This window comes from Amblyraja radiata, chromosome 3 (genome assembly GCF_010909765.2).
Source record: "Amblyraja radiata isolate CabotCenter1 chromosome 3, sAmbRad1.1.pri, whole genome shotgun sequence".
Classification (NCBI taxonomy): Eukaryota; Metazoa; Chordata; class Chondrichthyes; order Rajiformes; family Rajidae; genus Amblyraja; species Amblyraja radiata.
Genome location: NC_045958.1, coordinates 117352074 through 117496252, shown reverse-complemented (window position 1 = coordinate 117496252; position 144179 = coordinate 117352074). Strand labels below are relative to the sequence as shown.

The following is a 144179-nucleotide window of genomic DNA, read 5'->3' as shown; positions in this document are numbered from 1 at the left end:
GCCCTGTGAAGGTCCTGCTCTGGTTTAACTTCCTGAAATGCTTTGAACTCCATTAGTCATTGTTCAGCCCACTTGCACAGCTGATTAAGACACTGATGTAATTGTTGATAATCATCTTCACTCTCTGTGATACCACCTACTTTAGTGTCATCAGCAAACTTATTAATCAAGCATTGCACATTCTCACCTAAATTGTTGATATTAACCACGTGGCAGTGGGCCCAGAACCAATTCCCGAGGCATACCAAAGGCACAGGCACCCAGTCCAAAAAACAACCTCCCACCATCATGCTCTGCTTCCATCCATGAAGCTAATTCTGTATCCAAACAGCTAACTCTCCTGAATGCCATGTGATCTAACCTTCCAGTGCAGCCTACCATGCGGAACCTTGTCGAAGGCCTTGCTGAAGACCATGGAAACAATGTCTACCACTTTGCTTTCATCCACCTTCTTGGTTACTTCTTCGAAAAAATTCTAATAATAATTTGTGACACACAAATTCCAGGGATGTTGACTGTCCCTAATCAGCCTCTGTTTATCCAAATGTATATATTATAGAAACATAGACATAGAAACATAGAAATTAGGTGCAGGAGTAGGCCATTCGGCCCTTCGAGCCTGCACCGCCATTCAATATGATCATGGCTGATCATCCAACTCAGTATCCTGTACCTGCCTTCTCTCCATACCCTCTGATCCCCTTAGCCACAAGGGCCACATCTAACTCCCTCTTAAATATAGCCAATGAACTGGCCTCGACTACCCTCTGTGGCAGGGAGTTCCAGAGATTCACCACTCTCTGTGTGAAAAAAGTTCTTCTCATCTCGGTTTTAAAGGATTTCCCCCTTATCCTTAAGCTGTGACCCCTTGTCCTGGACTTCCCCAACATCGGGAGCAATCTTCCTGCATCTAGCCTGTCCAACCCCTTAAGAATTTTGTAAGTTTCTATAAGATCCCCTCTCAATCTCCTAAATTCTAGAGAGTATAAACCAAGTCTATCCAGTCTTTCTTCATAAGACAGTCCTGACATCCCAGGAATCAGTCTGGTGAACCTTCTCTGCACTCCCTCTATGGCAATAATGTCCTTCCTCAGATTTGGAGACCAAAACTGTACACAATACTCCAGGTGTGGTCTCACCAAGACCCTGTACAACTGCAGTAGAACCTCCCTGCTCCTATACTCAAATCCTTTTGCTATGAAAGCTAACATACCATTCGCTTTCTTCACTGCCTGCTGCACCTGCATGCCCACTTTCAATGACTGGTGTACCATGACAACCAGGTCTCGCTGCATCTCCCCTTTTCCTAGTCGGCCACCATTTAGATAATAGTCTGCTTTCCTGTTTTTGCCACCAAAATGGATAACCTCACATTTATCCACATTATACTGCATCTGCCAAACATTTGCCCACTCACCCAGCCTATCCAAGTCACCTTGCAGTCTCCTAGCATCCTCCTCACAGCTAACACTGCCCCCCAGCTTAGTGTCATCCGCAAACTTGGAGATATTGCCTTCAATTCCCTCATCCAGATCATTAATATATATTGTAAATAGCTGGGGTCCCAGCACTGAGCCTTGCGGTACCCCACTAGTCACTGCCTGCCATTGTGAAAAGGACCCGTTTACTCCTACTCTTTGCTTCCTGTTTGCCAGCCAGTTCTCTATCCACATCAATACTGAACCCCCAATGCCGTGTGCTTTAAGTTTGTAAACTAATCTCTTATGTGGGACCTTGTCGAAAGCCTTCTGGATGTCCAGATACACCACATCCACTGGTTCTCCCCTATCCACGCTACTAGTTACATCCTCGAAAAATTCTATAAGATTCGTCAGACATGATTTACCTTTTGTAAATCCATGCTGACTTTGTCCAATGATTTCACCACTTTCCAAATGTGCTGCTATCCCATCTTTAATAACTGACTCTAGCAGTTTCCCCACTACCGATGTTAGACTAACTGGTCTGTAATTCCCCGTTTTCTCTCTCCCTCCCTTCTTAAAAATTGGGGTTACGTTTGCTACCCGCCAATCCTCAGGAACTACTCCAGAATCTAAAGAGTTTTGAAAGATTATTACTAATGCATCCACTATTTCTGGAGCTACTTCCTTAAGTACTCTGGGATGCAGCCTATCTGGCCCTGGGGATTTATCGCCCTTTAATCCATTTAATTTACCCAACACCACTTCCCGGCTAACCTGGATTTCACTCAATTCCTCCAACTCCTTTGACCCGCGGTCCCCTGCTATTTCCGGCAGATTATTTATGTCTTCCTTAGTGAAGACGGAACCAAAGTAGTTATTCAATTGGTCCGCCATATCCTTGTTCCCCATGATCAACTCACCCGTTTCTGACTGCAAGGGACCTACATTTGTTTTAACTAATCTCTTTCTTTTCACATATCTATAAAAACTTTTGCAGTCAGTTTTTATGTTCCCTGCCAGTTTTCTTTCATAATCTATTTTTCCTTTCCTAATTAAGCCCTTTGTCCTCCTCTGCTGGTCTCTGAATTTCTCCCAGTCCTCCGGTATGCTGCTTTTTCTGGCTAATTTGTACGCATCATCCTTCGCTTTGATACTATCCCTGATTTCCCTTGTTATCCACGGATGCACTACCTTCCCTGATTTATTCTTTTGCCAAACTGGGATGAACAATTTTTGTAGTTCATCCATGCAGTCTTTAAATGTCTTCCATTGCATATCCACCGTCAACCCTTTTAGAATTAATTGCCAGTCAATCTTGGCCAATTCACGTCTCATACCCTCAAAGTTACCTTTCTTTAAGTTCAGAACCATTGTTTCTGAATTAACAATGTCACTCTCCATCCTAATGAAGAACTCAACCATATTATGGTCACTCTTGCCCAAGGGGGCACGTACAACAAGACTGCTAACTAACCCTTCCTCATTACTCAATACCCAGTCTAAAATAGCCTGCTCTCTCGTTGGTTCCTCTACATGTTGATTTAGATAACTATCCCGCATACATTCCAAAAAATCCTCTTCCTCAGCACCCCTGCCAATTTGATTCACCCAATCTATATGTAGATTGAAGTCACCCATTATAACGGTTTTGCCTTTGTCGCACGCATTTCTAATTTCCTGTTTGATACCATCTCCAACTTCACTACTACTGTTAGGTGGCCTGTACACAACACCCACCAGCGTTTTCTGCCCCTTAGTGTTTCGCAGCTCTACCCATACCGATTCCACATCCTGCAAACTAATGTCCTTCCTTTCCATTGCGTTAATCTCCTCTCTAATCAGCAACGCTACCCCACCTCCTTTTCCTTTCTCTCTATCCCTCCTGAATATTGAATATCCCTGGATGTTCAGCTCCCAGCCTTGGTCACCCTGGAGCCATGTCTCCGTGATCCCAACTATATCATAGTCATTAATAGCTATCTGCACATTCAACTCATCCACCTTATTACGAATGCTCCTTGCATTGAGACACAAAGCCTTCAGGCTTGTTTTTACAACACTCTTACCCCTTATACAATTTTGTTGAAAAGTGGCCCTTTTTGATTTTTGCCCTGGATTTTCCGGCCTGCCACTTTTACTTTTCACCTTGCTACGTATTGCTTCTACCCTCATTTTACACCCCTCTGTCTCTACGCTCACACATTTAAGAAACCCTTTCCCTTTAACTCCATCCTCCACTAGCCCATTCGACACCCCACCCCCCTTATTCAGTTTAAAACCACCCGTGTAGCAGTGGCAAACCTGCCTGCCAGAATGCTGGTCCCACACCTGTTAAGATGCAATCCGTCCCTTTTGTACAGTTCCCCCTTCCCCAAAACAGATCCCAGTGATCTAAGAATCTAAATCCCTGCCCCGTGCACCAGTTCCTCAGCCACACGTTCAGGTCCCGTATCTCCCTGTTCCTGCTCTCGCCAGCACGAGGAACTGGAAGCAAACCGGAGATAACAACCCTGGAGGTCCTGCTTTTCAGCATTTTTCCGAGCTCTCTAAAGTCACGCTGCAGAATATTCATCCCCTTCTTTCCGACATCGTTTGTGCCGACATGCACTACCACTTCCGGATGTTCACCTTCGCCCTTGAGGATTTTCTGCACTCTGTCCGTGACATCCTGGATCCTAGCACCAGGAAGACAGCACACCATCCTCGCATCCCGTCTGTTGCCACAGAAACCCCTGTCCGTACCTCTCACAATGGAGTCTCCTACTACAATGGCGTTGCCTGCCTTAGGCCTTTTTGGTTTTGGCTCAACAGCCCTATTCGCATCACAAGCCAGTCCGCCGCTCAGTGTAAACACGTCTTCTGTCCCGACAGCTTCTAAGTGGGTGAACCTGTTCACAAGAGGTACAACCCCCGGGGACGTTGGCATTCCATGCTTCCCTCCCGTTCTCACTGTCTCCCACCTTCTCTCTTCCAGTACCTTAGGTGTAACAATCGTACTGTAGGACTTGTCGAGGAACAACTCCGTTTCTCGGACGAACCGGAGGTCATCCACTTGCTTCTCCAGTTCCCCAACACTGCCCTTCAGGAGCTCTACCTGGATGCACTTTTCGCATTTGTAGCAGCCAGAGGCACCAGCAGTGTCCTTGACCTCCCACATACTGCAAGCATCACACTGAATCAGCTTGCCTGACATCTCCTTCTTTCGTCTCTCCCTCTGCAGTGTATTGCGTAGTCTCCTCTCCTCAGCCTCCTCTCCGAAGACTCGCGAGCCAAATACTCGCACTTTTCTCACAGGGCACTTCACTCACAAGGCCGCTCACTCACTGCCGCTCCCTAAGAGCAGTCTTACTTAAATTGACTGATAAATTGCCTGATTTACCAATTTACAAACCAAATTCCTCAGTTTTCAACTGTTTTCCCAGCACTGACTCACTTCTCTCCTCCCACTTGGGCTAGAGCCAATCAGTCGTATCTCTTGCTAATCTCCCCTTGCTGCTGCTGTTGTTGCTCCCAAAGCTACAGCAGTTCTGAGTCAAGTCTGCCTGTCCTTGACCTGTACTTAAACTGTTTTCACTTCTCTCCTCCCACTTGGGCTAGAGCCAATCAGTCGTATCTCTTGCTAATCTCCTACTGCTGCTGCTGCTGTTGTTGCTCCCAAAGCTACAGCAGTTCTGAGTTTCCTCAGAATTTTCTCCAGTTACTGATCTCACTGGTTTATAATTCCATGACTTTTCCTTGTAGCCCTTCTTAAATAAAGGCGCAGCATTATTTGCCACCCTCCAGTCATTGGCACCTCACCTGTGTCTAAAGATGATTTATATATCTCAGTTATGGCTCCTGCAATTTCTTCTTCCAGGAGAGTTATTTACTTTCATATACCTTCGGGCATTCACCACCCCCTCGACCATTGTAGAGGCTGTCCTCAACACATTTCCATTATTTTGGTCACCTAATCTGAGGAAAGACATTCTTGCCATAGAGGGAGTACAGAGAAGGTTCACCAGACTGATTCCTGGGATGGCAGGACTTTCATATGAAGAAAGACTGGATAGACTCGGCTTGTACTCGCTTGAATTTAGAAGATTGAGGGGGGATCTTATAGAAACTTACAAAATTCTTAAGGGGTTGGACAGGCTAGATGTAGGAAGATTATTCCCGATGTTGGGGAAGTCCAGAACTAGGGGTCACAGTTTAAGGATAAGAGGGAAGTCTTTTAGGACCGAGATGAGAACAACATTTTTTACACAGAGAGTGGTGAATCTGTGGAATTCTCTGCCACAGAAGGTAGTTGAGGCCAGTTCATTGGCTATATTTAAGGGAGTTAGATGTGGCCCTTGTGGCTAAAGGGATCAGGGGGTATGGAGAGAAGGCAGGTACAGGATACTGAGTTGGATGATCAGCCATGATCATATTGAATGGCGGTGCAGGCTCGAAGGGCCGAATGGCCTACTCCTGCACCTATTTTCTATGTTTCTATGCTTCTATTATCTGTCATAAGTTCCCTAGTCTTTATGTCTTTCCCCACCGTAAAAAAACAGAAGAGAAGGACTCATTGAAGACGTTGGTCATCTCCAGCAGCTCACATAGATGACCGCTTTAGTTTCTGAGGGGCCCTATTCTCTCTCTGGTTACCCTCTTTCTCTTAACATACTTATAAAATATCTTTGGATTCTCCTTAATCTTCTCTGCCAGGGCTACCTCTCTTCCCACCTTTTAGCCCTCCTGATTTCCTTTTTAAATATGCTCTTCAGTTTCCTAAAATCCTCTAGGGATGCACATGATCCCAACTGCCTATACCTGGCCCATGACTTCTTCATTTTCCTGACTAGACCCTCAATTCCTCTTCACTTTCACAGGAACGTGCATGCATGATTTAATGAACATGAATAGCAAAAATAATAATGGTTTGTCAGATATTTGGATATTTATATTTGGAAAGTATGAAAGATCTGGCCTACTGTCAAAACTGACTTGACGGCCAATTAACCAATGTTTCTCGGTTTACCAGCTGTCAAATCTGCCAAAAAAATAGATTTTTTGTGGGCATCTCTGACATTCAAAATATTTAAGTACCCCAAAATAACCAATCTGCAACAAAATTATGTAAAACATTATGTTAAAACTCAGGAAAACATTACTTACATGTTTTACATGGACAAGAAGGCTCTGCAGAGAGTAGTGCGTTCGGCCGAACGCACTATGGGAACTTCACTCGCCCCTCTGCAGGAACTATACATCAGGAGGTGCAACTCCAGAGCCAATAAGATCATGGGAGACCCCTTCCACCCCTGCAATGGACTGTTCCAGCTGCTACGTTCAGGCAAACGCCTCCGTTGCCATGCTGTGAGAACGGAGACGTTGAGAAGGAGTTTCTTCCCAGAGACTATTAGGACTCCTATCTCACCAGGGACTAACTTTACTGAACCACTCTACTGCTTTTTTTTATAATTGCTGTTTTTTTCCCTTTTTCCTTCTGCCCACAATATTTAATATGTAAAAGAATATGTGATTCTGTTCCATTCTGTTTGTGGTTTGTTTGGTTGTTTGTTTGTTTGTCTTTTTGCACAAAGTCCGCGAGCATTGGCACTTTTCATTTCACTGCACATTTCGTATGTGTATGTGATGAATAAACTTGACTTGACTTGACTTGAAATATATTTAAATTAACAATTAACTAATTTAAATTAATTTTATGAATTTTTAAAAAATCATAACTTAAAAGTTTGCCCATTTTCCTTTGGAACTATTCCTGTCCATCTTCTAATGGATGCCAGGTCTAACCTGAAATAGGTCCAGTCGTCATACGTCCTACCATATCTCTTGGGAAACCAACTTGCTGGACTTCACAAGAAGTCCAATTTGGAGTGTAGTAGAAATTATAGCAATGAGTACATTTTGGAAAGTTCAAGACTTCTACGTTTGCTGTCAAAAGTATTTTGATTTGTCAATCAAATAAACAGAAAATTCTGGAGTTACTCAGTGGATCATGCAACATCTGCAAGGGGAGAAACAGAGGTGATGCTTAAGATCGGTAACTTTTCATTAAAACTTAAAATAGATCATAAAGATTTTTTATACACACTGACACCCCACTGCAGTATTTTAGTTTTGTGTTTTCAATTTATCTCTCCACACAAAAACATTGTATCACAGATTTATATGAATATTCTCATCGGTATTCAGCTGCATTTATGACAAGCTAAACAAGGTTTGAAAGATCTATGATATTGTTTATCTTGATACTTATGAACATGAGATGTCAGTCTTATAGCAGGCAAAGAGCCAGTCAGAATTTAATTTTCAGCATTACATCTGTTTTTGTATTCCAATTTACATTTTTAACCAAAACCTGTTACCTACAAACCTGTACGTCTTTTGAGTGTGGGAAGAATCCAGAGCACCTGTGGAAAACCAAGATGGTCACAGGGAGAAAGTACAAACTTCCTGCAGAAAGCACCTCGGCAGAATTGAACCTGGCTCTCTGGCGCTGTAAGGCAACAACTCTACCGCTGCACCACCTTGCCGCACTCGGTATAATTCACAATATTATCTACAACCACATTAAATACTTCCTACGATTTATCGTCCACAACCCTCAAGGGTAGTGAAAGGCCTGAATAGAGTTAATGGGGAGAGTGTCGCGGCACCTAGTGGTGGGGTTGGGAAGTCAGAACCCTCGTCATTGGTTGGCACGGTCACGTGACCGCGGGGGTTCGTTCGCAGGCTTTTAGCCAGTTATTCAGCGCTCCTCCCAGCGACAGGAGCTGTGTTTGTTAGCTAAGTCAGGCACGCAGTTTTCATAAGTTTTAGTTCCATTTTTTCTGTGAATAAAAATTGCTTTACTCAACCTGCCTGATCTCACTTCAGTGGTGACCCCGACGATCCAAGCGTCTTTCGGATCTCTGCATGAACGCCGCCGAAAACCTCGACGACAACCCCGCCCACCAGTTTGTGGTTTTCCTCAAACTGCCCGTTTTCTGGGCGGTTCAGCCTCAGGTGTGGTTCGTGCACGTCGAGGTCCAGTTCGGGCTCCGCCAGATTGTCGCGGATGCTACCCGCTATTTCTACGCACGGCACGGGTCTTGCACATGAACGGCCTCAGCAATCGTAATCCGTCGGTATTGATGAGCGAGATGCTGGCGCTCATGGATGGCCACCAGCCTTGTCTCTTGTTCGAGCAGGCTTTCCTGGAACAGATGCCCGGCGACATCCGCCTGCTCCTTTCCGGGTCATACTTCGCGGATCTCCTGCAGCTCACTGAACGGGCGGACGAGCTGTGGCTCGCCAAGCAGCAGGACAGTGGTTCAGTCAACCGGGTGTCTGCGCCTCCGCAGCAGCCTTCACTGTCCATTCCGCCCTCTGCCGACTATGACGCGCCGCAGCCAACCGTCGTGGATCGCAGTAACTGCCAGTGGTGTTATTACCACCAATGCTGGGGTGCGGCGGCCTGCCGATGCCGCGCCCCCTGCTCATTTCGGGGAAATGCCTCGGCCGATTGCCCATAGAGGCTATCGCGGTCGGCCAGAAACATCGCCTCCACATCCGGGACCGCCATTCCGGGCTCCGATTTCTCATGGACACTGGGGCTGAGCTCAGCATTTTACCTCTGACCGGGGTCGATACTCGTGTTGGTAAGTGAGGCCCCACCCTGACCGCCATCAATGGCAGCCCCATTCGCACGTACAGTACTCGCACCATTTCCCTCGTCTTGGACTCTCAACGTTACTCGTGGACGTTCAGGATAGTGGATGTTTCCCAGCCGCTGCTGGGCACCAATTTGTTACGGGTCTTTTCCCTCCTGGTTGACGTCCGGGACCAGCGCGTCATTCCTCCGGAGTCCCCCCAGCCTGCGCCCGCGGTTTCCTCCGGCCCGCATCTCGGATCGGTGTCGGATGCGGGTGGAGCATACACCCCGTTCCTGGCCGTGTTTCTGGAGATCCTGACCCCTCAGTTTCACTCAGCCGCCCCAAAGCATGGGATTGTCCATCACATCCTTACCACCGGCCCTACACTTCACGCACGGGCGCGCCGGCTCCCGCCCGACAAGCTGCGTTTGGCTGAGGAGGAGTTTCAGAGGATGGAGGACATGGGGATTGTGTGGCGCTCCGACAGCCCATGGGCTTCCCCACTCCATATGGTTCCCAAGTCGTCCGGCGGGTGGAGGCCTTGTGGGGATTACCGCCGCCTTAACACCATCACGACCGCTGACCGCTGACCGCTACCCGCACCTCCAGGACTTCACGACCCATTTAGCTGGGGCTACCATTTTCTCCAAGGTGGATCTGGTGCGCGGATTATGCCGGATTCCCATCCACCCAGATGATGTGCGCAAGACCGCCATTATCACCCCGTTCGGCCTGTTTGTGTGGCTGCGGATGCCGTTCGGCCTTTTCAGCGGCTTATGGACATGGTTGACCGGGGGTTGGACTTTGTCTTCGTTTATCTGGACGACATTCTGGTTGCCAGCCGCTCCCGCCAGGAACACTGTGCGTACCTCTGGGTGCTGTTCCAGTGGCTCTGGGACAATGGGCTTGTTATTAACCCCGCAAGTGTCAGTTTGGTCTCAGCTACATTTCTTTCCTTGGACACCACATTACCCCGCAGGGCACTACACTTCACCCCGGCAAGGTGGAGGCGATTCGGCAGCTTCCTCGGCCGCTCACCATTAAAGGGCTCCAGCAGTTCGTGGGGATGATAAACTTTTACCATCGTTTTGTGCCAGTGACAGCCCGGGTCATGCGCCCATTGTTCTAGTGCCTGGCTGGCACGCTGCAAGACCTAGTGTCGGACGCTTTCGACGGTGTCAAGGAGGCGCTGGCCAATGCCACCATGTTCGTACACCCGCGGGCTGCTGCCCCTACCGCCCTCACTGTCGACGCTTCGGATACTGCCGTTGGGGGGGTCCACGAGCAGTTTATTGACGGTCGCTGGCAGCCGCTTGCATTTTTCAGCCGGCACCTGCCCCCTCCTGTGCGTTCGACCATGAGCTCCTGGCTCTGTATTTGGCAGTCCGGCATTTCTGGTATTTCCTGGAGGGCCGGCCCTTCGTGGCGTTTACCGATCACAAGCCCCAAACTTTTGTGGACCGTTTTTGCTCCGGTTGTGGACCATTTCACGAGGTGGCCCGAGGCCATTCCGCTGCCTGACATCTCTGCGGCGACTTGTGCTTGGGCTCTCGCGGCCCACTGGATAGCAGGTTTTGGTGTTCCTGCTTACATCTCTACAGACCGTGGTGCTCAATTCACCTGTGGTCGGCCATGGCTCAGCTGTATGGCGCTCAGCTGCATCACACGACTGTGTACCATCCTCAGGCCAACGGTTTGGTTGAGCGGTTTCACCGGCATCTGAAATCTGCGTTGAAGGCGCGGCTCACGGGTGTTGCTGGGGATCCACATGGCCCCTAAGGCGGATTTGGACACATCTTCTGCGGAACTGGTGTACGGCTCCCCGCTGAGGGTGCCTGGTGATTTCCTTGCTGCTGCTAGGGGGCGCAGGAACCCACTTCATCTGTGCTGGCGCGCTTTCGAGAGAAAGTGGGTGGACTCGCTCCAGTACCGACCTCTCGCCACGGTTTTGAACCTTCTTACGTTCCGCCTGCGCTCAAGGACTGCCTTTTTGTTTTCATCCGCAGGGACTCGCACCGGACTCCACTGCAGCGGCCATATGTGCGTCCTTTCTGGGTGTTGCAGCCCAGCATCGCGACTTTTGTTTTGGATGTCGGGGGTCGTGAGGAGATCGTTTTGGTGGCCTGCCACAAACCCACACATCTGGATGTCGACAGCTCGGTGGCTGTGGCCAACCCCGGCGTCGAGTTTATTCACTGGCTGGCCGCTTTCACCGGTTGCACCTGTTGTGCCTGTTTCGCCTGTTGTGACTGTTCCGCCTGTTGTATTTATTCCGCTCATTGTGCCTGTTGCGCCTGCTATGCCAGTGCCCACTGTCTCCACTCGGTCTGGCCGCCTGTTTCGGACTCCCGCTCGTTTCCTTTCCTCTGGTTCTGGGGGGGGGGGGGGGTCCTGTAGCGGCACCTAATGGTGGGGTGGGGAAGTCAGATACCTCGTCATTGGTCGGCATGGTCACTTGACCGCAGGGATTCGTTCGCGGGCTTTTAGCCAGTTATCCAGCGACAGGAGCTGTGTTTAGTTAGCTAAGTTAGGCACGTGGTTTTCACAAGTTTTAGTTCGTTCTTTTCTGTAAATAAAAATTACTTTACTCAACCTGCCAGGTCTCGGTTCAAGAGGATGATTCCACTGGAGGGAGAGTCTAGGACCATAGCCTGAGAATAAACGGACATACCTTTAGAATGGAGACGGAGGAATTTCTTTAGTTAGAGGGTGGTGAATCTGTGGAATTCATTACCACAGACAGCTGTGGAGGCCGTCAGTGCATATCTTTAAGGTGGAGATTAACAGTTTGTTGATAGTAACGGTGTCAGGGATTGTGGGGAGAAGGCAGGAGAATGGGGTTGAGAGGGAAAGATAGATCAGCTTTGATTAAATGACAGAGTAGACTTGATGTAGATATCTTACTATATCTGTACATGGTAATAAGTTACAGCCCAGGGTTGCTCTGCCAATGGCTGACATGGTTATGCTGACTTTGAAACCTGTGTTTAAAATATCGGCATACCTGCTGTTATATATATGTGTGTGTGTGTGTGGTTGTGTGGTTGTGTGTGTGTGTGTGTGTGCGTGGGCATGCTGCGTGCGCATGCTGCCCGCCAATAAGAAAGTTACATGGTGAGACCCTGGAAAACTTGGAACATTTCCAGTATCTTGGGATCCATTTCCTAGTGAACGATTTAGATTGTCTTCAATGCATTTAGATTGTCCTCAATGCACCAGCATCTGAGGTCTGCATTGCTTACGGAAACAATTTTAGGGATATCTTAAGAATATGTTCTCTCTGCAGAATCCTCCAAATTCACTACTGAAATTTAAGCAAACAATATTATTGTCCTCTCCAAGACCAACATCCCCATCAATTAGTCCATAGTTACAGTCATTTGGTTACTTTGGGCAGAAAATGTCATTAACATGTTCAACGCCAAAAGTCCTGGAAGAATATATTCCAATCTCTACTGTGGCAAGGAAATACTTCATGTCCAATTACAGCATCCAGGATCCTGACTGACAGGGAATTGGACCATCCTACCCTGCTGCCTATCATTGTGCAGATTTATGGTAGAAGGAAAAGAATGCTGTAACGGGTTTTATTTCCAACTTAATTTTCTCGTTTCAACAAGAAGGCTATCACAATTTAAAGACTTTAAAACCACAATTGAGACCTCAGTCCTCCCAGAGCAATGCCTGAGCTAATAAAACATAGTGGCTTGTAAAATCTTTCTTGTAAATTCTTTTAAACCAAGTTTTTGGTGAGAAAAAAAAAAGGGATTTTGTCAGAAAAAGGGACATTAGATTACAAAGAGACGTCTTTGAAGTAAATATAGTATGAACTGCTTTTGTAAATGGCTTTTGTACATTCTTTTGTGTATGTGTATGGGTTCCTTTAAGAGACTGAAATGCATGGGGTCCCTTGGTATAAATAGGTTTTTTAATTCTTGTTACTACAATAAAAACAAATCAGGTTTGGTCTTTGATACCTGTGTTACGTTGAAGTTATGTGGAATGTGTGTTTTTGGATCATTAAGAGAAAAATGTGCAAATGTGTTATTTGTTATAAATGTTTAAAGAGCTGTGTGTTTGAAACAATAGTTGTGTATGTTCCTTTAAAAAATGGGAATGACTGGGGGCTTTAACATCGATCACCTCGAAGCAGCATTTGTTTCTCCACTGATAAGGATTCCACTGAGAATTCCGATGCGGTTCAGTGCTCTCAAGAAGGGGCACACTCAGATTCTTCAGATTTGGAGTATTTTTTTTAATTTTTTTAAATTTTTTATTAGAAGTACAATAAGTTACAGTAATACACACCACATATATCTCATTACATTTGTTGTACCCCTTCATTTTTTGAGCTTTAAAAAAGATAGAAATAAAAGAAGTAAGGAAAGTGAGAAAGAGTCGTGAAGGTGCAGGAATGTGTTGGGAAAAGAAAGCCCATTAGAAAAGGAGTAAGAGAAGAAAGTTAAGAAATAGACCCTAGAAAGGAAAAAAAGAAAGAGTAACAATCGCTCTATTATAAAAAAAAAATTAAAACTCCGCAAAAAGGGATATACCAACCGTATTTTTCACCCCCCGTTACCAGATCCTGGCACCATTTATTTTTTTAATTACTATTGCACCTTATGCTTGTAATAAGTCCATAAATGCAGACCACGTCTTTTGGAAGTGGTCTGCTTTGCCTGCTAGGAGGAGTCTCATCTCTTCCAGATGTAATGTTTCGAACATGTTTGAAATCCACATTTTTATTGTTGGTATAGGAGCATTTTTCCAGAATTTGAGTATAAGCTTTTTTCCCATTATTAGCCCGTAATTAAGTAAATTCTTTTGAAACACGTTTAGTTCTGGGCTACCTTCCGTTATTCCAAAAATAATCCATTCTGCTTTTGGTATGGGTTTTATTTTAAATAGTTTTGTGAAGATTTCTAATATTTCGTTCCAGAATTTTTGGATTTTTATACAAAAAAACAAAAGAGTGCGCTATGGTAGCTTCATGAGACTTACATTTATCACAAATGGGTGAGACGTTAGGGAAAAGTTTATTTATTTTTGTTTTTGAATAGTATAGTCTATGTAATGTTTTGAATTGAATTAGAGTATGTCGTACGTTGATCGAGCATTTATGCACATATAGTAAGTGTTTATCCCAGCTCTCTTGTGAAATTTTTATAGCTAGTTCTTGTTCCCAGTCTCTTCTAATACCATCAGTTGTAGGTATTTCTATATTTAAAATAGTGTTGTATAAGTGTCAAGTCAAACTAAAATGCAAGAAACTTGCGAGCAGAGAAATGCTACAATTGAAATCACGAGACAGATTAAAGTGGGCGGAACCCCAGCCTGCCGAGTTCTGCCTGTGGGTCAAAAGGGCACAGAGCACCAGAAGCCAGTGAAGGAGAGACAACAAACTTGCGAGCAGTGAATCCAGCAGTAAATCAAAAAGACTGTCCGAAAAGACTGCCGCGATAGCCAGAAAAGGCAAGCAGGACTGATTTTTCTACAGACCCGATTGGCAGCCGGTTTTTCACCTGTTAAAGACCAAAACTGTTAAAGACCAAAACTGATAAAGACCTAAACTGATAAAAACTAATCTGCCAAAATAAAAGAAGGAGAAAATAAAAGGTGGAAAAGAAGTGTTTGGTCTGAGTGAATCCAGTTCATCATTTCGGGGTAGATAAATCAAATCCCTTTCAAGCGGGGAAACTGCAAAAATATTAGAAGACTTGACAGTGAAAAACCGCTGTGACCAGGAGATCTGGAAATAGTAGAAGACTTAACAGTGAAAAACCGGGCGGGGCCAGGATATCTGGAAACCTGGAAAAAGGACAGTTAAGTCAAGATAAATCATGGCTGATGCAATTGCTGGAAAGTCAGCTGAGCAGCTCAAGCTGAAGAGGACAACAGCAAAACGGGCATTCTCTCGCCTTGTTAACAGCATCATTAGGAACCATGAAGAAATGTCTGAAGAGGAGCTCAGGAACAATTTCAACAAACTCATGCAGGAGGCCGAAAAAGTAATGGAAGCCAATGACGATGTGGAGGCTGGACTCATTGCAGAGCTGGAGGCGGAGCTGGACGCAGATGAAGAAACTGTGTTAACTGAACAGCAAAATGCCGACCTGGCAAAGACTGCAAAGGAGTGCGAGTCAAAACTAAAAGAGGTCAAAGGGCTCATCCAGGACACTCTATGGGCAAACTTTGGAAATGTTGAGTTATCCACCTCACTACAGACAGCAGATGGTGCATGTGAACTTGCTGCTGCCACCGCACCATCAAATAGCAACCAAGAAGCATATGAATTCATGCTTAACCACCTGCAGAAACTGGTACAGACTGCAAAGGAGACGTACAGTCGGTGGAAACGTTGGGTCCCTCTGGATGAGCAAGAGAGCTTCCAGAAACACCTAAGAACACTCGAGCTTCTCGTCCCCAAGCTGGTTTCCAGGAAGGCTGACTTCATACAGGCAAGAATAAAGAAGGACGCTGAAGGATTAGCACAAGCGGTGAAAGCTTTCAATTATCCTTCACCAGCCATCAGACTGAGGCCCACGGCCCTTCCTAAGTTTACTGGAAACAAGCGTGACTTTTATAGATGGAGGAAGGATTGGGCAAAAGCAAGGTGAACCCACTGGATCAAATGAGGTGAAGAAGGTTCAATTGCTGGACAGTCTGGAGGACAAAATTACAAGAGACCTCCGCCTCACAAGTTATAACACTGCAGACGATATCTTTCGTGTCCTAGAGAACCGGTTTGGAAATCAAACAGCTATTGCTATTGAGATAGTGGAGGAGCTTCAGGGAATCCCACCTGTCAGAGGACATCAGCCACGTAAAATAGTGGAATTAATTCAAGCTGTGGAAAAGGCGCTTAATGACTTGAGCGATCTCGGAGACACAGGCGCTATTAAAAATCCACTGATGACAAAATCAATTGAAACCAAGCTTCCAGAAACCCTTAAGAAGGAATGGCTGGTTTATGTAGCTGACAAGAGGAATGCTGTGGCACCAGAGAAACGGTTTGACAGTCTCTTGTCATTTCTCAAAGAGCAGGAGAGCATATACGAACAGCTCGAGCAACTGAGGGACGAGGAGCCGAGTAGAAAGGAAACTCGGACTGAACCAAGACATGCCAGAACCAAGTCTACCAAGTCAGAAAATGACCACACAAGTTGTGTAGTCTGTGGTGACATAAAGCATAAAAGGAAGCTGTACTTCTGCAAGCAGTTTCGAGGGCTAAAGCTGACAGAGAAAAGAGCTGCAGTAAAGAAGTTGGGAGCATGCAAAAAGTGTCTTGAAGTTCATGATGATGGTTCATACTGCAAACCTGCATATCTGTGTAAAAATCAAATCTGCAAGGATGAACAGATTCCTGAGCATCATTTTTATCTGTGCCCCAATTATGAGATGAGGAAAAGCAGTGTGGATCAGAGAAGGAGTAAATTTGGTCCAGAGGAAGATAAAGGCAAGAAGAAATATACAGTGGACCAAGAGGAGTTTTTCAGCAAACTTCCACCAGAGTTGGCAAAACAATGCCGAGATGTGTTCTCCAACACTGCATCAAGAGCCTTCAACACTGCAAAGCATCAGCCAAGCCTCCTAAAGGAAGGTGGACTGCAAGAGCATCCAGTGATTATGATGCTTCTGGAGGTCGTAGCAAATGCTGGACAAAAGGTTGGGACATTAATTGACTTGGCTTCAGATACCAACTACATAACTCACAAGGCTGCGAGTAGACTGAACCTTAGGAGTGAAGACATCACGCTTATCGTCCATGGAGTTGGGGGGATGAAGGTCCACGTAGAGACAATGCGCTACCTTCTAAAGATCCGAGTGAAGACTCCCAAGGGCACACTCAAGTCGCACCAGTTAGTTTGTTATGGGTTGGACAGCATCGCAGATGTTCACAAACATGTGACACCACAGCAGCTGCAAAAGTTCTTTCCAGACGTCCCACTTGAGGAACTTGTGAGACCAAAAGAGATACATTTGCTCATAAGCCATAGAGAAGGTCAGCTAGCGCCTCAGAGGATTAGAACTGTTGGAGATCTCATTCTGTGGGATGGACCACTGGGAAAGACTGTTGGAGGTTGTCATCCTGAGCTGTTTGAGAAGCTTACCATGTCAGCCCACATGTCCAAAACACACTTCGCAAGATCAATGAGAGCAGCTGCTTTAAAGTATGAGGAGCTCACTGCCCCAGTCCCTGAGGAACTTTCACCAAACGGACAGATCGCCGTCAAAGTTCAGAAGTCACGCACATCAACCGCCAATCGGGACTTCTTGGATTGGTGGAAGTGGGATAGCATTGGAGCAGCATGCGAGCCAAAGTGCGGGGGTTGCCGCTGTGGAAACTGCCAGCCAGGCGGAAAAGAAATGACTCTTGCTGAAGAGAGAGAGCTCGAAGTGGTAAGGGAAGGCCTCACCTACGTAACAGGAGACCGTCACAGTAAAGACCCACATTGGCATGCTAGCTATCCTTGGTTGGAAGACCCAGCTTCTCTACCAAATAATAAAAGGACAGTGGAAGCCACATTTCTCAGGACGGAGAGGCAGCTATCCAGAGAACCTGAATGGAAAAGTGCCTACACAGCTCAGGTGCACGACATGGTGGACCGAAAGGCTGCAATCAAATTGTCCGAAGACATGATTGCAAACTGGAAGGGACCAGTGTGGTATGTGAGTCACCTTATTGCTCCAAACCCCCACTCTGTCACAACCCCAGTGAGACTAGTGTGGAACAGCAGCCAAAAGTGCAATGGTGTCAGTTTAAATGATTTGCTGATGAAAGGTCCAGACGTCCTCAACCAAATTCGCGCCGTCCTCCTCAGATTCAGAGGCGGAATCTATGCTGCTCTGGGAGACATAAAGAAGATGTATAACTCAGTCTGGTTGGAGGACCGTGAAGTACACTTGCACAGATTCCTCTGGCGAGATTCCGAGGACGAGGAGCTGGGAGAGTATGCTATCACAAGAGTGAACATCGGAGACAAACCTGCGGGGTGCATTGCACAGTTGGCAATGCGTGAGACTGCTAATCTTCCTTCTTTTACCCACCTCAAGGATGAGCAGCAAGTACTCCAGAAAGACAGCTATGTTGACGACATCCTCACATCTCACAACAGCCTCGACCAGTTGAGAATCATCACAGCAAATGTGGAACGAATCCTAAAAGCTGGTGGGTTTGAGCTCAAGCCTTGGGTTCTGTCTGGCCAAAGTGGGAGGAAGGAGGACAATGATGCTTTAAAGAAAAGCAAAACAAAAAGCATGATCCTACCAAACCAAATGCATGGTGATGATAACAAGGCACTTGGTCTGGGCTACATTGTTGAAGAGGACATGCTCCACGTTATGGTGGGAATCAATTTCTCCAAGAGAAAGAAAAAGATGCGGCTTGGTCAAAGCCTTCTACAAGAGCAAATCAAAACTCAGACGCCAAATCCCCTAACAAGAAGAGAGCTTCTCAGCCAGGTAGCAGGGCTATATGACCCCATCGGCATAGTGGCTCCTGTTAAGCAAAAGGGAGCGATTCTAGTACGCAGAGCTTTCCAAGAAGCAAAAGAGGGAAGCTGTTCGGTCAGAGACACATGGGACATGGCACTCTCAGATGGACTCAGGGAGGATGCAATTAAGCTCTTTGAAGAGTACGAACAACTTGGAAAAGTCAAGTTCGTCAGGGCACTGACTCCCTCTTGCTCCGCAACTGAACCCTTGGGAATCACCTTTTCTGACGGAAGTGAGCACACCTACGGGGCAGTGATGTACCTGAGATGGGATTCAGACCATGGCCCAATTGTCAGACTTGTGGAATCCAAGGCCAAGTTAACTCCCTTGGACCACAGAGGAGACGCTGTTAAAGCAGAGATGTGCGGAGCAGTGTTCGCCTCACGCTTAAAGAAGTATTTTGAGCTACACAGTCAAATTCAAGTGGCGAAGTGGTATCATCTTGTGGATAGCCAAACAATCCTTGGTGCAATACAGCGAGAAAGCTACGGATTTCAGACATTCTTCGCCAATCGGATTGGAGAGATTCAAACAAGCACCAACATTCAGGACTGGCGGTGGATTCCTGGCCCACAAAACATCGCTGATGTAATCACCAGAGGTGCCAGCCCTCAAGACCTTGATCAGTATTCGGAGTGGCAAAATGGACCGAAGTTCCTGGTCTTGCCTGTGAGTGAGTGGCCAATAAAATCAGCTAAAGAACTGGCTGCCACTGCCAGAGAGAACATCAACAAGTTACAGAAGAAAGCTTTTGTTGCAGCACTATCAAGGGCCAAAGTAGAGAACCAAGAACCGGAACCAACAAGCCCAAAGAGACCACCTGCAGGGTCAGCTATTCAGAACCTTGTTGATGTCAAGCGGTTCAGCATTCTAACTCGACTGATCAAGACAGTTGCATGGATTTGGAGAGCAGCGAAGAGGTTTCTTGGCAAGAACAAAGCTCTAAACAATCCAAAGTGGGAGGCCATCTCTTTGACAGGAGTCATTACAGTAAGAGAACGAGAAAATGCTCTAAAAGACATTTTTTGTGCTGCGCAATTGGGCACAACTTTCCCAAGCACCACAACAGATCGACTGGTAGCCTATAAAGACCAAGATTCTGGGCTGATGGTTTGTGGTGGCAGAGTGCAGAGCTTTGAAAAGGATAAAATTGCTGTTCCCATCCTACCCGTTGATGCCTGGGTGTCCATGCTGCTAGCTCGGGAGGCTCACAGGGAGAGTCATGACGGAGTGGCTGGGACCTTGCTTAAAATGAGAAGAAAGGCTTGGGTCATAAAAGGAAGGAGAATTGCTCAAAAAGTCGTTGATCACTGCATAATCTGCAAGAAAGCAAAAGCAAAGAAATGTCAACAAGTAATGAGTGATCTGCCGCCTGAAAGAACTGAACCTGCTGCTCCTTTTGAGTTTACAACAGTAGACCTCTTTGGACCCTACCACGTACACGATGACGTCAAGAAGAGGGTAAAACTCAAAGTCTGGGGAGTTGTCTTCTGCTGTATGGCCAGCAGAGCCATCCACACAGAGTTAGTCAACACCTTATCAAGTGAAGGGTTTCTGATGGCTTATCAAAGATTCACAGCAATCCGTGGGCACCCCAAGAAGATCTGGTCAGATCCAGGCACTAATTTTATTGGCGCAAAACCAGTCTTAGAGGAACTATATAGGTTTTTGGACAACCTGGACAGAGCAGCTTTGGAGGAGAACGCAGCTAAAAATGGAACAGAGTGGATGTGGAAAATCCATCCTGCTGATTCTCCACACAGAAATGGCGCTGCGGAAGCTGCTGTGCGTGTTGTGAAGAGAGCGCTCCAAAATTTTGGAAAAGAATCGTCACTCAGTTATAGTGAGTTTCAGACAGCTCTTTACATAGCAGCCAACCTGTCAAATGAACGTCCAATCGACGCCAGGATACAAAGCCGGGAAGACTGCGTTCAGTACATCACACCAAATACTCTTCTGCTTGGCCGAGCATCTCAGTGCGGAGACATCAAGACTTTTGACTTTTCCAGCTACCCCTACAAAAGACTTAGAGCAATGCAGTCGGAGGTGAACAAGTTTTGGAAGAGCTGGAGCCAACTCGCTGGTCCTAACTTGTTTATAAGGAGCAAGTGGCACACCACTCAGAGAAATGTCACTGCCGGAGACATTGTCTGGTTAAGTGACCAAAATGCACTGAGGGGGCAATTCAAGCTGGGCAGAGTCGTCAGCTCCAATCCAGACCGCAAAGGCATCGTGAGAGACGTTAATGTACGGATCTTTCCAAGCTACTCCATTCCTCTGACAAAAGCTTTGAAAGGAAGGGCAAGGCATTCCACTCAGGGGAAGGAGAGGATCCAAGCCACGATAGTTCACAGGGATGTTAGGCGGCTGGTTGTCTTACTTCCAGTAGAAGAACAAGACAAAGATGCATCAGGTGACTAAGTTCAAAACCCCATTAAAAGTTTGACTTTAAAGCGTCGATCTCCCAAGTGGTTCCATTGGAAGATCGAGTGGGAGGTGTCAAGTCAAACTAAAATGCAAGAAACTTGCGAGCAGAGAAATGCTACAATTGAAATCACGAGACAGATTAAAGTGGGCGGAACCCCAGCCTGCCGAGTTCTGCCTGTGGGTCAAAAGGGCACAGAGCACCAGAAGCCAGTGAAGGAGAGACAACAAACTTGCGAGCAGTGAATCCAGCAGTAAATCAAAAAGACTGTCCGAAAAGACTGCCGCGATAGCCAGAAAAGGCAAGCAGGACTGATTTTTCTACAGACCCGATTGGCAGCCGGTTTTTCACCTGTTAAAGACCAAAACTGTTAAAGACCAAAACTGATAAAGACCTAAACTGATAAAAACTAATCTGCCAAAATAAAAGAAGGAGAAAATAAAAGGTGGAAAAGAAGTGTTTGGTCTGAGTGAATCCAGTTCATCATTTCGGGGTAGATAAATCAAATCCCTTTCAAGCGGGGAAACTGCAAAAATATTAGAAGACTTGACAATAAGTATGATATTAAGTTTGCTGATTCGGCCTTTGTCTTCATTGCTTCGTCCAGTAAGTCTAGAGGCATGATATTATAGTCTTTTGTGTATTTTTTCAGATAGTCACACAATTGAAGATATTTAAAATATTGATTATTTCTCAAATTATATTTCAGTTGTAATTGTTGAAATGATAATAATTTTCCGAATTCATACAAGTCTCCGAGCGTTTTGATTCCTATTCTTTCCCATTGTATAAATGATTAATCTATAGTAGAAGGTTTAAACGACGGATTATTGACTATTGGCATTAAAAGAGATAGATTTCTTAATTTTAGATTCTGTTTTATTTGTTTACAAGTTCTAATTGTGCTATGTATAATTGGATTTCTAATGTAATTTTTGTTATTCATATTCATTGGTGAGAGGAGCGTCGCTCCTATATTACACGGAGAGCAGTCCTCTCTCTCCATTACAATCCAGTCCACCTGCTGGGCAGAATTGTCCAGCAGGTGAATCATATTTTTAATATTTACTGCCCAATTATAGTACATAAAGTTAGGGAGCGCTAGACCACCCAGCTCTTTGGGTTTACTAAGGTGTGTTCTTTGTATTCTGTGGGATTTATAGTCCCATATAAAGTTTGTAATGTCTGAGTCCAGTTTTTTGAAAAACTTTTTTTGGAAGATATATAGGTATTGATTGAAATAGATATAGGATTTGTGGTAGAAAGATCATTTTAATTGCATTTATTCGACTTATTAAAGACATCGGGAGCATTTTCCAGAATTTGATTAGACTATTTAGTTTCTTAAGTAAGGGACTATAATTGGCATTAAACATAGCATGATAGTTTCCAGTAATTTCAATTCCCAAATATTTAAATTTTTCTGTGGCTATTTTAAAGGGGAATTTTAAAAGATGTGTTGAGTCTTTCGGTTTTATCGACATAATTTCACTTTTGTTCCAGTTTATTCTGTATCCTGAGAAAGATCCAAAGTCCTCAATTAGATTTAGTATGTTTAGTATACTAATTTGGGGTTTTGTGATGTACAGTAGTACATCGTCTGCATATAAAGATATTATGTTATTTGAATATTTTGTATTATAACCGTAAATATCCGGGTGTATTCGGATTCTTTCAGCTAAAGGTTCAATTACCAGAGCAAATAACAGCGGTGATAATGAACATCCTTGTCTATTGCCCCTTGATAATTGGAATTTCGTAGATAGTATATTATTAGTTAATATTCTAGCGGTAGGTTTGTTATATAATAATTTTATCCATGCGATAAAGTTCTCTCCCATTTGAAATTTTTGCAATACTTTAATCATATAATCCCATTCTACTTGATCAAATGCTTTTTCTGCATCCAATGAAATGATTGATAACTCTTGTTCTTGAGGTTTGTGTGAATGCATTATGTTAAGCAGACGTCTCAGGTTATTAAATGAGTGTCTCTTGGGTATAAATCCCGTTTGATCCTCGTTAATTAATTTACTAACATATTTACTTAGTCTTCTAGCTAGTGTTTTCGCTAATATTTTTTGATCCGTATTTAACAATGCAATAGCTCTATATGAGCCTGGTTCTTCTATGTCTTTATCTTTTTAAAGTATTAATGTAATCGTTGATTCTGCTAGTGTTTCAGGTAGGATTTGTTCTTTAAAAGCATATGTATACATTTTCTGTAAACGTGGTGTAACTATGTCGTAAAAACATTTATAAAATTCGTTACTGAATCCGTCTGGTCCTGGTGTTTTTCCATTCTTTAGTGTGTTTATTGTGTCTTCTATCTCCTTAGATGTAATTTGTGCTCCCAGTTCCTCTTGTTCCTTCAATTCTAGTTTTGGAAGATTACAATTGTCCAGGAACTTTGAAACTTTATTATTGTCTGTTAGCGTTTTGGATGTGTATAAATTCTGGTAAAATTGAGCGAATCTTTTATTGATATCATTGGGTAGTGTTAATAATTCCCCTCTATCTGATTTAACCTTTAAAATTGCGTGGTCTTTTTCCCGATTTTTCAGTTGACGTGCCAGAGGTTTGTGGTGTTTATCCCCAAATTCAAAGTGTTCTTGTTTTGTAATTTGGAATAGTCTTATAACTATAGTCTCTGATAATAACTTATTTAGTTTAAATTTCAATATTAATACTTTATTATGTTCATCCATAGTTAGATCTTTAGCATTATCTATATCTAGTTGTCTGATTTGTTCTTCTAATTGTCTTTGTTCGTTCTTATTCTTTTTGTTTTGAAAAGCTTGGTATGAGATAATGATTCCTCTAATAAATGCTTTGAAGGATTCCCATAGTAAAGTGGGCGGTATGTCTGGTGTATCGTTTGTCTCAAAAAATAAGTCCATCTGTTTTTTTAGATATATACTCCCTTGTGGGTCTTTTAAAATTTGCGAGTTAAACCTCCAGAACGATTTATTCGTAGACATTCCTTCCAGTTTTAAAAAGAAAGTTAGCGGGGAGTGATCTGAAATCGTATTGATGTGATATTTATGGTTCATAGTGTAAGGGATTAGTTTTGTATCCACTAGGAAATAATCTATACGTGAGTATGTTTTGTGTACCGTTGAATAAAACGAGTATTCCCTTCCAGTCGGATTCGCGATCCTCCAAACGTCTGTTATGTTTGTGTTTTTTGTGTTTGTATTTAAGAGTTCACTAGTTTTAGATTTCATAATACCTCTTTGTTTTTGCATCGATTTATCTAAGTACGGATCTAAAACACAGTTGAAGTCTCCTCCAATTATAACATTTTGGTAGTTGAACTCTGCGATTGTATTCAAGATTTTATTGAAAAATTGAGGATTATCAAAATTGGGCGCATATATATTTACCAAGGTGATTGGCGTAGCATGGATTTCTCCTGTAACTATAAGATATCTCCCTTCCTTATCTGATATAATGTTCTTTGATTTAAATGGTATTCCTTTGCGAGTAATAATTGCGGTACCTCTGGATTTCGAGGTGTGTGAAGAGTGATATGTTTGGCCTATCCAATTCGCCCTCAATCTCATCTGATCTTGGTGTTTAAGATGTGTTTCTTGTAAAAAAAAGTAATGTCCGTGTTGTATGATTTCAACTGAGTAAGTATCTTGCCCCTTTTGATTGGTTCATTAATACCCCTTACGTTTCAGCTACAGAATGTGATTCCTCCCATTTTCTTTTGTTTATCGTCTTGCATTTTCGCTGATTTTAATACCCTTAATTATTATGGTGCATCCATACCTCAGGACTCTGGATATTTGGGGAACGTTTATGTTACTGACTTCCTTTGATAGATCCCTTTTGCGATTGTCCTTAAAAAAACCCCACATAGTTGTGACATATTGTGATTAAAAAAAAATTGAACAAGTGAAATTACAGTGTCTAGAGTAGTTGACACTGTAATGAGTGTCCCACACGTCTGTGGGGTTTGACATCAATTCGATTTCCGATGTTGATGTTATGCAATTAGCTCCGCTCCCTTTATTACTCTTAGACTAGGAGGGAGGGACCTTTTCAAAATCAGTTGTATTTCACCCAATTACAGAATATATATATTTCATTAAGACTTATCAAATCGTATGTTCAGCTACTGTGAAACATATATCTAACACTTTTATCTACTAACTATTTATAGTTATAGTTGTACCTTTGATAATAGTCAGCTGTCGGCTGAGAGGTTAACCAGAATCAGGCTCCTGGAACTATGCCAGGTGTCTGAGTCTCCTCCCTTCCCCACACGAAGTACATAGCACTAAAACTTGTGATATTATCTACGTTAGTTCTAAAATTTGTTATTTGTTATTTCTTTATCCCTGCTTAACTGTCTCGCTCTATATACGGGATAGTCTGTCTTTTTAAAACATTATTACATTTTGCCCATTATATAGTTCTGGTTAGTTTCCATTTCTATTTCTATATTAGTGTTGTTAATTATTGTTAATTCTCTATGTTTTGTGAAACTATTTTAAGATCTTAAACCGCCATTTGTCCTTGTGATGTTTTCCATGTTCGGCTCTCCTGTTCGTCTCTCCGTTGTTAATCAGTCTTTCCTTCATTTTGAACAAAGAGTGTCCTTGACATAAATTCCAAAGCGTCTGAGGAAGATAAGGTGTCTAGACCAGCGCACGTGGAGATACTCCTCCATTTTAGACTTTTAGAAAATGGTGTTTCTTCCCTTATCTTCGGACATTCTCTGTGAACTAATAAAGAGAAAGAATTTGTCCATACCGTCCCGCTGCATTCATTAATCCTCTGTTTCTGCCACAATCTCTTGGGCATATTTGTACGCTGAGTCCGGATTAGTGAATGATTTCTCCTTTCCCTTGAAAGAAATTCGCATCCTGGCTGGATAAAAAATGCCACATCTGACATCTTGAACTCCTTGGAGAATCTGTCTTGTCTGTGAGAACTGTTTTCTCTTTTGCACGATCTCATAGGGATAATCCCGGAAAAGTTTGATAGAGTCGTTTCCAAGTGTCATCTTCACTCCGTGTTTGATTTTTTTCATCAGCTCTTCCAGTGCTGAAATGTCCCGAAGTTTGACTATGATCTGTCGTGGGTGGGCTGGATCTACTTGTGATCTTGGCTTAAATCTGGGTACTCGATGTGCCACTTCAATTTTCGGTTCCACGGGTAAATTGAGTACATGTTTGATTAAGTTGGCAGTAAACTCACGGGGGTTGTTTCCCTCTGCTCCCTCTGTTACTCCCAGTATTCTTAAATTTTGGCGTCTTGAGCGAGCTTCGAGATCGAGGCATTTATCCGAGACTTTCGCCATATGACTCTTGAGGCTGTCTAGTTCAGCTTAATTCCCTGCATATCTTCAGACATTTGTGCAACAGCTGTTTCCATGTCTTTCATTGCAGTTACATCTGAAGAAACAGTTTCATGCGCAGCCTCAAACTTCTTCGTGGAATCTTCTTCCACTTTATCAATTCTCCCCGTTAGCTCTTCTTGCACATCATCAATTCGTTTTTTTTAAATGCCAATGCAATCAATAACTTTTTGATTGCCAGCATTGATGTTCGACATTTTCCATCATTTTTGCATTCATATTTTCCATAATTTTTGAATTTCCAGCCTCAATATCCTTTCTCAGTTCTCTTACCGAATTCTTTATCTCCTCGAGTTCATTTTTCTCCTTAGTAGCCATCTCAGCCTTGGATCTTGTTGCCATTCCAGAAACCACTTCAGAGGTCAGTTCTTCAGGTTTCTGGCTTTTCAGCAGCTGTTTTGAGACTGTTCTCTGAGGGCTGTGAGCTGGAGACGTTTTTTTCATTTAAAAGTCTTTATCCTCCGTTTAATTCACAGCGCTTACTGATGACATCATCAGCCCGACGTCCAGGGGCTCCGGTAAGTTTTTGAATCGGTCCCGACCTCCAGACCCGATTTTAATGCAAAAAATCGCGAATTTTCAGCAGCGGAGCTAAATGATGCGGCTGCTAGTCCAGCATGGCGCCACCGGAAGTCAGATTTGGAGTATTTGAAGCAAATACTTTTTTGCATTGTTAACTTCTGTGGTTCTAAATACTGAGTTTTGTGTAGGTCTATTGCGAACTATATTTTGATGTGCAAATTTTGTGTTGTGAGAATTTAATTGTTTTGTGTGGAATTTTTGGCCAAAATTAATCACAAGGCATGAAAGAGCTAATTGCTATTACATTGCTTGCTGAGATACTTCACAAGATCATGTGGCTTTTATTTCTCTTGGGACAGGCTTTCTCCAGTGGAACAGATAAGAAGGGAGAGAGAGAGATAGGACTTTTGCCTTCCATCACAGTAAGGAGGTGTTTGGAGATTCACTGTGCTGGATGTTGTGTGGAACTGTGTGTTTTGTTTTTGCTGTTATGACTGCAGGGAACAAAATAATTGTTCAAACTTTTGTTTGTTTGAATTGTTTGAATGACAATAAAAGGAATTCAGCAGAGATTCTATATGACCATCCACTGGGGGCAACATGGAACCAGAATACACAGAAAGCTGTTCACTTTCATCACATGACAATGGAAATGACTAATTATATTTTATCGTTAACCTGGGCATTGAAGGATGTACAATAGAACCACTATTTCTAAAATTGAACCTGGTACTTGTGTAACAATCAGGAATTGGATGAGGAAGAGACTGGACATTCAGTGGGAAGTCATTACCAGGTCCTTCTAACAACCCCTACCGCAGAAAAGGTGGAAGGGAGACATGCGTGGGTTCATTTTCACCACTGTAAGATTGTCAGTATGGTGCCTAAAGGATAAAACATTAACTTCTTTCTTTTAAGAAATCCCTTTCTAGGATAGATTGCGATGGACATGTCGCTATTGTTCGCCTATCTTGGGACATTGATAGCCATCAGATCTGCGAGAAACAGAGTATGGCGATGTAATGCAATGTGATGGCGATGGTGGCATTAGCAGATTTGCAGGTGATGCAGGGCTGGGTGACTGCGAGCTGTGGGAAGGATGCTATGAACTGAGGGTGACCACAGGCTACATACCCACTGGTGGTGCGACTCAAGTGTGGAAGTTTCACCTACAGGCCCTCAGTAATTAACTAATTATGTATACACAGCAATTAACCCATGCCTTGCCAGGTCTGCATTCTAGGGTACAAGAAGCGCAGAGACCACTACCAGTTGAACACAAGGACAAGTTCATACTGTCAGACTATATACCGATAAGGCATTGGCACGGAAAGAATTAAAACTGTGTTGAACATAACTGTACCAAGTGGTATCAACAACATCAACCGCCAAGAAGATTGAAGATCACCGTGTTGGATTCATCTGATTGACTTTAAACAGTTCGGAGAACCAAGAAAGGACAGTGGGGCTATTGACCCTCTTTTATATTTTGGGATTGGCCCATATGGATTGGACTTGGGGAAATAATCTGTTTTGTTTATGAGTTTTGAATTTGCCCTTCGTAATAATAAATGTATGCTGGTTGTGTACGCACATCCCATATAATGGTGGGGAAGGAATACCTCTCATAACAATACTCCTTAACCTTACTGAGATTCTGGCCTTGCACTGATTTCGCAATAAAACAGCAACTAATGGGTGCCTTCAGAATGGCAAAGTCAAGGACCCATATTTAAAGATTGGTATGTGGCCTCTTTTAAGACAGGATGGGAGGTAAATGAGACCAGGGTTTGGGATATACCATGGCTTAAATTAGTGAATTGCCCCAGAGCCCAGTTAATACTACCTGTTATTGTGACAGAAGAAGCAACGGGGTATACTTGAGGAACAGCACCTGCACCAAGGTTAGTGCTAATGGCCGCTGAGTCCAATAAATGGGACGTATTTTGTATGTGGATTCTGGGCATACCCATAGTTACCTGGTATATACCTGGGGATGAGAAGAACTGGGAAAGGTTGATTAGGTCAACCTATAACTGAAGGGGATGTTGTTATTTGTTGTCCCTCACGTGAGAACTGTGTAACATCTAACTGAATTGTATATTCCTGCTGAGGACTAAGTGAAGTATATCAGAGTCAGAGCAATTCTGGATGATTGTTTTCCCACTGTATGGGACAGCCTGTCTATCACGGGAATTGATTAATATGTCCCCTGGATTGGAGAAATTGTTTAATTAAATGGTGGACATCTTTACCTACAAGTAAAAGGCCCTTTCATCCATTATGGCTGAAATGGATGCACTTTGTCGTATATCCCTATAGGATAATAGGAAGGACTTGTGCTATTATAGGGTGTGAACGCTTCACTTACATCCCTGATGAATCTTCTAACATTATAGATTTAACAGCACATATTACTGCAGAAATAAAGAAGATTACAGAGGTACGGGAGGAAATGCATAACTTTAATAAAGGTGGCCATTTAGCATGTTTGGAGGAATATGGGGAATGGTAATACATTATGGATCTATTGTACTGCTGATCATTATATTAATCTATGTACTGAAATGTCTGAAGCCTTTACTATGTACTAACCAAGGACTGTAGTGTTATCATTTATATGATAAAATGGAGGAATGAAGGAGTTAGTTATTAATTGATTGTTGTCATATTTAAGCTTTCCTGTTGTAAAAGGCCAATTGTAATGCATGATGGGATTTGGACAACTTCCATTGTGACAAGGGTTTTTTTAATTTAAGGTGAAAAGTTTGCAGCTCTCTTGCAAAATTTTGTATGTAAGTTGAAGAGGTTAATCAGATAAGAAGGGCCCCAGAGGATTCCATTGGGGTGACTGGCTTTTGGCAAAGAGTGAAAAACAACTCCATATTTGGAGGTGGATGATGTTTTTTGTACATTACATCATGCATTTGATTTTATTTCTGCACGTATATAAACTCGCGTTTTCTGGTATGTCTTTGTGTGTGCTGCTGGAGATTCAGACGTGAGAAACTGTTGCCTCTGAGTCTCTCTGTTCACACCTGTCAGACGTTAAATTAAAGCTTTGTATGGTCTTAAGAATTTGTACTTTGTCTATCTTTTAAGTGAACTTTTTCAGCACCATATGACTCAAAGGTATTAAAATAATTTAAAATGCAAGACGATAAACAAAAGAAACTTGGAGGAATCACATTTTGCAGTTGGAACATAAGGGGTGCTAACGAACCTATTAAAAGGGGTAAGATCTTGAAGTCGCTCAATTCAGACATAATTTTCTTACAAGAAACACATCTGAAATTGCAAGCTCAGACAAGACTGGCAAATTGGATAGGCCAAACATATCAATCGTCATATATCTCAATCCAGAGTTACGACAATTATTATTCGTAAAGGTGTACCATTTAAATCAAAGAATATCATAATAGATAAGGAAGGGAGATATCTCATAGTTACCGGAGAGATTCATGCTACTCCAATCACCATGGTAAATATTTATGCGCATAATTTTGATAATCCCCAATTTTTTAATAAAATCCTGAATATAATCTCAGTTTAATTATCAAAACGTGATAATTGGGGGAGATTTTAATTCCGTTTTAGATCCGTGCCTGGATAAATCTACACAACAAAAGATAACACAAAATCTAAAACTAATGAACTCCTAAATACATACATAAAAAATACAAATACAACAGATGTTTGGAGGATCGCTAACCCAGCTGGAAGGAAATACTCGTTTTATTCAACGGTACACAAAACATATTCACGTATTGACTATTTTTTAGTGGACACAAAATTAATTCCCTATACAATGAACCCAAAATATCACAATAGCATTATTTCTGACCACTCCCAGTTAACTTTTTTTTAAAAACTTGAATGAATGCCTAACAAAAACTCATTTTGGAGGTTTAACCCTCAAATTTTAAATGATCCACAAGGTGGTATATATTTAAAACAACAGATGGAACTTTTTTTCGAGACCAATGACACCCCAGATATTTCATCCTATGGGAATCTTTCAAAGCATTTATCAGAGGATCTATAATTTCATATCAAGCTTTTCAAAATAAAAATAATAAGAATGAACAAAGGCAGTTAGAAGAACGAATTAGACAATTGGATCTAGATAACGCTAAAGAGCCAACTATAGATAAACATAATAAAATAACAATATTGAAATTTAAATTAAAATAAAATATTATCAGCAAAAGTTATAAGATTATTTCAAATCACAAAACAGGAAAATTTTGAATTTGGTGATAAACCGCATAAACTTTTGGCACGTCAATTGAAAAAACGGGAAAAAGAACATACGATTTTAAAGATTAAATCAGATAAAGGTGAATTGTTAACACTACCTAATGATATTAATAAAAGATTTGCTCAATTTTATCAAAATGTATATACATCTAAAACGTCAGCAGTTTGTACTAAAGTTATAGAGTTCTTGGATAAATGTAATCTCCCGAAACTTAACCTGCTTGAACAAGCGGAATTAGGAGCACAAATCTCAATTATGGAAATAGAAGAAACAATAAACTCATTAAAGAATGGAAAAACACCAGGACCAGATGGATTTAGTAATGAATTTTATAAAAGTTTTAATGAGATAATTACACCACATTTACATAAAATGTACACATATGCTTTTAAATAACAAACATTACCAGAAACATTAGCGGAATCAACGATTACACTTATACAGTTATCTAAAAAAGATAAAGATATAGAAGAACCTGGTTCATACAGAGCCATTGCGCTGTTATACACAGATCAAAAAATACTAGCGAAAACATTAGCTAGAAGACTAAGTAAATATGTTAGTAAATTAATAAATGCGGATCAAACGGGGTTTATACCCAAGAGATATTCATGCAATAATCTGAGACGTCTGTTTAATATAATGCATTCCTATAAAACTGAAGAACAAGACTTATCAATTATTTCATTGGATGCAGAAAAAGCATTCGATCAAGTGAAATGGGACTACCTTGTTAAAGTACTGCAAAAAATGTCAAATGGGAGAGAATTTTATCTCATGGATAAAACTATTATATGGCAGGCCCACTGCTAGAATATTAACTAACAACATACTGTCCCCGAAATTTCAATTATCAAGGAGCAATAGACAGGGATGTTCACTATCATCGCTGCTATTTGCTCTTGTAATAGAACCTCTAGCTGAAAACATTAGAAAACATCCGAATATCCATGGTTATAATACAAAATACTCAAATAATAACATATCATTATACGCAGATGATGTACTACTATACATCACAAAATCACAAATCAGTATATATATATTATACACAATATATTAAACCTATAGAGGAATTTGGATCCTTATCAGGATATAGAATAAATAGGAATAAAAGTGAAATTATGACGATAAAACCCCAAGACTCAACACACCTGTTAAAATTCCCTTTTAAAATTGCTACAGAAAAATTTAAATATTTGGGAATTGAAATTACTAGAAAATATAAATCTTTATTTAATGCAAACTATATGCCCCTACTTAATAAATTAAACGCCCTGATTAAAATTTGGAAAACTCTTCCGATGTCTTTAATAGGCCGAATAAATGCTATAAAAATGATCTTTCTACCACAAATTTTGTATCTATTCCAATCAATACCAATATACTTACCAAAAAAGTTTTTTAAAAAACTGGATTCCGATATCACAAACTTTATATGGGACTATAAATCCAATATAATTCAAAGAAGACATCTGTGCAAACCTAAAGAATTCGGTGGACTAACTAACACTCCCTAATTTTTTGTATTATTATTGGGCAGCCAATGTCAAAAATGTGATTCACCTGTTGGACAACTCTGCCCAGCAGGTGGATTGGATAGTAATGGAGAGAGAGGATTGCTCCCCATTTAATATAGGAGCGATCCTTCTCTCACTAATAAAATTGAATAATACAAAATACAATAAAAATCCAATTATTCATAGTACAGAATTTGGAAACATGTAAAATTAACCTTAAAATTAAGAAACCTATCGCTTCTTTCTCCAATAGTTAATAATCCGTCGTTTAAACCATCTATTATAGATAAATCATTTACATACTGGGAAAGAATAGGAATTAAAACGTTTGGAGACATGTACGAAAATGGAAATTTTTTATCATTCCAACAACTACAACTTAAGTACAATCTTAGAAATAATCAATATTTTAAATATTTTCATATCCGTGACTATTTGAAAAAATATACACAAGAATATCAAAATTTGTCCACAGACCTATTAGACGAAGCAATGAATATAAAGGCGGAATCAACTAATTTAATATCATACTTGTATAATATCATCCTAAATATAGAAATACCATCATCTGATAGAATTAGAAGAGTTTGGGAACAAGAACTAGCTATAAAAATTTCGAAAGAGAGGTGGGATAAACACTTGCTATATGTGCACAAATGCTCGATCAATGTAAGACATATTCTAATCCAATTTAAAACTTTACATAGACTATATTATTTAAAAACTAAAATAAGTAAACTTTTTCCAAATGTCTCCCCCATCTGTGATAAATGTCTATCCCAAGAAGCAACTATAGCACATTCCTTTGTTTTTTGTATAAAAATCCAAAAATTTTGGAATGAAATCATTGACATTTTTACAAAATTATTTAAAATAAAACTGAAACCGAACGCAGAATTAATTATTTTTGGAACAATGGAAGCCAGCTTGGAGCTGACTTTGTTCCAAAAGAGCTTCCTTAATTACGGCTTAATAATGGCAAAAAAAACTTATATTTAAATTCTGGAAAAACGCTCCCACACCAACGATAAAAATGTGGATTTCAAATATGTCCGAAATGTTACACCTGGAAGACATGAGATTACTCCTAGCAGGCAAAGCAGACCATTTCCAAAAGATTTGGTCTCCATTTATCGACTTATTACAAGTATAGGGTGCAACATAACTTTGAAAATAAATGGTTTCAGGACCTGGTGAGGGGTGTGTAAAGATACGAAGTAGGTATATCCCTTTTATCTTATTTTACTTTCTTATATTTTCTATTTTTCTCTTTTTTTTTCTTTGATCTCTATCTTCTTCATGTTTTACGTTTCTATGGGTCTCTCTTGATCACTCTTTCACGCACTTACTATCCTATCTAACTCTCTCTACTTTCCTTCTTTTAAATGTTTAAAACAAGAAGTGGTACAGGAAATGTATTATGTTATTTTTGGCTTATATCACTGTAATGTACATTACTTCAAATAAATAAAATATTTTAAAAAAATAAAAAATTGCAAGGGTTCTAGATTGTCTGGAAGACTGTTGCGGATGGGTGCCATTACCAATCTTTCTCTGCAGTTTGTTATGGTTGATTTTGGAGTTATTGGCCGGTTCTTACTTCATCAATCCTGTCCTGTCAGGATCCCGACCCTAAAGCGAGACTATAAGGAATTGCATATCTTTTTGGGCCAAAATCAGACTTTTCAGAGACATGGAACTTGTAAGATGGCGCCGCAATGTGGTGACTCTCTGCGTGGTGTTTCAGCAGAGGATCTATCAAACTCGTGTATGGTATGCTTTGACAGATTAATTTGCTGAACAAGCTTTTCACTGTATCTCTGTACACGTGACAATAAATAAGCCAAAGAGTTGTTTTTGCTTGTGGGAGAGTCTTGAATGAGGGGACATAATTACAAGATAACGGAGCAATGTGGACATTTCTTACCACAGAATTTCCGTCGAAATTCATGTTCATGTCATAGGAGCAGAATTAGGCCATTCGGCCCATCAAGTCTACTCTGTCATTTAATCAAGGCTGATCTATCTTTCCCTCTCAACCACATTATCCTGCCTTTTCCCCACAATCCCTGACACCATTACTAATCAACAAACTGTCAATCTCTGCCTTAAAGATATCCACTGACAGCCTCCACAGCTGTCTGTGGCAATGAATTCCACAGATTCACCACCCTCTAACTAAAAAAATCCCTCCATCTCCATTCTAAAGGTATGTTCTTTTATTCTTAGTCTATGGCCTCTGTTCCTAGACTCTTCCTCTAATGGAAACATCCTCTCCCCATTAACTCTATCCAGGCCTTTCACTACCCTTGAGGGTTGTGGACGATAAATCATTAGAAGTATTTAATGTGGTTGTAGATAATATTATGAATTATCCCGAGTGCAGCGGGAGAGTTGTTGCCTAACAGCGCCAGCGAACCAGGTTCAAGCCTGACTACAGGTGCTATCTGTAGGGAGTTTGTACTTTCTCCCTGTGACCACGTTGGTTTTCCCCGGGTGCTCTGGATTCCTCCCACACTCCAAAGACGTACAGGTTTGTAGGTAACAAGCTTTGGTTAAAAATGTAAATTGTCCCAACTTGGACTGGAATACAAAAACAGAGATGTAATGCTGAGGCTCTATAAGGCGTTGGTCAGGCCGCATTTGGAGGATTGTGAGCAAATTTGGGCCCCATTCCTGAGGAGGGATATGCTGGCTCTGGAGAGGGTCCAGAGGAGGTTTACAAGAATGATTCCAGGAATCATTGAGCGGGTTAGCATATGATGAGCGTTTGAAAGCATTGGGTCTGTACTTAGAAAACATAGAACCATAGAAAATAGGTGCAGGAGTAGGCCATTCGGCCCTTCGAGCCTGCACCGCCATTTAATATTCTCATCAAGGCCCTGTACAACTGCAGTAGAACCTCCCTGCTCCTATACTGAAATCCTTTTGCTATGAATGCTAACATACCATTTGCTTTCTTCACTGCCTGCTGCATCTGCATGCCTACTTTCAAAGACTGGTGTACCATGATACTCAGGTCTCGTTGCATCTCCCCTTTTCCTAATCGGCCACCATTCAGATAATAGTCTACTTTCCTGTTCTTTCCACCAAAGTGGATAACCTCACATTTATCCACATTATACTGCATCTGCCATGCATTTGCCCACTCACCCAACCTATCCAAGTCACCTTGCAGCCTCCTAGCATCCTCCTCACAGCTAACACTGCCCCCTGCTTTGTGCCATCCTCAATCTTGGAGATGTTGCATTCAATTCCCTCGTCCAAATCATTAATATATATTGTAAATAGCTGGGGTCCCAGCACTGAGCCTTGCGGTTCCCCACTAGTCACTGCCTGTCATTCTGAAAAGGACCCGTTTACTCCTACTCTTTGCTTCCTGTCTGCCAGCCAGTTCTCTATCCACATCAATACTGAACCCCCAATACCGTGTGTTTTATGTTTGCATACTAATCTCTTATGTGGGACCTTGTCGAAAGCTTTCTGAAAGTCCAGATATAACACATCCACTGGTTCTCCCTTATCCACTCTACTAGTTACATCCTCGAAATATTCTATAAGATTCGTCAGACATGATTTACCTTTCATAAATCCATGCTGATTTTGTCCAATGATTTCACCACTTTCCAAATGTGCTGCTATCCCATCTTTAATAACTGACTCTAGCATTTTCCCCACTACTGATGTTAGATTAACTGGTCTGTAATTCCCCGTTTTCTCTCTCCCTCCCTTTTTAAAAAGTGGGGTTACATTAGCTACCCTCCAATCCTCAGGAACTACTCCAGAATCTAAAGAGTTTTGAAAAATTATCACTAATGCTTCCACTATTTCTGGGGCTACTTCCTTAAGTACTCTGGGATGCAGCCTATCTGGCCCTGGGGATTTATCGGCCTTTAATCCATTCAATTTACCTAACACCACTTCCCGACTAACCTGGATTTCACTCAGTTCCTCCATCTCATTTGACCCCCGGTCCCCTATGTCTTCCTTAGTGAAGACAGAACCAAAGTGGTTATTCAATTGGTCTGCCATGTCCATGTTCCCCATGATCAATTCACCTGTTTCTGACTGCAAGGGACCTACATTTGTTTTAACTAATCTTTTTCTCTTAACATATCTATAAAAACTTTTGCAGTCAGTTTTTTATGTTCCCTGCCAGTTTTCTTTCATAATCTATTTTCCCTTTCCTAATGAAGCCCTTTGTCCTCCTCTGCTGGACTCTGAATTTCTCCCAGTCCTCTGCTTTTTCTGGCTAATTTGTATGCTTCATCTTTTGTTTTGATACTATCCCTGATTTCCCTTGTTATCCACGGATGCACTACCTTCCCTGATTTATTCTTTTGCCAAACTGGGATGAACAATTGTTGTAGTTCATCCATGCAGTCTTTAAATGCCTTCCATTGCATATCCACCGTCAACCCTTTTAGAATCAATTGCCAGTCTATCTTGGCCAATTCACATCTCATACCCTCAGTTACCTTTCTATAAGTTCAGAACCCTTGTTTCTGAATTAACAATGTCACTCTCCATCCTAATGAAGAACTCAACCATATTATGGTCACTCTTGCCCAAGGGGCCACGCACAACAAGACTGCTAACTAACCCTTCCTCATTTCTCAATACCCAGTCTAGAATAGCCTGCTCTCTCGTTGGTTCCTCTACATGTTGGTTGAGAAAACTATCCCGCATACATTCCAAGAAATCCTCTTCCTCAGCACCCCTGCCAATTTGATTCACCCAATCTATATGTAGATTGAAGTCACCCATTACAACTGTTTTACCTTTGTTGCACGCATTTCTAATTTCCTGTTTGATGCCATCCCCAACTCCACTACTACTGTTAGGTGGCCTGTACACAACTCCCACTAGCGTTTTCTGCCCCTTAGTGTTTCGCAGCTCTACCCATATCGATTCCACATCCTCCAAGCTAATGTCCTTCCTTTCTATTGCGTTAATCTCCTCTCTAACCAGCAACGCTACCCCACCTCCTTTTCCTTTCTGTCTATCCCTCCTGAATATTGAATATCCCTGGATGTTCAGCTCCCAGCCTTGGTCACCCTGGAGTCTTGTCTCCGTGATCCCAACTATATCATAGTCATTTATAGCTATCTGCACATTCAACTCATCCACCTTATTACGAATGCTCCTTGCATTGAGACACAAAGCCTTCAGGCTTGTTTTTACAACACTTATACAATTATGTTGAAAAGTGGCCCTTTTTGTTTTTTGCCCTGGATTTGTCTGCCTGCCACTTTTACTTTTCACCTTGCTACCTATTGCTTCTACCCTCATTTTACACTCCTCTGTCTCTCTGCTCATGCTCCCATCCCCCTGCCACATTAGTTTAAATCCTCCCCGACAGCACTAGCAAACACTCCCCCAAGGACATTGGTTCCATTCCAGCCCAGGTGCAGACCGTCCTGTTTGTACTGGTCCCACCTCCCCCAGAACTGGTTCCAATGCCCTAGAAATTTGAATCCCTCCCCCTTGCTCCATTTCTCAAGCCACCTATTCATCTGCAATATCCTCCTATTTCTATTCTGACTAGCACGTGGCACTGGTAGTAATCCAGAGATTATTACCTTTGAGGTCCTACTTTTAAGTTTATCTCCTAGCTCCCCAAATTCACCTTGTAGGACCTCATCCCGTTTTTTACCTTTATCGTTGGTGCCAGTGTGCACCACGACAACTGGCTGTTCACCCTCCCCCTCCAGAATGTTCTGCAGCCGCTCAGTGACATCCTTGACCCTTGCACCAGGGAGGCAACATACCATCTTGGAGTCTTGTTTGCGGCAGCAGAAATGCCTATCTATTCCCCTTACAATTGAATCCCCTATTACTATAGCTCTTCTACTCTTTATCCTCCCCTCCTGTGCCGAAGAGCCACCCACGGTGCCATGAACTTGGCTGCTGCTGTCTTCCCCTGATGAGCCATCTCCCCCAACAGTATCCAAAATGGTATATCTGTTTAGGAGGGAGATGACCGCAGGGGACTCCTGCACTACCTGCTTACTGCTACGTTGGCTATTGGCCACCCGTTCCCTTTCTGTCCGCTTAACTTTTACCTGCGGTGTGACCAACTCACTGTACGAGCTATTCACGACTTTCTCAGCATCGTGGATGCTCCAGTATGAATCCAACCGCAGCTCCAATCGTTCAATGCGGTCTGCCAGGAGCTGCAGCTGGACACACTTCCTGCAAACGTAGTCACCAGGGACACCGACCATATCCCTGATCTCCCACATATAACCATATAACAATTACAACACGGAAACAGGCCATCTCGGCCCTACAAGTCCGTGCCGAACAACTTTTTTCCCTTAGTCCCACCTGCCTGCACTCATACCATAACCCTCCATTCCCTTCTATCCATATGCCTATCCAATTTATTTTTAAATGATACCAATGAACCTGCCGCCACCACTTCCACTGGAAGCTCATTCCACACCGCTACCACTCTCTGAGTAAAGAAGTTCCCCCTCATGTTACCCCTAAACTTCTGTCCCTTAATTCTGAAGTCATGTCCTCTTGTTTGAATCTTCCCTATTCTCAAAGGGAAAAGCTTGATCACATCAACTCTGTCTATCCCTCTCATCATTTTAAAGACCTCTATCAAGTCCCCCCTTAACCTTCTGCGCTCCAGAGAGTAAAGACCTAACTTATTCAACCTATCTCTGTAACTTAGTTGTTGAAACCCAGGCAACATTCTAGTAAATCTCCTCTGTACTCTCTCTATTTTGTTGACATCCTTCCTATAATTGGGCGACCAAAATTGTACACCATACTCCAGATTTGGTCTCACCAATGCCTTGTACAATTTTAACATTACATCCCAGCTTCTATACTCAATGCTCTGATTTATAAAGGCTAGCATACCAAAAGCTTTCTTTACCACCCTATCTATATGAGATTCCACCTTCAAGGAACTATGCACGGTTATTCCCAGATCCCTCTGTTCAACTGTATTCTTCAATTCCCTACCATTTATCATGTACGTCCTATTTTGATTTGTCCTGCCAAGGTGTAACACCTCACATTTATCAGCATTAAACTCCATCTGCCATCTTTCAGCCCATTTTTCCAAATGGCCTAAATCACTCTGTAGACTTTGGAAATCCTCTTCATTATCCACAACACCCCCTATCTTGGTATCATCTGCATACTTACTAATCCAATTTACTACCCCTTCATCCAGATCATTGATGTACATGACAAACAACGAAGGACCCAACACAGATCCCTGAGGCACCCCACTAGTCACCTGCCTCCAACCCGACAAACAGCCATCCACCATTACCCTCTGGCTTCTCCCATTCAGCCACTGCTGAATCCATCTTGCTATTCCTGCATTTATACCCAACAGTTTAACCTTCTTAACCAACCTTCCATGAGGAACCTTGTCAAAGGCCTTATTAAAGTCCATATAGACAACATCCACTGCTTTACCCTCGTCAATTTCCCTAGTAATCTCTTCAAAAAATTCAAGAAGATTAGTCAAACATGACCTTCCAGGCACAAATCCATGTTGACTGTACCTAATCAGACCCTGTTTATCCAGATGCTTATATACATTATCTTTAAGTATCTTTTCCATTAATTTGCCCACCACTGAAGTCAAACTAACAGGTCTATAATTGCTAGGTTTACTCTTAGAACCCTTTTTAAACAATGGAACAACATGCGCAGTACGCCAATCCTCGGGGACTATTCCCGTTTCTAATGACATTTGAAATATTTCTGTCATAGCCCCGGCTATTTCTACACTAACTTCCCTCAATGTCCTAGGGAATATCCTGTCAGGACCTGGAGACTTATCCACTTTTATATTTTTCAAAAGTGTCAGTACTTCTTTTACTTTGAAACTCATAGTATCCATAACTACTCTACTCGTTTCCCTTACCTCACATAATTCAATATCCTTCTCCTTGGTGAATACAGAAGAAAAGAAATTGTTCAATATCTCCCCCATCTCTTTTGGCTCTGCAGATAGCTGCCCACTCTGTTTCTCCAATGGACCAATTTTATCCCTCGTTATCCTTTTGCTATTAATATAGCTGTAGAAACCCTTTGGATTTACTTTCACCTTACTTGCCAAAGTAAGTAAGTTCCACATGTTGCAGGATGAGCAAACAATGGGGCCGATCTCAACTGACATGGCTTACCCCTAAATTAAATCAACTCACTCACACTATAAAAATCTTAATCCTTTAAACTATACCTTTACTAAAAAGCACAGTACCCTTAACTCACTGAACCCTTAACTCACTGTACCCTTAACTCACTGAAGCCTTAACTCACTGGATCCTTAACTCACTGTACCCTTAACTCACTGAAGCCTTAACTCACTGAACCCTTAACTCACTGTACCCTTAACTCACTGTACCGTTACTCACTGAATCCTTAACTCACTGTACCCTTAACTCACTGTACCCTTAACTCACTGAACCCTTAACTCACTGAACCCTTAACTCACTGAATCCTTAACTCACTGTACCCTTAACCAGAAAGCAGAAATGCAAGCCTGGGGTTGATCCTAATCAGCTGCTTCCTCGAGTCCGCTTCCACCAATCAGCGGCTTCCTCCAGACCACTTCCTTTGAAGTGTGATGGAACGTTGCAGAGTGGGGTACTCCTCCTGCTCCAACAGCTCCTGGCCCCGCACTCGATTTTTAAACTCACTGCCCGGACGCTGCTCCTCCCACTCCAACGGCTCCTGGGCCTCTGTGAAACAAAGCCCCGCGCTCGATTTTTAAACTCACCGCCCGGACGCTGCTCCTCCCGCTCCAACGGCTCCTGGGCCTCGCTGGAGTTTAGAAGGTTGCTGGAGTTTAGAAGGTTGAGGGGGGACCTCATTGAAACTTACAGAATAACATGGATAGAGTGATGTGGACAGGATGTTTCCACTGATGGTAGATTCTAGGACCAGAGGTCATAGCCTGAGAATTAAAGAGTGCTCTTTTAGAAAGGAGGTTAGGAGGAACATCTTTAGTCAGAGGATAGTTAATCTGTGGAACTCATGGCAGAGAGGGCTGTGGAGGCTGTCAATGGATATTCTAAAGGTGGAGGTAGACAAATTCATGATTAGAATGGATGTCAAGGGAGGACAATGGGATTAGGAGGCAGAGATCAGCCATGATTGAATGGCATAGTAAACTCAATGGGCTGAATGGCCTAATTCTACCCCTGTAACCTGTGAACTTGTATATTGCCGGTATACAGGGATCGCTGGTCAGTGTGGACTCGGTGGGCCGAAGGGCCTGTTTCCGCACTGTATTTCTGATCTAAACTGAAGACACAATCTTGGAGAATTGTAGTTTAAGGGAAATAGCCATATTTGAGGCCTAGTTGATCAGCTAGGATATGATCATACTGAACGGCAGGGCAGACTTGAAGGGCAAGGTATTTTCTGTGCACCTTGCGTTCCTGTACCCCAGATCTTGGGTTGACTGATCTGAAGCTACCACAACAGTCTATCCTTTCACTGAAGTATTTTCTCTTTGAGGCGCAATGATTTCTGTTTTACCAGGTTACCTTGATACCACACATGGTCAAATGTAGCAGAACTATTTTTAATAGAGACACTGCTATATTTATATTTATTTGGTTAGTTCATTATTAGAATATTATGTCCAGTTTTGGGTGAACTATTCTACAAATTATATCAATATAATGGAGATTATAGAAGTGATATGCTGCGGTGATAAATTGGGTAATAAACTGAGGCTCCATACTGAAAAATCACATATTCAAAATTTAGTGATATTGGTCAGTATGTAGGTGATACGTCAGCTTTATCAAAAAAATAAAGGCATTGATAAAGAGGATTAATGGGACCTGAAATGTCTAACCATCAATGGTGATGAAGTCAGTATGTAATCGTGTTTAAACACAAAAATGGGGGGAAAAAAAGAACGTGAAAAAGGATAGGTAGGAGGAGGTGTCCAAGAGCTACCACCTGGAATCAGTGCGGTGGAGGTCAGCTCGCTAGACTACCACAGCACCTCCCTTGTCGGCGGGTTTGATGATAATGTCGGGGTGGCTGCAGTGTGAGCAGAGAACAGTATGTTCAGAGGGGGTGCGGTTAGAGTAGGTGAGGGGAATGGAAAAGTTAAGTTGATTGATGTCACGCTGGCTGTCTGAAGAACGGTCTATACCCAAAACTTCACCCAGTCCTTCTCTCCATATATGCCTGTCCTGCTGACTTACTCCAGCATTTTGTGTCTATCTTCATGTGAAAAAGGAGATCTTGTGTAAACACTCCATGTTGCATGTAGAGTTATTGGACACAAACCAGCCTCCCTTCCATTTGATTCCATCCACACTTCAGCTGTAGGCATGCCCCGGTCACTCACTCTTCTCTCCTCTCCCCTCCCATCAGGCAAGAGGTACAGAAGTTGAAAACTCATACCTCCATATTGAGTTACAGTTTCTTCCCAGCTGTTATCAGGCAATGGAACGGTCCTCTCAATAGCTTGAGTGCAGTCCTGACCTCCCATCTATCTCATTGGAAACCTTTGAAATTATCTTTAATCTGACTTCAGTGTGATATGGTTGCACTAAATGGGAGACTCTTTATTTGTGCACTGTGGATGGCTTGATTGTATTCGTGTGCAGTGTTTTTGACTGAACTGCTCACAAATAAAAGCTTTTCACTGTACGTCTGTACACGTGACAATAAACTAAACTAAAAAGCTATTTGATGACCATGCACAGAATCCTTACGCAAGTATGGAAAGAAAATATGTAATTTATACTGAGCAAAAAACAAAGTTGCTGGAGGAACTAAGTGGGCCAGGCAACATCTGTGATGGGAAATGTTCAGCCTGAAGAAGGGTCCTGACCCAAAACGTTGTCCATTTCCCTTCACAGGTGCTGCCTAAACCGCTGAGTTTCTCCAGCAGTTTGTTTTGGTACTGGTGATTCCTGCATCTGCATTCTCTTGTGGCTTTATATAACTTATAATAATAATAATAATAATAATAATAATAAACTTTATTACGGACTCGAGGTCCAGACAAGGGGCAACATTACATACAAATGCATTGCATATTAAAAATATCATAACGTACATATAAAATCTTAGAGTATCACTTATAAAAGCATCATAAATTATATATCTTGTGTGATGGCAACCTATTGCAATGAGCAAAATCATTGTTGATGAACTTGTGATGATGTGCCTAAATAGTTACTAATATATGATTAAAATTGACTAGTTATTTTGTTTCTGTGTCTTTTGTGTCCTTAAAATCAAAACCGTAGCTTTTATTTTAGTTTGCAAACGTGAAACGTGTCATATTGCATGTTGGTAAAGATTTTTCTGTATTTGGTTTGTGTAAAATAATTTTCGCCCCTAAACGCAGACAGTAAAAAGTATTTTGTTTTAGGACCCAGAGAACGTGATTGGCAAGTTTGGGATCGGACGTGTGACCCGCTGCGCATTAGGACCCAGGGAAGAGCGAGTCTTACACAGTTCTGTTGTCTGACTGGATTGCAAATTCGCCATGAGTCTGTCGTTTTAGGCCTTGGCAGTCAGTGCGGCGTTAGAAAGATTGTTGTCACGTTTGACTGACGGAGTATTTTTAGAAGAAGGAAAAAAAAAAACTCTTCAGTGTATTTAGGTTTGTAATCATTTAAGACTATGGTTGCTCTTACCGGCTAAAAGAGATTTCTAATTGGTGAATCTGTGGTAAGTGGTGGCGTTTGACCCGACTCTTGTGTGCGAGCGAGTCTCCCTCCCTCTCTCTCTCGTTGCAGCAAACCAAGATGGAGTACGAGTGGAAACCCGACGAGCAAGGGCTCCAGCAGATCCTACAGCTATTAAAGGAATCGCAGTCTCCAGACACCGCCATCCAGAGATCCGTTCAGCAAGTATCCTTTGTAAAGCCGCAATCCTTTGGTTAAACGCGGCCGACCTGATTTGTTTTTTGTTTTTTTCTTTTCTGGAAATGGCTCATCTGAATGTGGCCGGCCGGCCGGGGAATGTTCCCTTCGTTCTTGTCGTGTTTGAGGTGTTGGAAATCGGGATGAAACAATTTTGTGTTCCGCCTGAGACTTTTCTCCTGCTACCCTATCTCTCTCCCCCCCCCCCCTTCCCTTCCACGCACACACACACACACACCCTTGGGTAACGTCTGCTTAATTATTGTAAATTCAAAATTCTGTGAACTCCTTGGAAGGGTTTCCTTCATTTGTTTTTATTATCAATGTAGCCTGCGACTACGAAGGCTGAACGCTAAGCCTGTGGCGTATTCAATTTTCGGATCCTTGTTTTTTTTTTCCTTCCATGGTGCTTCAACTCGAATGGTATGTTTAACGCACCATCGCCATGCGTCTCACGTTGTATAGATTGGTTGATGGGGGAGGTGAATATTGTAATACGTTCCTCCAATTACCTCGGCGTCGTTATTCCCTCGTTCTATTTGAATACGTTTATATATCTACTGCGTTCATTTTGATAAACACCTGAAAGCAGCTTAAACGCTTTCTAATTTACGTTATTTTTTGTTTATCTGGTAAACTACGGTATTTAAAACGGTTTTCATTTTTTTTGTTGTAAAACGTTTCCTTAGCGTTTTTTCAAATAGAAACTGGAACAATTGAATCAATATCCAGACTTCAATAACTATCTGATTTTTGTTCTGACAAAGTTGAAATCAGAAGGTAGGTGCATTGGGTTTCGCTGTATGAATGGCAGATTTGTTTTAAAAAAAACATTTGAACTGCACAGTCATGTAACTATATAGCAGTCTGGCACACATAGCACTTTTAATTGCATTATGTGATAATGACTGTTTAAACTTTGCAGATTTATTACAAGTACAAATTGTGAAATCTTCAAGGCACTCATGTAGCATTATTAGGAATTGTGTAATTTATTTTATGTTTATAAGACTTGCAGCAATATATTTCTACATAATCATGTTGATAGGATTTAAAATTTACTGATATCTATGCATCTCACATCATCCATGATTTTAGCTTTCAGTAAACATGAGTTTATACAACCTTGTGCATTAAATGTAAATTTGAGTTTTAAATTATAGTAACTAGAGACGTTTTAACACTGGATCTTGAGGGATACTGGGATTCAGGTCATTGTTTAAACTGATTGTTGGACATTAGTGTTGGTTTGAATTGACTTGGTCTGTTTTAGATTTAGGCAAAGTTGTCATAACTGGACTAACATTTCTGCCACAAATCTGCTCTGAATTATGACATCGCATAATTAAAAGTTTAATTTGATCAGTCAGGGGAATTATGTATTACACTTTTGATGGTTTTCTTTAACCATCCAACTGCTGTTGAATGTTTAAAACAGTCTTCATAAAATGCATGTTTAAGCTGCCTTTGTGAAAATTAGAAAATGCTGAAAATACCAAGCAAGTAGACTGCATTTCTGGGAAAAGAAACAGAATTCATGTTTCGGATTGAAAACCCTTTGCCAAACTGGGAAAGAGAGTAAACCTATTTAAATATCTATCACCCAGATAGCTATTTCCATAGCTTACTTCTGTGGAAATCCTTCCATGGCCTCCTTCATCCCTCCTCCATCCTCTAACGTGAAACTAACTCTGACAAAAGGTCTTAAAATCGAAATATTAACTATTTCCTTTCCATAGATGTTGCCTGACTAACGTTTCCAACATTTTCTTATTTATTTCAGATCTTCTGCAACTCCCATTTTAAATGTCACTAGTTGCTGTGTATTAGAAACATAGAAAATAGGTGCAGGAGGAGGCCATTTGGCTCTTCGAGCCAGCAACGCCATTCATTGCGATCATGGCTGATCGTCCGCGATCAATAACCCGTGCCTGCCTTCTCCCCATAACCCTTGATTCCACTATCCCTTAGAGCTCTATCTAACTCTCAAATCCATCCAGTGATTTGGCTCCACTGCCCTCTGTGGCAGGGAATTCCACAAATTCACAACTCTGGGTGAAAAAGTTTTTTCTCACCTCAGTCTTAAATGGCCTCCCTTTTATTCCAAGACTGTGGCCCCTGGTTCTGGACTCGCCCAACATTGGGAACATTTTTCCTGCATCTAGCTTGTCCAGTCCTTTTATAATTTTATGTTTCTATAAGATAGCCCCTCATCCTTCTAAACGCCAGAGATACAAGCCTAGTCTTTTCAATCTTTCCTCATATGACAGTCCCGCCAACCCAATCTCGTGAACCTGCACTGCATTACCTCAATCACAAGGATGTCCTTCCTCAAATCAGGAGACCAAAACTGTACGCAATACTCCAGATGCGGTCTTTCCAGTGCCCTACACAACTGCAGAAGAACCTCTACTCCTATACTGAAATCCTCTTGTTATGAAGGCCAACATTCCATTAGCTTTCTTCACTGCCTGCTGTACCTGCGCGCCAAATGCATCTGCCCACTCATTCAACCTGTTCATGTCACCCTGCAACCTCCTCACAGTTCACACTGCCACTCGGCTTTGTGTCATCCGCAAACTTGCTAATCTTGCTCCTAATTCCCTCTTCGAAATCATTAATATATATGGTAAACAGTTGCGGCCCCAACACTGCCTTGCGGCACTCCACTCGCCACTGCCTGCCATTCTGAAAAGGACCCGTTCACTCCTACTCTTTGCTTCCGGTCTGCCAACCAATTTTCTATTCACATCAACACCCTACCCCCAATACCATGTGCTCTAATTTTAGTCACCAGAATTCTTGGTTGAAATTTAAGAGAAGCAGCTTGGAAGCAGGCATTTTGCGTTTTGCATTTTCTACATAACTACGCCTGTGTAACTCTTCTTTTGTATGCAACCTTACTTACATTTTGGTTCTTATTTTTGACCTACCACTTTGTTATTTTTGTCTCCTTTCATTTTATGCAATCCTCAAGGTTTCTGTGTGATACCTTGCTTTATTTCATCCTTTTTGGGAAATATTTCCAGTCCAGTATAACCTCCCACTACCTTTTAGGGTTGACATCCTCTTGGATAAATATTCAATTTTCCAATGGCTGTGATGATAATCTGGACTACAGGTGATGATACCTAGCCTTCCCAGTTTTGTGTATGTGCCACCAGTTACTGCATTTAGATTATTGATATACTTTTAAGACTCTTAATACCAAAATATGCTTGGGTGTGAAATGTTTTTTAAACTCGTTCCGTTCCTCTTAACTTTTGGGGGAAAAAGGCCATTCTGGCCCACTCAAGCTTAAAAAAAACTTGACAAGATAACTTCATTGCTTTCCTGCCCCAATAGCTACAGCAAGCAACTTCTCGTTTTCTGATGTTGACAATTTTAATCATCTTTACTTTTTCCAAAGTTCATTAGATTCCCAACCTGAAATTCCGTGTAAATCCCCATTCTTGGCCATCTCTTAAATGAATCATAGACTATCTTTGATGACTTCCTTCCAATGGTCTCCATAAAATTATTCCCTTTTCCTAAACCTAGTTCCTCCTGGATAAAACCCTTTACCAATGTATACCCTCAGCCTCCTGGTTGAATTCAGACAGGCAGTCACCAGGGTGTTTGAAAATAAACTAATGTAGGGATATGGGCGTCTGATGGGTGGTGTAACTGGCAGATCTGCTGCCTCGCAGTGTCACAGACCCAGATTCGATTTTGACCTCTGGTGCTGTCTGTGTGGATTATCCACATTCTCCATGTGACCTCATGGGTTTTCTCTGTTTTCCTCCCACATCCCAAAGATGTGTGGGTAAATTATTTGGCCTCTAGGTTGCCCCTAATGTGTAGGGAGTGGATGAGAAAGTGGGGTAACATACAACTAATGTGAACCAGTAATCGATAGTCGGCGTGGGCTTATGGGCCTGTTTCCATACTGTGTCGTTCATTCAAACTGATGAGAAGAAGTTGTTCCTGAGTCTGGTGGTGCATACTGTCAAGTTTCTACACCTTCTGCCAAGGGAAATGCGGATGGATAAGATTATGTTGGTTGCTTTTCTGAGGTAGTGTGAAGTTCAAATGGAGTCAACGGTGAGGAGTGTGGTTTTAATAATGAACTGGGCTGCATCTACAGCTCTGCAATTTCTTGCGGTGTTGCACAGATCTATTCCCAAACCAAGCCATGATGCAATCCAACAGAATGGTTTCTATGGTGCATCTGTGGAAGTTTGTAAGGGCCATTGGAGACGTGCTGAATTTCCTCAGGAATTAAATGCGTTGGTGTGCCTCTCGGCTGTCACTTCAATGTGGTTGGTCTACGACATCATTGGTAATATTAATGCCAAGGAACCTGAAGTTCCCAACCATTTCCATTAGGGCCTATATTCTACCATGCTTCCTGAAGTCAATAACTAGCTCCTTTGCCGTGCTGACATTGAGGGAGAGGTTATTGTCCTGACACCATGTTGCTAAGTTCTTTATCTCCTTCCTGCACTCTGTCTCGTTATTGGACTTGAAAGGTACCAAGTCAAAACATTGTCTGACTCTTTCCCTCCGTGGATGTTGCCTGGCCTGCTGAGTTCCTCCAGCAGTTTTTGTTTTAAATTAAGTGCTTGTGCTTGCTGACCCAACATTTGAATCTCTCTTCCTCGTAGTCCTTTTTTTTAAAGCATCCATTGCCCAATGTACCTTCGGCTGCTAAAATCTCAAGGTCTATGATTCTCATGAACAAAGACGCGATGGAGTACAGGAAAGGGATCAAGAACTTATTAACATCAGTGTCAGGACAACAACCTCGCCGTCAATGTCAGCAAGACAAAGGAGCTAGTTATTAAGTTCAGGAAGCACAGTGCAGTACATTCTCCAATCAGCATCTGTGGAGCCGATGGAATTGATTAAGAGTATATTCTGCACTCTGTACCTTCCACTTTTCTCAACGTATTGTACTTGAGTTTGACGTTGCATTGATGACTAATATTAACTGAATAAATAGCATGCAAAACAAAGCTCTTCACTGTACCTTGGTACACGTGATCATTGTAAACCTAATCCTAACTGTTCATTCTCCTTCCTCCATTAAAGCATTACCTAAAACCCCCACTTTTGGCCAGTCTTTTGTTTAACTGTCCAAATCTCCCTGGATGGATTAGTAATATTTTTTACTATACTTCTCTAAAGCCTCTTGTGATTTTTACTTTAATTACTGTAGAAAGGTAAAAATGCCTGGAAGATCAACGTTGTTTGCCATTCCATAATTACTGCTTATTGTAAAGAGATTCCAGCATTTTCATTTTTTATTTTGGATTTCCAACATTCATTATTTGTTTGAACATTGCAGAAGATAGCTACTTGGTAAGTTGGACATGTACAATACTCAATATACCATATAAATGAAAATTGGTTGTGCAGTGAAAGCTGCAGTGACAAATGCTACGTAGAGATTTTGTCTACTTTTGCCACTGAAACTTAAAGCTGATGGGTAACCAAAACACAGCAGTGTGGCTTCCACATATTCTGCCCAATCTGCTGAATGTTTATAATATCTTCCAATATTTAAAAAAAAATATATAACACTGGAAATCTTAAATGAAGCCTCATTTCAACTTATCTTCTGGTTTCTCTACCACTAAGGCTTCCCACCTTTCTCTAGTCTGATAAATCTTTGGCCTGACAAATTAACTGTTTCTCTTTCCACAGATGCTGTCTGAATAGCTTTTTGTTTTCAAAAAGGGAATGTCCATCTTGTCTTACTGATAACCTTACTGAATTATTTGAATTAGTGGGGACAATACAAATATAGACAACATTTGTTTTGATTTTTAAAATGTGCAGGAAGGAACGGCAGATTCCTGTCACCAAAGGTGGACACAAAATGCTGGAGTAACTCAGCGAGACAGGCAGCATCTCTGGAGAGAAGGAATGGGTGACGTTTTGGGTTGAGACCCTTCTTCAGGCTGAAAATCGCAGGACAGGGAAACCAGAGATATAGATGATGATGTTGAGATATAGAACAAATGAATGAAAGATATGCAAAAAAAAAAAGTGACGATGATAATGGATACAGGGCATTGTTAGCTGTTTGCTAACTGAGAACGAAAAGCTGGTGTGACTTGGGTGGGGAAGGGATGGAGAGTGAGGGAATGCAGGGGTTACTTGAAGTTCAGGAAATCAATATTCATACCCCTGGGTTGTAAGCTGCCCAAGTGAAATATGAGATGCTGTTCCACCAATTTGCGTTTAGCCTCACTCTGACAATGGAGAAGGCCGAGGACAGAAAGGTCAGTGTGGGAATCTGTTTTGCATCGTTTCGCTGAACAGCTTTGCTCATTCCGCCTGGACTTACCTAATCTCCCGGTTGCTAAACACTTTATTTCCTCTTCCCATTCCCACACTGACTTTTCTGTCCTATGAATGTTGATTTCCCTAACTTCAAGTAATCTCTGCATGCCCTCTCTCTTCATCCGTCCTATGACTTTCAGTCTGACGATGGGCCTAGACCCGATACGTCACCCCTTCCTTCTCTCCAGAGATGCTGCCTGTCTCACTGTGTTACTCCATTTGTGTCTATCTTCAATGTTTAAAATGTCTGATTAGAAACAGAATAGTATCCATGTGACTGAAAACAGAAAATGGAGTATCAAAATAATTATTAAATTGATTAAAAACAGAAAATGGAGTATATTTACAAGTATATTTTCATTATATAATAGAACTTAATCCAACAAACTCGAGACTTACAACCCAATGGTGTGAGCATTAAATTCTCCAATTTTTGATAACCCCCCTTCCCTCTGCCTTTCGTCTCTCCCTCCCCTGTGTCCCACCTTGATTCACAACTATTTCTCCCTTAATCATTCCCCCCCAGCCCAACCCATGGTCCTTCCTCAGACATCATAATTCACAACTCTTCAATTACTTTTCTCACACCTTCTGTTTTGGCCGTTGTTCCAACCATCTGCCTGTCAAAAAAAAAACCTCACCTGTGCTCGCCTATTACCTGCCATACTTCGACCTGCCTATCTCCAGGCTTTCTTACCCCCCCCCCCCCCCAAAACCAATCATTCTGAGGAAGGGTCCCAACCTGATTAGTCTCCTATTCATGTTATCCAGAGATGCTGCCTGACCCGCTGAATTACTCCAGCACTTTTTGTCCTGTGTATTACTGAATTACTCCAGCACTTGTGTCCTTTGCATTTGGATTCTGCATGCTATTGGATGCTATTCCGATGAATATTTCAGCACATTTACTTCACATTTTAAGAACATTTTAAAAGTGTTGAAAGTGAGGCCCTGGTGAGTTTAAAAGGAGCCCTGAGACCATGGAAACTGGGGCCACGTAGTGTCAAGGGAACAAGAAAAGTGGTTCCGAGGTGCCAGAGCCTGAACAGGATTTTTGAACAATTGGATAGTGGATTATTAATGTATTGTGACGTTACATTTAGGATTTATACAAATGACTGAGAAAAATTCAAATAGGATCTGAAAACTTGCAGCATGAATGTGTAATTGACAAATTAATTGCAATATAAATATGAAATAGTGAACTTTAAACTTGGAAGAATAGAGCCACAAATTCCTTAGAAAAAATTCCCTTAAATACTACCGAGTTTAGATACATCAGTGAAAGACAGTGATGCAGGTTAATAGCTTTTTCTTCCTATAATTTGTTACTAATCTGCCAGAGAATGTGTAGAATCGGATACAATTACCACATTTAAGTGGCATTTAGACAGACACCTAAATAAGTACGGCATAGAAGGATATAGTCCAAATGTGGGCAATGGGATTAGTGTAGATGGAAATCTAGGTCAGCATGGACATGCTGGGCCAAAGGGCACATTTCTGTGCTTATGACCCTGGCTATGAACAATAGTACTTCAGCAATTAAACTATAGAGGAGTTGTATTACATATAGTTCAATAACTTTTATAAAAGGAGCATTTCTTAATATGTATGTTGTACAATAAAATGAACTAGAACATTTCAAATGTCATGGTTGTGCAGCATGGAAACAGGGCCTTTGGCCCAACTAACCAATGCCAACCAAGATGTTTGAGCTCGTCCTAATTTGCCTGTATCCCTCTAAACCCTCTCTATTCGTGAACCCGTCCAAATGTTTTTTAAATGACTTATCGTACTTTCTCTGGCAAGTCATTTTGTATACCCACCACCCTATATGTGGAATTAGTTGCCCCTCTGGTCCCTTTTTAAATCTTTCCCCTCTCACCTGAACTCTGCGTCTTAGTTTTATACTCCCGTCCCCTGTGAAAAAGACATCCGCTTTTATCTGTTCTACTCTTGATATTGAATAATTCCATTAATTCACCACTCAGCCTTGTACTCTCCAGGAGAAAAAAGGCCCAGCCTTCCCAACCTCTTCTTGTAACTCAAGGCCTCCAGCACTGGTAACATCCTCGTGAATCTTTTCTGCACCCTTTCCAACGTAATGATATCTTGCCTGCAGCTGCGTGACCAGAACTGCACACTACACTCCAAGTGTGGTCTCACCAACTACTTGTACGGCTGTAACATGACTTCGCTACCTGTTGTCCTGATTGAAGGCAAGCATGTTACTTGCAGCTTTCACCGCACTATTTACCCGTGTTGCCACTTTTAGGGAACTTTTTTTCTGTACAATTAGATGTCTCTGTTCTACAATACTCTCCAGTTTTCCATGCACAGAGGGCAGTGGAGGTCAAGTCACTGGATGGATTTAAGAGAGAGTTAGATAGAGCTCTAGGGGCTAGTGGAATCAAGGGATATGGGGAGAAGGCAGGCACAGGTTATTGATAGGGGACGATCAGCCATGATCACAATGAATGGCGGTGCTGGCTCGAAGGGCCGAATGGCCTCCTCCTGCACCTATTTTCTATGTTTTTATGTTTAATTTTGGTATTTAGTTTGAAGGAGGGTGGTCCATCTGTGTTTTCCTTGCTGTGTCGTAGTGGTTTTTGATGCAGCTTGATGGCTTGTTAGGCTATTTCAAAGGATAATTAAGAATTTGCCAACAAATGATGAGACACACTAACAAAAACCAACCAGTAGAACCAACCAATCCCCATCTACTGATACTCTCCTCCGCCTAGCGGAGCTGGTCCTTACCCTTAATAACTTTTCGTTTGACTCCTCCCATTTCCTCCAAATACAAGGCATAGCTATGGGCAAGCGCATGGGCCCTATCCCCAAACTCTACCTCCGCTACATCGACGACTGCATTGGTGCTCCCTTCTCCACCCACACGCAATTCACTGACTTCATCCATTTCACTACTAACTTCCATCAGGCACTCAAATACACCTGGATCATTTCCGACATTTCCCTACCATTTCTTGACCTCACTATCTCCATCGCAGGTGATAGACTACTGACCGAGCTCCACTATAGCCCCACTGACTCCCATGGCTATCTGGACTACATTTCTTCCCACCCTGCTTCCTGTAAGGACTCCACCCCTACTCCCAATTCCTCCGTCTATGCCGCATCTGCAACCAGGATGAGGTGTTCCACACCAGGGCATCGGAGATGTCCCCATTCTTCAGGGAATGGGGATTCCCCTCTTCTACTATAGATGAGGCTCTCACCAGGGTCTCTTCCATACCCCGTAACATGCTCTCTCCCCATCCCCCCCATTCGCAACAAGGGCAGAGTCCCCCTTGTCCTCACCTTCCACCCTACCAGCCGTCACATACAACAAATAATCCTCCGACATTTTCGCCACCTCCAGCGTGATCCCACCACTTGCCACATCTTCCCATCATCTCCCGTCTGCTTTCCGCAGAGACCGCTCCCTCCTTAACTCCCTGGTCAATTTGTCCCATCCCACCCCCTCTCCGGGCACCTTCCCTTGCAACCGCAGGAAATGCTACACTTGTCGATTTACCTCCCCCCCCCTTGACTCCATTCAAGGACCCAAGCAGTCTTGCCAGGTGCAGCAGAGGTTCACCTGCACTTCCTCCAACCTCATCTATTGCATCCGCTGCTCTAGATGTCAGCTGCTCTACATCGGTGAGACCAAGCGGAGGCTTGGCGATCGCTTCGCCGAACACCTCCGCTCGGTTCGCAATAACCAACCTGATCTCCCGGTGGCTTAGCACTTCAACTCCCCCTCCCATTCCGAATCCGACTTTTCTGTCCTGGGCCTCCTCCATGGCCAGAGTGAGGACCACCGTAAATTGTAGGAGCAGCCCCTCATATTTCGCTTGGGCAGTTTGCACACCAGCGGTATGAACATTGACTTCAGGTAATCCCTACGTTCTCCTCCCCTTCTCAGCTCTCCCTCAGCCCACTGGCTCCACCTCTTCCTTTCTTCTTCCCGCCTCCCCCCCCACCCTCACATCAGTCTGAAGAAGGGTTTCGACCCGAAACGTTGCCTATTTCCTTCGCTCCATAGATGCTGTCTCACTCACTGAGTTTCTCCAGCATTTTTGTCTACCAAACAAAAACAGTAATTTCTCTCCCAAGAATCAATACCATGAATCAGATAGATATTATGACAACGTGATGGTTTCATGGTTAATATTACTGAAGCTACCTTTCTTAAAATGTAATACCAAATTCTTTGGTTGTGGTTAGAGTTATGCAGGATAATTCAAGAACCTGATGGTTCAGATTCAGCACCCTCTGACTATAGAAATGTCTCCTTAGACAATGGACAATAGGTGCAGGAGTAGGCCTTTTGGCCCTTCGAGCCAGCCCCGCCATTCACTGGGATCATGGCTGATCGTCCACAATCAGTGCCCCATTCCTGCCTTTTCTCCATATCCCTTGACTCCGCTATCTTTAAGAGCTTTATCTAACTCTCTCTTGAAAGCATCCAGAGAATTGGCCTCCACTGCCTTCTGAGGCAGAGAATTCCAGATTCACAACTCTCTGGGTGAAAACGTATTTCCTTATCCCTGTTCTATATGGCCTACCCCTTATTTGTAAACTGTTATTCTTAAACAGTCCCTGGTTCTGGACTCCCCCAACATCGGGAACCTGTTTCCTGCCTCTAGCGTGTCCAATCCCTTAATGATCTTATATGTTTCAATAAGATTACCTCTCATCCTTCTAAATTCCATTCTTTCAACATATGACAGTCCCGCTATCCCGGGAATTAACCTCGTGAACCTATGCTGCACTCCCTCAATAGCAAGAATGTCCTTCCTCAAATTTGGAGACCAAAACTGCACACAATACTTCAGGTGTGGTCTCACTAGGGACCTGTACAACTGCAGAAGGGCCTGTTTGCTCCTTTACTTATCTCTTCTTGTTATGAAGGCCAACATGCCATTAGCTTTCTTCACTGCCTGCTGTACCTGCATGCTTACTTTCAGTGACTGATGAACAAGGACACCCAGATCTCGTTGTACTTCCCGTTTTCCTAACTTGACACCATTCAGATAATAATCTGAATGGTGTTCTTGCCACCAAAGTGGATAACCTCACATTTATCCCCTTTAAACTGCATCTGCCCACTCACCCAACCTGTCCAAGTCACCCTGCATCCTCATAGCATCCTCACAGTTCACACTGTCGCCCAGCTTTGTGTTGTCTTCAAATTTGCTAATGTTACTTATAATCCCTTCACCTAAATCATTAATGTATTGTAAATAGCTGCGGTCCCAACACCAAGCCTTGTGGTACCCCACTAGTCACTGCCTGCCATTCTGAAAGGGACCTGTTAATCCCTACTCTGCCAACCAATTCTCTATCCACGTCAGTAACCTACTCCCAATACCATGTGCTCTAATTTTGCCCACTAATCTCTTATGTGGGATCTTATCAAAGGCTTTCTGAAAGTCCAGGTACACTACATCCACTGGCTCTCCCTTGTTCATTTTCCTAGTTACATCTTCAGGATGTAACTAGGAAAATGAAGGAAAATTCCAGAAGATTAGTCAAGCATGACTTCCCCATCGCAAATCCATGCTGACTACCGATCCTGTTAATGCTATCCAAATGTGCCGCTATTTCATCTTTTATAATTGATCCCACCACCGATGCAGGGCTAACTGGTCTATAATTCCCTGTTTTCTCTCTCCCTCCTTCCTTAAAAAGTGGGATAAAATTAGCTACCTTCCAATCCTGAACTGATCCTGAATCTATAGAACATTGGAAAATGATCACCAACGTGTCCACAATTTCTAGAGCCACTTCCTTAAGTACCCTGGGATGCAGACCATCAGGCCCTGGGGATTTACCAGCCTTCAGTCCCATCAGTCTACCCAACACCATTTCCTGCCTAATGTGAATTTCCTTCAGTTCCTCTATCACCCCAGATCCTCTGGCCACTAGTACATCTGGGAGACTGTGTCTTCCTTCGTGAAGACAGGTCAAAAGTACCTGTTCAACTCGTCTGCCATTTCCTTGTTCCCCCTAATAAATTCACCTGTTTCTGTCTTTAAGGATCGAACTTTGGTCTTAACTAATATTTTCCTCTTCACATACCTACAGAAGTTTTTACTATCCTCCTTTGTATTCTTGGCTAGCTTACCTTCGTACCTCATCTTTTCTCCCCGTATTGCGTTTGTAGTTATCTTCTGTTGTTCTTTAAAAGTTTCCCAATCCTCTGGCATCCCGCTCATCTTTGCTATGTTATACTTCTCTTTTATTTTTATACTGTCCTCGACTTCCCTTGTCAGCCACGGTGGCCTCTTACTAAAATCTTTCTTCCTCTTTGGACTGAACTGATCCTGCACCTTCTGTATGCAGAAATACCAGCCATTATTGTTCCACTGTCATCCCTGCTAGGGTGTCTTTCCAGTCAATTTTGGCCAGCTCCTCCCTTTTGGCTCCATAGTCCCCTTTGCTCAACTGTAATACTGACATTTCCGATTTTCCCTTCTCCCTCTCTAATTGTAGATTGAAACTTATCATATTATGGTCACTACCTCCTAATGGCTCCTTTACCTCGAGTTCCCTTATCAAATCCGGTTTGTTACACAACACTAAATCCAGAAATGCCTGTTCCCTTGTAAGCTCCAGTACAAGCTGCTCTAAGAATCACTCTCGGAGGCACTCCACAAGCTCCCTTTCTTGGGGGTCCAGTACCAACCTGATTTTCCCAGTCTACCTGCATGTTGAAATCTCCCATAACCACCGTAGCATTCCCTTTGTGACATGCCAATTTTAACTATTGATTCAACTTGCACCCTACATCCAGGCTACTGTTTGGGGACCTGTAGATAACTTCCATTTGGGTCTTTTTACCCTTATAATTCCTCAGTTCTATCCATACTGACTCTACATCTCCTGATTCTATGTCACCCCTTGCAAGTGACTGAATTTCATTTCTTACCAACAGAGCTACCCCATCTGCCCACCTGTCTGTCTTTTCGATAGGATATATATCCTTGTCTCCTTCCTAAAGGAATGTTGATTAATTCTGAGGCTATGACCTCTAGTCCGAGACTGTCCTAGTGGAAACATCCTCTCCACATCCACTCTATCCAAGCCTTTCACTTTTTGTATGTTTCAATGAGGTACCCCCTCATTCTTCTAAACTGGAGAGTGCAGGCCCAGTGCTGACAAATGCTCATCATAGGTTAACCTACTCATTCTTGTAGCCTAGCCAGCTTAGTGTGGGTCTTTAATATTAGCTGCATTCATGAGGCAGTGCTTCCTGTAAACACCTTCGATTGGTGGGGAGGTCAGCCCTGTGATGGACCAGTCAGTGTGGTCTCTCTTGTCTTGTGTGTTTGAATTAACGAACCAGGCTGTGATGAAAGTCAATATGTTCTCCATCATACACCTGCCGAAATTCAATAGAGCATTTGGCAACATGCTGAATCTCAAACCTCAAAGAAAATTGTGGTGTTGCTGAGCTTTCCTTGTGCTAGGCCCAGGACAGGTCATCGGGCATGTGTACACCAGAAACTTGAAGCTGTTGACTTTCTTCACCATCGTTTCGCTGAGGAAGACAGCTGTATTGTCCTTCAGCTTTCTCTTTCCAAAGTTAACAGTCAGCCCCTTGTTCTTGCTATAATGGGCTATGAAGCAATGATAGGCAGCATCACTGGCAACAATGGATCCCTCCCTATTGGGGGCAATGCATTCTCATTGATCAGGAGGTCGGTAGGGGAATGTCACCCGCCCTGTCAGTTGTGGCTGCGCTGTCCAGGCCTTTGCTGTGGCCTTCCTGAGAGTGAATCTGCAGAAAGCAACTGGCTTAGCCTCCCAGTCAGCTGTGATCTATTACCATATGTTTATCGTTGCAGTAGGTCCATAGCCAATACCATCTCCCTGGCCCATCTCTGGAACACCTAACAACGAGTCCTTAGGACTATTTATCGACTATAGTTCTGTCCTCAACCTAATAATCCCTTCCAAACTCATTTAAAATTATCTGGACCTGTTCTTCCTCTGCCACTGGATCCTTGACTTTCTGACAGACTAGAATCAGTGAGGAAAGGTGACGGACCCTGCACGCCTCTGGCAGTGCTCTCCGTCTGAAAATCTCTCTCCTGCCGCTTGCCGGCCTCACTCATGTCGGCCGCTTCCCGCAAATTCCGACAGCGCGCTCAAGGGACCAGTTGAGGTTACTTGGCTGAGATTTGCGGGTAGTGGCACTGCCTGCCTTGACTAAACTTATGAAATGGTAATTATTAAATATAAATAATAAAGCATGGGAGAATTATGCCTATCTAAGAGATCGATCTCTTAGGTAGGCATAATTCTCCGTGCCTTTCAACCGCAGCACTTGCAAAACGTGAAGGTCTGTGCAGCCCGCGTGCCGTCAGCGCTGCTTCAAGCCGTCAATTTCAAGGGGAGCTGAAGGCAGCTGAAATTCTGCCTTTGCAGTATTGCACATGCACAGCAGCCTACTGCACTTGCACAGCGCAAGTTTCGTGGTGGGTCTTTCAAATATGGATTGTCATTATTTTAAGAGTATCTTAGGAAACAAAAAGAAGAATGGCGTTCGTGTGCCAATAACGTGGTAAGTACATTTCTTGGTGCTTTATGTTTTTAAATACCGTATTTCCCGGGGTGGAGGGAGAGCTCCTTTCACAGTGTTTGGGGAGTCTGGCCTGGGGTAAAGTTGCGGGGAGGGCAGGAGCGTTGTGAAGGAGGGGATCGGGGTCAGTAACCCGCTTGCGATGTTTCGGGCACGGAGCCACCGCATTGTGGCTGGGTAGTGAATTAGCTCGGGTGGCTGCTAGTGGCCGCCGGGACCGGACAGCGTGTTCTGCCGGCCCCTGCACACCTCTGGCAGTGCTCTCCGTCTGAAAACCTCTCTCCTGCCGCATGTCGGCCGCTTCCCGCAAATCCTTAAATTGCGACAGCGCACACAAGGGACCGATTGAGGTTACTTGGCTGTCGGAATTTAAGGATTTGCGGGAAGTGGCTGACATGAGTGAGGCCAGCGAGCGGCAGGTGAGAGGTGTTCAGACGGAGAGCACTGCCAGAGGTGAGCGGGCGGGCAGAAGGCGCTGGAGTGGCAGCCGATTCTGCTGTCGGGTCCCAGCGGCCGTTCGCAGTTACCCGAGCTGCTTCTTCCTTGGAAGTGGCGGCCAGTTCTGTCCGTGCCTGGAGCACTGCGGCAGTGGTGAGTGAGTTACTGATATGATCTCCGACCCCCTCCCTCTCAACATCCTGCGCTCCCCGCAACTTTAACCCCAGGCACAGACTCTCCCCATGCTGTGAAATAACTCCCCCTCCAATTGGTCACTTGAATTAGTATTGTCATTCAATAAGATGACAACTGATTCAACTTGTTTTGGTATGCTCCAGTTTTTCCCACCATTTCTCCATCTGCCTTCATCCTCCATCCCCCACCCATTCAGTAATTAAAAAATGAAGGAGATTTAGAAACCTTGGCCAAATTGAATTGTTACTTATTTTTTTTTATTTTTTTTTAAGGAGAGAACAATCTGCGCAAGTGCAGTTTAAGATTTTTTTTTAAAGCTGACTGACTGCCTATCTTGAGTAATTACTCGTGGCACGTGCCTGATATGTGCATGTGTGTGTATATATATATATATATATGTATATATGTGTGTGTGTGTGTGTGTATATATATATATATATATATATAGATATATATATATATAGATATATATATATGCAGATAAAGTGCAATGGGCTATTAAGGTTCAGAGTTTTGTTTGAGTTGAGTTTAATAGCCTGTCCTGAACCTGGACGTTGCAGTCTTCAGGCTCCTGTACCTTCCACCTGAAGGCAGCGGGGAGATGAGTGTGTGGCCAGGATGGTGTGGATCCTTGATGATGCTTTCAGGCTTTTTGAGGCAGCGACTGCGAATAATCTGCTCAATGGTAGGGAGGTCAGAGCCGATGATGGACTGGGCAGTGTTTACAACTTTTTGCAGTCTTTTCCGCTCCTGGGCGCTCAAGTTGCCGAACCAAGCCACGATGCAACCGGTTAGCATGCTCTCTACTGTGCACCTGTAGAAGTTCAAGAGAGTTCTCCTTGACATACCGACTCCATAATCTTCTCAGGGAGTAGAGGCGCTGATGTGCTTTCTTTATAATTGTAATAGTGTCTCGGACCAGGAGAGATCTTCAGAGATGTGCACGCCCAGGAATTTGAAGCTCTTGACCCACTCCACCATCGACCCATTGATATAAACGGGACTGTGGGTCCCCATCCTACCGCTTCCAAAGTCCACAATCAGTTCCTTGGTTTTGCTGGTGTTGAGAGCCAGGTTATTGTGCAGGCACCATTTGATCAAACGGTTGATCTCATTTCTATACTCTGACTCATCTCCATCAGTGATATATCCAATAACAGTGGTGTCGTCAGCAAACTTGATGATGGAGTTCGCACTGTGACCGTCTACAAAGTCATGAGTATAGAGTGAGTACAGCAGGGGGCTGAGTACACAGCCTTGAGGAGCTCCCGTGCTGATTGTTATCGAGGCTGACACATTTCCACCAATACGGACAGATTGGTCTGTGAATGAGGAAGTCGTGGATACAATTGCAGAGAGATGCGAAGAGACCCAGTTCTGAGAGTTTGGTAACCAGCTTGGAGGGGATGATTGTATTAAATGCCGAGCTGTAATCAACGAATAACAGCCTGACATATGAGTTTTTGTGGTCCAGAGTGGAGTGGAGAGCCAGTGAGATCGCATCCACCATTGATCTGTTGTGTTGGTCAGCGAACTGCAGTGGGTCCAGGTTTTTGTCGAGGTATGAGTTGCTTTGCGCCATGATCAACCTCTCAAAGTGCTTCATCACCACTGACGTTGGTACCACTGGTCGATAGTTATTGAGGCACGTCACCTTGCTCTTCTTGGGCACTGGTATTATTGATGCCCTTTTAAAGCAGGTGGGAATCTCGGACCACAAAAGTGAGAGGTTGAAAATGTCCGTAAAAACTCCAGCCAGTTGGTCCGCAAAGGTTTTTAGAACACGGCCGGGTATGCCATCAGGTCCAGGCGCTTTCCGAGGGTTCACTCCTCTGAAGGATTTTCTGATGTTGAGCTCTGTGACTGTGACCGAAATACCATCACGGCGAATGGGGGCTCGTGGAGGCACATCAGTGTTTTCCCCATCAAAGCGTGTGTAAAACGCGTTGAGCTCGTCAGGGACTGATGTTTCGCTGACATGTGAGCTGCCTCCTGATTTCGCCTTGTAGGAGATGATTGCATTCAGGCCCCGCCACAGCTGCCGAACATCTGTCTCATCCTCCAGCTTGGAGCAGAAGTCCCTTTTGGCCTTTTTGATGGCCTTACTCGGGTCGTATCTGGACTTCTTGTAGTCCTCGGTATCTTCAAGCATGAATGCCCGGAGTCTGGTCTTCAGAAGAGTGCGGATCTCATAGTTCATCCAAGGCTTCTGATTGGGAAACACTCGGAAGGTTTTTGTTGGGATGCAGTCTTCCACACATTTCTTCATCAAGTCAGTAACGACTGTGGCATATTAATTCAGGTCCGTTGCCGAGTCCCTGAACATTGCCCAGTCTACAGACTCCAAACAGAGGACAAGTTTCACCTGGCAGAGGAGAGTATTGGTTGAGGGGAGCTGATTTAGTCTCTCGTGAGAAGGGAACTCTGCAAGTGGCATTCTAGCTACCTAGATGAAGGTATTGGAGACATCTCGGAGATCTTTGTGTTTCTGAGATCTTTAGTGTTTTTTTTATTAAAGATTATTTATCAATACGGCTTTCATGCATTCCTGTTGGCTCAATGGGTACTCCGGCATAATTTTCTAAGTGGTCTAAATTAGTCTACCAGGAACGGCCCCGAACAAAAAAACATTGGCAAGATGGAACCTATCTTTTATTATCAAAATATCTGCAATTGTAGGTTTACACTTCAGAGCTGCCATATACTTCAGCAGTGACCTCAGCAGCAGCATAGCAAGTTCAATAAAAATAAATTATGTTTTTTCTGGATGTGTTAAAAGCCATCTGTGAAAGGCTATTTTCAGAGAATGAAGCTGCAATGTAAACAAAATTGCCCATCACTTGCAAATTAGCTGAGTACACAATCTGCTAATCCAAGCCAGTTGTGGTAACACAATTATAATTGGAAACATCAAAGACTTGTAATCAAACCATTAAACATTTCTATGGACACTGGTACCTCTTTTTTTGTAAAAAGCTATGGTAAAACATCTGCTGTTGTATCGACCTCCCCATGATCTTATGGGCTGCATGTAAATGATCTAGATCTATCACTTTACCAATCTTCATTCAATTACACATTTTCATGTTCGACACCATCAACTCCAATCTTGTTATCAAACTTGGGGAACTGCGTCTCATCATCCCTATGAAACTGGATCCTTGACTTCCTCATCTGCAGACCACAATCAGTACAAATTGGCAACATAACCATCAGCACAGGAGCATCTCATGGCTGTGTGCTCAGTCCCTCTGTACCCATTGATAGCCAGACACTGTTCCATGTTGGCTTTAAATTTTTGTAACTATACCAATTGTTGTTGGACGAGTGGTATAGTTGTAATGATGTCGGAGTACAGGAGCGCGATTGAAAATCCAAGGGTGTGCATATTTGAAGATCTGTCTTGGGCCTGGTATATTGATGCTACCACAAAGAAAGCCTATCAACACCTCCACTTTAGAAGATGAAGAAGATTTGGTGTGTCGACGAACACTCTCTTGAACTTCTGCAGTGTTCAGTAGAGAGACTAGTTACATCACGGCCTGGTTCAGAAACTTGAATGTCCAGGAATGAAGGCGATTGTGGAGAATGGTAAATTTAGAAGTACTGGCTCCCTCAAAAAGACATCATTAAAGACGCATCACCCTGGCCAAACTCTAATTTCACTCCTCCTATCGGGAAGCAGGTATAGGAGTCTTAAAAACTGACCACCAGGTTCACGAATAACTTCTTCCCAACAATAATTAGTTTCTTGAAGACTACACTACACTAACCTCAACTATGAACTTCTAGGAACTCTGTTTGATTCCACTCAGGACTTTTTTTTGCAATAGTTTAGTGGTTATTAATTTCTAGAATTTTAATTTGCATATTATCAGTGTGTTGTGTTTACAATCCTGTTATGCTGCTACAAGAAAGAATCTCATTGTTATAGATCATACAGTGTGAAAACAGGCTCTTCAGCCTAACTTGCCCATGCGGACCAACATGCCTCATCTGCACTGGTTCCATCTGCCTGCGTTTGGCTGATATCCCTCTAAATTGGGTAGCACAGTCTCTTGCTGCGAGTAGGTGAATCGAGGACCAGAAGACATAGGTTTAAGGTGAAAGGCAAACTATTTAATAGGATTGTGAAGGATAACTTTTTCACACAAAGGGTGATGGATGTATGGAACAAGCTGTTAGAGGTAGTTGAGGCAGGGACTATCCCAACATTTAAGAAACAGACAGATACGTGGATAGGACAGATTTGGAGGGATAAGGACCAATGTGGGCATTTGGGACTAGTATAGCTGGGACAAGTTGTCAGGTTGGGCCGCAGGGCCTGTTTCCACACTGTATCACTCTACGGCTCTATGACTAAATCTAACCTATCGACGTACCTGTCTAAATGTGTTTTAAATGTTGTGATTGTACCTGTGCTCCAAGTTTCTGTGCTCCATGGAATAACTTCCTCTGGCAGCTCATTCCATATACCTATCACCCTTTGTGTCAACAAGTTGCCCATCAGATTGCTATTAAATCTTCCCCCACCCCCTCACCTTAAACCTATGTCTTCATTCTTTTTTAATCCCCCTACTCTGGGTTTAAAAAAAAAATTGCATTTACCCTGTCTATTCCTCTGTGATCTTATGCATCTCTATAAGACCACCCCTTCTGTGCTCCAAGGAATAAAGTCCTAGCCTGTTCAACCTCTCTTTATAGCTCAGGCCCTCGAGTCCTGGCAACATCCTTGACAATCTTCTGTGCACCTCTTCCAGCTATCTCCTGTCCCCCTTTTGCCCTCCTGATTTCCTTTTTTATCGTGCTGCTCAGTTTCCACAACTCCAGGGATACACTTGATCCCAGCTGTCTATACCTGCCCCATGCTTCCTTATTCTTGACCAGAGCCTCAATTTCTCTCGTTATCCAAGCTTCCTTACGCCCATCTGCTTTTGCCCATCTGCTTTTGCCCTTTGCTCTAACGGGAACATGCAGGTCCTGGACTCTTGTCAGCATACTGAAAAACATCCCACTTTCTGGACCTTTATTTTCCTTCAAATAACCTGCCATTCAACTTGAGCGCGTTCTTGTCTATAATACTTCAAAGTTGGCCGTGCCCCAATTAAAATTTTTAACACATGGGCTAGCCATGTCTCTATCCATAACTATCTTAAGCCTAATAGAACAGTGAACGTTGGTCCCAAAAGGCTAATTTACTAAAGCTTCATCCAGAGCTGCCAAGGAGTGCGTATTTTCCGTATTTTGTACGGAAATGTGATTAGAATACGGATGTACGGTTTTGTGGTGTTAAATACGGATTTTAAGTACGGAGTTCAGTTCAGTCTGAAAAGGGTCTCGACCAGAAACGTCACCCATTCCTTCTCACCAGGCTGCCTGTCCCGCTCCAGGTTTAAATAGAGTGTTGTCAGGTTAACGCGTGGGAATTTAAACGAAGAGCTGTCGGCTACAGCGCTATGGGTTCTGAAAATAGCGCCACCAGCTGGAGCGCTATGGGCTTTAAATATAGTGTTATGGGCTTTACACATAGCACTATGGCCACAGCGCTATGGGTCACAGACTGTTCAGGAAAATTCTTGCATAACAATGAGTCTTTGGAATTCTCTTTCTCAGTGGTAGTTGAGCCTTTGATTATTTTTCAGGCAGTGGTAGAATTCTGGATAAGCCTAGTGGGATTGCAGTTACATTGGGATTGGCCCTGATTTTACAGAACGGTGGGTGGACTCAAGGGGGAGAGAGGGAGGGGTGGAGAGGTGAGGGAGGGAGAGAAGGGGGAAGGAAATAAGAGAGAGAGGGAGAAAAGAAGGAAGAGGGGGTGGGTGGGGGAAAGGGGGGGGGGGGATGGAGAAAGGGATGGAAGGAGGGAGAGAGAGTAAGGAGAGAGAGGGAGGGGGAGGCTTCCAAAATGGCTTCCACATCATCATCTGGTGCTAAAAGCAGGAAGCAGCCGTTCAAACAGCTGTATACAAAGAGATGGCAATGAATGCACTGTCAAGTAAGGTGCGTAGAAGACATACCTTGATGTCTGATTTAGAATGGGAGGGGGAGTTGAAGTGCTGAGCCACCGGGAGATCAGGTTGGTTAATGCGGACCGAGTGGAGGTGTTCGGCGAAACGATCGCCAAGCATACGCTTGGTCTCACCGATGTAGATCAGCTGACATCTAGAGCAGCGGATGCAATAGATGAGGTCGGAGGAGATGCAGGTGAACCTCTGTCGCACCTGGAACGACTGCTTGGGTCCTTGAATGGAGTCGAGGGGGGAGGTAAAAGTGCAGCATCTCTTGCGGTTGCAAGGGAAAGTGCCTGGGGAGGGGGTGGTGCTGGAGGGAAGGGAAGAATTGACCAGGGAGTTATGGAGGGAGCGGTCTTTGCGGAAAGCAGACGGGGGAAGATGTGGCGAGTGGTGGGGTCACGTTGGAGGTGGCGAAAATGACGGAGGACTATTTGTTGTATGTGACGGCTAGTGGGGTGAAAGGTTAGGACTAGGGGGAATCTGCCCTTGTTATGAGTGGGGGGATGGGGAGAGAGCAGTGTTACGGGGTATGGAAGAGACCCTGGTGGGAGCCTCATCTATAGTGGGGGAGGGGAAGCGCCGTTCCCTGAAGAATGAAGACATTTCCGATGCCCTGGTGTGAAACAACTCATCCTGGGAGCAGATGCGGCGTAGACGGAGGAATTGGGAGGAGGGGATGGAGTTCTTACAGGAAGCAGGGTGGGAAGAAGGGTAGTCAAGATAGCCATGGGAGTCAGTGGGTTTATAGTGGATGTCGGTCAGACGTCTATATCACCTGCGATGGAGATAGTGAGGTCAAGAAATGGTAAGGAAGTGTCGGAAATGGTCCAGGTGTATTTGAGTGCCGGACAGAGTGCCTCTCTGTCCTGGGCCTCCTCCATGGCCAGAGTGAGCACATCCGGAAATTGGAGGAGCAGCACCTCATATTCCGCTTGCACCCTAGCGGCATAAACATTGAATTCTCCAATTTCCGGTAGCCCTTGCTGTCACCTCCCCCTCTCAGCTCTCCCTCAGCCCTCAGGCTCCTCTTCCTTTTTCCTTTCTTCTCCCCACCCTACATCAGTCTGAAGAAGGGTTTTGGCCTGAAACGTTGCCTATTTCCTTCGCTCCATAGATGCTGCTGCACCCGCTGAGTTTCTCCAGCACTTTTGTCTACCTGTGTAGAAGACATATCAATTGGTAGCAAAGTTACGCATTCTTGTATTCTTACATGAGTATGACTGCACATAAAAAAAAAAATACTGATTTTCAGGTACTAGAATACTGAAATCCTCTGACAAAACTTGGCAGCTCTGTTCATCCATTTGCCCCTCCCAATTTCCAAATACTAGATCAATCTTTGCCCTCTTACATGTACGGCTCTCTGCATATTGCCTGAGGAAACTTTCCTGAACTCATTTAACAAATTCTGTCTCGTCTAAAGCTCTTGCATTAGATAATAGGTGCAGGAGTAGGCCATGCGGCCCTTCGAGCCAGCACCACCATTCAATATGATAATCCACAATCAGTACCCCGTTCCTGCTTTCTCGCCATATCTCGTGATTATTTATTCTGGTATAATGTTGCAATATAAAGGTAGGTCATTCAGCCACTCCCTGCGCTGGCTCATTGAAAACCTCCATAAATCCACTGCTCTTCTCTCCCAACCAGCTCACCACAAAGCAATACTCTCTAGATTAGATCCTCTCCAATACACATGCAATTCACTTTTGTGTAATCTGATTTCATGCCTTTGAATTACAAATTTTAACCGTATGAAGTACTTTCCAGTTTTCACAAGTTGTGCTGAAATACAGAACACTTATACGAGAGAAGAAAATACTTCTACCTTAAATACCCAAAGCATATTTTAGTCGGTAAAACATATGTTTATTTCACTCATCCTACTATCTCTGAACCAATTTCAGACCCAGTTGTTACCATTTTTTATATTTTGCAGGATATCTGTTAGAAAATGAGATTTGGGGAAACTGTTATTGATAGGGGAAGTGGGACCTTTACATATGATGGGAAATTTGCGTTGGAAGAAGAATTGAGGGGTGACAAAAGTGAACTATTATAATGAGGAAGGATTGATGGGAGAAGTTATGTCTGAGATTAAAAATAAATAAGTGTGAGAAAGAAAAATGCCCTTGTGATTGATGATGAATATGTGGAAGTTGAAGGAATCTCGTTGTGTTCGATGTAAGCATAAGAAATAATGGCTGCTGTTTACACCCTTTATCTCTTTGTGTGTGGCACAGCATAGTTCTAATGCCATCTACAAATTTGCTGACAACACCACTGTAGTTGGCCGTATTAGAGGTGTTGATGGTTGAACACCTGGTTGATTGGTGTCCCAGCAACAACCTCTCGCTCAACGTCAGCAAATCCAAGGGACTAATTGTTAACTTCAGTTAGAGGAGACCAGGAGACCGCGTGCCTGTATTCATTGCTGGGTCAGCGGTGGAGAGAGAGAGCAGCTTCAAATTTCTGGGTGTTAACATCTCAGATGGCACGTCCTCGTCGCAGCACATTGATGTAATCGTGAGGAAGGTATGCCAGCGTCTCTACTTTCTATAGCATGAAGGGATTTGGCTTGTCGCCAAATACTGAAGCATTGTGGAAGGAATCCTGGCTGGTTGCATTATGGCCTAGTGTGACAGTTCTGATGCACAGGAAAGCATGAGGCAGCAAAGAGCTGCCAGTCCATCAGGGCACAACTTCCCTACTATTGAAAGCATCTGCATGAGGTACTGCCTCAAGAAAGCAGCATCTATCATCAAGGATCATCACAATTTGGGCATGGCTGCTTCTTGCTGCTACTGTCGGGCAGGAGGTGCAGAAATCAGAACCACAAGTTTCAGGAACAGCTACTTCTTATCCACTATGGTTTTCACTGTACCTCTGTAAACGTGACAATAAACTAAACTGAACTATGGACGCTTTACAAATTGTGTACTTCTGCAGTAAAATATTTATTTAGTCTTTTTCCTTTTCACTCTTGTAGAATTTATGTTCTTATGTTGTTTGAGCCTGTGATGCTGCTGCAAGCAGGATTTTCATTGTACCTCTTATCTCACTGTACAAAATTGATAATAAACTCAACTTGATAAAACCGGTAAAAAGAAACTATACTCATCCTTGCTATGATATTATAGAACCTAGGTCCTGAAGTTAAAGCTGGATTATTAATTGTCTAAATCACACAAATAAACAATATAATGAATTGGCCTAGATTTGTGATTATTTGCTGCTGTTTGTGAATCACTGCAAACATTTTCAAGTCGTCTAAATCACCTGAGACAAAGCCCAATTGATAAATCCTGGGTCGGTGTGTAGTTTTGGTAGACAATTTGCTGTTTTGTTCCTGACACCAGCTTTATGTTGGAGGAGATCACTGGATTAATTAGTGTTTTTGTTATGGTATGAATGGCATAATTTTTCAGTTGGTCATTTCTAGTTTTGATGTGATTTTAAAATACAATGTGCAGTTTAAATGTACCAGTGGTGATTTATGTTAATACATATGCATATGCAATATGTTCCATTGCAGATGAACCCACACGATCCCTGAGTGGTTTAATACTGAAGAACAATGTGAAAGCACATTTACATAACTTTCCAAATGGGGTCACTGATTTCATTAAAATCGAGTGCCTGAGAAACATTGGTGATTCTTCACCCTTAATAAGAGCCACAGTTGGTAAGTTGCTATAATTTGTTGACTCTTTATGCTTCCTTAAATATTTCTTTAAAAAGTAAGATTGTTGAAATTAATAAACTTGATCTTAACCCAAATAGACCGAAATAGATGTAATGAGGAGTAAATGCTTTTGTAGGTCCCATGCAATTGAGGTGCCCTTTGTTATTTGGCTAGTCCAGTTTTTAGCAGCTGTTTTTCGCAGCACCCTTGTGAATATTCAGCATGTGAATTTTTAAACTTAATTTTAATTTTAAATTTAATTGGAACTTCGATTTCTAGCTAGATTTACATAGAAATTGAAGGCTTACTTGAAGGATAAGCTAAAAATCTGAAGTTTATCCAATCCACCTCTTCAGAAGGAAGCATTTTTTTAAATTGTAAGTTTTACTTTGCTGGTGATTCATTAACCAGTAAATAGGGAAAGCCTGATTCTCCTCGTAATAGATTGTAGTGCAGAATTTTAAGGGGGTTACTAACCAAATCATAATTGCAAAATGATTTTTCCAAATGTTGTGGATACAATAAGCAAATTATCTGGCACCCTCGGTTCTTTGGTGTTGGATTATTGGAATTTCAAGACCATATGATGTTATTCCTAAAATATCACAACACAATTCCTTTTACATTTTTCTTAATGACATAATAAATATTTCAGTCAACCTGGTTATTTTAAAGCAGATTTGGAAAATAGGGCCCCGGTGAGGCAGAAATCGAATTAAGATTTCCAAACAATTGGGATGCGAATTAGTAGACTTATTGTAGTCTGCAGAAGGCTGATGTTGGTTGCTAGGTAGAACTGTTAAATGGAAGGAGCCCCATCTCTTACAACCAACACCTCATTCTTCCAAGGTTTCTAACATGTTGCTGCACCATGCTGAAATTCATCACACTTATCCTTCTCTCTGGAGTCTGTATTTTCTGCTACTTCAAACAGATATCCAATTGCTCTTTAAAAGATACAGTGATCTCTGGCTCAGTGGCATTCCTTTTTTTAAGAAATGCCTGTAATCCTTTAATTCCATTTTAAATTCATAACTCATGAAACTGATCTTCCCGTCTAAAAATCCACAAATTTTAATGTCTATCTTTGTGCTCAATTAATAGTCCTGTTTCTAACATTATTTCAAAGACGTTTCCTTAATTATGGCCTGATAACGGCGAAAAAACTAATACTTAAATTTTGGAAACACACATCAGTCCCTACTGTTAAGATGTGGATTACAAACATGTCCGAGACACTACATTTGGAAAATATTAGACTTGTCTTGGCAGAAAAAACAGATCAATTTTTCAAGACGTGGACACCCTTCACCAAATTCTTACAAGGATAGTATGGCGCACACAACTTTGGATTTAAATCCAACTATGGGTTGGGTGAGGTGGGTGGGGGGGATGAGAGGCAGGTATATCTCCACTCTTTTCTTCCTTTTTTTCCCTCTCCTCTCTTGACATCTTTATCCACTCTTTGGCTACACGACTTTGGTAGTCTAGGGGTCCGATCTTTGCACCTCTCCCTTTTTCTCTCGTGTTCTTTCTCTTTTCTTTTCCCTTATTTTCAAGTTAAAAAGTTAAAATTGAAGCTGTACATTAACTGTATAATTTTATATGCCAATTGTTTTATTCTTATACAATTGCTTCTAATAAAAAAATTAATAATAATAATAGTCCTGTTTCAAGCTACACGCTATTTTGTTACTAAACGTCTTTGCTTGAAAGTTATTGTTATGTTCACAGAATTGTGCTTTAGATGTTTGGTTCCTTTTTGTGTAGATTCATTGAATGAATACATCAAGGAACTGCAGATACTGGTTTACAAAGAATGAGCCAAACTGTTAGAGTAACAGCATCCCTGGAGAACATGGGTAGGTGATGGTTTGGGTTGGGTCTGAAGAAGGGTCCTGACCTGTAACGTCACCTATCCATACTCCTTGTGTCCTTCATGGTATATCTTGTGTTTTTTCCAGGGGAGAAAATATCCTGATAAATATCATCTCGGTTCTGTGATTGAATCTGCTGCCAGTGCATTAACATTCATCCTTAATTAAGTAAACAGATACTGTACATAGTACTTCAGATTTGATCTCATCAATGTTCTGTATAATCGATGCATAACCTCCTTGCTTATATGTTTTGTTCACTTTGCAATACTATTGCAAAGCATACTATTAAGTATCTTAATTATGTGGTAACCTTAAAACGCACAGATCTCTCTCTGACAGCTCTGTAACCTCTTATCATTTAGATGATAGGCTTTTTTTCTTAAAGTCAAATGCTCAATTTTTACATTTTCCAATGATATGCCATTTTATGAGATATTTTATCATTCACTCAATTCATCTATGTGCCTTTCTATTCTCTACACATTTTTACCATCTTAATTTTCCACCTCTTTGTGGCATCAACAAATGTATCTGCCATGCCTTTGGTGTCTTCATTGAAATGATCCATATAAGTAATAAAAAAAATTGTCATTAATACTTACAATCAGAAAAAGACCCCATGCCTATTCTATATTTTTCTGTTAGCTTTCCATGCCAATATTTTACTACTTGTACCATAAACTTTTATTTTCTTCTCAACCATTGGTGTGGCACATAAGCACATGCCATCTGGATAGCTAAGTATATTAAACTCACCAGCATATGTTTCTGCTTCAAAGCAATTCCATAAATTGATCAAACATGGTTTCCTTTTCACAAGGCATGTTGACTTTATCTGGTTACTGTGGTTCTAATCTTTACCCCAATGACAGATGTTAAGTTGACTTCCTGCTTTCTCCTTCTCTTGGAGGAGGGATTAGTGTTTTGTTGCATTGTATTATAACTTCAGATGATATTGTCTAAAAAGTAGTGGAAATGGGTACCATTAAATGTATGAAAGGGGGAATTAGATAATTGTAGTGGAAAGACATGTAGGGACATGGAGGAAAGGGTAGAGGAGAGAGACAATTAAAATAATTCTTCCAGGGCATTGTCACAGTATTGAGCCAAATTAAACTTTTGTGATTAAATTCTGCAAACCACAAAGCACCAGATGTGATCATTGCATTAATTTAGGCATCAAGCACAAGGGAATCATGCACACTGAATGGTGAGTACCCGCCTGTGTGTAAAGAAGCTGTCCAAACTCAACAAGACCTGCGGCAAAATTCAGCTCACAGGAAGCTTTCCACTAAATTTAATGTCTGGAGTTCTATCTAAATATGCAACAAGACACATGCAGTCTTGTTGCCAGATCACTGCAACCCCCAGGGCACTGCTCTAACAGTGCCATGGGGAAACGTCATTGGCTATTCATCTTAGAGTTCTTCATTGACCTTCTTTATGTAAGGCCAAATAATATAGCTTTTTGCTGATTAATCTCCATTCAGCCCTGCCAATAATTAATTTTTGCTGTTTTACTGAAGGTCTGGGAAAGAGTTGGGGCTTTGTGTGACATACAGTTATCACACAAGTCCAGATAATGAATAGATGGAATGAGATCAAGCTGACCAGTTTTCCACTAGCCCACAAGACTCTAATTAGGAATATGATTAAATACTCACTCACAGTAAATGAGTGGATGGATAATTTTAAATCTAAGTGATAATACTTAAGTTAAACGAATTTTAACAATAACGAGGAAGAGTCATGCGTGTAAATTGAAATTCAAATCAGCTGCGATATTGCGGTGAAAGAACTTGAGTTAATATCCAATTCCCATGATCATGTGATGCAGTCATACTTTAATAGCTTATGAAACAATTAGTGGAAGTCTGCTATTGTAATCATTATAGATTTGGTCTACTACTTATACATTATAACAACACACATAGATCAGTCTTTGCAACTTCAAAAACCCATATGGGAGCGGTGACTTTGTGGGTTCACCTCAAATGTTTTTGCTGTTCTGATTTTGCCCATTCTCCATGCTTCTATCATGCACAGTTCAGAGTTAATGTAAGTGAAGATATTGCAGGTTGTGAATTGCACAGTATCAGATCTCTGATCGGTATTATTCACGGACTTTGTATTAACACCTACCCCCAAGACACATACGCACATTTCCCTCATCTTTTCTTTCATTCCTCGTACTTATCCACTCTCATGTGTTCACTTTTTGCGTACATTTCTTTCTAAGCAATGCAATTTGTGGATATTATGGACGCATCAATAAAATGACAAGTTGACCAATTGTACACTGCATAAAATTATATGATATCAGCACTTTTTAAATCTAAATTTTCAGTTAGATCAAGCTTCATTTAGAAGTGTTGTTACAAATTTTTTTAAATTTTAAAACAGGAATACTGATAACAACTATAGCCTCAAAAGGAGAGCTTCAAAATTGGCCAGATCTCTTGCCCAAGCTGTGTGCGCTTTTGGACTCAGAAGATTACAATACATGTGAAGTAAGTTTGTGGTGTAATTTATTTTTTTTTGTTGCAATTTCTGTTTTTCTCCATTTTTCTCAACATTATTTAACAATAATGTTGTACGAGTTCAATTGTCATTAATTCCAAAATTGTATCACTGTTCAGATTAAACACCATCTGCCATTTCTCTGCTAATTTCTATCTGCACCTGTAATGTATCCCGCTGCAAGCCTTCTTCACTGTCTGCAACTCCACCAATTTTGTAGTTGGCTGCAAACGTAGTATCCAACCCATCTACATTTACATCCGTCACTTGCATAAATCAAAAACAAGAGGTCCCATCGGAACTCCATTGATCATAGACCCTCCAGCCAGAATAACACCTTTCCACCACAACCCTCCTGTTTTCTATGAGTAAGCCAATTCTAAAGATAAGTAACTGGATCCAAGTCACTGTGGATCCTGTACTTGGTAAGCTTCTGGATTAACTACAATGGGGGATTTATCAATTTCTTTACTAAATTCCATGTGAACAACATCCACTGCCCCACCCTCATCGACCACTTTCTTCACTTCCTCAAGAAGTTCAATCAAGTTCATAAGACATGACCTGCTGCGGACAAAGCCTTGCTGACTGTCTAATTAACCCATTTTCTTCAAAATGCGAGTATATCCTATCCCAAAGAATTATCTCAAGTCTTCCATATCTCTGATGGGAAGATCAAGAGGGCAAGCTTCCTGTGGTTACTTCTAGATTGTATGTTTTGGTCTGAACACTTTAGTTTGACAGGGATAAATAAAACACATGGTGTTTTGCAAACCAGTTTCTTTACTTATATAATCCTTGTCTCTGGGCAGCTAAAATCACAGTTGTGAGGCAATTTCCTTATTGAAAGAGAATGATGTCCATGATTGATGTTGAAGGCTGTTGAAGCTAGCATCGTCATTTGGGTATATGAGCTTGATCTAAATGTGTCATGGGAGACATTTAAACGATTCATTTTGTATTGAATACATTTTGTCATGTTCCCCGAACTAGAGTCCCTGATCCCCACCTCTGGTATAATCATCAGCAGCTTTACCTGTGTTTGTTGTGGCAGCACATGTCCCTTTAAATGTACAATCAATAATACTTTGTGGCATTTTGGGGTTTGTAATCTGCCAATAACTTTACGGAAACTGATAAATTAAGTGTTCTTAGTGTTCTGAGTATTCTTCTAAACTAAGATTCGATTTGTGAATTCCTTTTAAAAGGATCCGTAAGGAATATGCGAGAAAAGAGAGTTTTAAATGTTGGAATTTAAAATATTTGATATTAAAAATTAATAACATCTGGTGTGTCTTGTGCTCAAGTGTCTTTGTATCAGTACCAATTGCCAAGATTAATCTAATTAATTCATTGAGATACCATACTGAGCTATCAGCACAACAAAATGATTAATTGTTAACTCTTTATTCAAGAAGGGCTGTAGGGAAAATGCTGGGAACTATTGGCCAGTGAGCTTAACATCTGCAGTTGGAAAGTTACTGGAAAGTATTCTGAGGGATAGGATGAGTGCATTTAGATTGGCATGGGCTGATTGGGGTTAGTCAGCATGGTTTTGTATGTGGGAGGTCGTTTCTCACAAATCTGAGTTTTTTGAAGACGTGACCACGGAGGTTGATGAGGGCAGAGCTATAGATGTATATATGGACTTCAGCAAAGCATTCAACAAGGTTTCGCATGGTTGGCTGCTCTGGAAGGTTAGATCACACGGGAGAGATAGCTGAATGGATAGAAAATTGGTTTTGTGGAAGGAAGCGAAAGGTGATAGTGGAAGGTTGTTTCTCAGACTGGAGGCCTGTGACTAGTGGTGTGCCTCTGGGTTCAGTACTGGGCCCATTGCTGTTTGTCATATCAATGATTTGGATGAGAACATGCATGGCAAGATTAGCAAGTTTGCAGATGATACAAAAGTAGGTAGTTTTGCTGATAGTGAAGTTAGTTGTGAAAAATTGCAGCAGGATCATGATTGATTGGCCAGGTGGTCTGAGGAATGGTTTGATGGCATTTAATACAGAGAAATGTGAGGAGTTGCTTTTTGGGAAGTCTATAACATGGGCAGAACCTACACATGGTTCCTTGAAGGTAGAGTCGCAGGTAGATTGGGTAATCAAAAAGGCATTTGGCACAATGGCCTTCGTCAACCTAGAGTATAGAAGTTGGGAGGTCATGTTGCAGTTGTAATAGACGTTGGTGAAGCCGCATTTAGAGCATTTTGTTCAGTTCTGGGCACCATGGTATAGGAGGGATGGTATCAAGCTGGAAAGGGGTCAGAGAAAATTTGAGGATGTTGCCAAGACTAGAATGTGTGTGCTATATAGGGAGAGGTTGAGTAGGTTGGGACTCTATTCCTTAGAGCACAGGTGGATGAGGGGTGATCATTTAGAGGTGTATAAAATTATGAGAGGAATAGATTGGGTAGATGCACAGAGTATCTTGCCCAGACTAGGACCAGCGGACATAGGTTTAAGGTGAAGGGGAAAAGATTTAATTGGAATCTGAGGGGTAACTTTTTCACACAAAGGGTGGTGGGTGTATGGGACAAGCTATCAGATGAGGTAGTTGAAGCAGGGACTATCCTAACATTTAAGAAATAGTTAGACAGGTACATGGATGGGACAGGTTTGGAGGGATATGGACCAAACACTGGCAAGTGGGACAAGTGTAGCTGGGACATGTTGGCCGGTGTAGGCATGTTGTTCCGAAGTGTCTGTTTCCACATTATATCACTGAGTCTATGACTCAGTTTATAAATTTAAATGTAACCTTAGTCGAGATATTAATGAATTGTAGTTAATTTTAACAAAGATTTAATACAAATGAAAAATGAATGAAATGGCGAGAGAATGTGGCTATATTGTGAAAGTCTTTAAATACATTATTTGACATTAAAACATTGTTCAGAAACAGAAATGTTACAGCTGTATAGCTTGGATGTGTTTGTTGTTGCAGGTCTGATTTCTCTTCATAAATGGAAATAACAGTGTGTTTGTTGAAACTTGTAATAGCGTTGTCCCCTTCAATCGAGTCTTTCAAGTATCACTGTTCCACCAATGAATGTAAATTTAAACAGCTTAGAATGATCCCTGGGTACTTGGCTTTCATAACAGCTGTATTCAGTCTGAAGAAGGGTCCCAACCTGAAACCTCACCCATTGTTTTTCTCCAGAGATGCTGCCTAACCCGCTAAGTTACTCCAGCACTTGGTGTTTATCCTCGGATAAACTAGCATCTGCAGTTCCTTTCTACATGACTATATACTTTTGTTGCTTGTGATTGTCACTAGGGTGAGAAGGTTTTATGCCCATCACAGTTTCCTTTAGAAAGCAGGAGTGACTTGCCTTGAGTTAATGCAGCCTGTTTAAAATCTAAAAATCAAATCAAATATTTTTTTTATGATTTGAGATCTCTGGTCATTTGTGGGCAAAAAAGTAGTGGGACGGTGTCACAAGCATGGAAGTTCTGACTTGCTGACCTAGTCATCGTTCAGGCCACCATTTTGCTGGGCAGACCATGTAATCATGGATAGCTCACTTTAGCTCCTTTATGTAGTTCTTACACAGGGTTACTGCAACCAGAGACATCCAAGAAAGTGGCATAAGGATTGTATCAAAGATGGCCTCAAACTCATTGGGCCTCCTGAAGATAGAGGGTGGTGGTGGAAGATGGATATTTTGACCAATGGAGTTCCGCAGGGATCTGTGCTGGAACCTCTGCTGTTTGTGATAAATATAAATGACCTAGACGTAAATGATGGGTTGGTGAGTACGTTTGCTGACGACACTAACATTGGAGGAGTTGCAGACAGTGAGGAAGGCTGTCAGAAGATACAGCAGGATATAGATCAGCTGTAAAAATGGCAGATGGAGTTCAACGCGAGCAAGTACGAGTTGTCGCACATTGGGAGGTTGAATGTAAGAAGAGAGTATACTGTTAATGGCAAGACCCTTCACTGCATTGATGTGCAGAGGGATCTTGGAGTCCAAATTTGTATCTCACTGAAGTGGCAGCACAAGCAGATTGGGTGGTAATGAAAGCATACAGTGTGCTTGTCTTCATGACGGGCATAGAATATAAGAGTCAGGAAGTAATGGTGCAGCTCTATAGGACTTTGGTTAGGTTGCAGTTGGAGTATTGCGTGCAGTTCTGTTTGCCCCATTACAGGAAGGAGGCTTCGGAGAGGGTGCAGAGGTGGTTTACCAGGATGTTGCCCGGGTTAGAGGGGTTCAGCTACAGGGCGAGGTTGGATAGACTTGGATTGTTTTCTCTGGAACGTCAGGGAGGCTTGTTAAAAGTGTATAAAATTATAATTGGCATAGATAGGGTCGATGGTCAGAACCTTTTTCTCTAGGCTGGAAATGTTCAACACTAGAGGGCATAGCTATAAGATGAGAAGAGGAGAGATTAATGGGGATGTGCGGGGCTAGCTTTTTTACAAAATGGTGGGCGCCTGAAACACACTGCTGGAGGTGATGGTTGAGGCAGATATGTTAGTGGTGTAAGGTAGTTAGGCTTTTAGTGGAAGTGCAGGGAATAGAGGGATATGGATCGTACAGGCAGATGAGATCAGTTTAACTAGGCATGATGTTTAGCTCTAAAATTGAGCAGAAGGGCTTTATCTTGTGCTGTTCTAAGTCTTGTGCCCAGGACTGAGCAAACTTAACCACAACCTTCCTTCACCAATGGACTTTGTTTAGGTTGCACACCATACTTCAGTTTGCACTATTTTGAGGAGGTTACCCAGTATCACCGATAAGTTATCGATGATTGTAAATGTATTTGTTGTGTGGTTGCATTAATATGCCTATAAAGCTGCAGCAGCTAAGAATTTAGGTGAGGAGGAAATTTTAAAGTCGATGTGCAAGGCATGTTATTTTACAGAGTAGTAGGTTCCTAAAACATGCTGCCCGGGGAGGTGCTGGAAGCCGATATGATACCAATGTTTAAAATGCATTTAGACAGGCACATGACCTAGCAGTGAATGGAGTGATATAGACTAGGGCAAGTAGATAGCATTAGTTTCATTTGGCATCTTGATTGGCACAGACATTGTGGGTCGAAGGACCTTTTCCTGTTCTATGTAGTTCTGTAATCAATGTTCTAATTTCATTATTCCTTTCCTGGTGCATATGATAATCATACTCTCGACTCATGGAAATTTGGTTGTGAGAGGGACAGGAATGGTAGCTCAAAATTCAAGTGTTTGATGTTTCAGATGTGATAGGCAGGTAGAAGAAGTGGAGGATTGATTGCTTTACTAATCAGGGAGAAAATCATGGTGGCAATAGAGAAAATATAAGAAAGGTGCAATCGCTCTAATGGGATTGTACCATAGGCTTTAGAAGATAGAGGAACAGATCATGGAAAGATGCAAAAACGACAGGGTTGTCGACTTCAATTTTGATTGGGAATTAGTGCAAAAAATAATTTGGTAAGAGGATTTCCTGAACCAGTCCAACTCGAAGAGGATCTTATACTGGAAAACTAGCCTGGTCAGGAAACAGTGATCAGATCTCCAATTTTTTAAATAGTTATGTACAAGAATACATCTGGACCTTGGGGGAAGGAACAAAATTGGGGTACGGTGGATTACAGGATTATTAGGTAGAGGCTTGGGAGAGTAAATTAGCAGTTGTCATTGTGTAAGTCCACATCTGTTGTGTGGGAGCCATTTAAAGGCCAAATGATCAAAGTTTAGGACTGGCATGTCCCAGTAAAGAGGAAGGATAAGGATGTCGAATAAGGGAACCGAGAGATGACAAAAGAGGTTGTAAATTTGGTTAAAAAGAGAAAAAGGTGGATGCAAGGTTTAGAAAGATGTAATCTGACGGGGCCAGAGAAACATAAAGTAAGCAGGAAAGAACTCGAGCAGGTAATTTGAAGAGCCGAAAGAGGCCATGAAATGTCATTTACGAGACAGATTAAAGAACATCTCAAGGCTTTTTATACGTACATTAAAAGCAAGAGGGTAACCAGGGAGATGGTAGACCACTCAAGGATAAAGAAGGGAATTTATGCTTGGAATCAGAAGATGTAGGTGAAATACGAAATAAGTAGTTTGCATCTGTATTCACCAAGGAGAACGACATGGAGGACAGCGAGATCAGTGGGGGATGATTAATATGCTAGGTCACATTGAGATCAAGAAGGGGGTGGTATTGATGCTCTTGACAAGCATTAGGGTGGATAAATCCCCGGAGCCTGATAGGGTCAATCCCAGGTTTTGGAGAGAGGCAAGAGAGTAGATTGCAGGGGCCTTGATGAAGATCTTTGAATCCTTCCTAGCCACAGGTGAGATATAGGAGGACTGGTGAGTAACCATTGTTCTTTCAAGAAGGGAAGAAGAGAGAATCCAGAAAATCATATGGAGGTGTGCCTCACTGGTATTGGAGATGATTCTTTATGATAGGATTTACTCACATTTTGAAGAGTATGGGCTAATTAGGGACATTCATGATCGCTTTGTCCACAGCAGGTTATGTCTTACGAACTGAATTGAATTTTTTGTTAGGTGAAAAGGGGTCAATGAGGCAGTGGGTGTTATGTCAGGAATAGCTACTTCCCCTCAGCCATCAGGCTATTAAACCTGGTTTGGACAAAACTCTGATTATTAGCAACCACTTTCTGTTATTTGCACTACCAGTTTATTTATTCATGTGTGTATATATTTATATCATGGTATATGGACACATTTATCTGTTTTGTAGTAAATGCCTACTATTTTCTGTGTGCTTAAGCAAAGCAAGAATTTCATTGTCCTATACAGGGACACATGACAATAAACTCACTTGAACTTGTACGTGAATTTTAGTAAGACATTTGGCGAAGTCTCATGGTAGGCTTATCTAGAAGATTACAATGCATATGATCCCCGGTGACATGGATACGGCACAGGCCTACTCAATGCAGAGAGTTATGGTGGAAGGATGTTATGCTGGCTGGAGGTCTGTGACCAGCGGAGTTTTACATACAACATAACAGCACAAGAATAGGCCCTTCGGCTGTCTGTCTGTCTGTCACATGATGCCAAGACCAATTATTGTCTACCTGCCCATAATCCATATCCCACCATCCCCTGCATATCCATATGGCTTTCCAAAAGTCTCTTGGACACTTAAGACACTATCGTATCTGACTCCACACCAGCAGTGCTTTCCAGGCACTTATCATGCTGTGTTTAAAAATAAAATGCCTCACACATCTCTTTTAACATCAGTTCTGCAGGGGTTACACTGAGACCTCTGCTTGTGATATATATAAACCACTTGGACGTAAATATAGATGGGTTGGGTTTGCCGACAGCAAAGGCTGTCACAGTATACAGCAGGATTTAGATCAGCTACAGAAAGAGGAATGGCAGATAGAGTTTAAACCGAGCAAGTGTGAGGAGTTGTACTTTGGAAGGTCAAATATAAGGGGTAAGCAACACCCTTAACATTGAGCGTAAATCTTGGGGTCCAAGTCCATAGCTCCCTGAAATTGATAGTGGTAAAGAAGGCATGTGATACGTTTGTCTTCACTGGCCGGGGGCAGTGAGAATTAGTCAGGAAATCATGATGCAGCTTTATAGGACTTTGGTTAGTCCTCATTTGGAGTATTGTATGCAGTTCTGTTGAATTATTATAGGAAGAATATGGAGGCTTTGAAGAGGGAGCAGAAGGGGTTTACCAGAATGCTGCCGAGATTAGAGTGTATTAGCTATAAGGTGAAGTTGAACAACCCCAATTGTTTTCTCTGCAAGGTTGAGGAGAGACCTGATTGAAGTGAATTTGATTATGCGAGGCATAGGTTATTAGAGCGGTGGTGGAGGCAGATATGATAGTGGCATTTAAGAAGCTTTTAGATAGACACACGGATATGCAGAGAATGGAACATATGCAGACAGAGGTGATGAGTTGAACTTTGCATTGTACATTGGGCTGAAAGGCCTATTCCTGTGCCGTACTGTTTTGTTACCGTCAACAAAAAAGCTGGTTAGCAGCAGGATAAAGCAAATAAAGGCATCCTGGCTGGTGTTGCAGACCTGTCATCCAGAATAAAATTTGCTTTGGGGTAAATTGGCCCAGTATAGTCGTAGCATCGGTATCTAACCGTCAATGTGAAATACTTCCCAAAGGTTTTCTGTCAGCAAAACATAGAATATATTCAATCTGATTAAATTCCAGTCCATCTATTTACTTTAATTTTTTTATCAAAATTATAGAACATATGGTCAAAGTATTGTGTAGGAAAGAACTGCAGATGCTGGTTTAGATCGAAGATAGACTCAAAATGCTGGAGTAACTCAGCAGGACAGGCAGCATCTCTGGAGAGAAGGAATGGGCGATGTTTCGGGTTGAGACCCTTCTTCAGACTGGTCAATAGTATTGTCGGTTGATCGGGCTTGAAGCAAACATTTGAAAAGGAGCAGAATTATAGAGGTAGTGAGTGCCAACTGTTTATGTCGAGGCCGGATTGGACAGTGTGTGCATTCAGAAATGAGGAAGAAAAACCCTGCTATCTGCGAACCTAGAAATAATAGGGATGGGGAATGTTTTCCGAAATATGGTTATAGATTGTATTGGAAAATAATCCATATCTCATTCAAGATCACATTAGTTCTGAAGTCCTTCCATATAACACGTTAGTAAAGATACACAAATTAGCATAAATGGTCATTTTTAAACTATCTATTTGCAAATAGTTTGCTGAGAATGAAATAAAGTACGTTTCTCCCTTATATGGTTTGCTTAAAATGTCAGAAATGCAGTTAAAGTTGACTTTGGTAATTGTATAACATAATTGACACGTGCTTCTTACTAGTTGTATTGTTTCCTTTTTTCAGGGAGCCTTTGGCGCTCTTCAGAAGATATGTGAAGATTCTGCTGAGATTTTAGACAGTGATATCCTGGACAGACCTCTCAATGTCATGATTCCTAAATTTCTGCAGTTTTTTAAACACAGCAGTTCCAAGATAAGGCAAGATCAATTTTATGTTCCGGAAATTTTGGGTATTTGTGAAGTTCAACAGTGCACGGTGGCATAATGAAGTTGCAGTTAGAATAGCTGTCTCACAGCCTCACCGACATGGGTTCAGTGGTAATCTGTCAATGTGGAGTTTCCACGTTCTTCCTTTGGCCACATGGATTTCCCATCTGCTCTGGTTTCCTTCCACATCCACAAAGATGCACCAGTTTCCCAATTAATTGTGTATGTGGTCAGTGGGAGAATCGGGCAGAGGTGGGGTTGTTAATAGTTAAGTGGACAAGAAAGAAATTTGAAAAAAATAAGTGGGGGAATTAATGAGATACATCTGGAGCTGGCATGAACTTAATGGATGAATGGTTTTAATGTCATGAGCATTTTCTAACTAAAAATTGTGCAATGTGTGGTTTAGTAAGGCCATGTTTAGTTTAGAGATACAGCGCGGAATCAGGCTCTTCAGCCCAACGGGTCTGCACTGACCAGCGATCCCCACATATTAACACTGTCCTACACACACTTGGGCCAATGTTTATATTTATCAAGCCAATTTACCTATGTACCTGTACGTCTTTGGATACTTGTAGGCAAATTCTTTATCTGAATTTTAGTGTTAATTTTAGAAGATTGTCTTATTTGTTAAGTGAGAACTGGGATATAGGTGAATGCACAAGGAACACAATCGACGAAGATTATAGACGAGGGTAAAAATGTAATGAAGCAGTTGGCTTGAAACCAAAGGTGTGATTGTGAACTTTATCTTTATCAAACGGTTACGCCTGATAGGATCAAAATCTAGAACAATACAGCATGGGGTATAGGTCCTCCAGCCCTGATCTATCCCTGACAGTGCTTCATAGTACTAGATAGCAGTCCTTCAGCCACCCACCACTGTGTGGGTGGAAAAAACCTTGCCCTGCACATTTCTGTAAACTTCACTACTCTCACTTTAATGCAGTTCATTCTGGTATTTGGCATTTCCACCCTGGGGGGGGGGGGGGGGGGGGGGGGGGGGGTTCTGTCTATCCTGTCTATGCCTCTCATAATTTATTGTATTTCTATCAGGTGTCCCACAATCTCTGATGTTCTAGAGAATACAATTCAGTTTGTTCAACCTTCCTGATAGCTAATACCCTTTAAATTCAGGTAGCATTCCGCTTAATTACTTCAGCATTTTGTGTCTATCTTCAGTGTAAACCAGCATCTGCAGTTCTTTCCTGCACATACAATATGCCGCCTTTACCACTTCTTGTGTTACCATTTTCAGAAAGCTGTGGACTTGGACCCCAATGCTGTTAAGGGCCTTGCCATTAACTATATAATTTCCCCTTGCATTCAACCTCCCAAAGTGCGACACCTCACACCTACTCAAACTAAACTCCAACAGCCATATCTCTGCTCATTTCTGTAGCTGATCTATTATATATCCTGCTGACAGCCTTCCTTGCTATTCACAACTCCACTGATTTTAGTGTCGTTTTCAAAATTACTGACCAACCCATCCACATTTACGTCCAATTCATGTAAATATCACACAAAACAAAGGTCCCAGCATAAATCGCTGTGGCACTCCACCGGTCTCCAGCCAGAATAATATCCTTCTACCACAACCTTTGTATTCTATTGGCAAGCTAGTTCAGAATACAAATGACAAGTCACTGGTTCCCATGATTGTAATCTTCTGGATCAGCCTACCATAAGGGACTTTATCAAATGCCATACTAGAATCCATGTAGATAACATCCTCAGCCCTAAACTCAGCGATCATCTTTGTCACTTTCTCAAAAAACACAAGTCCTTAAGACATGACCTGCTGCGAACAAAGGTGTGCTGACTGCCTCTAATTAGCCCATACTCTTTGAAATGCGAATGCATCAGAATCCTCTCCTAACCCTTGCATTGAGGATAGTTACCTCATCCTACAGATTTAAAAAAATCTTATTGATATTTTTAAAGAAATGCTTTTGTAAATTTGTGATTATGCATCACAACTCTTGTCACATCAGCTGTGTTAGAGTTAAAATACTTTTGTGTGATACTTACATTTTGGAATATTTCAGAAAATATATAGTTATAATTGGAGGTTTTTACAGTCTCAACCTTGTGCATGGAGGAGGGGGAGGGAGGAGAGGGAGGATGGATGAGAAGAAACCCCACTGGTGATCTTGATGGGTTCTTCTGATCAAACATGAAAAGCAAATACAGAACTTGACCATGAATTTCCCTTTGTTTATATATTTGTTTGTGCTCTTCCATTCTGCTTCCCACATGTAATGCCACTGATTTTGTCTGCTATGTTTTTAATGCCTCCTGCATCCTCCAGTCTTATTCTGAAACTTGTAAGATCGGAACAACAAATATGTACCCAACTTTAGTGTCTGCAATTAATTAAAACGTGTAAAATTATTTAGTTTGTGCATTAGTACGTTGGAAGCGCTAATTTCCAAATTAATGTGTATTAAAAAAAAGGAAGTTTAATTATAGATTTACCAAAAATATTGCAGATTCAGTTCTATAAAGAATTTGAGTAAAACAAAAAGATGAAGTAATACAACAGATTAGGCAGCATCTGTGGAAGGAATGGATCGATGATGTTTTGGGTTGGGACCCTTCTTATGCTACCCTTTTTCCTTCCACAGACTGCCTGATCCACTGAATTACTTCAGCACTTTGTTTAACTCAAGATTCCAACATCTACAGTTTTTTGTGTTTCTACAAGGAACTTGCTGTGTTTGTTTTAATGTCAGATTGGCAGCTTTTGTCCATATTTTTTCATTCTCGAAAAAATCCTTGAGATACAATTGTTTTAGAATATCCAGTATGAGTGTACAGATTACTGTACAGAATTTTGTTTATATCATTGACTACAATTAGTATATTTTGGTATTTGGCATTTCTGCCGCAAGGTGCCGCAAATTTAAATATTAGAGCATCCTCTAGTGGTAAAAGTTTGATTTTGTAACTTTTCAATTGCTTTTCCTTGTTCATACAGCCTTAAAATACAATTCCCAACAATTATTCACAGGACATTCCCTACACTAAAGACTAGATCATTTCACTTGTTGAATAAGAAATTCTGTACAATTTTTGGATATATGATTATCTTTTCATTAAATTGATTATCGTGGACAATGAATTTAGTATCTCCAATACCTTAATATGTTATCCTTTGACTTCTGATTTAAACTCTCTTGTGGCGAATGAATAACAGGCTAATGTCAAAGCTCTTTTGGGATTACGTGTCATTCAATTTGGAAATATAGCTCTTTCAAAAAGTTATTAAATAATATTAGAATTCTCTAATTTTGGTTTACAACAGGATATTTGTAATGTTAAACTTTATTTGGAATATTTTCTATTATGAAATGCTGTGTATATTTTTCAGGTCACATGCTGTTGCCTGTGTGAACCAGTTCATTATCAGTAGAACTCAAGCTTTGATGTTGCATATCGACTCTTTCATTGAGGTATGTTTACCTTTGCTTTGAGATTATATTTCGTGACTTTTATCTTTAAATAGTGAGTGCTTGTTTTGAAATAGCTATTACCACGAAGATCCTTTTTCATTGTTATTGTTTTTGGTATTTTAAATTGTGAGTTAAATCATGGCTACTCGGGGAAGCTTTTGTTGAAAAGCATGAAGACCTTCACAGTTCAGATGATTTATCTGTTTTATATTTGAAAGCTAATTCAACTTTAACATCTCTAATACACAGTTTTCTTTGATTACACTCATTGTTGGTACAAAATGCCATTAATACTTTTTTCATCAGAAGAGTAGCTAAATTCCAGGCCATAATTTAATTAAAATTAGTTGCAATGACAATGGAGTTCCCAAAACACCATGCAGTGTTTAAAGTAAAAGTTAATTCTTAAAGTAAATGTAGATGAGGTTGCAGATAGAAATACTATAATGTTATAAACAATTTCAATCATAATACAACCTTTAGACTGAGGGAAATGTGTCTTGTCTGGAACTGAAGTCTATCTCTTGCAATTTTAGGAGAATATTATAATGATGATGAATAGTTTGCTCAAAATGTATACCTCGTGTTCCCCTCAGCACACCAAATATAAGAGTCTTGTATTATTTGTATATATTGAACACCATTTCCACTTGCCCTCGTATAGTGGAGCTCTAAACAAAAATATATTAAGAGACGGTCTGATGCTTTTAGAGTTGGAAAGCAATGTAGTAGGGAGAGGCGGACTGACTCTTAAATAGGCAAGGATTAGAAAGACACTCAGCGGGACAGGCAGCATCTCTGGATAGAAGGAATAGGTGACATTTCGGGTCGAGACTCTTCTTCAGACCGATTGGCACTTAATGTAGACATGTGGGCTTAATGAAGATGGAGAGAGAAAAAGGCAAACCCAATGCATTGGGTTGAAGGTCTTGTTTCTGTGCTGTGACTTGGAAGTGACATTTCAGAATACATGGAATGTTGAAAGATGATGGCAATTGGAGTCAAGTGTGCAGATTTTATCTACTAAATAATATTTAAGCTCTGAGAATTTGGATTTAATGACAAAATCTTCTGTTTATTGCTGTACTAAATCCCATTATTTTCAAAATTCCAGAATAAGTTCTAAATGTAAACTTTCACAATAAATGTATAAATTTGAATTGTAGTTTGTTAATTTTGCTTTATTTTAAATTTTCATACAAATTTAAGTATGAATGTGTTTTCTCTCAAGAGAATGTAACCTTTGTGCCTTGATTATGGCTTCCTTGTGTTGTGCAGATTTCCTCCTGGTATTTTACATTAGTGTTAATTATAAGTGCTGATGAAAAATAAATTGTGATTTTTATTAAAGTCTGATGGTGTTGATTGACCAACCAGTGTTGTAGATTTAGCCCAGTCTATCGCACAGTGACCAGACTCCCACCATTGACTCCATATATACATCATGCTACCTCGGAAATGTAGCCATCATGATCAAAGACTTGCCCCACCTTGGTCATTCCTCCTCCCTGCTTCTGTCTGGCAGAACTGGCAGAAGGTACAGAAGCTTGAAAGCACGCACCACTAGACTCAAGAACAAGTTCTTCACTTCTGTTATCAGGCTTCTGAATGCTCTTTCCATAAGCTAGGGCAGTGGTTCCCAACCTTTTTTAATTCATGGCCCCCTTGGGCTCTTTAATTTTTCTGTGCCCCCCCCCCCCCTGACATTATAACCGGAAAAAAGTGGCCCCCTTCATTGAACCCTTCAAAATCCCCAAATTTTTCTGTGGCCCCCCTGAAATTTGCCATGGTAAAGGGGCCATATGGCCCCAGGTTGGGAATCACTGAGCTAGGGTACTGTTTGATTCATCTCTGCCCATTGGACTTTGTTTACGGAACTGATGCGCTACAATGCACTGCAATACTGAAAACGATATTCTGCACTCTGTTCCCTTTTCTACTTGCTATTGTACTTGAGTTTGAACTGATTGTATCTTTGTGGTATATCTGATCTGTTTGGATTGCATGCAAAACAAAGCTTTTCCTCAAGGCATGTGGCAATAGTAAACTTATGTGGCTACCACATGTAGTACTGAACATCTGCTGAGAGCTTTTCTGAGGAACTTGCATTCTGGCCATAATGCTGCTCCTCTTGCTATTTAAATGTACCTAATGAAAGCTGACAGGAAGAGAAGTAATACTTTTTTCAAATCTATTATGCAAGGTATTAAATTGTATGCAGTTCTAAATACTAAATGCTGTATTCTTAGAACCTATTTGGATTGGCTGGAGATGAAGAATCTGAAGTACGGAAAAATGTCTGCCGTGCACTTGTGATGCTGCTTGAAGTCCGAATGGATCGGCTGCTTCCGCAGATGCACAACATTGTTGAGGTGAAAACCTTGTTTCCGTTTGCTTATTATAACAGAAGATAAACATTTTGGAATATGGCAAATATAATGCATCTATCATGGGCTGAGATGCAGAAGGGTGCTGAATAAATATGTCTGTATATATATATATATGTCTAATCTGTTAAATTCTTTTCGACCAGTAAATGCATGTACTTCAGTTTTCAATGTCACTTTTGTCCTTTTAAATTTGCTACATAAATTAGAATTGGATTTTTTTCAAACTATGCAACCCATGTCCTCCAATTGCACTTGTTTATTGATAGTTAAAAATGGTATTAAAATTGTTAAAAATCATAGTATAAACACTAAGCTATTGATCTTAGTAGCCCAATTATGTATGCGGCATTTTAAGCAGCATTTTACAAATATTTTGATTGGTATCGGACATAACAGTTCCTTTCAACATTATGCCTTAAATTTTGAAAAATTGAATTATTTTTCTCTCAAGATGTTCTGCATTACTAATGGCATTATTTTACTACAGTACATGTTGCAGAGAACGCAAGATCAAGATGAAAATGTTGCATTGGAAGCTTGCGAATTCTGGTTAACATTGGCTGAACAGCCCATTTGCAAAGATGTACTTTCTGGACATATGTCATTGTGAGTAACTGTCATTAACAGTGTCATTATTTTAGTACAGAGATTAATTACACTAATATTTTACACATACTTTTCTAATATGGAAGCGTATTGGTTTTTATTGAGGTGCAATTTTTTTTAACCACCTTGTGCTTTTGTCCATTTGCGCAAAGAACAATTTAAAACATTGCTGCTAAAACAAGGACCTTGATGTTTCATTTAAAGATATTTTTAGGGGGGGGGAAGAGGTGGAAATGAGAAGGTAAGATATGAAATCTGTACATTAGAACCAAATTTCCCGCAGCAGTCCTCAGTTTAAAAGCTAAGTAAAAATCCTGGCTATTTTGTTTGTTGCTACAGAAAGGTGAGAATATAAATACATTTTGGTTATTGAGAAATTATACGATATACTGCCATATTCAAATTTGCTTACAACATATGCAAAAAAACAAAACTGAGCAGATCATTTGGTACAATGACTCCATATACAGAATCACAAGGGGAAATTGAAAAGGGAGGAAGTGGAATGGTCTAGTTAAAATGGGCTGAAATGACACAAGATCAGAGCAACCCTAAATGATGTGGATATGAAAATGGCCAGTTTTAATGATATGAGCATGTTTGAGTTAAGCACTAAGATTGTGCAATATTTAGTTCAATTTACTGGGTTGAGAACAGTGTGTCATGGGAAATGAAAGAATGGCTTTAATTTTCCCAATTTACAATTGCGAAGAGTACTTATTCATGTAAAGGTTGATGTCAGATAAATAGTGGTGAATCTGAAACAGCAGCTGTGTATGCACATGAGGAACCTGATGTTATCAAAGAGTGACCTCTAGATAGTAATATACCAAGGTTTCCTGAGTGCAGCAGTCTTCAAAATGTGATTGTTAATAAGGGAAGGGTAATGGTGCAAAATGCAAGCCTGCAAAGTCACTGGCCTTGTGTTCAGTGGTGTTACATGTTTCCCAGTCAAATATGTGGATGTTGAGTCTTTGACAATTTGCTGGAATAGAAACTATCTTGGATTTAAAAACATCACAGGGTTAGCAATTGTTTAGAGTGTGATTAGTAATTAGAAACATAGAAAATAGGTTCAGGAGTAGGCCATTCGGCCCTTCTAGCCTGCACCGCCATTCAATATGATCATGGCTGATCATCCAACTCAGTATCCTGTACCTGCCTTCTCTCCATACCCCCGATCCTTTTTGCCACAAGGGCCACATCTAACTCCCTCTTAAATATAGCCAATGAACTGGCCTCAACTACCTTCTGTGGCAGAGAGTTCCAGAGACTCACCACTCTCTGCGTGAAAAATGTTTTTCTCATCTCGGTCCTAAAGGATTTCCCCTTTATCCTTAAACTGTGACCCCTTGTCCTGGATTTTCCCTTTATCCTTAAACTGTGACCCCTTGTCCTGGAACTGTGACCCCTTGTCCTGGATGGGTCTTCATTATTTTTGACGCTACAATTTATTGGACAAATTTAAGAGAAAGATTTTACATTGTAGCAAGCAGCGTTTGGAGTGGAATAAAGTTTCTCGTATTGTCAGCATTGTTTAACTAAGGGAGTTAGCTAAATAGCTCAATTTAACAAAGCATGGTGCTCGGGGGAAATCTGTGATCATAGTGAAAACAGGTGAATGCTAAACATACAGCGAGGTGAGGTTGAAGCAATGTTATGAAATGCTTCACCAGGACAATTTACCTTAGTGATTACCAGTGTGTCCAGCTATAGCCAATGGTTAACCATATTATGGATCTACAGCAATGGATGAATTCATTGTGGAACATGCATGATGGGTGTTAATAACCTATTGTCTTCACATTATTGTCAGCTCCCACCAAATTCTAGGACTTTACCACTCGCACACTAGGAATGCTTTCTCTTATGTCCTGAGGATATGGAGCATTATGTTTTGCTCAGTACATCCTATTGGTGTTTTGCAATTATAACATGAAAAAGTCCAATACGTTTGTTCTCCAGTTAGCATTACATTTTCAATTGTTCAGTGTCAATGTGGCATAAATATTGCGCCGTGTACTTTTGTAGTCTGAAGTTTGATCGTTATCTTATGTATCCAACTCTCAACACCAGGAAAGTACCAGAATCATATTAGTAACTACTTCAGTCATGAGGAACTGTCTTGGTATGTTTGGGAACAGATCAATGCAGATACTTCATTAGTCTTGGATAAATAATGTGTTTCTGTGCAGATTTCAGAATCCTGTTATCCTGCGTTTTGCAGTGTTTACAGTATTCTAGAATTCTTTCAATGAATTATTGTAGAAATTATTTAATCCTACTGAACTCTATAAATAAATTTTATCAAGAATTGTTTGATAATTTCAGGTTAATACCTGTCCTCGTGAATGGGATGAAATATTCAGAAATAGATATTATTCTTCTTAAGGTGAGTTAAATTTTTGCAGTGAATATTATTTCTCTGATGTAAATTGTAATTATGAAATGGATTTAGTGTTCTAACAGCTAAAATATGTTCCCTGAAATTTGAATCGGGTAAGATGAAAGGGGAAAGATTTAATGGGGACTTGAGGTGCAACTTTTTCCTCACAGAGAATGGTGTATATATAAGGAACGAGCTGCCAGAGGAAGTGGTAGAGGTGGGTACAAGGTCTGACATTTAAAAGTCACTTGGGCATAAGGATAGGAAAGATTTGGGGTGGATATAAACTAGACGCAATCAAGTGGGATACACTTGCTTGAGCAACTTGGTTGGTGTGGATGTGTTGGGCTGAATGGCAATTTCCATGCTGGATAGCTCTGAGTCCATGGAATGATCTTGAGATTAAATGATGTTTTTTGTTCAGGGTGATGTTGAAGAAGATGAAGCTGTTCCGGACAATGAGCAAGATATTAAGCCTCGTTTTCATCGATCCCGAACTGTTGCACAGCAGCATGATGAAGATGGAATTGGTGATGAGGAGGAGGAAGATGATGATCTTGATGATGACGATACAATTTCTGATTGGAATTTAAGTATGTATAAACGCAAATGTATTTAATAATGTATTTTCCATTCCGTATACCTCGTGAGTTATGATTTTATTCTTGTTTAAGTAAAATGTTTTCACGATTATAAAGATTTTTTTGATATTTGGTTGCAGTGAGGATTATTGTAAACTTTATTTTACGGCATTTCCCATTTTTAAAAATACTATTTAAAGTACCATAATATAGTTGAATAACTTGATCGCTTACCTTTATCCACCGAGCCAATGACCCCTTTTAAATGAATAGGGTCATTGTTCACGCCAGTGTAGTGTATCTGCTTCCTCACCTCAGCTCGCTGATGCTCTCCCCTCGTTTTAATAATGTTTCTCGCAATGCACAAACAACTGCACTCCAGCACATTGTGGACTCCTGCGTTTGGTGAAGCATATGCAGAAGCCTGAAATGAGCTGAGATGCAAAGCACTGAAGACCAGGTATTTGCTATGGAATTGCTAATTGTAAATGAGCTTTAGATTAATCCATAGGTGGAGGATTAAAGCTGCCAGTATATTGAGAGTCGTTTTAGTGTGTCAATTTACTGCAACTGTTAGTTTCTTTCGAGGCAGTATATCTTACAGGGTGAAATTTATGTGGTTCAAATCATCTGCTGAGCTTATAGAAACATAGAAAATAGGTGCAGGAGGAGGCCATTCGGCCCTTGAGCCAGCACCGTCATTAATTGCGATCATGGCTGATCGTCCCCAATCAATAATCCGTGCCCGCCTTCTCCCCATTTCCCTTGATTCCACTGATATCGGATGGCAATTGTGACATGCTGGTATTTGGATATGAAGTTAGTTTTGTTTTTGACTGAAATGCTGAGAAGCTAAATCAGGAACTTCTGTTGCAGATCATCACATGGGTAACTTAAATACCCGTTCAAGATTCTGGGAAGAATGGGGAAAAATGAATTCTTAATGAGCCTTTAAACATTTGGTGTGATAACACTCTGGTTCAAAATGGTGAAACTGATAAAAGCTGGAAAGCCCTTGCTGATTCAACAGATCGCCGCTAATAATACCTTCCAAAATTCTCCAGATTTGGGAAAAGTTTTGTAAGATCGGGAAATAGCAAATTTTATCTGAAAAGGGAGGGAATAGGGATGAGCAGAAAACTCCAGGCCGTTCGCCTAATGCATCCCAGGAAAAATGTTAGAAGTTGTTAATAAAGACTTTACAGGCTTGCACTGTGAAAAATTCAAGTTTAATGGTCAACATAAGAATGGAACGTGCTGTGGATAAAATGCAATCTGAGTGTGCTATACTTTGATTTCCAGAAGGTAGTTGATAAAGTGTTGAATCAACTGCAAAATAAAACTGGTTAAATAAAAGCCTATGTGCTAAGTGAGGAACACCAAGTTGTTTCTTGGTCTGATGAATTTAATATTGACTTTAAAGGTCTTAATTTTGAAGAACATGATATGACTGCATGACATTAAAATAACATTGCATGTAACTTCTTATTCTTAAGGAAAATGTTCTGCCGCCGCGTTGGATGTACTGGCTAATGTATTCCGGGATGAATTGTTGCCACATATTTTGCCACTGCTCAAGGAGCTGCTGTTTCACCAAGACTGGGTGGTGAAGGAGTCTGGAATTCTGGTGCTTGGAGCTATTGCTGAAGGTTAGTGCGTCAATTGAATACAGGAAACATTAAATGAACTTCAAACGATTCTGCTTATAAACTGTAATAATTTCTCTTGTGTAAGAAGGAACTGCAGATGCTGGTTTAAACCGAAGACAGACGGGGCAGGCGGCATCTCTTGTGAGAAGGAATGGGTGAAGTCTCGACCCGAAACGTCACCCACTCCTTCTCCCAAAAGATGCCACCTGTTACTCCAGCTTTTTGTGTCTATCATTTGTTGTTGAATTTTTTTAAGTTTTTTTTTTTTTTTTTTTTTTCATAACTTTTGTGTTCAGTGGTAGATTTTCAACTATTATAGGCCCTCGGTTTTTATATGCATTTTATTTATGCCTTGGTCTGGTGCTATTTCCATGAATAGGAAAAAATTGTGAAAAAAGCACTTTGAAGGTTCTTTTGCCCAGTTTCAAGAGTTCACTAAGAATTAAACGAGACTGCTTGCAGATGGTGAAAATCTGAAATTAAAATGGGAAACATTGGAAGCCATCAGCAGGTCAAGCAGCATCTGTGGAAAGAGATATTGTTGATGATTTGTGTTTAAAAGCCATAACACCAGTCTGATGAAGGATCTTAATCAGAAGCTGCAACTTTTTTTCTTTTCGCAGATGCTGCCTGAAGGAATATTATCCTCAAGATTTGATTCATTTATTATTTAGAACGTTTCCTCGTTCACAAGCTCAGGGACTGAAATGCCAATTATTTATAACTCCACGGTTGCTGTCTGACCTGAGTATTTCCTGTGATCTTCAATCTAGGCATCTGCTGCATTTTTCCTTTGGTTTAAAGAAGTCTGCATGATTGGCACACCTTCTCTACTTTGACCACTACTATTTGCAAAAGTTCTATTTACAAAGTAGCCAAAATATATATTTGGGGATCGTGAAAATGAACAAAAGGATGTCTTGGTAGATATGTTTTTCGTTAAAACCTTTTAACTTGTTTTACAGGTTGTATGCAAGGAATGATACCTTACCTGCCAGAACTTATCCCTCATCTTATTCAGTGCCTCTCTGACAAGAAAGCTCTTGTACGTTCTATTACATGTTGGACACTCAGCCGCTATGCACATTGGGTAGTAAGTCAACCCCCAGACACTTTCTTGAAGCCATTAATGACGGAACTGCTGAAACGCATCTTGGACAGCAATAAGAGAGTGCAAGAGGCTGCTTGCAGGTTTGTTAGCGAATAGTATTTTTCAATGTCAAGCTTCATGTGGGTGATTTTGAGAAGGTACCAGTGACCATTTAACAGTTATAAATAGCCTCCCTCATGCTATTAAAAGTCAGCACTCTAAACTACTCGGGGAAACTAGGTAAGATGTCTGACATAGATCGTGATAGAAATATTGTCAATTAATAGTTCTTCAAATTTTCAACTGATCTCGTATCCACACCATGGATTAACTTTTGTATTCACTTAATCAACTAATGTTCTTTCTGGAAGGCTTGCAATGTTCAAATGGAAAAACAATGATACTACATGTGTGACTTTTTCTTTCAATATACCCATTAGAAACGTGAGGGAACCTTTTCACAACTTAAGCAGAAACCCAGCTATTTGGAATTGTGCATCAGTTATTTTACAGTATAGCTTGTTTTATTCTGCATAAATTTACAGTGACAACGGCCATGGAAATGGGTCCTTCGGCCAACCAAGATGCCCATCTAGTCTTTTTTTTCTCTCTCCATGTTTGGCCCATATCCCTCTTAAACCATTCCTGTACGTGTCCAAACTTTTTAATGTTCCAATTATACCCTGCATCAACCGCTTCCTCCGGCAGCTCATTCCATTTACCCATCACCCTCCGTGGAAAGGTTGCCCCTCGGATTCCTTTTAAATTGTGTCCCTCTCTCACCTTAAACCCATGTCCTCGAGGTGTTGATACCCCTATTCTGGGAAAAGAATCTGCATTCACCCTATCTCTTCCACTCCTGATTTTATACACCTCAATAAGATCACCCCCAGCCTCCTATGTTCGAAGGAACAAATTCCTGCCAATCTTCTCCTTATGGCTCAAGTCCTGGCTATGTTCTTGTAAATATTCTCTGCACTCTTTCCAACATATTGGCATATTTCCAATAGGTGATGACCAAAACTAAGCACAATACTCCCAAGTGTGGTCTCATTCTGCCCATCAGGTCCGTGCTGGCTTCCAAACGAGCAATCCCATCAGTCGCATTTCCCTACGCCCTGCAATATTTCTCGCACATAACTATCAGCCTCTTTAGATTCTTTATCATCAATTGGGTACAGTAGAACTCCAATATTCTGTTATCAAATCATTTGGAAAGCCTGAGGGTTCAGCATTTGACTTGTTCGGGCCATTAACTCAAACACTTTCTCTGAACATTACTTTGATTCATGCACTGTCTTTAAATTCATATAGTTCTGTCTCCTCACTCTTTAACACACTATGACGCTATTTCCTGAATTCCTTTTCAATTTACCAGGTTCACTAAAATTTATTATACTGTATAGTGTCTTGAAAAATGAATTGTGTGTTACGGTATTAATAGAATAATAATATCCAGTAGTTCATAAATCTGTCATTCCAGCAGAGGCTTAAATGTTCAGCATTAGCAGTTTTACTGGAATTTCCAGTAAGCATTAACCTAGTTTGCGTGTTTACTCTGTGACCGTGTCGGCTTCCTTCTGGTGTTCCAGTTTCCTTCCGCATCTTTGTCACAAAGTACCATATTTCACAGCAATGAAGACGCTATTTTTTACCCAAAAATGTGTCTTGGAGGCCGAAGGTTAGGTTGTTCGCCAGGAAAGATAGACTTGGCTATCCCTCAGTACAGCAACATCGTTCTTGATAGTCTATCCCTCATTGCTGGCAGCTGATGGGAAGCGGCAGTAAAGTGGGAAGTGGCTGTAAAAGGACAGCGCTGCTGGGGGGGGGGGGGGGGGAGTTCCTTTCACAGCATGTGGGGAGTCTAGCATGGGCAGGAGCATTGAGAAGGAGGGGGTCGAGGATCATGCCAGAAACTCACTCACTGCTGCCGTGGCGCTCTGGTCACGGAGCCACCGCATTGTGGCCGGGGAGGGAAGTAGCTCGGGTGACTGCGAGCGGCCGCCGTTACTTAAATTCCAACTGCCGCCGGGAGCAGGACATGGCCTCACTTGCTGCGCTGGGTGACACGGCATGGCATTCACTGCCCGGTCTGTGTCTTTCAATGTAGTGAGGGGACCAGCTCAAGAGCAAAGATCATAGAGCGGTGCGGGTCAGCTGGCGATGGATAACAGGACAGCGTGCGGTGGAGCGTACTCTTGTGTCAGCGTGAGTAACCTCAATTGGTCCCTTGATCACACTGACACAGGAGTAAGGTCCACTGCCCCCTGCAAAGATCATCATCAAGGCCCCAGCCGCCTTCTCTCCTGTCTCACTCAATCACCTGGGAAAGATCACATCAGGACTGGGGGACATCCATTATTTTGTTATGAAACTTGTATTTTGACCCAGCATAAGTAAACTGGGGGGAAAATAGCTGGCTGGAATAGTTAGAAAATATCCAAATTATGTTAAGTAAATAATTGGTCAAGAATGTAAGCAAATAATGCAACCATATTTTGCTTTCCAGCGCTTTTGCTACCCTAGAGGAAGAGGCTTGCACGGAGTTGGTGCCGTACCTTGGTTATATACTTGATACGCTTGTTTTTGCTTTTAATAAATATCAGCACAAAAATCTTCTAATTCTCTATGATGCTATTGGAACACTTGCTGACTCAGTTGGGCACCATTTAAATAAACAGGTAAGAAAACTACTGAAACATTATCAATGATCTTGAATCATTTAAAAGGTCAACAAATCCAAAAATAGTCTCTCTGCAATTAAGTTGTTATTCTGAGTGGTCGTTTAGGTTGATCCTATATGGAGTAGTGCTTATGGAAATAAGATGACCTTGATGAAACATTCAGGATTCTGAGGGGTGCTTGCCAAGATGTTTGCTGAGAGGACTTATTCCTTTATTTGGTGGGGATAGGGGTGGGTGTAGATACAGTGGAATAATTTCAGAATAAAAATGCTTAGATTTTATTCAGAGTTATGAATCTTTGAAATGCTCTACCCGATTAAACTGGAGGCTGAGTCATTTGAAATTATAAGATAGGAGCAGAATTAGGCCTTTCATCAAATTGCATCCACTCCGACATTCATTCATTGCTGACCTATTTTTCCCTCTCATTCCCATAACACCCTTGCTAATCAAGAATCTTATCAATCAATGCTTCAAAAATACCCAATTACTTAGCCTCCACAGCTGTCTATGACAATGAATTCCAGAGATTCACCACCCTCTGGCTAAAGAAATTCCTCCACATCTCTATTCTGAAGGTACATCCATTTCAGGCACGTGCCGTGAGTGATTACTCAAGGTAGGCAGTCATTCGGCTTTTTAAAAAAATCTTAAACCGCGCATGCGCAGATTGTTCTCTCCGTAAAAATTAAAATATGTAATAATTTAATTTGCCCAAGGCTTCTAAATCTCCTTCATTTTTTAATTACTGAATGGGTGGGGGACGGAAGATGAAGGCGGGTGGAGAGATGGTGGGAAAAACGGGACAAGTTGAATCAGTTGTCATCTTATTGAATGACAATACTAATTCAAGGTATCAATTGGAGGGAGAGTTCCTTTCACAGCGTGTGGAGAGTCTGTGCCAGGGGTTAAAGATGCGGGGAGGGCAGGAGTGTTGAGAAGGATGGGGTCGGAGATCATATCAGTAACTCGCTCACCGCTGCCGCTGCGATCTGGGCACGAACAACAGAACTGGCCGCCACTTCCGGGGAGGGAAGCAGCTCGGGTGGCTGCGAGCGGCCGCCGGGACCCGACAGCAGAATCGGCTGCCACTTCAGCGCCTTCTGCCGGCCCGCTCACCTCTGGCAGCGCTCTCCGACTGAACACCTCTCACCTGCCGCTAGCCAGCTTTGCTCATGTCAGCCGCTTCCCGCAAATCCTTAAATTCCGACAGCAGAGTAACCTCAATTGGTCCCTCGATTGCGCTGTCGGAATTTAAGGATTTGCGGTAAGCGGCTGACATGAGTGAGGCCGGCGAGCGGCAGGAGAGGGGTTTTCAGACGGAGAGCACTGCCAGAGGTGTGCGAGGACCAGCAGAAGAGACTGCGGTCCTGGCGGCCACAATGCGGTGGCTCCGTGCCCGAAGCGTTGCAAGTGGGTTACTGGCCCCGACCCCCCTCCTTCTCAACGCTCCTGCCTTCCCCGCAACTTTACCCCAGGCCAGACTCTTCAAACGCTGTGAAAGGAGCTCTCCCCCCACCCTGGGAAATATGGTATTTAAAAACATAAAGCACCAAGAAATGTACTTACCACATTATTGGTACACAAACTCCATTCTTCACTTTGTTTCCTAACATACTCTTAAATTAATAACAATGCATATTTGAAAAACCCGCCAAGAAACTTGCGCTGCGCAGGCGCAGTAGGCTGCTGCGCCTGCGCAGTGCAGTAAATGCAGAATTTCAGCTGCCTTCAGCCCCGCTTGTCATAGACGGTTTGAAGCACCGCTGACGGCACGTGGGCTGCACAGACCTTCACGTGTTGCAAGTGCTGCGGTTGAAAGGCACTGAGAATTATGCCTACCTAAGAGATCGATCTCTTAGATAGGCATAATTCTCCCATGACTTTACTATTTATATTTAATAATTACCATTTCATAATTTTAGTCAGGGTAGGCAGTGCCTACCTTGCCGACCCTGACGGCACATGCCTGATCCATTTATTCCAAAGCTGTGCCATCTGTTTCTAGACTCCTTTCCACATCCCTCTTTCATGGCTTTTCATTATCCAGTTGGTGCCAATGAAATCCTCTCTCATCCTTCTAAATTCCAGCGAGGATAGGCTCAGAGTCTTCAAATGTTCCTGATACATTAACCCAATCATTTACGGGATCATTCTCATAAACCTCCTTTCCAAAGCCAGCACATCCTTCCTCAGAAAACGAGATCCAAAACTGCTCACAAAATTCCAAATGTGGCAGTACCAGCACCTTATAAGCCTCAGCATTACATCCTTGCTCTTCCACTTTCCTTGAAATTAATGCTAGCATTCTTTGCCTTCTTTACAGCCGACAACCAGCAAATTAATCTTTTGGGAATCCTGCATCAGCACTCCAAGTCCCTTTGCACCTCTGATTTCTGAATCCTCTCCCCATTTAGAAAATAGTCTTTGCCTTGTGACTGTACGCTTTGCAATGCTGTATTCCGTTTGCCACTTCTTTGCCCACTCTCCCAGCCCATCCAAGTTCTTCTGCAGCCTCCCTCCGCAGCACTACCTGCCCCTCCACCTATCTTCGAATCACCTGCAAACTTGGCCACAAAGCTATCACATTCCCTCAAAACCTTTACACTGTACCTCGATTAACGTGACAATAATCATCCAGATCATTAACATGTAACATCAAAAGTAGCAGACCCAACACTGACTCCTGCAAGCACGGAAGATTGTTATGATTCTATTTTAGATCAAAATTTCTGTCATAGCTTTTATTCACCACTATTAGGTTGTTTTCTTGTAAAATAAACTAATTTATTTTACCAGTCCTCCTCAGCAGGCCGTACATACGAAAGAGGGTTTCATTTGCTCTGCAGTGCTGCAGGCATTTCCTGCCCTGCGGGAACTCTGTTCACAATCTTGTTTCTGACTTGCAAACTGTTCAAGTTACGAACAGCTCACAGAAACTGAACCCCATCGTAACCTGGTGTCGACCTGAAATTCATTAGAGCAGTAAAATTTACCTTCTCTTTCTCACAAGGAGTACATTCAGATGTTGATGCCTCCACTCATTCAGAAATGGAACATGTTGAAGGATGAAGATAAAGACCTTTTCCCCTTACTTGAGGTACATGCATTTTCAAACTTTAAATCATTGTATTTGGGATGGATTTTATTGGAATTGGCATCAAATAAAGCTCTTAAGTTTACATGAATGTTACTGATTGTATCCTAGGTTATTGTTAGTCACTTGGTGTTACATCTACAATATTAATCCCTTACTCTTGTTCTTATTACGATGCTGTTGATTTTCAAAATGTTTTTCTCTTGCTGTCTTCCTTCCACTTCACCTTATTGCTCTTATAGAATCATAGAGCCAAACACCACGGAAATGGGTCCTTCGTCCCAACTTGTCTATGCCTGCCAAGATACCGACTAATCTCAACTTGTTGCATTTATCTATGTTTGGCTCGTATCCCTCCAAACCTTTCCTATCCATGTACCTCTCCAATTTTTTTTAATGATGTTATACTTGTCTAGACTATATTTTCCATATATCCACCTCCCTCTCAATGGAAAAAGTTGCCCCTCAGACTTTTATTAAATATTTCCCTTCTCGTTTTAAATCTATCCCCTCCAGTTCTTGATTCCTCTACCAGGGAAAAACACTCTGTGCATTCACCCCATCTATTTCCCTCGTGATTTAATACACCTCCATAAGTTCACTCCTTGGAACCATGCCCTCCAAGAAATAAAGTCCTAGCCCATCCTCTCCCTAAAGCTCGGCAACATCCAGGACTCAAGGGCTCTTTGTAGCTTAATGGCATCTTTCCTATGGCATGGTGATCAAAACTGAACAGAATATTCGCAAATGCGGCCTCACCAACGTCTTGTACAACTGTAACCTAGCGTTCCAACTTCGACACTTAATTCCCAGACCGATGAATGATAATGTGCCAAAAGCCACATTCACCATCCTGTCTACCTGCATCGTCACTTTCCGGGAACCATCTACTCAAACACTTTGCTCTACAACACTCTCCTGGTCCCTACCATTCACTGTAAAGATCCTGCCCGAGTTTGACATCCCATATTGCAACCGCTCGCACCTGAATCAAAATTTATTAGCTGTTCCTCAGCCCACTTGCCCAGCTGATGAAGATCCTGCTGTTATTATTGATAATTATCTAAATACCACAATGCCACCTCTTTTAATACATTCGCAAATAATTTACACTTACCGTTGCACATAATTATCAAATACAACTATATGATGCAACTTGTAGCTTTTCCCTTTCTATTGGCATTGCAATTGGTAACAATTCAGAATATCCTCTGCTCCCTGTATTTTTCTTCCTTTATTGTGCATTTATTGATTTATTTATTTTAATGTTTATTGAATCAGAGTAATTTCTATTTCTAGTTTTCCCACCTATCTTTTTCTTAAACTTAGTTTAGTTTATTTGTAATTTTGCTGCATGCTTGGTTCTGTTTATTATTCTAGTTGTACTATGAAGTTGTAAGCAGTTTGCCCTCAAAATTAACCAATCATTGCCATTACTCCCAAAGTGGGATGCTCACTGGGATGAGGCAAGATTAATTCTAATTTGTTTAAATTATTGTTCATTGACGACTAGTTTCTTCAGATCATTGGAGTGTAAACAATTAATTTCTTTACTATAACGAACAAAATTTGAATAACTAATTGCTTAATTTTAAATCCTTTCTTCTTGTTCAATTATTCTTTTATCCTCACCTCCACATTTATTTTTTAACATTTGTGCTTTGGTATTGTTTCAAACCAATCACTTAAATCATTCTGTGGCAGATTATATTCTGTAGGCCAAATTTATCTGGCATCACAAATACATCAACTATAATAGTCGAGAATTTAATTCACTATTCCTGGATTCAGCTGCTGCTTTCACTCAGCGCCTACTATTGTGCCATTAGATTAATCAATTTCTGGCTTGCGTGTGAAGTTTTATATCATCTCCCTCTACTGGTAGTTATGATTTTGCAATTTGTTTCAATCATGCTTCCATTTTATCCTAAAATATTTATTTCTTGCAATTACATTTTGATTTCCATATCCCATGTTTTTATGTTTCTTCATGCAATTTATGTCAATCCTTAATGTTGTCATTATGTTCAGTTTTCACGAAGAGCATTGTTTATAACATATTGTCTTTATTAGTTCTGTGTACCTTTGAATAACTTTTGTGAGTCCTTTTGTATGCTACTTCCATCTGTAGTAAGAGATAACAAGAAAATTGGCTATCAGTGATTTTTCTCTGGTTCTAATCTCAGTAATCTATCTAAAGGGCCTTATTTACAAATAACCTGGTGATCTTTAAGATCAAGTCGAAGGTACACAAAAATGCTGGAGAAACTCAACGGGTGCAGCAGCATCTATGGAGCGAAGGAAATAGGACACGTTTCGGGCCGAAACCCTTCTTCAGACTGATAGGGGGTGGCGGGGAGGAAGGAAAAAGGAGGAGGAGGAGCTCGAGGGCTGAGGGATGGGAGGCGACAGCCCGAGGGCTGAGGAAAGGGAGGAGACAGCAAGGGCTAACAAAATTGGGAGAATTCAATGTTCATGCCCGCGGGATGCAGACTCCCCAAGCGGAATATGAGGTGCTGTTCCTCCAATTTCCGGTGTTGCTCAGTCTGGCCATGGAGGAGACCTAGGACATAGAGGTCGGACGGGGAATGGGAGGGGGAGTTGAAGTGCTGAGCCACCGGGAGGTCAGGTAGGTTCTTGCGGACCTCAAGTCACTGGGTGCCTGAATGAATAACAGGAATTTTGGTTCAGCTTTTCAGGGCCAGCTTCTGTTCCTCTTTCAGATAAAATTAAATTTCTTTATTTTAATATTCTTTGCCTTGCTTTCTGCTCAGACTGCAAATACATTTTTATATTATGTTATGTTATATTTTGCATTGCAAAACCTAATTTTCAAGTTTCATCTTTGAATGCTAAACAATTGTTTCACTGCATTTATTGTCGAGTCAAGATTTCTATTTAACAAAACTGTTATGGCATGGCTCCTCTTAAGAGCAAAATGCTGTAGATGGTGGAAATCTGCAGATGAACAGAAAATGCTGGGAAGGAGAGGGTCAGGCATCATCTCTGGAGTGAGCAGCAGTTTATGTTTCGGGTTAATGACCGTTTACCGAAATTGGCATAGGTTCTTGTTTGATGGAGTTCTGGATGATGTAATTTCCTTCAGCTAAATATTTGAAAGATCAAAACAATTCTCTTCAATCCCCACCAAAAGTCACCCAGAGATGCTGCCTGTTACTCCAGCTTTTTTGTGTCTATTTTGATATCTGATCTCATTTGCCATTTTGGCCAGCTTCTAACGATTCTTACTACTTGTGCATTGCTAATTTCCTTTCATCTATCATTGTCAGCTATTTTCTTCAGGTGGGAAGGCTTTGTACTCACGAATGTCATTGTTCAATGCTTCAATGGTTGTCTATTGTCGCAAGTACCTTGGTACAGTAATTCTCTTTTTGTATACAATCCAGTAATATCTTACTACATACAAGCTCAATCATACCCACGTATAAGCGTATTAAGACTAGTAGATTACACTGAGACAGTACACGATTAAGGCGCCATCATGTATCCTCCATCCTTGCCTCATCCTTACCTTATCCTCTCCCACTTTATCTCTTGTTATAAGTCATTCCTAAAACCTTGTTAATCTGTGCTTGTTTACCTGATATAATCCTCTATTAGACGGTGTAAATTTTGTTGGAAGATTAATGGCCATCTCTTGGGATGTTTTGTGTAGTCAGCGGCATCGTATGGTATAAGCAATCACGCCTATCATTTAGTGCTATGTTTCCCTTTTACTCTTTTGTTCTTTCTATGTTATTGATAAGCCATTTAACATTCTCTTTGTAAGCATTACCACTTTTTTTTAAAGAAATGTATTTTACTTATTGTTGTATTTTGACTGAATAAGTATGTGTAAAGTGCAGAACTGTAACTTGGAATTCTCAGTATTAATGGGGCAAATGTCCATCTGATGTGGATGTTCTAGGCTGCCAATGTCTAAATTCAAAACGCTGTTCTACACTCGTCTAGCAGACACTATGCTCAGGAAATGGATTTTGAGCTTTATGCTAATTAACTTTTTCAACTAATATCAGTTGCATTAATTGGTACTTTGGGAGACTAATTTGCACTTTGTAAATCCGTCTGAAATAAATGGGTAATGATTATTAAATATATGCCTGGACTGAAATTTGATGTCCAGATTTGTGGATCCAATGTAAAAAATAGCATTATACAATTTAATTAGTACCATGCTTTGTTAAAACCAAACAAGTGACTTCCAGAGATAACACCTCCCCACCTTGCCTCCCACTCTTCCCACCAATCTTGAATCAGCAATTCCAGCTTCCTTTGAAAAACTTTCCCAACGTTTATTATTTTCAATATTATTCGGTAGAGAATAATTTAATTTAAGAAATTATTTCAAATGTTTACCTATCCACTAATACCATTGGATTTAGACAATAGACAATAGGTGCAGTAGTAGGCCATTCGGCTCTTCGAGCCAGCACTGCCATTCAATGAGATCATGGCTGATCATCCCCAATCAGTACCCCGTTCCTACCTTCTCCCCATATCCCCTGACTCCACTATTTTTAAGAGCCCTATCTAGCTTTCTCTTGAAAGCATCTCTTGTATTTTATTGTATTATAATATATCTACTTTCCAAGATATAATCTACCAAAAATGGCATGATTTTAAATCTGTTTTATATTTCAGTGCCTGTCTTCTGTTGCCACTGCCTTGCAGACTGGCTTTTTTCCATACTGCGAACCAGTATACCAGCGTTGTGTAAACTTGGTGCAAAAGACACTTTCACAAGTTATGGTAAGCAAGTTGGGGCTATTTATTCTCGGGTGCAGTTGTCACGTGATATTGCACATTTGTTTTATTCAATATATTCTTCAGGATAGAGTTAAGATAAACTTATTCACCCAGGTAGTGGTTAGTGAATTAATTTTGCTGTTAATTGAAGTATGTCTTCATTTAAGGGGAAACTAAATCACAAAGGAAATTACCAAATGAGATTTGATGAAAGTTGAGAAATATTAGCAACAAAACAGGATGTTGCAGGAAAACACACATTGCCTATGTAAACTTTATTTTGTCATATTGATTGACATTCCATAAATTATTAGCAAAATCTTATTGTAGTCAGCAAGTTTTGAAATGTTGCTGGAGTAAGACGCTTTTACAGTAACATTGGTGGTTTTAATTTGTTTTAGAGGAATATTTTTTCCCTGTTGAATTTGAGCGGCGTTAATTAAGGTCCATAGAGCAACAAACTGGAAGTGGGATGATTTCGGACAAGATTAATTTGTACCACCATTTGATGCTTGGCTTGTATTTAGCATTATCAGGCAAACAAAATCAGTGTTATTGTGATGCGAATTATATTGCAATCTTGTTCTGTACTTTCGTCATTGGTTCTGTTTTACAGTTGCATAGTTCTCAACCCGACCAGTGTGAAGCTCCAGACAAAGATTTTATGATCGTGGCACTTGATTTACTAAGTGGCCTGGCTGAAGGTCTTGGAGGAAGCATTGAACAACTTGTAGCACGGAGCAATATTTTGTCGTTAATGTATCAGTGTATGCAGGTTAGTAGGCATTTAATTTCCACTGAGCTATTTGTAACACACAGAGAGAAACTGAAACATAGATTTTCTTTGTTAATTGCAGGATAAAATGCCAGAGGTACGACAGAGTTCATTTGCTTTGTTGGGCGATTTAACAAAAGCTTGTTTTCAGCATGTGAAACCTTGCATTGGTATGTAATATCTTCAATTGTATATCTGTTACACTGCTTAATGATATTAAGTTTGCAGTTGGAAAACAATTATATTAGTGATTATATATTGCCTTTTTATTTAAATTAGTGATGTTTTGATTTTAACTTCTTTGCAGCTGACTTCATGCCGGTTCTCGGAACGAATTTGAACCCAGAGTTTATTTCAGTGTGTAATAATGCCACGTGGGCAATTGGAGAGATCTCCATTCAGATGGGTTAGTATTTGATATATATATATATATTTATATCGAACTATGGATATGGTAAGAAATACGCATGTAGAATTGGAGTTGAGAAGTTTTTCAATCTTTCTGTGGTGACTCTTGGGCAACGGAGCCTAAACTTTATCTTCATGTTCTTTCAACTTATTTTTAATCGTGCATTTTGCTCTGTTTATTTTTTTTGTTCATTTTCATGAACAAATACTATTGCATCTTTTAATAGCTGTAGCAAAACAGTATACAATGACCATGTTGCCCCTCAAAATAAAAACAAGAATGCCAGAATCATTTCGTAGATCAGGTCTGTTACTTCCTCCGTTATGAACTGCCCAGTACTTCTGCCGTTTTCTGTCTTTTGGGTTTCCAGCACCTGCAGTTTTTGCTTTGCTTTATTTAAATTTCTCAATTTCTTTGCTCCGTCATTAATTTGGAAAGGATGCAGCAAAGAATCACCTGGATGTTACTTAGACTGGCAGGCTTGAATTATATTGAATTATAGGGAGAGGCTGGGATTTTATTGTGGAGTGCAAGAAGCTGAGGGGTGACCTTATTAAAGTATGCAAATTCACGAGGGGTATGGATAATGTAAATGCTCACTGTCTGTTTCTCATGATAGAATATTCTATGACCAGAGGGTGTAGGCCTGAGGTAACGGGATAATTCTAAGAAGTGCCTTGTGGGCAGATTTTTAACTGAGGGTAGACCATATAGAGGAACCTATAGAAGCGGATATAATTACAATCTTCAAAATATATTTGGACAGATGGGAAGAGTTTTGAGGAAAGGAGAAGGGTTTTGCGGGATATAGGCCAAATGGAACTAGCCCAGAATGGCAATTTGGTTAGCAAGAACAAGTGGTCTGATAGAAACATAGAAACATAGAAATTAGGTGCAGGAGTAGGCCATTCGGCCCTTCGAGCCTGCACCGCCATTCAATATGATCATGGCTGATCATCCAACTCAGTATCCCGTACCTGCCTTCTCTCCATACCCTCTGATCCCCTTAGCCGCAAGGGCCACATCTAACTCCCTCTTAAATATAGCCAAGGAACTGGCCTCGACTACCCTCTGTGGCAGGGAGTTCCAGAGATTCACCACTCTCTGTGTGAAAAAAGTTCTTCTCTCGGTTTTAAAGGATTTCCCCCTTATCCTTAAGCTGTGACCCCTTGTCCTGGACTTCCCCAACATCGGGAGCAATCTTCCTGCATCTAGCCTGTCCAACCCCTTAAGAATTTTGTAAGTTTCTATAAGATCCCCTCTCAATCTCCTAAATTCTAGAGAGTATAAACCAAGTCTATCCAGTCTTTCTTCATAAGACAGTCCTGACATCCCAGGAATCAGTCTGGTGAACCTTCTCTGCACTCCCTCTATGGCAATAATGTCCTTCCTCAGATTTGGAGACCAAAACTGTACGCAATACTCCAGGTGTGGTCTCACCAAGACCCTGTACAACTGCAGTAGAACCTCCCTGCTCCTATACTCAAATCCTTTTGCTATGAAAGCTAACATACCATTCGCTTTCTTCACTGCCTGCTGCACCTGCATGCCCACTTTCAATGACTGGTGTACCATGACACCCAGGTCTCGCTGCATCTCCCATTTTCCTAGTCGGCCTCCAGTCAGTCCCCTTTTCCTAGTCGGCTGATGGGCCTGTCTTCATGCCTTATGACTGCTATTTCTTCCTTTTAAACTGTTGACTGATTATTTGTTAACAAACACTTTTTTTGTTTCATTAAATAATTAAATACTTCATTTTTGGGGGAAGGGAGAGGAGAAGAGTCTATTAAAACTTCATCAGCTCTCTAAACTTATCACTCTTTCCAAATGTTGCTCATCAATACGATTATCTGATGGTATCTGCTGGATACAAAAGCGCAATGGTCATTGCATTGACTAATAATTCCAATACTTAAACTAATTTGATGAGCGGTCTTGGGAGAAACTTCCACCCATCTGATAGATTTTTGGAACCACTCTAGCACAATGGTTCATGATGAACACAAGGAAGACAAAGCAAATGTTTGCAATCTCCCATCTCCAGTTTAAATTCCATTTGGAATATTTTGGAGGACCAAGAACCAAGAATCTTTCTTCAGTTGCTGAAACAGTATTCTGCAATATTTGCAACAATTCTGCAACACTACTTGGAAGAACCACTTGTAAATGCTCAGAATTTTGGACAAAACTTCAATGACAGCCAACCACTGACTTTTTATCATGGTCATTATGGACAGAGCTGCCAGACTGGGCTCTTTATAAATTGTGTAACAACGCGAGAGATGCGGTTATTTATTTTATTTATTTTTTAAATATATATATATGTGTGTGTGTGTGTGTATATATACACACACATATAAACACACATTTTATATATATAAATAAAGCACAGAATTATCATGGATACCATGTCCTGTGTTTAAACTCTGTCCATTATTTTGTCACATAACATGAAGGTAAATAACTATTCCTGGTTATACGAAAGAGAGCGGCATCCAACATTTTAATGAGGCGGCAACCTGGTTCAATTGCAAAGCTATGCATACAAAAAATGGATCAACTTGCTGCCAACACAACTAATTTATTAGAGCAGTGTTCTGTAACCAAGTATCATCTGAATGATGGTAGTTTAGTGATCAACAAATGAGAGAAGAGATTTGATGAGATTTTCCTTTCCTCAGCAGTAAAGAGCCCTTATGAATATAAAAGGTTGGATTGAAGCCCTGAAATGCATCTTCAGCCAGATGTGCTAGTTATCCTGTACTGCGTCCTGAGATTCCCACCATAACATTCGTCGTCTCTTGAGTACTCAGTTTATGCCATATGATATCCAGCCAGGACTCAAAGATTATCTTCTCATGATCTAGAATTACTTGTGTTTTTCTGTACTTATCTCGAGTTGTAGATTTATGCTTCATTTCCTGAAATATGTGTCAAATGCCAATTATTGGTCTGTAAACCTTTTACTCAACTTTTTTTTTTTTACCAGGGATTGAAATGCAGCCTTACGTTCCAATGGTCTTGCACCAGCTGGTGGAAATCATCAATAGGCCTAACACACCAAAAACATTACTGGAAAATACAGGTAACTCGAGTAAAGATGTTGTAGCATAATTTGTTGCACAACGTGATCAGGAAGTATATATTAAGAGGCTGGAAATATTTTTGGATGAATAAATAGGCATACATTTTGCTGCTTATTGAGAAAGAAGTATTGGTCTGTTGGTAATGCTTCATGTTCAGTTCTACAACTTTGCTTCACGTAATTCTTCATAACAGGGTTCTTAGATCTATTCCCATTAAAGATTGCTCATCTTTGCTCTGAAGATTTAATGTTGTATTTTACTCACTATGGCAGAGTAAGTCTCAAATTTAGGAGTGATGAACATCAGAAATCATTATAAAATGTACATATATATTTTGAATGGAATCCTGGCCAAATGTTTGCCTGTATGGTTAGCTTTAAATAAATGCAAATACATTGGAATGTTGCATTAGTTTGAGGTTTGTAAGTCTATGACTGTTAGAATGAGCTGTGAATTAAGTCTGCTTCATGGCCTGTATAATCAGAATAAAACAAAATCATCCTGAGAAATTATTGATAAAAGGCAAATTGTTCATATATGTAGACTTTTTGGATTTTACTATCAACCTATGCAAGGTCTATCAATTTATTTGACTAAGAAAAGTGTTTTACTTAAGAGGTCCTGATATTAATAGCACGGCATACAGTGCCCTCCATAATGTTTGGGACAAAGACCCATCATTTATTTATTTGCCTCTGTACTCCACTATTTGAGATTTGTAATAGAAAAAAAATCACATGTGGTTAAAATGCATAATGTCAGATTTTATTAAAGGTCATTTTTATACATTTTGGTTTCACCATGTAGAAATTACAGCTGTGTTTTGTACATAGTCCCCCGTCCCCCCCATTTCAGGGCACTATGGGACACATGGCTTCACAGGTATGTTTAATTGCATCCTTAATGCAAGTATAAGAGAGCTCTCAGCACCTGGTCTTTCCTCCAGTCTTTCCATCACCTTTGGAAATTTTTATTGTGTTTTTTTTCAACATGAGGACCAAAGTTGTGCCAATGAAAGTCAACGAAGCCATTATGAGACTAAGAAACAAGAATAAAACTGTTAGAGACATCAGCCAAACCTTAGGCCAAATAGAGGCAAATAAATAAATGATGGGTCTTTGTCCCAAACATTATGGAGGGCACTGTATTGATCTTCCCTATTATTCTTGAGGTGGTTGTAACTACTAAGTAGCCTGTCAGCTCTTGTAACCCCATTGCTGAAAGTCACATTGGCTAAACTGTGTAAGCATGGAAGATTTCAATAATTGACTTTAACAATCCAAGTGGGGCTTTTTAGAACATTTCTGTTAACTGTCTAAAGTGGCTGGTTTTAAATTCCTAATTTATTTAATAACTAAGTTCTCGGATTTCTTGGTTAAATTTGAACTGATACCTCAGTATTACTCAACTACCATAACCTTGTGTTAAATTCTGCTTCTCAATACTGTTGCTTGTTCTGTATCAAAATTTATCATTAGAGCTTGTGAACCAGGTAGATTCCAACGGGGTTTTTTTGGTGTCTGTGAAGCTGTTGTGTTTGCACTTGCCATTTGAGCTAGAATTTTGCATACTGCATTTGTTGAATATAGGGAACAATCTGTACTTAAATGTAAATAGAATATATGTATCTGAACCTTGTACAGTTTAAAATATGCTATATTGAGGCCACTTGTGGGAAAATAAAGCTTGAACATGTGGCACTTCAATTACCTCAACAGGTTCTAATAGCATTTTATTACAATTAAGTACTTTGAAGTGTAGTGACTGTTACAATGTAATTAATCTATTTTGCATTTGTTTTGTACAGAACTTACATCTGACATGGAGTTCATTTGACTCCTTTAGCATATATCTTTTGGCAGTTATGTTGCCATGTCCAGCTTCATTGATGGTTAGAGTTGCTAGAATAGGGGATTGGTTGATAAGCTTGTTCCTCTTTCTTGGCATATATATACATATATTTGGACATCTGTGAATTAGTAGATGCGGGTGTACTGTAAGACACAGTATTTGCACATTTCACAGCAATAAATGTGAACAAAATGTTGTATGTTTAATGAAGGATAACTGATCAATTCTTCAATACCCAACTATATAGTATTTATTTCAAAGTTTATCATTTTGCAAAACATTTAGTGCATGCAGGCAACCCCTGCATTACGAGGTGTGGGGGTGTGGGGGGGGGGGGGGGTAGGGTGCGTTCCTAGAAAACAGTTTTGCTGTTTTTTGTAACACCAGGAAGCTTTATCTGCACATGCGTCAAATGACGTGAGTTGGGAAAAATATTTTTTATTTATTACTTTCCCACGTAAATTTATCAATTTTTTTAGGTAGTGATTTGTGAATTCTAGAAGGACAAATTTCCATTACCCAAATGGCAATAACAGTATAAGACCTGGGTCTTAAATTTTAATAAATCACTTTTAAATTCAGACATTTGTCCATATGAAGGCAGCCTATCGCTTCTATTCTGGTTATATGATAATTGCTTGACTTTCTTAGAAAATACATTAAGCACAATTCCTAGTTCAAATCTAATTAAACAATGCAATTTTTTATTTTTTTACCATTTCATAATCTGAGGAAGCATTTTTTTTTTTCTTTGAAGCATGTGCTTTAATGAAATTACCTGAACGCCATCTCCAGATATTTTTGGGTGCTTTCATTGAAATATGGGAATTTTCGCAATTTGGTTACAAAGTGAGATCAAATTATCTGAAGAATATTATTATTATTCCAATTATAAATGTAATATGCAAGCAACATAAACTGGCATACCACAGTTAGATCAGTATATCCTACATTGAACTTTACTTTTGAATGAACATTCATCTGCTTCTCTGCATGTCTCATCAGATTGTTCATGAATGCTTGTTTTAATGAGAATGTTGCATAGTTTGTGTCTCTTGAACATAGGTTTCCCTCCTCTGCTTTATATGAATCTGCTGGATTTTTGTAATGTCCTCGTAGTTAGCTTGGATTAATCCTTAAACCATTACTTTTTCTTTCTGAATGATAACTTTCCGTGAGTTTAAAGGGGAACACTTCTAAAACACTTTTTCATTTCTATCTACTAGAATCTTTATTTAGAAATTAAGTAAATAGCAGGGCCTTTTGAAAAGCACACAAGAGTTTGAAGTAAAGAATTTGTGGTTTCAAATGTTTATACTTTTAGGGAAAATACCCTCCATCAGTAAACACTAGTTTTTAATTGTAGTTTTTGCAGGTTTTGAGAAAAAGATATTTATTGCTATCAAAAGTTTAATAAATGTAATCCATACTAATTGTGTAATTTCCACCGTGAAAGCTATTTTCAATTGTAATATCAAAGATCGTGCATTCCTATTTAAACTTCAATATTTTCCCTGCTTAGTTCAGATTGAGTGGTGGTGTATTCGTTTAGTTTAGAGATACAGTGCGGAAACAGGCCCTTCGGCCCACCGTGACCGCACGGACCAGCATTCCCTGCATATTAGCACTCTTACCTACACACACACACACACACACACACGGGACAATTTACACTTGTACGTCTTTGGTGTGTGGGAGGAAACCGAATATCTTGGAGAAAACCCACGGGGAGAATTTATAAACTCCGTACAGATAGCACCTGTAGTCTGGATCGAACCCGGGTCTCCGGCGCTGTAAGGCAGCAACTCTACTGCTGCGCCACCGTGCCACCTTAGCATGAAACCTGGGAGCCTGGTTTTGTGGTGGACTATCACGTTTCCACTTAGTGATTTCTTTTTAGTATATCACAAGTGAAAGTAATGGTATACTGCAAAGAGCTAAGGAGCTGAGTATACTAAATTGTGCAACCATTGCTTTAAAAATATAGTATAACACTGGGAGAGCTGGGGGAAAATGCCCAGTAACATTTAAAAAAAAATCATACATTTTAAGTAAAATTACTTGCCAAATTGGCTTGCTAATTTTATGAGGAGATTTCAGATCTTTTTTTTTAAAAATAGGTGGTTTGTTACCCCTTGATCAGTTGAGACGATTAGTTTATCAGGTGTGTTTTGGGAGTGTTCCTTCTGACGTGTTTTTATTTTTTTTAAAGATTGCACCATAACCTGCCTCCCTTTACTGGGTGGTAGTTAATCTGATAATCAACACAAAAAGATGATTCTTAATTTTGTTATCATACACAGATTCTGTTGATTTCTGTTTCTGAGTTATTTGTTGTTTTTTCTTTATTTTTCTCCTCCCCCTCATTTGCTCATGTCTTGGTTGGCGTTTGGTGGTGTATAACCGTGATTGCGTTACCGTAGCAATAACAATTGGTCGTCTTGGTTACGTTTGTCCTCAAGAGGTGGCCCCCATGCTACAGCAGTTTATAAGACCCTGGTGTGTATTATTCAATCTTTATTTAATTCATTTTCTTCACTCTTTCTCTATCTCTTTTCACTTATAGCAATAGTTTTCAGTTGATTGCAAATTCACAATCCTTAACCATTGCCAACCATGTGACTAATCTTGTCCTATCAGGTTTGTGATTTTTTTCAGTAGCACTGTCATATTGTTTTTTTTTTGTGTGTGGCTAACCACTAACTGATGCATGGGATAAGATTGTCACATGCTTGCTGTGTTGGGAAGCTTGATTATGAACATTTAAAAAAAAAAAAAAAATTTCAACCGAATGATAAATGCATGCAGAAATTTTATAAACAAAAACAATTTTCAGTTGGCTGAGAACATGTTCTGCAATTATTAATTTTAAGGTCAAATATTTTGCTTGCAAACTGTGAAAGTCGTTGTTGTATTATAAAACATATAATACAGCTTGTATGAATACCTGCTTGTGTTCCACCTTGTCGTAGTCAGTCATTTGTCTTTCACATGCTGCTTAAAATTGAATGGCTAAAGTAAATCCTTTATAAGTGAAAAATTGGGTTCTGACAAAGGATGGGATTGTTGCAATGATGGATTAACTGAAGTATAATATTCTATAAAATGGAATTTGTTTGAAGGTGTTTGATGGAATAATCAAGTATCACAAAACACATGAAGGTCTTAATCTCCATATTTTTTGCATTTAATAACTTGTCCGTTCAGTTGTGAATTTGTCAGTTAATTCACACTGACATGACTTGACTGAGCATATACTTCCAAAATGAAATTAAAGCAATTTTGTAAGCCAATTGTAATTTTGTCGATTTAGTATTCTCGGTAAAACAATATCAGAATGTCTTCCTAAAAAGCATTATTTATTCAACTGATTTTTTATGACAGCTGTCATATTTGTAAAAAAGGAAATCAAGCTGTTAAATTGACAGGAGCATAAACATAATTCCATTAAATGCCCTAGTTTTTGTCACATTCAGTGCTTAGGTGCATTGAAAAAAATCTGTAAAGAACCTCTGTTTATACACAAGCTTTTTTCAAAATTATTAAACAGGTGTACTTCCCTAAGAAACATAAGGGATAATGAAGAGAAGGATTCTGCTTTCCGTGGCATTTGCGGTATGATTGGTGTCAATCCAGGAGGAGTTGTACAGGTGAGATTGGTTATTATGAATCTTTTATTTTTATTTTTTATTAGAAGTACAGTAAATTACAATAATACACATCAGATATATCTTATTACATTTGTTGTACCACTTCGTTTTTCGAGCTTTAAAAAAGATAGAAATGAAAGAAGTAAGGAAAGTGAGCAAGAATCTTATTATGAATCTTATGCTATATTGGAAACTTTTCAGTGGTTTTTCATGAGATTAAAAATTGGAGTTTAAAAATATTGCTACTAAATTTGAATTTCTGTCATGACTTCATCCTTGAACAAAATGTGAAATGGTGTTCAAACATGCCTGATGCTTGTCGATTGGTTGGCACGTAACATAAAGCTTTTTACTGTACCTCAGTACAGGTGACAATAAACTAAACTAAGATTCCATTGTAAACTTTACAAAGATTTACATTTTCTCAAAATTCCCCTCTGTGCCCCAGCTGCCCTTACACACCACACCCACCCACATTTCCTCTGATTAAAAAAAATTAATAAACAGCATCTCTGGCAAAACATTTTTATGTCCCTTGCTTGCATTTTCTGCCTAATCTGAGGAAAGACATTCTTGCCATACCTAATCTGAAGAAAGACATTCTTGCCATAGAGGGAGTACAGAGAAGGTTCACCAGACTGATTCCTGGGATGTCAGGACTTTCATATGAAGAAAGACTGGATAGACTCGACTTGTACTCGCTAGAATTTAGAAGATTGAGAGGGGATCTTATAGAAACTTACAAAATTCTTAAGGGGTTGGACAGGCTGGATGCAGGAAGATTGTTCCCGATGTTGGGGAAGGCCAGAACAAGGGGTCACAGTTTAAGGATAAGGGGGAAATCTTTTAGGACCGAGATGAAAAAAACATTTTTCACACAGAGAGTGGTGAATCTCTGGAATTCTCTGCCACCGAAGGTAGTTGAGGCCAGTTCATTGGCTATATTTAAGAGGGAGTTAGATGTGGCCCTTGTGGCTAAAGGGATCAGGGGGTATGGAGAGAAGGCAGGTACAGGATACTGAGTTGGATGATCATATTAAATGGCGGTGCAGGCTCGAAGGGCCGAATAGCCTACTCCTGCACCTATTTTCTATGTTTCTATGTTTTAATACTGCTGGCATTACATGTGGCATGGCAAATTTACGCACATGCAATATCTTTAAAGAACATTTCACAAGGGTTTAAAAATTCAGAAATGGAATATTTGTCAATTCAATTTGTATATGCGACACATTGATAGACATTAGTAGGCTAGAAGAGTAAACGTGGTTATGAAAATGGGGTGATAAAAGGAAATGCGGACTAATTAAAAGGATAGCCCAAGCTACCTTGCATACACTGTGGATTTGGCACTTTTGAAATTTCTAGAGTCTTACAGATACTGAAACTAAAATGCAAAAAAAAAAGCAGGGAGTCATCAATATTGGTGCAATAACATTTTGCGTTGAATCAAGCACGTGAGCCTCCTTGGGGTGAGCATGAGCTCTATTGCAGAAGGGTTTGTGTGGTTAAAAAAAAAACAGCATTATAGATGATGGTTTTACACCAAATGTTTCCTGAATGTTTTTGAAACCAACTCTAAGCCAGTTATAAGCTTACTTGATAATTAAAAAGAAGCTTAACCCTGGATGAAATTTCTAAGATATGTAACAATCCAACTATAAATGTCCTATTTACTTTATTATAATGAGATAAACAATGGGTAGAATATTACGACGACTGAAACAGTGCCATTACACAATTTCCCCTCTTACAACATTGTGAACACATTGCACAAAGCCAGGGGCTGATTCAAGGTGGATGTATTCTTTGAATTAAAATCGGTTTATTTTGGAGGAATAAATATGTATGTTCCCAACAACTTACAGGGAGCTAGTGGATTTAATCATTTATGCTGATGTATTATTCACATGATTGCAAGCATGGTTTCAATTAGCCACAAAATGGATTTTCCAGCAAAAATAAATATTTGGTTGCTGGCAAAGTATAGATATTTCTGTCCTGTTTAAAATGTATATTTTGTGCAAAACCATTTAAGACCTTACTTGAATATTAATCTCTTCAAGTGCATGTTTGCTTTCATTTAGTATATCTTATGACACATCCTAATGCTATCAAATAACATTTACTCACCAATTTTCTTCTAGGACTTCATTTTTTTCTGTGATGCAGTAGCATCTTGGATTAGTCCAAAAGATGACCTTCGCGATATGTTCTACAAGGTAATCAACATTTTTAGGACACCAAATGTTGGAGTAACTCAGAAGGTCAGGTGGCATCTTTAGAGAATATGGATAGGTTTGCAGCTAATAGCAAAAATTGCAGCAGGATTTTGATCATTTGGCCAGGTGGGCTGAGGAATGGGTGATGCAGAGAAATGAGAAATTGAATTTAATGCAGAGAAATGAGATGCGTTGCATTTTGGAAAGTCTATATGGGCAGGATCTATACAGTGAATGCTAGGGCTCTGGGAAGTGTTGTAGAGCAGAGGCATCTGGGGGTGTAGGTACATAGTTCCTTGAAGGTGGTGTCACAAGTAGATGGGGTGGTCAAAAAGGCATTTGGCTCATTGGCCTTCAGGCCATCACCAGTCAGAGTATTGAGTATAGAAGTTGGGAGGTCATGATGCTATTGTATAAGACATTGGTGAGGCCGCATTTAGAGTATTGTATTCAGTTCTGGGCACCATGTTATAGGAAATATGTTTAGTTTGAAAGGGTGCAGAGAGAATTTACAAGGATGTTGCCAGGACTCGAGGGTATGAGCTATACGGAGAGGTTGAGTAAGCTGGGATACTATTCCCAGGAGCACAGGAGGTTGAGGGGTGATTTTATAGAGGTGTATAAAATCGAGAGGAATAGATCGTGTAGACGGACATAGCCTCTTGACTAGAGTAGGTGAATCGAGAACCAGAGGACATAGGTTTAAGGTGAAGGGGGAAGGATTTTATAGGAATCTGAAGGGGGAGGTAGTTGAGGCAGGGACTATCGCAATGTTTAAGAAGCAATTAGACAGGTACATAGTTAGGACAGGTTTAGAGGGATACGAGCCAAACGCAGGCATGTGGGTCTCTAGTATAGATGGGATGTGTTGGAGGGTGTGCGCAAGTTGGACCAAAGGGCCTGTTTCCACACTGTTTGACTATGATTCTAAGGTGACGTTTTGGGTCAACACCTTTTTTCAAGACTGATTGCAGGGGGGAGAGGAGCAAGCTGGAAAAGTATGGCAGGTAATATGTCAATACAGGTGGGGGGTGTGTAGTGGGGGAGAAAAGGGGGAGGTTAGTGGTTGTCTAAAATTGAAAAATTCAATGTTCGTGCCATTGGGTTGTAAGCCACCCAAACAAGAATATGAGGTGCTGTTCCTCCAGTTTGCGTGTAGCGCCTCTCTGGCAATGGAGGAGGCCCTGGATAGAAAGATTTTTTAGTTGATTTTTACTGAAGAAAAAATAATTTTAAAATAAACATTTAAGTCAATTAAAAAATGTATTTGATTTTTCATCAACAAAAGCTTACCTTAAAAGCTGGAGATAGATTTGGAACATATTCAATATAATTACGTACAAACGAAAGGGAGCTTGCATATATATCTTGTGATCAGAACAGTGCTTTCAAAGTGTTATAAGGCTGCAATTTACATACATCAAAATTCCATGGAACATAGCATGATGATGATTAACCTGTTGGAATCATATAGGTTTAATGTGCTTTTATTGGCACATGCGCGAAGTGCAAACGCACTGTGAAACACTTGTCTTGCATACAGTCCAGAAGCGTGTTACCATACCTAAGCACATCCCCAATAAGCAAATTGTACACAAATGGTCTACTGAACCCGCATGCAAGAGGCGCGATAGTTCAAAATCCAGTCCGCACTCTTCTGAGTGGTGCCTGTTCCAAGCAAGCCCCAGGCTGCTGCAGGTCTCCAGACGTCGCCTTCCCTTGGACATGCCGGTCAACCTGCAAACCAATGTCCCCTTCTCGCCCATTCACCTTTGTGCCCCGGGGGAGTTTCCCGCAGCCAACCTCGATTACACGATAGGCCAGATCCCGGTTCCCTCTCCTCTCCTGTTGGCCTCGCTCTTCTCCGGTCGTATCCGTCATCGCCGGCTCCAACCTCCTGCTCTATGGTCTTGGGGGATTAGCACGGGTCGCTCAGCAGGTTCCCCCTTCTAGGCCACGGACCTCCGGGTTCTCCGAGCAGGGGTTGGCTCAGTGCCTTCCCCCTGTAGCCTGTGGTCCACCGGGTTTTATGGTTGGCCACATGAGACTAGGTTGTGGCCCTCCCTAGTTTACAAACGCCCAACTAAGGACAGCTTCATGCACATGAATGAGCATTTAGGGGATGGGCGGATTCATTTGCAGGCTGTTGCGCGGTTGCAGGTTTTTCATCCGGATGATTATGGAAGAAATTTGAAGCAATGAGGAATAGTTGAGAAAAACAAACCTTCGCTGCTATTTGAATATTTTGTAATATGAACCTTCATTGCAATTTTGAGTTTAAAACTCATGATTGTGCTGAAAGCAGCCAGCAGTTACTAACAAGACTTACAGTTTAGTTGGGTAAAGCTCACAAACCCTTGATTTATGGTGCATACTTCTTTTACTAAAGTTGCAGCAGTACGATTTAAATCAGATGATTTTTTAAAAACAATTTTTTTTTTTCCTCCCCATTTAGATACTTCATGGCTTTAAAAGTCAAATTGGGGATGAGAATTGGAACCGTTTTTCAGACCAGTTCCCGCCACCTTTGAAGGAACGCCTTGCTGCATATTATGGAGTCTAGCTGTGTATGCTGTTGTCAACTTATATTGGTGGTAATTTCTAAAATGTATTCTTTGAACAGAATTTGGAGCTCTTGTCTGTCGAATGTGTAAAATCGTTTTCTTTGTCTCTACAGGTCTTTCAAGCTGGGAAGTCCATAGGGAGCCTCTGCACCCAGGGAAAAAGTTACCCTTTTACGGGGGGGGAAGGGTAAACCAGTGGGACATATAGTACAATCCCAGCCCTACTGGGACGGGTGGGAGGGATGTGTTTAGCCGTCGCACTGTTCAGTCGACATTGGGGGGACGTTAAACCCTGAAGTCTTTCTCGATGGACATTTGTCTCTTCTTTTTCGAGCTTTACACCAGAAGAGAAGAAACAAAGGAAGACATCTGATCCATAAACATCATGTTTCTGATAAAGGGAAAATGCAACAAATGCAGTTATGTAGGCTTCAGAAGTGGGTTTAATTGCAGAGAGAAATTCATAATCATTAGGTTAAAAGTCGACAGCCAGAGACATGGGGGTTTTGCATACAGACTAAGGCTGAAGGTAAGAATTAAGGAAACACTTGGGGATTAATAGGTTTTTGCATGAATTTAGGAGAGCTAAAAATGACAGTGTTAGTGCAATTCAAAAGAGCAGCTTGTTTCCAAGATAGCGAACACCTTTGTAAAATCATAGCTATGAAAATTTAAGTTTCTAATTAATTAAATAACAGTTTCAGTCATAGTGAATGACTAACGATTGGTAACATCCTAAAATAGCTTGGGAAACCCTAAAATAGTTTTTTTTCACTGAGTGGTACGTGCATATTGGTTACGGTTTGACATATCTTTTGACATAGTTTTGCATTGAAAACACAAAAGATAATATAAGTAATTGGTTAAAAATGCCATAGTTCAGATTTTTCTTTCTAAACATCTTTGTAGTGTACATGTTCGATTAAGGTACAGACATGTAACTTGGTTTACTGTGGTTAGAAGTAAGGTTGCTTTGTTTAGTGAGACATTGAGCTAGCATGCGTGCATCATAGAGAGTGGAAATGGTATGGTTTCTTACCCATTAGAATCCTTCTAGTGATACAGCTCAACAATATTACTGAATAGATTTTGTGGAAAATATCCCAAGGTTTTTCATATAGGATTTTAATTTCTGTTAAGGTTATTCATAGGTATAACCAGTTTATAAGGATTTGAAGTATCTAGGATCCACTAGGGTTAAGATTGTTATTGTATTGTGTGTAACCTGCACAATGTAGAAAGTTGAAATCTCCATGCAAATCTGTTGCCTCTGTGCTGTCAGTGTGATGTGCTTTTTGCATGGTTATATACTATTGAAATTATAGAACCTCCATAAAAGAATTATGTAGTAAGGCAATCAAAGGCTGCATAATTAGATGACATATAAGGAAAATGTACAAGTGTAAGAGAAAAGTTTGCTTTATTTAGTGTTTTAATCAGACTTGATTGGTAATAATTCTGTTCAAAGCGTGATCTCATGCGATACTGTCCTTAAGCAGGATAGGTCAAAATTTCTATCTAAAATATTTGAAAGAAAAATTGGCACATTGGTGGCCCTTTGTGCCATTGAAGCTGCAGGAGTTCAAAATGAAATGGATCCGTTTCCTTTAATTTGTTCCACTTTATGTTGCTTTCTATACTCCTTTATGTAAATAAATCCTTTTACATTGAATTCTGTCCCTTTCCCCTAATGTGTATTTTGTTGTAAATCTTTTTTTATTTTTTTATTATTATGTACTGTGAATGTGGAAAACAAAAACTGGTACACTTGACCTTTGTTATGCGTGAGTCTTTTGTAATACGTTAACTGTCTGATCCCATGATGGTTAGAATTATTTTTCAGATGGGACACACCCTCCCCCAGGGAAATCAGCAACTCTGCTGGTCAGAGTATGGAGTGCTGCACTATTTCTGGAGGCTGCAAGGCTAGATTAAAATATACAGCAAATAATTTTAATGCTTAAAAAGCCCTGGCAGCTTTTTATATTTTTAGGTTTTCCTCCATCACATATTTTGCTACACCAGACGGGGAGAAAAGACTGAATGTTTGGCTGATTATTGCTGCTTGCTTTGAAGTTTTGTGTGCAATGAATGAGATAACTAATGCACTGAAAAAAACACAGGCTTTGAGTGTGTGTGCGGGTGTGTGCTGAGAGAGACTGAGATTGTGGCACGAAATTCTGTTGAGACAGTGTGCTTTGCACTTCATTGTGGATTGTCATTTTAAAAACTTTGCATGAAATAATGCCGTTTATACATTCCTTAACTTTGCACAGTGTGGAAAGTGATTAGACAAGCTTGGCATTTAGTTTTTCATAACAATTGCATATTATATACAGACCCTTTAATATGCTTCAGTAAGGTCGCATCAACTTGCATGGCCGTTTCCATAAGTGCCAGATTCATAAACTTGCATGTAGTATACTTTAATTGCTAATTCATAAATGATTAGAAAAAATAATTGCTCAGGTTATTACAAAACAACTCCTTAGCTGCTGCTGCTAGAAGCTAATCTAGGAGAAATGTATTTGCATGTTGACATAGTTTTAAACCAAAAGAAACATTTTTGCTCCGTACCTTCAGTTGATTCAGTTTGCTTCTGGTATCAAAGGGTATTTTCTCCTAAATTTGTATCACTAGTAAAACAAAATTAAGAAAACTCCCACAATTATTTGGCCTTGAATCTCTTCAATGTTTAGGAATAAAAGTTACAGTATTGCAACAGTTTGGGATAGAATTACAAACATTTGTACTTCCCTGGGATGGAGGGTTTTTGCGGAGGGGAGAAAGTAAAGATCAGATTTGACAAATGAGATTCCTTGCTTGAATTATAGACACTCTGGCCTTTCATTTTGCTGAAGAAAACACTAATATTGCAGTAATGCAGCTGTTGGTATGTCAGGAGTAATTTTATTACTGTAATATTAAACCATAACTGCTAAAATAAAATGATTTTGCTTGTGATTCTCCCTTTATCCCTGTTCTTTTCATCTTTTTTTCTAATCCATAACAATTTTTATACTAAAACAGTGTTCCAAATGTTTTAGTATATAAATGTTTGAAAATATCTCAACCTCCCGATAAGACCAGTAATTGAAATATTCTGTTCCAAAGACCTAAAATGTGCAAGTTACCAGATCAGTTTTTAAAATAATGGTATATTAAAATCCACTAGCAGTTGAATACATTTTTATCATGTACTTCAATGAGATAATCTAACCATGTATAATCATGGTTAAAATCATGTTGATAGAAATTGTGTTTTGAACAGGCAAACAGGAGTGCTCAGAAGGCATGTTTTATGTCCTTTTTGTATCTACCAGCAGTATTCAGATTTCAACACTAATAACTTCAAATCTAAATTCAGTATTTCAAAGACTGACTGGGGCATCATTTCCTAGGTCCAGCTAGGGCTATTTTTCTTTAAATAAGTAGAAATCTAATTATTAGCATAAGCCTATTTTCTTTGACAGATTTATTTCTTCAGCAAACCTTTTGCCGACCAACTGAACATTCTGAGGACAGGGTACTTTATTTGTATTTCCCCAATTTGACCTTCATCTGAATGCCTAAAACTCCAATTTCATTTTTGCTCAACCTCTATGTAATTGGTTTGTAATATCCTAAATTACAAATATTTCAAGCACTTTGGAAAGAACGGGGCAAACAGAATAGCTCTGCTACTACTACTTGCATTTTGTCTTCGTTTTCAGTTTTTGTTGTTCATTTAGAAATTCAAGCCATAATGGAAATTTACATGAATCCCTACAAGTGTCTCATTCAGGTGTCTTTGTGGAAATGACAAATAATGAGTATTTTTCTCTTATTTCCCCTCTGGTATACCTTGTAATTAAAACCTGAAAAACTAGATGTAAGTGAATTGGCAATTAGCAAAATATATACATATGTCTGAGCTTCATAAATTAATAATTGAACAAATGTTACATATGTATCTAATGTTTTTCTAAAATGAGTTAGAATACCAAATAGCACTTTACAAACGTCTCACTTAACTGAGCTTCTGATAAATAATCGCTTAACAGAATATGCTGGAAATGCTTGGGTTGGTCAACATTTGTGCAGAGGGAAACAGAGCTAATGTTTCAGGTGAATTACCGGTAGTCAGACATTTGTTATGCTATTCAAGCACTTGCTGTTAAAATACAAAGCAGGTAATGTAGTGAAATGGTTCTCTGAACTGAAGCACTCTTTACATGTAGAACATCATACTGTTCTGTCTGCTTTATGTTGCAGTTTAAACCAGCTCATTTCAAATTACAATTGAGACGTATGTTAAGATATGTGATGTTGAAAACTGCTGTCACAAATTCACGCAACTATGGATTGTAACAGTTTAATTTTATTCAGTTAAGTGTGATGAATATTTTGTGCAGAGAAATTTAATTCACTGAATCCTGTTCATTTAAATTAATTTTACTGAGTTCTTACAGCCTATTATCAACGTTCATAACATTTAAAAGTATATGCTTGCATCTGGTCATAGAGATAGTTGGGGAATGTATGCACATCCATCTTTGTCACCCTGATTTTAACCTAGAAATTGGAATCTTACATTAATTTCCCCTTTTTACTCCCGGATTTAAATCAATATATGAAATCAATATATGAAAATGAAAAAGCTGAATTATTTCCAAATATGTATGCACAATGCATTCTTGGTGCATGATTAAGATTGATTACAGCCTCCTATTTAAAAGTGCACATGTAAAACAAAAATGAAACTACATCCATATTGCTGAGGTTATTGAAAACGACAGATGTGTTCTGTCAGAATAATTCCCTACACCAATCAAAAATGTAAGAAGATGAACATTTTTGCACAAACTGAATGCATCATGGGATACACAACACATTATGGTTGTTCACTGTAGATGTATCATATGGTTTTGAGTGTTGGAAAAATGTTGAAGTCATGAGAATTAGTCTCATCACATTCCAGAGTATCTGCCTTTTTGGTATGCTGAAGCACGGCTTGGTTTGTCTGCTCCTCACTGAATGGAGTGCTCTGTGTGCTGTCCTTGCAGAAACGGCTGCTGCTCTTGATGTATTTTTTCTACTTGAATATTTTTGTTGTAGAAATCTCAGGTCAGCATTTAACTGTTTTTATATAAGCCTTTTACCTTCCCTTCCTGGATGTGCTTCCCTCTTGAAGGGTTCTAACAATGCATTATTTAGCAATGATAGATGATTCAAGTCAATCTTCCTTTACACCACTTTGTCCACTCACGTGATTTTACTTTGTTTGAAAAATGGTCATCATCTGAAATGGAACTTGGTGTTGTATTCCCTTGCACATTTTCCACATGATCCATTCTGCAGTATTGATAGTTAAAGAAAACAATAGCTTCCAACTTCCTGCAGCCAAAATATGTTAAGGATTTTGAATTAAAAACTGCATTAAGTTTGCATTGAACTGTTTTGTCAGTGTCTAAATTTGAATTATGTATTACTGCATGGGACCTATGAATAATGAGACTGGGTCATGCTGTGGATAAATTTGTTATTGTAGCTGAATATGACAGTTCTGAAGTACAATACTGTAAATGTTCAAGATATTTTGAAAGTGACTTTAATTTTTCAATACAAAAGCAGTGATGGCTTAGTGACACTTTGGTCTTCATTCCCTGCTATTGCTAACAGCTTAAAAAGACAAGTCTCTAACTTCTGTGTTGATATTCTATGTTATGGGCTAGTTAGAGGGGTTGACAGCAATTAGCTATCATGGTAAATTTTAGAATTGAGAAGTAAATGCAATTTTGCATGGGGAAATGTCCAGATATAATGACCAAAGGATCTTTTTTGTAAAAAAGAGAGCTTCACACACAAGTAATGTGATGTTAGAATTTGCCCTTCAAAACCTCTCCTGCACCTCCTTCAAGCCCAATGAAAATAAGCAACATTTCTTGGAAGTCTGTTTCTGCGTAAACTTGACAAAACTTCATTTGGAATAGAAATATGGTTTTAATTTTTGATAAGCTGCTGAATTTTGAAGAAAGTTTTTGGGGCCACCAAATATTTTGGATCATGCAGAGAATATATATTGTATTGATCTTATGTAGTTTTTGTAATGATAAATGTTAGTTTGTAAATTGTAGTTAACTAGTAGATGTTAATGTTAACCACTGCTAGGAAATGTATGTTCAAAATAAATCACCTTAAAGCTGACAGTTGAGTTCTGGTTTTCATCTGCAGCATTCTAGAAATGCAGTCACTTGGTGATAGTTACTGAATTAGATTTGGGAAGATGAATTAGCCTAGTTGTTTGTACGACTTTGCCAACCCCACAGCTTCTCCCAAAACACTCACTCCTTGGTTATAAAGTGGGCAATTGTGCTGTGTTGCAATACTGGAAGGTCGAAATTTCCACATGTTGTCGCTAACCACTAATCTATGTAATATGTATGAGCATTGATAGGACCTATGAGCAAACAAATATTAATTCTGCTCACATTTTTGACATATAAAAATGTTCTTAATTGATTAAAAAAACAAAACAATTTCTCTTTAGGGATCTTGACGGTGCAGATTTGCAAGAATATAAATTGTAAATCCTTGATGTCAGTGTATACAATACTTCATCCTATTACTGAATTTGCTTGAAAAACAAGCATATTGTTTCCAGTATGGAATTGAGGGAGTTTAAGATGCACATTGAAAATGCTGGCATGTTTTCGAATAACTTCAATGGAAATTTATCTTAAGATGGACCAGATCTTTTAACTAAGTTGTTTACAAGGCAATACTATCAATTTTATTGATACACAAACCGTGTCCTTGGGTAGGAATTAATTCTATTCTTACATTTGCATGGTCAAACGTCAAAGCAGAAAATATGGGGTTTATGACAGTCTGTTTTAGTGAATCAAACATAAGTGATGAATGCATTGTACAAGCTTTAGATATATGAATCGCTCAAGTAGAATATTGTGATCACTTACAAACTTGCTTCATTTTGTATGATGTAACTAAACTAAAACCATCTTTTTGGATGGGAGATTGCTTGAGAAATTAGAGTTGAACCTGAAAACAATTCACTCAGCCCATTGATGACCAGAACAATGACTATCACCATGGAGTTTCCTAGAGTTTCATCATGGAACATAATATACATTTATGCCTTTTGAGCCACTTGAAACATAAAAAACAAATTTTAGACACCAATAAAAGAGAAAATAATGGTAAGAGTCGGAAATTCCCAAATTCTCTAGAATTCTCTGCTACAGAAGGCAGTGGAGGCCAATTCACTGAATGTTTTCAAGAGAGAGTTAGATTCGGGGCTAATGGAATCAAGGGATATGAGGAAAAAGCAGGAACGGGGTACTGATTTTGGATGATCAGCCGTGATAATATTGAATGGCGGTGCTGGCTCGAAGGGACGAATGGCCTACTCGTGCACCTATTTTCTATGTTTCTAAATGGTCAGGTTCTCCCTGTTTATTCTGCATATCATTTAATTACTATATTGATACAGTGCCCTCCATAATGTTTCGGACAAAGACCCATAGTTTCTTTATTTGCCTCCGTCCTCCACAATTTGAGATTTGTAATAGAAAAAAATCACATAGTTAAAGTGCACATTGTCAGTTTTAATAAAGGCCATTTTTATAAATTTTGGTTTCACCATGTAGAAATTACAGCAGTGTTCGCACATAGTCCCCCCCCCCCCCCCCCCCCCCCCCCCCCATTTCAGGGCACCATAATGTTTGGGACAGCAATGTCATGTAAATGAGAGTAGTCATGTTTAGTATTTTGTTGCATATCCTTTGCATGCTTGAAGTCTGCAATTCATGGACATCACAAGCTGTTGGGTGTCTTCTCTGGTAATGATGTGCCAGGCCTGTTTTGCAGCCATCTTTAGATTATGCTTCTTTTGGCGGCTAGTCCCCTTCAGTTTTCTCTTCAGCATATAAAAGGCATGCTCAATTGGGTTCAGATCGGGTGATTCACTTGGCCACTCAAGAATTTACCATTTTTTTGCTTTAAAAACTCCTTTGTTGCTTTAGCAGTATATTTGGGATAATTGTCTTGCTGTGGAATGAACTGCCGGCCAATGAGTTTTGAGGCATTTGTTTGAATTTGAGCAGATAGAATGTGTCTATACACTTCAGAATTCTGATGATGTTACTACCATCAGCAGTTGTTTCATCAACGAAGATAAGTGAGCCAGTACCGTCAGCAGCCATACACGCCCAGCCCATAACACCCCCACCACAGTATTTCACAGATGAGGTGGTATGCTTTAGATCTTGGGCAGTTCCTTCTCTCCTCCATACTTTGCTCTTGCCATCACTCTGATATGTTAATCTTTGTCTCATCTGTCCACAAGGCATTTTTCGAGAACTTAAAAGAACTCTTTTAAGTACTTCTTGGCAAAGTGTAACCTGGCCATCCAAATTTTGTGGCTAACCAGTGGTTTGCATCTTGCAGTGTAGCCTCTGTAACCAAATGTGATTTTTATTTTATTTTTCTATTACAAATCTTAAATTGTAGAGTACAGAGGCAAATAAATTGAGGTTCAAATTAAATTTGGTTTCTGCAGTCATACAAACGAGAAAAAGAACCAAGACACAACATAATTTACATAAACATCCATCACAGTGAATCTCCTCACTGATGGAAGGCAAAGTCTTATCTCTCCCCTGTACTCCCCATTCTCCTCCCGATGTCAAAGTCAAAGCCCCCGGCGGGCGATGGTAAATAAGTCCCGCGGCCATTAAGGCCGGGCGATGCAAGGCCGTGCTCCGGGTCTTGATGTTAAATCCTCCGGCGGGGGCTAGCAAGTCCCGCGGCCATTAAAGCCGCGCCGGGCGATGTAAGGTCATTTTCAAACCCGCAACTTGGGCGGGAGAAGTTGCCGTTGCGGAAGCTCCGAAAAGTGGTCTCGCACCAGGGACCCGCGAGCTCCCGATGTCACCGTACACCGGGCCGACGGCTGGAGCCTCTGAATCTCAGGGGTTGGGCCGCAGCAGCGCGCGACCACAGCTCCTCCCTTTCCTAACTCGGCCAGCTCCGCGATAGTGAGTAGTCTGCGACTGGAGCCCCAGGTCGTTCCGGCTGGAGGCCGCTCCACGGTGCTAGGCCCCAACGACAACGGAGACCCGACAGGGAAAAGGTCAGGTCCTCCGTACAGGGAAAATATTTTTAAAGTTTCCCTGCCCCCCCCCCCCCCCCCCACACGTACCCAGTTTTTAAAAAAAACACTCAAAACGAAACAAGAAAAATAAAATGTCAGACTGACTGCAGAGGCCGCTGCGACGTGGGTCGCGCCGCCCACCCAGAAGTTTGTGTACAGGCCACCTAACAGTAGTGGTGGAGTTGGGGATGGCATTAAACAGGAAATTAGAAATGCGTGCAACAAAGGTTCATGTCTCATACCCTCAAAGTTACCTTTCTTTAAGCTCAGAACCCTTGTTTCTGAATTAACAATGTCACTTTCCATCCTAATGAAGAACTCAAACCATATTATGGTCACTCTTGCCCAAGGGGTCACGCACAACAAGACTGCTAACTAACCCTTCCTCATTACTCAATACCCAATCTAGAATAGCATGCTCTCTCATTGGTTCCACTACATGTTGGTTTAGAAAACTATCCTGCATACATTCCAAGAAATCCTCTTCCTCAGCACCCCTGCCAATTTGATTCACCCGATCTATATGTAGATTGAAGTCACCCATTATAACTGTTTTACCTTTGTTGCACGCATTTCTAATTTCCTGTTTGATGCCATCCCCAACTCCACTACTGCTGTTAGGTGGCCTGTACACAACTCCCACTAACGTTTTCTGCCCCTTAGTGTTTCGCAGCTCTACCCATATCGATTCTCATCCTCCAAGCTAATGTCCTTCCTTTCTATTGCGTTAATCTCTAACCAGCAACGCTACCCCACCTCCTTTTCCCTTCTGTCTATCCCTCCTGAATATTGAATATCCCTGGAGGTTCAGCTCCCAGCCTTGGTCACCCTGGAGCCATGTCTCCGTGATCCCAACTATATCATATTCATTAATAACTATCTGCACATTCAACTCATCCACCTTATTACGAATGCTCCTTGCATTGAGACACAAAGCCTTCAGGCTTGTTTTTATAACATTCTTACCCCTTATACAATTATGTTGAAAAATGGCCCTTTTTGATTTTTGCCCTGGATTTGTCTGCCTGCCACTTTTACTTTTCACCTTGCTACCTATTGCTTCTACCCTCATTTTACACCCCTCTGTCTCTCTGCTCATGCTCCCATCCCCCTACCACATTAGTTTAAATCCTCCCCGACAGCACTAGCAAACAATTCCCCAAGGACATTGGTTCCATTCCAGCCCAGGTGCAGACCGTCCTGTTTGTACTGGTCCCACCTTCCCCAGAACTGGTTCCAATGCCCTAGAAATTTGAATCCCTCCCCCTTGCACCATTTTTCAAGCCACGTATTCATCTGCAATATCCTCCTATTTCTACTCTGACTAGCACGTGGCACTGGTAGTAATCCAGAGATTATTACCTTTGAGGTCCTACTTTTAAGTTTATCTCCTAGCTCCCTAAATTCACCTTGTAGAACCTCATCCCGTTTTTTACCTATATCGTTGGTGCCAATGTGCACCCTCCCCCTCCAGAATGTTCTGCAACCGTTCAGTGACATCCCTGACCCTTGCACCAGGGAGGCAACATACCACCCTGGAGTCTCGTTTGCGGCCGCAGAAGCGCCTATCTATTCCCCTTACAATTGAATCCTCTATGGTGCCATGAACTTGGCTGCTGCTGCCTTCCCCTGATGAGCCATCTCCCCCAACAGTATCCAAAATAGTATATCTGTTTAGGAGGGACATGACCACAGGGGACTCCTGCACTACCTGCCTACTGCTACGCTGGCTAATGGCTACCTGTTCCCTTTCTGTCCGCTTAATTTTTTCTTGCGGTGTGACCAACTCACTGTACGTGCTATTCACGACTTTCTCAGCATCGTGGATGCTCCAGTATGAATCCAACCGCAGCTCCAATCGTTCAATGCGGTCTGCCAGGAGCTGCAGCTGGACACATTTCCTGCAAACGTCGTCACCAGGGACACCGACCATATCCCTGATCTCCCACATGTTGCAGGATGAGCAAACCATGGGGTCGATCTCAACTGACATGGCTTACCCCCAAATTAAATCAACGATAATGTTTTGTCCAAAACATTATCCCAAACACTATGTCTAAGCCCTTTCAATCCCTCGTTAACTATTTTCCTCCCTAAAGTTGGTATTGTTTTTCGCCAAATTATCTGGATTCGTATATTGGAGGAAAAGACTGCTCTGTCAAACATTCATTTGTTTTTAAACACTTCAATCTTATTGCCCATAGTGTACCTGCAGAATAAAGTTTGCACAAACTGTTATGCTCTGGAGTATTGGATAAAAGCACCCTGAGTTCTACTGACAAAGCAGGACCTGTGTAGCTTAATAAGGAAGAGTTTAGTCACTTGATTATTGTTCCTCACACATGCAGGAATAGTAAAATGCAGATAAGATTGCTAATGGTTTTCTTCTCTTTCTAAATGTCTGTCATGGTTCATTTTTAATAGATTGCTGACCAAATACATTGGAGTCACAATTTGTTGCACAGCCAATTGTCCTGTCATCTCAACTATTATGTCAATGTAATGTAATGGGAGGTTGGAAAGGTGGGTTTAAAGTTAGTATACAGTGCTCTCCATAATGTTTGGGACAAAGACCCATCATTTATTTATTTGCCTTTGTACTCCACTATTTAAGATTTATAATAGAAAAAATCACATGTGGTTAAAGTGCACATTGTCAGATTTTATTAAAGGATATTTTTTTAATTCATTTTGGTTTCACCATGTAGAAATTACAGCTGTGTTTATACATAGTCCCCCATTTCAGGGCACCATAATGTTTGCGACACATGATTTCACAGGTGTTTGTAATTGCTCAGGTGTGCTTAAATGCCTCCTTAATGCAGGTATAAGAGAACTCTCAGCACCTAGTCTTTCCTCCAGTCTTTGGAAACGTATTGCTGTTTATCAACATGAGCACCAAAGTTATGCCAATGAAAGTCAAAGAAGCCATTATGAGATTGAGAAACAAGAATGAAACTTAGAGACATCAGCCAAACCGTAGGCTCACCAAAATCAACAGTTTGGAATATCATTAAGAAGAAAGAGAGCACAGGTGAGCTTACTAATCACATAGAGACTGGCAGGCCAAGGAAGACCTCCACAGCTGATGACAGACAAATTATTTCTATAATAAAGTAAAATCCCCAAACGCCCGTCCGACAGATCAGAAACACTCTTCAGGAGTCGGGTGTGGAATTGTCAATGACCACTATCTGCAGAAGACTTCATGAACAGCAATACAGAGGCTACACTGCAAGATGCAAACCACTGGTTAATCACAAAATTAGGATGGCCCAGTTACAGTTTGCCAATAAGTACTTAAAAGAGCAACCACAGTTCTGGAAACGGGTCTTGTGGACGGATGAGACCAAGATTAATATATCAGAGTGATGGCAAGAGCAAAGTATAGTGCAGAGAAGGAACTGTCCAAGATCCAAAGCATACCACCTGTAGATTAACCCTTATTAATCCATGCCATTTCTAATCTCCACTACATATGTGCATGCCACCTGTTACATGATATTACGGTACTACACAGCTTTACACTAGCAAGGTCAGATAACTTGCTCTCTCACAGGCCAGCGGAGCTAGATGCGAATAGCTGGCTGTTTGAATGTTCCTGTTTGCCTGTGGAATAAAGATTGGTCTTCACTATGTGTGTGTTGCTGTGGATCATTCATAAACATGGTGTCAGAGTCTTGAACCGCTCCTCCAACTCTTGCCTGAATTTATTTTAGTTTATCATAAACCAGATCCTTTGGTGTTCGACAGTTAACTTGCCAAAAGTTGGCGCATCTTCGAGGTGGAATTTGGAATTGTCATAGATGCTGCCCACCCTGGAGCTGCTCCCCCACACTGTTGCATCAATTCTCCTCAACGTAGCGGGCACAGGATTTCTACTATGCCCCAGAACATACCGATGCTGTAACACAGGTTGTGACCCCGGCAGAGTCCATCAGAGACCCTGTCTTCCTTCTCCAAAAGGTCAGACACCTGTGCCAACTTCGCACTAACGTTATCATGGAGCACCACAAGTTTTTTCCCCATAGCCAACGAGAGGGTGAAACGGTCGAATCCTACATTGGCACCCTCAAGAGCATTGCAGCCAGATGCCACTTCCAAGACCGTGACTTACTCATCCGCGGCATCCTGAATGACAAGGTGAGAAATGAATTACTCCGGGGTGAGGAGCTTACACTAGATAAGGTTAAACGTGCCTGCCGGGTTGCAGAATGCACTGACACCCATACCCAAAGCTTTGGGACCGGGAACACACACTACCTACGATGTCCATGCCTTCTATAGGTCCCTGTGACAAACATTAACCACTCGACAACCGCCTACACCCGATGGAGGGTAACTGATCCTCGGGTCCATAACTGGTAATTGCGGTGGCTCACAACCAAAATTTCGTGAGCAATGCCTCGCTTATGGCAAAACTTGTCACTATTGTAAAAAGAAAGGCCACTTTATCCAGTGCTGCCATGCCCATACCAACAGGGCCCAGCCACAACAATCTCTCTGCACTTGGACCCTCACTTTCCCACGAGGCACTGACAGAATCAATAGTTCCAGCAGAACCATGACTGCAGCACCTGCAAGAAGTCAGCCAAAACATACATTCTTGTATACCCGGTTCACCGTCTACAGACAGTGATCCCATGACAACGCTCAGTATCAACAACACCAGAGTTGCTGCTAAGATAGATAGCGGAGCGAGATGTAAGGTGGTCTCTCTCTCAGACGTCCAAAGAATTCACAACAATGAAACTGTCATGAAAACAACCTCAAAGTTGCATCCATTTGATGGCGAGGAGTTGCAACCAGTTGGTACGGTCACATTACAATGCCATCCAGCGTCTCGAGTTTACAACCTGGAGTTTTTCATCATTAGAGGGGAAGTGCCCCTCCTTCTGGGCATTGATGCATGCCGCGATATGAACCTAGTCTTCTTTGGCAAAACTGTGTACCCAATGCCGACCTCTCAAAGTCCCACGCAACAACTGCTCGAACAATACAAAGACCTTTTTGATAACTAGCTGGGCAAGATTCCCACAAAATAGAGCATTGTAACCGACAAGGAAATCATACCTGTCGTTCGTTCTCCTCACCGAATCCCGCACGCAATGAAGGACCGTGTCAAAGCTGAACTAGACAGAATGAAAACACTGGGTATGATAGCACCTGTCAACGACCCCCTCCTCCTGGGTCTCCACCCATGGTTGCAGCAGTCAAGAGGAACAAAGACGAAATAAGGATCTGCATCAACCTTAAAGATTTAAATACTGCCATCAAACGGCCACACCACCCAATGTGGACGGTGGAAGAAGTCGCTGCCAACCTGGGTAAATCCACAGTCTTTTCTGTCCTAGATGCAAATAACTCATTTTGGCAAATGCCACTAGACCATACATCCTCCATGTTAACCACATTCGCGACGCCCTTCGGACGTTACCGATTTTTACGAATGCCATTTGGCATCAATTCAGCCAGTGAGGTTTTCCAACGTACTATGGAACAACTCTTTGCTGGCTACCCATGCTACATAATCGTGGACGACATCCTGATCGCCGGGCGCAATGGACAAGAACATAACTCATACCTGATGAGCAGTTCCTGGATCGTGCCAGGGAGGTAAATCTCAAACTCAACTCTCTCAAGTGCAGGTTTCGGGTCGACGAAGTAACTTATCTGGGCCACGTGTTCACCAACAACGGACTCAGGCCAGACCCATCTAAAACCATTGTCATCAATGAAATGCCAGCACCTACGGACGTGACAGCTCTACAACAATTTCTAGGCACGGTAAACTACCTGGGAAAATTCATCCCAAACTTCAGCGAGCTGTCAGCCCCGCTGCGACAACTGACCCACAAGTATACCCACTGGTCCTGGCACCAACACCAGCAGAGGGCATTTGAAACCCTCAAAGAACTAATGGAACGCTCACACTGGGCCGGCTTTGATGTTTATCTCGACTTACTCAACCTACGGAACATCGTCCGCGACTCTCTCCCGGGATCTGCAGCCGAACGGCTCATGTCACGGCGAACCCGCTCCACTCTGCCTATGGCCAAGCAACTACTAGAACCACAAGTTCGTGCACGGTCAGTTATCCAATCCCAGCTCCAACGCCGCCGCGACGTACAAAGAAAATACTACGATAAAACCAGCTCTCCGCTTCACCCGCTCAACAAGGTACAGGTTGTCCGCTTCCGGTCACTCCGAGGTTACGACCGCCTCGGAGTCATTCTGGGGTCCACCGCGGAACCACGCTCGTACTTGGTCAGTATTGACAACGGCATCTATCGGCAAACCCGCCAACACCTCCTCCCGGTTAATGAACCGGCACCTCCACGTCCTTACTCGGACTTCCGGTCTTCCCTCACGCTCCGCGAATCCTACACCAACGATTCCTCTGCCGGTGCCGGTGCCAGCGTCATCCCTGCCTTCCCCGGTGTCTTCTCCTTCACGTTCGCCCGATAAGGGACTTGCTCCCTCAGAGAAGGATGAGGTGTATGAGGGGTATTACCGTACATGTGCAGGTCGTGTCTGCAAGCCAGCCCGCTGATTGGAAAATTTACCGGCTACACTTGAACTTTTATGTGCTCAAATATGCAGTAAAATAATAAATGCCGCACCTTATACTGGTGTTTTACAATATGCTCCACTAACCACTCTATATATGCTTTACTTCTTTAAGAGGAAGGATGTAGATTAACCCTTATTAATTCATGCCATCTATAACCTCCACTACACATATGTGCATGCCTCCCTTTACATGGTATTACGGTACTACACAGCTTTACACTAGCAAGGTCAGCTAACTTGCTCTCTTACAAGCCAGCTGAGCTAGATGCGAATAGCTGGCTGTTTGGATGTTCCTGTTTGCCTATGGAATAAAGATTGATCTTCATTATGTGTGTGTTGCTGTGGATCATTCATAAACACCACCTCATCTGTGAAGCACAGTGGTGGGGGTATTATGGCCTGGGCATATATGGCTGTTGAAGGTACTGGCTCACTTATCTTCATTGATGATACAACTGCTGATGGTAGTAGCATAATTAATTCTGGTGTATAGACACATCCTAGCTGCTCAAGTTTTTAAAAAATAGCTTCAAAACTCATTGGCTGGCGGTTCATTCTACAGCAAGACAATAACCCCAAACACTACTAAAGCAACAGTTTTCCAAAGCTAAAAAATGGTCACTTCTTGAGGGGCCAAGTCAATCACCCGATCTGTACCCAATTGAGCATGCCTTTTATATGCTGAAGGGTACTAACCCCCAAAACAAGCATAAGCTAAAGATGGCTGCAATACAGGCCTGGCAGAGCATCACCAGAGAAGACACCCAGCAACTGGTGATGTCCATAATCGCAGACTTTAAGCAGTCATTGCAACAAAATACTAAACATGACTACATTCATTTACATTGCTGTGTCCCAACATTGTGGTTCACTGAAATGGGGGGACTATGTATAAACGCAGCTGTAATTTCTACATGGTGAAACCAAAATGTATAAAAATGGCCTTAATTCAAATCTGACAATTTTCACTTTAATCACGTGTGATTTTTTTTCTATCACAAATCTCAAATTGTGGCGCACAAAGGCAAATAAATAAATGATGGGTCTTTGTACCAAACATTATGGAGGACACTAGTTTCGATTCATTACCAACAGTTGTTACCTGAAAGTAGGATCTGAAATATTTCAATACAATGGAACCAGGGAGGCTGTGAAATGTGATTAGAAATTGAGGTGCAATTCGTTTTAGCGTTATTATCATGGCCTTGGTGTTGGAATGCAGCGGAGAATATCTCGGATGCTTCAGTCATGGATTGAATCCAAGTGCAGGGAGGTTATGCTTTGACTTTATAACATTTGTTAAGCTTCATCTGGAGTACTGTATGCAGCTGTGATCTCCACCCCATAGGAAAGAAGTGATAGTGATGAGAGGGTGCAGAGATGATTCATCAGGATGTTGCCTTGGATGTTTTAGTAATTAGAAGAAACTGAAGACTATGTCTGTTTTTGCCTGAAACAGGGGTTAAGAGGGGATGAAATATATATATTAAATTGAGGGTTGAGGATAGGTTATATTGCAGGAAATGTTTCCCCTTTCAGAGGTGGATAAAACTGGAAGACACTGATTTCGGTTAAGCGGTAAGACATTTAGAAGTCACCTGAGTGGGACCTTTTTCCACTTAAAGAGAGGCGAGTACCTGGGGAATGCGAGTAGTGGAGTGGCTAACAGCATTAAAGAACATTTTTTATGAGTACTTGAATCTGTACTAGTATAAAAGATCGTGGACAAAGTCTTGGAAGGTGGGACAGATGGCTGATGATTCGTCAATGTGAACATAGTGCCCTGAATTCCCTGTGTCCATGCTGTACAAGTCTGTGAAATCAGTTCTGCAGAGGCAAGAACAGGGTGAATAAAAGAAAACAGTTCTTTGTAAATTTTGGGAAAGACTCCAGATTAAGGTGTTTGGCGTTCGTCAATTAATTTCAATTTGCAAATGTGTTTTATCAAGTTGATGAAGCTGAATTTTAGTTAAAATATAAGAAGATATTAAATTGGCTTCTGGGCTAGCTTACAGCTTATATTTAGTCTCAAATTAGGCTTGCCTCAGGTTGCTGTGTGTGAGATAATAAATCCTATAACATTGTCTCCCAAGTGACAAGCAGAGAGGAGCTAGATATCTTTGAAGTAAGATGCCATAAACCAAATGGTCAATGTTTATGAGGGACCAAATGACAGCGAGGAAGCAGCGAAAGAGCTAAGGTGATCTCTGTGAAGATAAAATGGCATTATCCAAATGGCCAATGTTTATGAAGGACGAGAGAGGAACCAGGGAAGTAGAAAGATAAAATGTCGTAAACCAAATGGCCAATGTTATCTTGTAACATGTAAACAAAAGGCCTTTGATGTGATGCATTCTGTGGAAACCTTTTCCTGTACCTCTGACCATGACTAATGTCTGTGAAATGTGCTAAGGGGGACAAAAAAACCCTATTTAAGGCAATGTAATTCTGTTGTTCAGAGAAGTGGACCGAGGACAGTCGAGTGTCTACATTGGTCACTTAGCTGGAATTCTCTTTCCCTTCCATCGGCCGATAATAACTAAAGTTTTGAACTGGTCTACCAAACAGTTTGTGTGGTGTCTGTTTATTAAGAAGCGAACCTGGTTTAGTAGTTAAGAAAGTAGCTTTTTCAAAGTACTGTATGAAACTACGAAGCATCCAGGCATGATCTTCACCCTTGGTTGAACAGGTTAGGTGGGTCCCTTGTTACTTGTCACTCAGCAGCCCATGCCTGAATGCTGTCTAGATGCTACATTCAGGTAACAGCTTCATTTGCTGAGAAGTTGCAAATAGAAGATTGTTGCACATCCATCAGCAACCGTTCTCTCTTCTGATTTTATAATGGAAGTAAGATCACAATAAAGCAGAATAAGAATGCTTGGTCTTAAGGCACAGCTCTGAGACTTCCTGTAGTGATGTCATGGGTCTGGGACTTCTGTCAACCACAACCAGGTTTATGCGACGTTTGACTACAATCACTGGAGAGCTTTATCCTTGTTGTCTATTAATATCAGTTTTACCAGGTTGTCTTGGTGCCATCCAGTCAAATTCTGCCTTGATGCCTCACCTTGGAAACTAAGCTCATCTTTGCACTCAGACTGTGGTGGGGTCTGGTGTTGAATGTAATTTGAAAGACTCATCGCCAATTTTCCACTTTGTCAGGTAACTCAGTTTTGTACGAGTAAGGAACTGCAGATGCTGCGTTACAAAAATAAGATACAGAATGCTGGAGTAACTCAGCAGGTCATAAGTGACTCAGTGTCGAAACAGGCCCTTCGGCCTAACTTGCCCACACCGGCCAACATGTCCCATCTACACTGGTCCCACCTGCCTGCGTTTGGTCCATATCCCTCCAAACCTGTCCTATCCATTTACCTGTTTCTTAAATGTTTGGATAGTCCCAGCCACAACTACCTCCTCTGGCAGCTTGTTCCATACACCCACCACCGTTTGTGTGAAAAGGTTACCCCTTAAATTTCTATGAAATCTTTCCCCCTTCACCTTAAACCTGTTCTCTGGTCTTCGATTCCCCTACTCTGGTCAAGAAGACTCTGCATCTCCCTGATCGATTCTTTTCATGATCTTGTGCACCTCTATAAGATTCCCCCTCATCCTCCTGCGCTCCAAGGAATAGAGTCCTAGCCTACTCAACCTCTGCCTCTAGCTCAGACGCTCTGGGTCAGGCAACATCTCCGAAAAACATGCATAGGTGACCCGAATCACCACCTATCTATGTTCTCTAGAGAAGCTGCCTGATCTGCTGAGTTATTCTAAGAGGAGCTTGGCTTGAAACAGCCAGTTTGGCAGCGCTATAGCGAAGACATGATTCCTTTTAGCGCAGGAGGATGAGGGGTGATAATAAGATTGAGAGGAATAGCTAGGGTGAATGCAGTCCTTTACCCAGATTAGGGGAATCAAGAGCGAGAGGACATAGGGGGTGAGGGGGTGGAAGGTAAGAATGAGTAAGAACCCGAGGGGCATTTTTTCCTGCAAAGAGTGGTAGGAACAGGAAACGAGCTGTCAGAGAAAGTATTAGAGGCATGCACTATCACAACATTTAAAAAACATTTGGACAGATACATGGATAGTATAGGTTTCGAGGGATGTGGGACTGGTGTAGAAGGGGTATTGGTCGTTGCAGTAAAATTGGGCCAAAGGGCCTGCTTCCAGGCTGTATGACTATGACATTACCTCGAGACAACTCTTTGCTGCTTCCTGTTCTTTCAGCTGTTTCTGGTCATCATGTGAAGTGAATTGAATTGGCTGAAGGGCTCGCATCTGCAATGGTGGGGTAGAGCAGAGTTGAATTACCTATTTGGCACATCTGATTGAAAATGATAGTGAATGCGTCACCATTGTCCTTTAGCAGTTCCGTGTTGGGTCTGGTTATCACTGAATTACGGTATTTGTGGATCTACCTTTTTTACAAGCAAGGATATGGTGTTTAAATGTCCACAACCTTTCGTAACAGGATGTGGTGGGTCGATGGAGCTTTGAAATTAACTGTTTGTTGGAGGTTGTCTAACTGAGGCTATTGCATGCTGTTTGTGCTGGTTAGTAAGCATGATGCAGTCTCACTAAGCCAGGACCAACATGTATTTTTTAGATGCAGGAAGATTGTTCCCGATGTTGGGGAAGTCCAGAACAAGGGGTCACAGTTTAAGGATAAAGGTGAAATCTTTTAGGACTGAGATGAGAAAAAAAAAATTTACACAGAGAGTGGTGAATCTGTGGAATTCTCTGCCACAGAAGGTAGTTGAGGCCAGTTCATTGGCTATATTTAAGAGGGAGTTAGATGTGGCCCTTGTGGCTAAAGGGGTCAGGGGGTATGAAGAGGGCAGGATACTGAGTTGGATGATCAGCCATGATTATATTGAATGGTGATGCAGGCTTGAAGGGCCGAATGGCCTACTCCTGCACCTATTTTCTATGTTTCTAAGTTTTTGGGAACACCTGGTGCTGCTCCTAGTGTGCCCTCCTGCCCTCTACATGGAATCACAGTTGATCCCTTGATGGTAATGGTATGAAGGATATGCCAAGACCTCAAGGCCACAGGTTGAGGCAGTGTACATTGCTCCTGCTGAAGGGCGATAGTACCCCATGGATGTACTGTTTTGTACTGCCAGATCTATGTTGAACCTATCCAAATATGGCTTCTGCGAAGGTAGTATTAGTGATAGCATGGGTGGATTGAAGATGATGCTGGACCTGCATGAAGAAGAAGGGAATGGAGAGTTGTGCTGGCAGATTTAGATAAGTGAGTAGGATGGGGTGACTAAGCAGGAAGGGTATGGATTCTAAAACTGAGGGGCTTAGGCTTAAGGTGAGAGGGGAGATATTTAAGAAGGTCAATAGGCAACTTTCTCACTGGAGGAGGGTACTCCCTATCTGGAACGAGCTACATAAGTGGATACAATTACTTTTAAAAGATTTGAACAGATAAGAATTGAGAGGGCTATGGGCAGACAAATGGGAGTAGCACAGTATGGTTACTGCCAACTTGGTTGGCATGGACAAGGTGGGCATTGGCATGGATAAGGTGGGCAGTCGGCCCTGTTTCCGTGCTGTACTGCTTTGACTTTAAAATTGACATCTGGAGGTGTGTAAAGGGGAACCTGTTTGTTACCTGGAGGCGGCTTGTTTCCTGTTTGCAAAGGAAAATGACCATTGTTAACCTGACCTTTCTGATGTTACTTCATTTACTGTTGCCAAGAGTCCCTTATGGCACAGGATTTCCTCTTGCTGAAGCAGAATTGCTGTCCATTATTGTATTATTACAGGATGCCAGATTTCCTGTCAAAACCAACAGTCTAGAGGAAGGGCATAATAGCTTGATTGCGTCTTGTGATATCTAGTGCGTATGAAGTAAGTGCGATGGAGACTACAGAATGCAGTTCGGCCTCTCCTGCCTCCTTCACTCCTATTTAGATCCTGTTATCTACTTGTGGACCAGGCCATCTTAACGCATGGGCACGCTGGGCAGTTGCCCGGGGCCCCATGCTAATCTATGTATTGTAGAATGTTATTGTAGAACATGAAAACAGAGAAGAACATCGCAAGTGCATGATGGCATATTTGATTCGGCATAAAGAAACTCAAAGTGTAGGGGGCCCATTGCACTGCTTTACCCAGGGCCCCATAATGCTGTTAAGACAGTTATGATTGTGGACAGTCCTAGACTAGGAACCTATCAAGACAGAGTACAGACTTCCTATGAACTGTCTGAAGGAGATCTTTTAAAGCAATGCTGGTGGCATTTTGCTTTGAAGGAGCAGGATATGGCCTTTACCCAGATGCTACAACTTTAAAGATTGGCACGACTATGTGAACTTGAAGGATTCTCTTATAAAGCTGTTGCAAAGCAGAAATGTTATTGAGGAAATTATATCAGCTTTGTGTTAGCTCTTGTGCAAATAAATTTTCCCTTAATAGTCTAGAGTGAGTTTGAATTTGTACGCATAAGGTCATTGTGCACAATTTGAATATTTATTGCTTTCAGGGGGAATCTGTTTTCAAATGTTCTATTACATTTTTTCTCTCTGAAGTTGAGGGATAGATTGGATAGATGCATAGTCTCTTGCCCAGAGTAGGTGAATTGAGGAGCGGAGGATATCATATGAAGGTGAAGGGGAAAAGATTTTATAGGAATCCGAAGGGAAACTTTTTCACAGAAAGGGGGGTGCGTGTATGGAACAAGCTGCCAGAGGAGGTAGTTGAGGCTGGGGCTATCCCAACATTTAAGAAACTGTTAGGCAGGTACATGGATAGGACAGGTTTGGAGGGATATGGACCAAACGCAGGCAGGTGAGACTAGTGTAGCTGGGACATGTTGGCCGGTGTAGGAAAGTTGGGCTGTTTTAATCTATGACTCTAATTTTTCATACAATGTCCATTTATAGGAACGGATCTGGATCATTGAAGTTTTGCTGCTCCTGGGATTTTGTACAGTGGGATTTATGGGCCAGATTTATCAACTATTTATTCTCCTCATGCTTATAGACTCTACTTTGCTGCTTTCCTATGCTTAGGGGTAACTAGCAGCAGCTAATTGACTTATCAGCATATCTTTGGGATGTGAAAGAATACAGTAATGCCTGACAAACCTCCAGGTGGTAATAACACCACATCCAGGTGGTGCAAACTCCACACCCTGTGCTGGAAGTGTGCTCTGGATCTGAGGCAGCAGTGGTAACTGATATGCCACAGTGTTGCATATGAGATCCCTCTCAAGTACCACCTCATAGTAATATAACCATCCATGTCAACATGGTTGGTGCCCAAAAATCTTGTTAAAAGGTCAAGTAAATGAGTTTAAAACATAATTGCAATGTTGTGCTTCTCAACCCCCAATGTAACATCCATGACCTCACATAACACTGTTTAACATAGTAACATAGTAACTCTTAAAATCAGCTTCTGAGGTCACCAGGAATGGTAATAAAACTTTTCATGGATACATAGACAATAGGTGCAGGTGTAGGCGAGCCAGCACCGCCATTCAATCTGATCATGGCTGATCATCCGCAATCAGTACCCCATTCCTGCCTTCTCCCCATATAGGGAGGTTGCACGTAAGGTAATCGGGTCAAAGTGTGTGACGCACGGAGCAGCTCAATCCATGTGGAGGACATGGCAGCCTACGGCATCCACTGTTAATACACAAAACTCATACTTACCGGTTAAAAACTGCCAAAATGGTCAATTTTTGTGCTGTAAATAATTGTGGAGATCAGGGTAACCCTGAGAGACATTTATCCTACTTCAGAATTCCAAAAGTGAGGAGTAATTATGGTAGAGAGAAGCGAGAGCTGAAGGGACAACAACAGCCAAAGTGGTTGGCAAGCATTGGCCGTGCAGATATCCAGATTGAAAATATTGGGAATTATCGCATTTGCTCATTGCATTTCATCAACAGTAAGGCATTATTTGTGTTTTTTCTTGATTTCATTGGTATCTAAAAAGTTTCAGAAATGATAAATCTGGCTGTAAAATTTTTAAAACGCTCAATGTTCTCAAGTTTTTACATGCAAAATGAAAA

At 41.2% G+C, this 144179-nt stretch overlaps 1 protein-coding gene across 4 annotated transcripts; it reads left to right on the top strand.

Moving 5' to 3' along the window:
* Window positions 1-44083: 44083 nt before the first annotated feature.
* Window positions 44084-126600, top strand: tnpo1 (transportin 1). 4 transcript variants are annotated; one of them, XM_033018691.1, is made up of 25 exons: window positions 44085-44263; window positions 44400-44513; window positions 45230-45305; window positions 69634-69783; window positions 74067-74173; window positions 83004-83137; window positions 86526-86607; window positions 88857-88979; window positions 89485-89603; window positions 91935-91995; window positions 92414-92582; window positions 94067-94219; window positions 95185-95410; window positions 97819-97990; window positions 101007-101093; window positions 105753-105860; window positions 106474-106632; window positions 106715-106802; window positions 106940-107038; window positions 110031-110126; window positions 114402-114477; window positions 115529-115628; window positions 117776-117850; window positions 120306-120417; window positions 120528-126600. In XM_033018691.1, exons 2-24 carry the CDS (start codon window positions 44409-44411, stop codon window positions 120411-120413), a joined length of 2673 nt encoding a protein of 890 aa, XP_032874582.1. In that variant the 5' UTR covers window positions 44085-44263; window positions 44400-44408; the 3' UTR covers window positions 120414-120417; window positions 120528-126600. The 4 variants fall into 4 exon arrangements, 3 of the variants coding, with proteins under 3 accessions (XP_032874582.1, XP_032874581.1, XP_032874580.1); XM_033018690.1 differs by having other exon boundaries at window positions 120306-120444; XM_033018689.1 differs by having other exon boundaries at window positions 120306-126600.
* The last annotated feature ends 17579 nt before the right edge of the window (window positions 126601-144179 follow it).

Excerpts from the sequence above, each read along its gene's own strand:
- tnpo1 (XM_033018691.1), top strand. The coding sequence starts at position 44,409 with ATGGAGTACGAGTGGAAACCCGACGAGCAAGGGCTCCAGCAGATCCTA. Across the intron at positions 89,604-91,934 it reads CTTTCTGGACATATGTCATT|GTTAATACCTGTCCTCGTGA; the intron begins GTGAGTAACTGT and ends TGATAATTTCAG. Across the intron at positions 106,633-106,714 it reads TAATGTATCAGTGTATGCAG|GATAAAATGCCAGAGGTACG; the intron begins GTTAGTAGGCAT and ends TGTTAATTGCAG.